Genomic DNA, 144,179 nt, shown 5'->3' on the forward strand with positions numbered 1-144,179 from the left:
GCAAGCTGAATGTAGAAGGAGAGTGGGATCTTCACCCTGGACCTCACTGCAGAGCACACAGCTGAGTTTGGGAACGAAGGCGTGAAGGGAGGAGGTTGCAGTGTTATTATGGGTGGGGGTATAATTTGTGCTATGTAAGAAGGTGCAGAGTCCTGCCCATGGTGTACCGCAAAGTGTGATTAGAGTGTGATTGTACTGAAACAAGGTGCAGGACATCTTTCAGGAACCATGGCAACATGCGAAACTGCACATTTCTACTGATACTGAAGGTTTGCAGTACAGAAGGTCTGCAGCATAATTACTTCCAATCTCCATGGCGTTAAACTTCTATTAATGTGAGAGAATTTGCCGGTGAAATAAACCTAGTATTTTTCTTAAAGCTGTTTTTGGAGTGTGAAGGAGGTCAACTGCAACTCAGTACAACAACACATTGCAAACCATGGTGGTGGTGTTCTTGAGATGAAGACCAGGGTGTTAATAGTTCGTGTACACACACACACACACACACACACACACACACACACACACACACACACACACAGCGTCTGAACCGCTTGTCCCATATGGGGTCGCAGGGAGCCAGAGTCTAACCTGGCAACACAGGGTGTAAGGCTGAAGGGGACACATCTAGGAGGGGACGCCAGTCTGCCGCAAGGCACCCCAAAGAGGACTCGAACCCCAGACCCACCGGAGAGCAGGACCCGGTTCAACCCACTGAGCCACGCGCCCCCCTGTGTTAATAGTAATTGCTAAATAAAATTATTAATGCTTGATGGGCATTAGGGAGTTAGGTTTACCGTGGCTGTAGTGAACATTAACCAGCTTAAAATGGAATAGTCTTTCCCTCCACTAAAAAACACACAGCTAATATTTAAAATGTTATTTACTTACAGTGAAGCACTGGGTGTTACATTGAACAAGGACTTCAGCTTCCTGCAGGATTTTATCACCCTTTTCTACTTTTTGCCGTGTCTTCGCTGTTAGTCACAGATGTATTCGGCGACATTTTCTCCATTTTCACGTGTGCTGCTCTTACACCTTTCCGCCACACTTGATTAAGCTGAGTTAGTTCACTTACCTGATTTTGTTAACTTGTCAGTGGTAGAGGCAGGCTATAATCTGATTCATGTATCAAAGGAACAGTCCAATTCAGCCCCAGCTGTGCCACAAAAGACCGTTTCTTTTTTACAGTGTAAGGAAAACCAAGAACATGCAATCTTTGGTCTGTGTTGAAATTACTGCCTGCCAGTTATTGTTGATCTTTCTATTTAATATCAGCATTCCATTAGTGTTTTGCAATTTCACTGTCATTTTAAAGAGTGACAAAGACTGCTCACGACAAACAGCTTTAAGGGCAAAATAGCACACTTGACCCTTTCGAGCTGCCAAGGTTAGGGCGGCAGAGGGAATAATTTATGTCTATGAATAATGCATGCCTCCATATGGTTTTTAATATATTCATAAATTAAGTTCAGCATGTACAAATATCAATATTAGAGCAAATACAGTCACTAAAATCACTACAGTCACTACACATGACAGTGTTGGTTGATGGAAGGCGATGAAAAGGAGGACATGGTCACCTGATTTGAAATTTCACCAGATGTTCAGCAGGTGCAACACTGCTCATCCATGAACATATAAAATTCCTGCAGTGGATGACAAAAACATGAAGAGAAGAAACCCTGTGTAGATGGTAGATGTGGTCATTGAATTATGCTTTCCAGTGAAGCAGCAATAACTGTCAGTTACCTTCATATATGTTACTTTATCCTTCAAACATTCTTCTGCTGTGCAGCTAAAAAATAATCACAAATGAGGTCAGATGCAGCTTGAAGCATATTTGAGATCATTCCTAAATGATAAAAATAGATTTGAAAATGTGGAAGTGTCTCTTAAAAGAATGCCCAACACGAGGTATGTATGTACAGATTAATATTTCTTTGAACCAGAGCAAGTCAGACCTTTTTTCCCTCATGAACTCAGACCCCTCCATGGAAGTACCAGATGAAGATGGGTAAATACCATTTGCTCTTCCATGTCTTCATCGCAGTGGAGGCGGCTCCGCTCTCTGGTGACGGATGATGCGCTGGGTTGGGGGCTCGTCAGCAGCTTGCCTTGGAGCGCCCTCCTCCTTCCACGTCCTCCTCCGGGGAGTGGGTGAACGGCAGGAAACGGCACACCAGGAGCGCCTGCCGGAGGCCCAGCACATCCATCATGGTGGGGAGCTCTGAGAGAGCAGCAGCTGTTCCAGTCTCAGCAAATAATCTGTCACTCGGTGAGCACGGTAGCGCCGCCATTCTGCATGGTTCATTCACGCCAGCTGCCCCACGTTCCAACATACATAGAACAAAAAGAAAGGGGTTTTCTCATTATAATTACACACAAAAACATAATTGTTTAACTTGTGTGTGTCCAGAATTCCTGAACCTAGTTCAGATACAGTATTTTTCTTCAACCTGAAGACTGCCAGCGCTGATATATTCATTTCAATTTGCTTCTAAAATTGCCTCTCTGCATCTCACCGACGCAAAGATTTTGTGAGATATATGCTCACGGCCTGATTTAACATTTAACGTGACTGCCCTATAAACAGCTTGTTATAGAAGGACAGAATCTGTACAAGACTTTCACATTTTTTCCTCTCTTCTAGTCCTGTGACAATGTACTTTGGGGGGTAAGGCAGTATGATATGAATCAGTAGTTTATTAAATCACAGCATTCACGACAATATGTACAATATTAAGCTCACAAAATGTCATGCCCTTTTACACTTGTACAGTTCAGTGACTCACCTTTGACACTGGTGAATAAAGACCTTTAAATTCTCTTGCTGTTTTTCAAAATCCAAAAGTCCAAAAAGGCCTTGCAAATAATCTGTTTTCTCTGCTTTCTTGACTGTTTGTGCCTGACTCGACTGCTGACAAATGTTTGCAGAGTTTAAAATCTTATTGTATAATAATACAATAACAATGAGGTTTGTTACTAATACCACTCGGATATGGAATTACTTTAAATTGAAAATTCTGTGAGAAATAGTCAAGAATCATTGGCTTACCTGTAGAATACCAAATACTAAACAATCTGTATTTTTATTTCTAAGTACAGATTAACTTTACATTCGTTACCTATGTGTCACACACTAGGCCCTCACTGTTTGACCCCCCTCTTGAGCTCATCATTATATCTTGTTCCTTTGGAAATCTCAACAGACAGACTCAAGTTAAAAGGGAAAAGCTGTAATCAGGTATTAATACTACAATAAGTGAAACCAAATGTTTGAAATCCCAGAAAATATTTATCTTTTTTATAGCTAACATTGTAGATTAATAATGAAAGGCTTTTTTACAGTAAACTAAGCACCCTGTCCTTAACATAAGCTTTATGATGTTATGTGTATTGCAGATTTTCATAATAGGAATGATATTTATTCATCCACAGTATAGAGGAACAGGATCTAGAGAAGATGAAAGAGAATGTTTTTGTGGGGCCGCACAGGGATGCTGCAGCGTATGACTAAAATGGTTCTCAGATGTCAGTGGTAATGCATAAAAATCATTGAGGAGTCTTGCTCATTAAAATATGCCTGTGAACACTGGTAATGAGACTAATGAGTGGTGCGAAATGTCAACAGCAAAACTTGAAATACATTCAGTGATCTGGATTGCAGAATCAGCAGATAAAAGCCAAAGACGGCTAGAATGAGAATTTGCACTTGACAAGTCAACATTTAGACCTGGAGGACTCACTGTCTATGAATTTATATCAGCTGGACATGTAATCTGCCCTTTCCTTTAATATAATTTTTTCATAGCTTTTTTATTACATTATGAACAATATAAAGACACTGTCTAATATGTATATTCCATACATTTCAATAACATTTCAGTTGGTATTACTAAGCCATGGTGCTTTGCGTGAATAAAAACACTGGACAATTTTTGTGGGCAATTGTAAATGTCTAGACAATGGCAAAAAAGATGATGTTAAAATATAACGGATGGTTTGAGCTGGATTGAGGGTGTTTCTTAATTAAAATGTATGGTAAAGTAGATTTGTTTTAATTTTTAATGTCAGATTGCTGCCTTTCTTCAAAGTTTGAAGGACTGCCATCTAATAGTTTTTGAAAGTTATTCTGAAATTGCTTGGGTTAAATTGGCCCTGAAGCAACAAAGACAATCTTGTACCAATTACTTCCATTGGACTTCAAAAGCTGTTATCAAACAATCGCTGTAAACTCTAAAAGCAGAGAAGATTCTGTTACATGAATTATATACACCAGTATTGACTCATTTTTGGGCAGTTTTTCATACCTGTAGAGCTGAATATATATATATGCAGTTCTCTGTCTGTTCTGTCTGCAGTATGTTTTGGAGAATGGAAACAATATTTAACCTTTCACAAATTCATAACATCTCTGTCACTGACTTTATTATTACGTGGCCAAGGCTCCATCTGTGTACCAAAGCATTTATAAATTCTAACACTGGCAAACATAAAAGAACCGATGGAACTTTTTTCAACAGTTTTGTGAGAAAAACAGAAAATAGACACCTTGACATTTTCTGGTCAACCCAAACAGAGAGATAATTTGAATTTATAAACATATGCTAGGAAATTAAGTTAAATTTTTAGTCTGAGAAAGCTTCATTATGCAGACTGACATTAGCTGAAGGAGCTATCATTATTGAGACTGTGACATTCATTTTCCAAAGTTCATAAACAAGAGCATTGCAGGTATGAGCTTATTTAGCAAATGAATACAAAATGTCTTAATTACCTAATTATAGCACATGACTTGGAATAAGGGCGTATTATTTTCTGTGGCACAGATTTTGTTCAGAGTGTTCTGGGAAATAATTTTAGGCAATTTGCTTCACATCCTGGAGGATGACAGAGAAATTGTCTCATTGAGATCATCTTTCTTGCTGTGCTGCTATAAGATTTCCATATCATCAGTTTGCATTAAGGTGCACCTTTCACATATTTGGAACCCAAGGTTTTAAAATTGATTAAAATTGATCTGATTAAGCTAAAGGACATAGGTGTTGCCACATCAGATATAATGAAAAAGACAAGCCCTAAACTAAATCCAACTAGTGCTCAAACTCTAATAATTCATAAACTTACAATTTCCTAATCATATATCCAGACATTGCAACAGTGGGATAATGACAAAATACAACTGACTTATAATAAAATGCTTCAAAGAAAGACTTTATGAAGCCATTATAACCATGCACAAACACGCTGTCTGAAACCGCTTGCCCCAAGCAGGGTCACAGCGAGCTGGAGCCTAGTGCGGCAACACAGGGTGCAAGGCAGGAGGGGTCATGCCCAGGGCAGGACACCAGTCCCTCAAAAGGCACCCCAAGCAGGACTCGAACCCCAGACCCACTGTAGAGTGGGACCCGGCCAAACCCGCTGCACCGCTGTGCCACGGCACCCCCTTTCCATTATAACCAGCAACCAGTAATCTCGCTGATATTTTATTCATGCAGTTACTTACATTACTTAGTACACATGTCAATATGAGATCCACATGGGCTACAAGTGATAAAGCACTGGGGTTCAACCGACTTTTGTCTCCATTTTTTTATGTGAGCCCCATCGATGAACTGATTGTTTAACAATGGGGTCAGCATTAGATAATGGTAGAGAAGCGCATGTGTGTTATATATGGATTACATTTAAGGTGTGAGGGTTTTTTTTATTTGTATTAACAAGACAGATCAGCATGATTTTTGTGCGGAAAGCAGATGGCACTGAGTAGCAGGCAAATCAAATAACTATTGCCTTCCGATCCACACTGCTCACCTGATTGACTACAAAATTAAATAAAATAAAAAACATAATTTCATCACTCAATCATGAGTCAATTACACCCAGACACTGGTGCCATCACTGTTACAGTAACAGTAGATGGTGCTTGTGGGAATACCATATTTAAAAAAATATTTTGGAAAATTCTTAAAATACCTTAAAGTATGTACATAAGAATGTTCAAAAAAAGTTTATAATAAAAGAAATTGTTATAAAAATATTCCATAAAAATTGTCATAACCACCATTTGAAGATAAAATAATATCTATTGATTGTGTAGATTTTTCAACAGCGGACAACAGGAGGATAAGTAATTTCAACGAATAAAATGCACCTCATAATCACCCCATCAGGTCTCAAAGAAGAAATACAAACACTTTTGTGTCAAATTGCTGTCCTTGCATCTACGAATGGTGCTTGCAGCAGGTGCCAATTACAGTGATGCTCACATCGAAAAGTCACTTTCACAAGACTGTCATGAACTCAGTGTGGGAAAAGCAGTGACTTGAGATTGAAAAATCCATATGTTGAGCATTTCCTTCAGAAAAACTGTGTCACGGATATCTAAAAATCTCACAACTCACATCTGTCAGTGCACATATTCTGATGAGTGGCAAACTAATACACACACACACACACACACACACACACACACATTTTCAGAACCGCTTGTCCCATACGGGGTCACGGGGAACCGGAGCCTACCCGGGAACACAGGGGCGTAAGGCCAGAGGGGGAGGGAACACACCCAGGACGGGACGCCAGTCCGTCGCAAGGCACCCCAAGCGGGACTTGAACCCCAGACCCACCGGACAGCAGGACTGTGGTCCAACCCACTGCGCCACCGCACCCCCCCGCAAACTAATACTTACTGTCAATATATGTTTTCCATTCAGAGTGTGTAATAATGATGCAGTAATACAGCCGTCACCCTTTCATGAGAATAAATATTAGCATTTGTCTGTGATTCATTAAAACATAACATTGCTTTTCAGTGTCATTAAATCATCCTGCAAGCTAAGGTGAAATTTTCAAAAAATCTCAAACAGGCTCGAATGTGTTTTTAGATGTAGATCATAAACTGGTGCTTGCATCAATATTCTTTGATACAATTAAAAACATGCTGGTTTACTTGAAGAGTCTGGGATCTGGAGAAGACTCACTGTTTCAGGACTCAGGTATGGTAAGAGGATTCTTTGTCCTACACTAAATAGCAGACTGTAAACATTGCTGAAGGAGGGATTATAAAGCTTTTCTCTATTATAAGTTGTGTTTGTACAATTCAGGCAGACCTTGCAACAAATCTCAAGAGTCTTTTAAGCAGAGAGAATTCTCAGTAAAAAAAACTGGGATGTATTAGTTTCCACCTGGGAATCAATTAATCCGGGGTGTAGACAGATATTGTACCAGCAATTTTCCCTGCTTTGTAATTGAATTCAAATGGTTCAGCAGGTACTCTGCAAGTATACAAGGGCAGGGGTTTGTAACCTGTTGCGAAGAAAAGCGATGTCTGAGTAAAAATGTAAGTACCTTACATACAAGCTCTGGGTAAATAATGAACAAATAACTCAGTTTCTATCTACTGTATATACCGCACTTCCCATTAGGTTGCCCCAAAGCGCCTAACACAGAATAATTTGAGATAACAAAAGTCACTCATTTTAACAGAAACAATTAAAATTAGTGGTAAAAATCAGAGAGACGCAAAAGTAATTAACACTGTACAGTTTCAGAAGTCAGAACGAAAAAAAGCCGGAGGGGAACAGAGGAGCAGAAACAATGAGCTACAATAAACGGGATTTTCCTTCATGCTAATGAGGAGACAGGAACTGCTGCTGAAACGTGGGAGAAGACCGTGTCTGTTCTCCTTCACACAGAGCTCCCAGGCCCGTGAGCTCTCGCCGCCCGTGTTTTTACCCACGTTTTGCCACGTTGTGCTCTCCTGGCATTGTTTGACTCATCAGACAAGGGAATGCCACCCTTTGACAGGGCTGTTCCACACAGACCCAGGACCACATTTGCCTCAAACTGCTTAAAAGGTTCAAAAGTGCTCACATTCAGAGCAGGAGCAGGGCCATTTCTACCGGGGAAGGCTGTTGTTGCATGTAACCAAGTATGCCGGGACATATCGTTATTATTTCTAATTGTTGATTCACAGGGCAGGATTTGAGTAATCTTCTGTGGTTACTGAAAACTGCATTTTTTATGTTAGTGCATTTTGTTCAGAGTCGAGATGAACCTTCTGGAGAGAACCCTGGCCGAAAATGAGAAAACATTGTGAAATATGAGCCATGGAGCGCATTTGTTTTATGGGTTTCCCCTGTTGGCTGACTGCATTAAACTCAAGAGCTGTCAGTGGCTGGAACAGATGGTTCACGGAAGGCAGAGACGCAATGAGACCAATGGGGGGTGGGGTGCGGTGGGGTGGGGTGGGGTGGGGTTGGGGGGGGCTGAAGGAGACAAAAGACCCAAACGCAGGGAACACGGTGATTACTGACCGAGTGCGTCAGTGTTTGCTACTCTTCTGAAAACACGTAACTAAACATTTTGTTTCAAATGCTACTATGAGAGACCTGGACTGCAAAAACAAGAGTTTCAGAGCTGAAACTAGTCTAAGATAGACTAGTCTTTAATCTCGGCTAAAGATTTAACTTAACACCAGCTTACTTCCTTCTACCAAATTTTTGAGCTTGCAATTTTTTTTTGCTTAATCATCTGTCCAAAACACTTACCGTCCAGGAAATGTGTTCACTGATTCATTATTAATAACGTTTGTCCTAATGCAGGGTTGTGATGGTCTGGAGCCTATCCCAGGCGTACAGGGTGTGAGGCAGGATACACACGAAGGTGGATATATCGCATCGTTACGCAGTCTCTCACTCTCTCTCTCTATCTCTCTCTCTCACACACACACACACACACACACACACAATAGGCAATTTATAACCACCAATTCACCTGAAATGGATTTATTTAGAGTGTAGGAGGAAACCAGAGTAGCCAGAGGAATCTCATGCCAACACGAGGACAGGAAGCATCAAAAGGAAAGGGCAAGCAAGCAGCCCTGGGACTGACACTCTTACTTCCCCAGTACTGATTTTACACACTGAAGGCACCACATAACAGCAGTATCCAGTTGGAGGATCAACCCATCTTTCACTAGGGGCAACCTACCCAGGGTTGTCACCAGGGAACTCCCAGTGGATAAGGAAGAGGTACCTTCTCCATCCTAATCCATACTGTGCTCTAGAGAATTGACTAAAGCGATTAACTGCACACAGGCAGTTCAATCTGATATAATTAGCACACTGTACCAACAGCAAACAATACATGAGATGCAAGGTGGGGAATCAGTAGTGGAATGCCTCAACTTAAATCTGTTATTTTTTCCTTGCTCAGCCTTATCATTTATTACCTCAGCCCGTGTCCATAGTTACTGAAAGTTCTTACTTGTTACAAATTACATTTACAGGAGCAATTCAGGTGAAATACTTCTGTTCAGTCTCACTCGGAGTTTGACTTCTGGACACAAATCTCCTTTTCCCATCCGCAGTATAAGTTAGCTGCTCCATTCTGGAACTTCAAAGTAAGTACCCTGCCAGTGTGTTATATTCCAGGGGCCCGAAACCGCAGTGCATAAAGCATTCGTTTATGTCCACTGTTCAGGACAGCCTCCACATCTATAAAAACGCTAACTGAAATATATTCTTCCTCCACCCTACACAAAACAAGGTATTTCACACCGGCTAACGTTTACCAACATGTTAAAACTCACTCACAGCTTCCAAAAGATTGTGACAACAGTACAGCAGAGGAAAAATAAGACCAAACTAACGATTAACCCTGGAGGCTTCATAGGGGAAAAAAAAAAAAATGTACTTCAGAAATTTTCAAAGGAAGCTGTAGAGCTTCTCTGTGTACATTCCGGATGAAAAGGGCAGAGAAAAACCTCGAACTGGATCTGAAACTGCGGAAGTGCACATTTTAAGTGCACTGTCACAGTGTCGCATGACGGTTATGAGACAGAATAAAAAAAAAAGCATCCTGAGAAAATTAGGTCAGTGACTGACAAGCAGCATTCACACAACTTAGTTGGCATATACAGTGCATTTTTATTTTCTTAGCTGGTGGCTGTCATGATAATCAATAAATCCTTATTATCAAGTTAGACTACAGAAAATGGTTTGATAATACAATTTTTCAGACTGATACATTTTAGGTTTTAACATTTTTATTTTTAGCATCCTAGTTTTTATTTGAATGAATCCGCTGCGTGGAATTGTTCCTTAATTAGCAATTAACTTTATCACTTTGTCATTCTGGTTGTCCAGCACAACTTAAAACAGCCACAGGTAGAAGACATTCAGCCAATGCAATCAACTTTTTGCTAATAAGAATTTCATATCAATTACACACCTGAGTTTTGTGCTGAGTGCTGACAGTAAAAGTGGAGTCAATTTTACACATAGCCAACTGTAGTGCCATGTAAAGGAGGTAACACATCAAATTTGTTCACCTGTGTGGACAATCATTGCAGTACACAGAGTGAATGTGAGCAATTTCAACAAAGACAGCAGCTTCTTCAGCAACAGAAACTTACAAAAGAAACTAGGCTCCATTTCCAGCGACACACAGCTGTACCAGAAGGCTGTTGGTTATGAGCTTGCAAAAAAGGATGAGTCTTCACTGAGCAGAACAATAGGATTGTGCAAAATACTTGACACAGAAAGATAAAATACACACATTGGATGTAGCAACTTTTTGCACAGATAATGAGTATCGCCTGCACGTCAACTCAGTTGTCTTATAAAATAACTTACTGTACTGTGAACAGGCATATTGTGTTGGTATAATCAGTTTTTTCCTATTAACTTCTTAAATGCCTTGTCCAAAACAAAAAGGCATTTGCATAGCGAGTTAAAGTACTGTAACAATTTTTTTTAATAAAACGCAGTATTGATAATTTCTAATTGAATTGTAATACAAAAGTCCATTATTGTGACAAATCTCCAATGCAGTACATGATTTCAGTATTAATAACAATCTTGCAACAGTAGATAAACAGATTAGTACAGTAAGAAAACAAAAGATCCATTATTATTATATGAAATAACTAAATTCAAATATAGCTGAAATGGAGTATGTCGTTCTACCCACAGCTAATAGTTTTTCTAACGGTTGCAATATTTTTAAACAACATATATTAGTGCTACCCTAGGAATGAATTGCTGATGAAAATGTTTTCAAATTATTGTTACAGAGCAGATGCATGGAAATATTTCTCCCTCTGTACTGATCTGAAATGTAAGGTTGACAACGTAATGAGACATGCTCATATGCAAATTTATAAAGACATCAGTGATCTGGAACTGAGAAAGCACTCATAAAATGAACAACATTCATTGTTCTGATGAAGTATTAGTGTCTTTTGTTGAACAAGGTGCAATTTTTCCACATTTCACAGCCTGTCTTACAGATGCGGAGAGAGCTAGCATCAGAGTAGGGTACGATCTTCAACTGTGGACAAATTATCATTTGTTCAGGTATGGTTGGGTTAATTGATGACAACCTCTATAAAGCATGCTGATGCCTTCCTCAAGTCAGTACAAACCCTCAGCTGGCTGCAAACAAGAGAAATTACTTGGCACATATGCTAAAGGAAATAAATAGCACCAAGTGACATTATTTGGCAGTAACTACAGTATCTGGCAAACTATCAGGGAGGACCTGGTTGGAACTGGATAATTCTGGAAAGAAGAACAGACACACGAAGACCTTCACAATCTTTTTTTCTTGTGATTGTATCCGTTAACTGCAAAAGAAGAGTCAAAAGCAACCATTCTCAAGTATAATTTTATGTAAAAAATGACATACTGTACATTACAATAATCCCATTAAGGGTTGTTGTTTTTAATCTATGCTTTCACAGTAAAATATCACAACAGCTTATAGTAGTACAGAATAAAAAAGGATATGCTGAGTTTGGCTCCTGTGTACTGCAGCCATTTTATAACTTGTTTCAAGTTATAGAAAATATAATCCTTTGCAATAATTTCAGAAGCAGTGCTTAAGTACTGATTAATACATTAAAATACACATGGATAGTACATTCGCAGGGGAATGTAAATTGTTACAATATTTTACCTATGTAGTGTAAAACGTATGCCCATTGAGATACATACGAATGTTCGAGAAGTTATGAAGCTCTGTACATACATACATCATTGTAATACAAACATGACCAAGTCCCAAACAAAACCATGTATCACCATCATTTACTTAATGTAGGAAAATAATTTTGATAAGAAAGCATTACATTTAAAATGCAAAATATATTAACGTCAGGTGATTTACAAGCCCTCTGCACAGAAAATCTGTTATTTTCACAAATGTGAAAAAGAGCCACATGAATTAAGCACTTGCTACCAGTTTTGCGCTACCTGCTACACATTTTTCTTAATATTAAGCAATGACTATCATTATCATACCTACTTTAAAGGTTTGGTACAGTGGCAACAGGTAACATCTTTGTGAATGTTAATTATGAGCCTTCTTGACCCCAGTTAACAACTGACCTTTACTTCAGTACCTCAGCATTCAAACGAGTTCAACAGATGTGCTTAACTACTGTGGCCTACAGTTGCTGGTAACAGATTTCTTCCATCTCAGAATGTACAATGTTATGCTTAGTGATGTTTCTGAACGGGTGGGTGAGACCTTAGTCCGTGGAACTGAATCTTTGTGATGTATGAACAGAAACTTAATGCATGTTGGGATACTGGCTGCTGGTAAGTTAGACCTCAAACAAAACCATTTAGAAAATCTACATGTTGTACTTGTGAAAATTGTTCTGATTACACTACGAAAGTGTGCTGTACCTTAAATGTACTGTTTTTAACTGCTGATTATATTAAAGTTGCAAATAAGCCTAAAAAACTAATTCACTGTCACAGCTGACCGAGTGAGAACAAGTGGACCTAAAGCCACATACCCTTGTTATCCACTGGGTTACTTGTTTAATTTCCGAGTTACTGGTTAACCACTGAGGACAAACTTCAATAGGCAACTGCAAGCATCCTCAGGTGAAGGCGTCATGAAACAAAGCATACTTGGATTGTATGATTCTGGGGTTTGACAAAGTTAAACAAAATGGGGGTAGAAGTTTGGCGCAGTCCTTTGACACCACTAACATCTGAGGTGCTTTTTGCTGGACATGTCATTCCAGACCCTGTGCATTTCGTCTGGAGAGATCTGATGCACAGTGATGACCCGGCGGTAGCGGCAGAGGCTGTAGGCCATCTTCCAGTGGTTAAAGCCACTGTTCTGGAAGGGGTGAATGCCCAGCTTGCGAAGGCATAACCCAACATACACGTCCTCCAGGTGCAGCAGCCGCGTGTGAAGAGATGTCTTGTAGATGAGCTCCGCCACGTCGGCTGAGAACACGTAGCCTGTTCCTGAGCAGAACGGGGGGTACTTACTCTCAGGATACAGGTCCCGGGGCATGTACCACTTGCTACGCATGTCCCTGATAGGGCCCCCATTTATCACATAGCCTGTGAAGTACCTCCTCCTGGGCTTTGTGGTGGGCTTCAGGAGCTTGTAGACAAGGTTGTCCATGTTCACAAAAATGTCGCTATCTGCCTTCATGACATACTTGGCCTTGGGGCAGTAGGTGGCCACCCAGCGCATGCCCATGAGGGTCTTGAGGGTGAGGTTGTGGTAGGAGTCAATGAAGTCCTCCACCACAATGTCGTGGAAGATCTGGCTCTCCTGCTCCACCATCCGGTTGAGGACAGCATCGGTGTTCCTGCCCAACAGGAAGAGCGTAATGATGCGGACGTCACTCAGGACACTCTCGTCACCCCAGGTCTCTCGGATGGCCTGCCGTGCGTCAAACTCCTTGTGGGTGGTACTGATGAGGATGACAAGGAATGGCACATCTGCCTCACACTTCTTCGGCTCGTTGATAACAAATTCAAAAGCGTGCGGGTTCAAGGGGCGGGTCCGGATGTTGCTGTAAGTTAAGTTCTTGGGTTTCACTGTTTTTCGTATAGGCACTGAAAGCTGCCCGACATAGGATGATGATGGCCGTGATATACTCAAGTACCAGAGAGCACTTGCCCAGCAGACAACTGTCAAAACATATAAGCAAGAAACCTTTGAAGGCATTATGTTGCATTTACTTGTGTCTGGGGCATTGAATTTTAAGCAGCTTTCTTTCCATTAGCAAGATTATTTCCAGCACGGCAGCAATATGCTGCTTCTCTTTGACACTTGACATTAATTGTCATTAATTGAGAGCTTTATGGACCATTGAGGGATCTTGTTTAATGAAGACAGGCATTTTTTGTTTTGCGCTGTTTAATGCATGGTTGCCTTCGAGTTGTGGTTGTTCTCAAGGTTCTTTTTTGACATGTCTCTCCACTTAAATCTGGAACACATAAAAGAAGTAGAAACAACACATTAACACCAAGACCACTTAAGAAAATCATTGTGACCCACAAACTTTTTGAACCCTTGAGTGGAATACAACCTTCTTTGGAATCCAAATAAACCAAATCAAACTGTGCTTTCACATCAGTCCTTATGGAATGTGGAGCTCTAAAATGTGGACAGTTGCGTGTGGCTGATTTGTGTGACATTGCGTTAACCCTATAAAAATTCATTCCAGATGTAGTTTTTACAGTAATGTTAAATAAACTTAAAACAGTGGCTATTAAACTCAATTCGATTACAGGAAGTTTTATAACCAATTTGACCTTTAACTAAATGGCAGACACATAACCTTTCCATTTATAAACCAAAATTTTACATTTGATCTTTCTGAAGTTCAAGAAAAACATCAATGTCAAGGGGCTCTGTCTGAGGTGAGATAAGTTCTGTAGAGTTGCTGTTTGGAGGAGCAACAATACAGTTGCAATAAATATTTTATTAAACCATGAAGATTGAGACCATTTTTGTTAGATGTTTTTAAATTTTTCCATTTGCAAAGTGTCACATCTTTATAATCAAACATAAATCAGCAATAGCACAAGGCAGAAAGAGATGTCTTCAAATGACTGAATCAGAAATGAAACAATAAAATGAAGTTATCATATCTTGTTTCAGGATTTTTCTTCAGGCTATTTGTTATGTCTGGACTGGCAAGTTTTATAACAGTATCATAAAAAAAGCCCAACTACCTTATTAACACTCGAGGACCACTGCAACGTCAGCTTCTTGTCAATCAGGTGGCCTAAGCACAAACAAAACCTACACACTTCATACTGAAATGCTCTCAATTCCAATAGCGATATTCAAAACAGTCTTTACTATAAATATAAGAAAATAAAACTTTACTAAGAAAAAATGTGGACGAACCCCAAAGCACACACCTAAACTATTATAACACAAAAAACCATAATACAGAAAATCCATTCCTCAGAGGAAACCCTCCACTCTACACACTCCACAGAAGTACCAGATCAATGTCACATCACTATTTAGTGGTGAGATGTAATAGCAGGACTACAATGAGATTATATTTCATGCGTATTTTACATTCTTGGTTACAGAAAAGTATATCACACAATACATTTCAACTCAACCCTCTTGACTGCAAATGAACAAGCCTCTTTTTTATCCGTTTAACTTCCACTACATTGTCAAAATGTGCTCATCTAGAGATTCCCTGGTAAATCATCAAACAATTTAACATGGTGATACTCCAAACTCCAATTCAGTCTGGGTAGATATTCAGTTCTATCACTTTAAGTACAGCACACTTAGTAAGCCGCCAGTTGATTTTTTACTAATTTGGACTTCCCCTAAAGGCAATGCGACGAGTATAATATCTGGAATACATCTCTAATATCTCCAGGGATGACAATTAAACCTCAGTGCACTGTCAAGTGGGTGCACAAAATGACTGCACCTTTATTCACTACACTGAATCTGTAAAATGTGCTATAAAGTATGCCTACTTGACTCAGTTTTAATGAAATACTTTACACTTTTCCAGTCAGGGTAGATCATATTTATTCTCAAGCGATATTGACATGTCAATCGTTCCTGGAGACAAAATATAAAGTGAAACACGTAACTGTGTAAAAAGACTGCAAGGTATAAGATTTGATAAAATTCACCCAACTGTTGCCAACACAGCTATGGCCTGGTAACTAAATGTGATGCTTTTGATTATTGTCCCTGTTCCTGTTAAACTCAGTCACGGAACTTGTCAGTTCAGTCAGTTTTGTCTACAGCTACATGTATTAAGTGACCTTGAAACTCACTGCTTTCTTTAATGGGAATGATCTGTGGATACACCTCGGCACATGAGATACATTCCCCTGTCTGCACACAAAATATGTCTTAAAGGGTCCCCCTTGATTGCTCTGTGGGGGGGTGAGCTGTCCAGAAGCATTAAACATGGTATAACACTTGTGCCCTTGGTGCAGCATGCAATGGGCCTGTGTTTGAATTGTAGGCAGCTGGAGTCATGCGAGAGTCTCCCAAAGCACTCAGGTGTGATCTGTGGCCTCGATGGGGCCATGTGTTTAAACACTGCCCCCCACCCCCACCTCGCACCAATGCATCTTTTGCTACACTGAGCATGGCAATGCACAGCACCGCACTTCCTGTGCATTGTATGCACCGACATGCACCCCCCTCAGGGTGAAACATGACCTATGCCATCTCCCTTCAAGGGATGAGCAGAACTCCCAAAGACAAAGCACACTAGCAGCGGAGGAGATCGTGACTCAAACCTTTTCTCCTGTGGAAGACTGTGCAGTGTCCAGGGGGCAGTAATATGCTGATGCAGTGCTGCTATAAAACAAGCCACTTCTTTGCTGTGTCTCTGCCCTGTGCACAAGAGGAGGGTGAAGCTTTCACGCCGTATATTCAAGGAAATACATGTGCGACAAAGTGGCTTCTCCTTTCGCAGCAGATCTTTCTCAACTTTGTTCTAGTTAAATGATGCCCTGGATAAATTCTGAAACTGAAAAATACATTTGGAACAATCTATACAGTCAGATGTCTAACAATATGACATTCAAAAGACCTTTTTAAAATATTCACCTGTAGTTTCACAACACATTCAATACAAGTAACGAAATGTTATTGTTAAAACCAATTAACGTAATTCAGGTAACGGGGCTTTAATTAAAAAGCACAGGGAAAACAGTACTATTCTCCAAAGCACCCTACTATGTGACACCTTTATAGTAAGCTACTTATGGACATTTACCCATTCAAACTGCTGGATACATTATATGAAGGCAAAATAGAGTTAGAACCTTGACCAATGGTAGTACAGCAGGAGATGGGATCTGAACCTGGGTTCTTTACGTGAAAGGCAGCAACTACCTGCTACCTCTAAAATCATAGAAAAAATAACAAAATCAATCATTTTATAACCATTATCTCACTGAATGAGTACCATTATAAACTGATTTATAAGTTTGATGTCATAAAATAGTTGAGTATATAGAATATAAAACACAGACATGTGATTTGTCTTTTTTTTCTTGGTGTCAGAGTAGAACAATATTGCAAGTTTTTATTAGCTGACTAAGGGGTCTACATCTTTGCTCTTTTAGATTCAAATATGTTTTATAATAAATGTCTGATTTATTATGTACATTTAAATCCAGTTTTATTTAAAAAAAAAAAAAAAAAAAAAAACACCTCCAGGAGATGGTGTAGATTCAAATAAGTTTGACGCCAAGATATAGAATCCAGTACAAAAGTGTCAGAAAAAAAAGCAATCAAGAATCTAGAACAACTGCAGCAACAGCATTATAATCATTTAAATCATGTGGAATACAAAACTAAAAAAAGTGGTAAGGTTATATATTATTAATTCCTATTACATTTATTCACTTTTTTTATTTTCGATTCTATTCCATTTTTTTTTATTATTGTTGTTCACTGTGGTTTTAGATGTGTGTTATAATCTGGCTCAGTCTGTGTACTATGTTTTTCCTGTGTTTGGTGTTGATTTCAGCCAGGTGCTCTGGTTTCCCCCCCACAGTCCAAAGACACATTTCTGGTGGATTGGACATTCCAAATTGCACGTAGAGCATGAACAACTGTGTGTCCCTTGCAGTGGATTTGTGTCCTGGTCGGGCTGTACCCTACCTGATCCAATTTTTTTTTTTTTTGCAAGCCTTTTTTTAGGCTCCTAACCACCACAACCAAGCATAGGACAAGCAGTTGACAAAAACAGGTTGGGAAAAATAATAATAATAATAATAATAATAACAACAATAGTAATAATAAAGAAAAAACTACCGGTAATATGCATGTTTAGAGCAGCAACCTGAGCACCGATGCAAAAGGTGGCTGCAGTCTGACATCTCTGTCTACACCAACACGAACAGACATGTCTAGACAACCTTCTTTAATTACTCCATCAAGCAGATAAGGAAAACCCATAAAGGTGCCACTATCACAATCTGATGCAGTTTTCCAGACTGAAACATCCTTTATTCTAAAAAGAACTTTTCAAAATTAAAAAGACAAAAGAAGGTAATTCTATGGAAAATGTTTTCCTGATGCAGTAATTTTCTACCGCATTCTAGTATTTTCACAGTGACAGGGGGCCTCAAGAGCGCAATAACTGAATGAGCCACCTAGAAGGAGAAATCCAGTATTAGTAAGATGAGTTACAGACTTAGGGATGCGTTCTTCATCATATCACTTGCTCCCAGTGACCACCTCTGTAATATCCAGGAATTACATACTGGACAACATCTCACATTTATTCATTTGATTGACACTTTTCTCTAAAGTAACTTGGAGTGTTAAGCTACTGACAATTATTTACCTATTTTTCCAGCCAAGCAATCTTACTGGAGCAATTTAGCATGCTGCTCAAAGGTACTATATTAGCAGGTGAGACTGTAACCTTCAGGTCCAAAAGCAACAGCTCTAACCTGTATATGCTACCTCATTATTAAGGACAGGTTGCATTTAATGGATACATGACATTACTTTTTTTAATATACAGTACGGGAAAATCCTAAAAAAATTTCCTTCGTATCGCCACAAAAGACTACAGAGTTCAGTTCAGGCATTGAAGGCATTGTTTTACAGTTTCAGATCATTCCTTCAATGATCAGCTTTGCTGCGCAGTTGAGTTTTTTTAGCAGAAGTCCCAGCTGTCATTCGGGCTCCTTCTCAAACATGTGCTGCAATGAGGCCTGGAGGTACTTCTACAGCCTTTGGAGAACCGGCACTCCATGAAGCGGTGTTTGGATGCCTTCGTACAGTTTTAGGTTCCAAAGATTGCCCGAATACATTGTGATTGCAGATGCGTCACGGAGTAAAGAGGGGCCGGACCCGCCATCGCTTGTTTTTCGGGAAATTAACATGGCATCTTGTGGCCTGCAGGGGGTGTCATTATTTATTAATGAGGCAACGTTACGCTCCTTATGATATGCAGCCACTGGAAATTGATGTCAAGTGTGCAGATTAGCAGTTCTGCTGTACAGAGGTACTGCAACGACGCTTGTGCGCTCTGGGGCAAAGGAGAAGTGCGCCACCCGGTTGTCCTGTACACTTGCTTAGCTGATTGTTGAAATCCCTCTGCGTGTCTGCTGTCGCTTTACAGTTCATTTGCTTTGAGCTTTCTCTCATTTCTTGGGCTCAGATTTCATTACTGCGGGACTTCAAGTGCCTGGATCTAATATCAGAGCTAACTTACCGGACCATAAATTCAGCTGGAAATTGGTAACACACAAAATCAAAATTCCTGCCGCCGGCTATTTATACTAAAGCATTTCCAGTACCCAAGGTCACGTTGCACTGATTTCAGCTGCATTTATGGTCCTGCGTGGCAGGTTCTCATACGGCATTCTAGCCACTGGCTGCTGCCATCTAAAAAAATTGGCAGAACATTATACGAAAAAGTCATGTTTTCTAAATGAAGTTCAAATTAAATCTAATCTGTTGCTCGCTGGCAAGGTGCCTGATTGAAGCTGATTGTGCAACGCAGTCACTGTCACTATTTCACTTTATCCGACTCGGGGGAGCTCACAGACGTCTAAATCCGACATCAACAGCATTATAGTGCTAATTCAGCCAACAAGTGGTTCAGTGTTAATGCATGCACAGTGATAATAGCCTTAAAACGGAGGGTTAAGTAACAGATCAAGTTGTTACTAACTTCACTTTTGTGGAACATAATGAAAAAAAGCACAGCTTTACTTCCACGTGTGGCTCAGACGTCATTCCTGTAAAAATTCGGAACCTAATTAAATTTCCAGTCAATGACACAAGTGCCAGCATTCACATCCTCAATTATATAATCAATGGCAATCTGTCTGACTGACACGGAATCTCGGTTGCTATGGAAGCAGGCAGCGCCGGAGTGGTACATGGGTGCAGGAGAGCGAGGGGGTGGTTCGTCGGAGCTGGGCGGACAAAAATGAGTCCAGCTGCATTCTATACCCCAATGGAAGCACACTGAATGGCCCTTTATGACTCTCTGCAGCATCTCCAGAAGGTAATTATAAGTTATATCACTTCTGCCCTTCACTGTGCACCTCTGTCTCATACTTATTTGCTCTAGGGTGCCAGAAATGCCCTGGCAGGACAATACCACTGTGCCTGGATTAAAACTCCCTGGCAGCAGGTCATTTAACACTCTTTGCACATTGACACTGATATCCAGATCAAGAAACTGGTGTGCGACTGGGAATTACAGATAATGTCTGTATTTATTATTATGCTTGTAGAATTCAACAAGGAGAAGAACTGCCAGCAGGCTGTCCCAGATGAATTCCGTGTCCATTCACTGACCTCACCAACTGGTGTGATCTGGACTTAAATATCTAAACTGTATCAACGGACCTTGACTACCCCAGTGGTATACAAATGTTATCACTGAACCCAACGCCAAACAACCTATATGTAAGTCATAAGTACATATACATTGATAAAAGATTGCAGTGTTTAATTGTATTGTAATCACAATGGAATTTCCCCGTTTTGTATTCATTTGTTGTATTGTACAGTGGGTGCTGGGTGCCTGATGCGGAGCCGGGCTTCAAAGACAGCGTGCCAGGACCAGGGCTTTAATCTGTCTTGGAAATGCTAAGCACCAATGCGAGTGGCACTGTGTGTCTGTCTGACATCCACTTCGTGGCTTGGCTATAAAACACTGTGCACTTGACAGGGTCTCTAGCAATCCCACTTTCCTGTTTTACAGCAGGTTCCCCTAGTTTGCAAGTTCATCTATGAGTTCTTGTATTCTATTGCCAAAAAAAAAAAAAAATTAATGATGGATCAATACAAAGCCAGTGAATTTCACTTGTATGCTTCCACTGTAAAAGTGCTTTTGATGCAAAGCAGGATGCTTGCAAAGTTAACTCCACGGTAACATATGCTTTAAACACCATGAGGCGCCGAAAATCACGCGTGAGAATCGAACTAATCTGAACGAAAACCAGAACTAACGCAATATTTACCGCGCTTTCATTTGCACAGCAGCAGGCAGGTGCATTGCTATTCAAAGGGCAAATGCACGAAAACAATCATTTGTCAGAAGGAGCTGTCCTTTTTCTCCAGATTTCAGATGGGGTGCGGTACATAGTAGGCTGGAAAACGGAGAACTTTCATCTGCTTCCATACACAAGGGCTGAATGCCTTGATTTATTACCAAAAAGAGATCAAGAGGGAATGGGATCAATTTGCTGATCTGCAGATTTAAAATAAATAAATAAGTAAATAACAGAATAACACAAGAAGATATTATCACCTGAATGGACTGAATTTTGTTCTGTATTTTCATTGCTGACCCGAATTTTGATTTCTTTTGGATTTTTTTTTTTTTGGTATTCTGCAGAAATTACATTAAATAAATTCTCAAGAAAAAAAGCTTTTTTATTTAAGTAGTGTGAGCAATACATTAACCTAAAGCAGGCTTGATTAACTGGTGGACATACAGCTGTCACAGGCACCAAAGTCAGTGCTTACTGAAATCGCAGCGCAACAGCTCCTCAAAGAGTTGCTGAGGAGTAAGGCCACCTGTTAAGTGAAGCCGGACAGTGGCATATGATGGACAGATGGAGACCTGAGTCATTCCCAGGCACACGAACGGCATTCCGTGCGGACCAGGGAGAGCGTGCTCCGATTCATCTCGGCCTCCTCGCATGAAAGGGGAAAAGGTGTCGCGTTTCAGACCTGTCTCTGGATGCAAGGGGGGAGCAATCTGAGAGCACGGCGGTTTGCTTTGATTAGCTTTAATATTTTAAAAAAAAAAAAGATGCCAGTGAACGCACATGTGTTCCCGCCTGGGCTTTATGCCAACTTAGTCCACTACAAGATGGCAAGAAGAATGGTTGTTAACAGAATGTGACAAAAGACATCGGCAACAATGCAGCAGAGAGGGAGGCAGATAAGTCATTCTTCAAACCAGAGTTTTGAACAGGTGTCTCTTCTATCAGCCCTCAGAAAGATGCCTTTATTTTAGAAGCACCATACAGCTTTACTCCCAGCGGAAGGTGTGTAGAGGTCCCAGGGGAGGGTAAAAACTCAAGGTGCCTTTCTGGAATTTGAAATCTTAATTAAAATGCCACAGATTCCTGTCATGGCTGTGGCTTTGTGAGCTATGGCAAAAACAGAATGATCATTGTGGTGAATATAGATAGACACTCGTTCGAATCATAGCCAAGAAAAGCTGAGCTCAAGGGTGCACTTGCACAACATGCAGTAACAACGAGTCTGATAAATAGAGACAAACCGGTCCATAAAGCAGACCAAGAAAGCAGTCATAAAAGTAAGTAACAGCACATATAGAGGTGTTAAAAAAACAGGCCAGATATACCTTTACTCAGTATTGAAACACTCCTTCTCCCAAGTTTAATCTGATTGAGGCCAAACTGGAAATGGACTTTCTGTCCTGAAGCCATACATGGCTTTGCGCACACAGGTCACGGCATCGGCATCCGTAAAGACCCAGCATGTCCTTGGCTATCCGATCCCTGCCTTTTAGAACGCCTCAGCACAAATGGACCTTCTACAGACACCGCCTCTCATGGCCCAACGGGATCATCTTCAGGACAGAATGGATATCTGCGGAGTCAAGAAGCAGGTTCACAGTGGGTGGACAGTACAGAGGTGACTGTCAGCATCGCTAAAGCTATTTATGTGCCACGGGCAGTCAGTCTGGATCTTAAGACATACCTTAAAATGGAAAAATGGTTCCTTCATTTACAAGGGGCAATAAATTTCAAAATCTGCCAGGCCGACATTTCTGCCACTCTGGCTTCAAAGCGTGGCTCCAGTTCCATACTTTCTCATCGTATTGCAGAGCACCGCTTGTTAAATGCGGATACAAATGTGAGCTGTCTGCGCTGCTCCCTGCAAACTGCATTAGAAGGGTTTAGTTCCAGATTAAGCACTATTCTGCTCTTACATATTCAATACCCTCCAAGTGGTAATGCATAAATAATAGTAACAGAAATGGCGAGAGTCTTTTGGGAGCACAGACCTTCAGAGGTATGGAAGACAGGCAAACACGGTCCATGCCTGAAAAATCATAGCACCTGAAATGAAAATTTCACGGCCCGTCATTTTCTGGAAATGTTAGGTGAGTAGTCATTTTCATGAGATGTTCTTAAACTAATTTACCCAGGTCCCAACAACCAAGACAAAACAGAAAATTAATCAATAATTAAATAAATCACATTAAGCTGAAAACTTTTGAAACCAAAGACAAGGCCATAAAATCTCCGTCATGTTACTTTATTCTATCAAGAGGAAAATGAAACATCTCCAGCCAATATTTGTTTGTAGGGAAGCGGTGGTAATAATGTTTCTGAAAAGCTAGGCAGTTTGCTGCCTGTCCTTGTTCACCTTAACCCTCATAGAGATCGCACAACAACATGTGCACTTAACCTAAGGTGAATAATAATAAACTTGTTTAGCTTAGCAATTTTAATTTAACCCTGTTTTTTTTTAACCTATTAAAAAGAACCAGCTGAGCTCTTAATTCAGCAGCCACTTGAAACTAAGTGCTGGCACTGGCATGTCAACCTTGAGTTGAGTTTCCACATTGGCAACACACAAAGCACTCAAGTCAGAACATTTCTCTGCCCGGTGGTCTCCTTCTACGGTCACTTCTTTTGTAGGCTTTGTCCTTTACCCCAAAAAGGCTGCAGCAGGGGACATGTTCACTGCAGCCATAAATCAGGATACAGAGTCTGATGGATGGACTTGTGAGCTTTACTGCGGCAGTCATGGCTCCATGCACCCACTTGTGGGCAACCTCAGGATCTCGGGTCACACACCCTCGCCTCCCAGTATGGCATTATAGAGGGCCATTATCCAGTCATTTTGTGACTAGACAGAATAATAAAATGTTGATTATGCACATTTTTGTAAATTAAACAGATTTTTTGGTAATGGAGAATAATTCAGATGAAAGGAAGAAAAAATGGGATGAGATACCAGTCCTTCACAGGGTAATCTTTCTCTCTCATACACAAACACACACTACTGGCACCTGAACATCATCTATCTCCTCCGCAACTGCATGTCTTTGAGAGGAAACCAGAGCACTCAGAGGAAAACCAGAAAGACATGGGGAGAAAATTCAAACTCCACAGACTGAGCTGCATTCAAGCCTATGCCCGAACAACTTATGCTCTGCGAAACAGCAGTCCTACCTGCTGCACTACCATGCCACCCCTGACTTTCATGAAATCTCGGGTGACACACCCTCGCCCCCCAGTATGGTATTATAATGAGCCTGGACCCAGCTGAATGCATCTGGAAGGATTTTGGCCCGACCACAACTGAACCCACGGTACAGAGACACACAAAGATTTTACAAGTCACCGTCGCACTGCCTACAGACAGACATAATATTGAGCAGAAAGAGGTGGCCATTCAAAACCCTTGCCATACACATTCACCATCAAGTAACCCCTGTATTTGAAGTTCTTAAGCGATCATAACTGAGCACACCTCATTTCTATTCGGAGAAAGCTGTTAATGCAAATGTAAAGCCCGACCCAGCTGAAAGTGTAAATAAATCATTACAGCAGTTTGAAGCAATAAGGCCCATGTGGTTGGCAGCAGACTAAGACCAGTTATGGTGGCTAGGGGTTTTAGATTTGAGCAATGTAGTACTTTGGGGGAAGCAGCACAGAATGGCCTCGTAGCAGGAGCACAGGAATGACCCCATGGTCCCACAGCCATCCATCACACCAAGGTTCCCAGCTGTAGGTTAACATCTCAGTTGAGCTGGTCAGGCCTCCAAGAGTAGTGTCTGTGACATACTGATGCCCTCTATCTTGGACAGAGAGGAGGGCCATCTGACATTATGTACGCCCTTTCCAGACTGAAACCCCTTCTTTTTGCTGAGTGGGGTCCTTCGGCGGAAAGAGCCATCTTTGATTTATGATGCAGTATAACAACAGCAGCACATCCTCAGAGTGCAAGTTTGTTTTGTGGAAGGGCCGGTTACCGTGGGAATGTGACACTTATAGGGAGCTATCACGTCAAGCCAGGCATCAACACACCAGATGGAATGGCTAGAAATATGCAAAACTAACATTGCCTTCATTAGAGAAGGACCCCTTTTTCAGCTGCTCTGGAAGCTAACGAAAAGGCAAGTTCTGGACCCCATAACTTGAGTCCACTAATTACAATATGCCGTAACAGATGGCTGCACCAATAATGTGAAGAGGTTATGTAAAATACAGTGCCTCACTGTCTGTATTTAGCCATGACCAGAACAGTAGAAAACAAAGGGCAAGAAAACAAGTACATGAATAAATACAGATTACTTGATGGATGGGAATCAGCCTGCCTGTCTATGTCTGTAAGTCTATATGTATGTATGTATCTAGTGCTGTACCCTGCTAAGCCTGCCAATGCAATATATAAATATTTTTCTGCCTGCCACTGTTATCCATGGGATGGCTTGCGGAGAAAGGAGACCCGTCACTCTTTCTTTCCTCCTGTGGCTTCCTGTCTGTGGCCATGGCAGCTGTCATTCTCTCTCAGCAATGGAGCCACTACCAAAGAACCACATCCAATACCACAAGCACACTGAGGCTTGCTGTGGCTGGAGGAGGGGTAATGTCTATTTTAACTACTCTGATGCCCACCGATCCTGGCCAGAAAATAATATTGAAAAATAAGAAGCAAAATGTTACCAGGGTGTAGAATGGGCAGCAAGGGAAAAAATGGATTTTAGAGAAACCTGGTATTGTGACTTTGTTAACGCTGGCAAAAAATGCACACTTTGGCTAGTGATTCGCTTAGTCTTAATCTGCCAAGTGCTAATATCTGTGTTTCAGGGTTTCTCTCTTCCATACTTTGCTTCAGTGTTTTTCATATTTTAATAGATGCTGGGTAGAAAGCAGTAAAGCCCATCTATCCTGTTCACAGATTAGCTGGTGAATCAGACAGTTTATCTTGCTTTCTGTTCCCATTCATATTTCAGAACAGCCTGATATAGCAGTTTGATTGCGTTCCACTGTTTGTGAATTTCTATCTTAGTACTTGTTTCAACAGTTCCTCCAGAATATAGTTATTGATGTTCTTTATCTATGCGCTACGACCCTCATCCAAATGAATACGTCCCAAAGGCAGGGCATGTGTTCTCCTTGTACAGTCCTCATCAAGATAACTATTAGGTCGTGTGATGCTCCTGAGGTATGACGTGGTGACATGTTTGTTAACACTGGCACCATCAACCTGAAAAAGAAGTTGACTGACACCCCCATGCCTGATACCTCGCACAAAACAAAAATTACACAGAGCTCAAAATCACAAAGGCGCATTTCTCACTTCATAATTGATCTGCTGAACAATCCACTGGACTTCTACTGTGAAGAGCACTTCTATCTGCTGACCTGCAGGAGCCCTAAGCTGATATTTCGATAACAAACCTTTATCAAAACAGGACCGGGGCACTGGTCATATTTTACTCAGTGACGTATCCTACAATACACCCGACAGCTCAGTTTCACTGATCTGAAATGTATAGTATTTACCTTGGGCTAGGAAATGCTACATCACCTTTCATTAAGCCACATCAGTAATGTAGAAAATAAAATGACAAACCCTGTTCACAAGCTGCCTTTATAGCAAGTCCATGAGAATGAGAGAGAGCTCTCTCACTATTTGATCTAGCACCAGGTAGCTGCTGAGGGATGCATGTATATATATTCATGCTCCAAATTTCACAATGCATAACGATGCATATGGAAGTCACTTTGCATAAAAGCAGCTGCTACGTAACCAAATCAATAAAAAAATGAACAAACCTCAAAGAAGATACAGCTTTTTTCTGTTCATTGAAAAGAAAAAAAAAAAAAACTGAGAAAATAATTTAGTAAAATTTCTAAAATCCACAATCAGTATTAATTCTTTACTGATGCATAACTGGCGTAACAGCTAATCCCATGATGGCAGCAATTACAAAACTGAGAAATTGTGTCTTTCTAGGATCCATATGAAAGCAGATCATCTCCTGTAAGTCTAACATGAGGTGAATAAAAGTAGTGTTCTCATACAATTTGGTCAGCTCTATTAGCAAAATTGCCTTAAGGTTGAAAGATGGAAAAGACTGAACCTAGTAAAGCAAAAAAGTGGTACAGGAAGGTTTGGGTAAACTGACTCACAAAGTACATTTCACATATGATTTTTAAGGTCGCTAGATTATGACCAAGAAAGAAAACGTGCAGTGTAATCAGCAGGTTTTACAGTTACTTGTCAAATACACACACACACACCTTCAGAACTGCTTGTCCCTTACGGGGTCACAGGGAACCGGAGCCAACCCGGCAACACAGGGCGTAAGGCCGGAGGGGGAAGGGGACACACCCAGGACGGGATGCCAGTCTGCCGCAAGGCACCCCAAGCGGGACTTGAACCCCAGACCCACCGGAGAGCAGGACTGCGGTCCAACCCACTGCGCCACTGCGCCACCGCACCCCCCTACTTGTCAAATATTCATTTTATATACAAATCATGATCATTTTTTTTTTCCATGACAATGACAATAATTCAACATTTAAGAGGTAAACCTTAAAAAAACAAACATTAAAAGCTGTGGCTCACCATGCCAATAAGACAACTATTTTTCAAACTGAGAACACATAACTGGAATTCTGTAGATATATGGTTTATTGTTATAGTGTGTGCATCACTTTGCAATGAATAAAAAAAGCTATGTAGTCATGTTTCATTTACCAAAATGTGCTATTTACCTTTCCCAGTCTGTTTAAGGGGTTAATGTGGAGCCAATGGGAGAATAAGAAAAATTATGCCCCCCCAAAAATGAAGCTGTGCATGGCAATCAAACTGGGAAAAATAATGCACTGGTGCACTGGTCTTGTTGAAAAAATTTAAACAACAGTATTAAGATGGAAAAAAAGATTTGTTTAGAGCTGAAGACAGCTGACAGGTACGGAAGGTGTCTCCAGGGACATGAGAGAGTGAGCAATGCCAGACAGCAAGGTCACTTCTGGAAATTTCCACGTATGCATTGTACTGTTGAGCATCTACTTGTCTTCCAGGAAAAGTTCACAATCCAGAAAGGGGGCATGGAAATGTCAAGCAAATATAAAGTTTCTGCCTCAAACATTATGTTACAAGACTGCCTCTGTGAAGACGTGGGCAGTCTCCTGAAGAGAACACTTGCCCTGAACACAGAGTGACTTAGCAGAGTCAAGGCAGCAATTAAGGCCATTAAAACACACACCCCAGTAAAGATCCCTGCCGGCCAGATGAATAAGCACTTTTAACTGATTCTGTAAACTGAAGAAGGCAGAACACAAATTTCATCCTTGGGCTTTAGCTGCAAAACGTAGAAAAGGACACACAGGACTTAACTTGCATGTATTTCGCATAATCCGTTTATTTTATGGGAGTGTGGAAAGTAGGTTGCTAATAGGAAATCCTAAAGAATTCCACCCACTTCTTGTGATCTCAAAAGAAAATATGCTCAAATCTGGGAATCTGTACTTATGCTGCTCTGACTGATTTTATTTTTTCCTAAGATCCCACATACTTTACACCCTCACAGTTTCTATGGTGAGTCTCACTGCAGGGTAATAAGGAGATAAACCCACCAACATCTGAGCCTCCTTGGCCTCTCTGGCAGTTCTTTTTTATCCTGAAGGATGGTGAAGCCATAATCCAAGGGATGCAGCTAAAAATTATGACATAATTCACAAAAAAACGAAAATGAGCTAAATTTTTTCCTTTCTTTTTTACTTTGAGACTCCATTAATAAATTTATGGGTAAAAAGACGTGTTTACAGACACTATCAAAATAAGGTTGAAAAAAGTTTTTTGGAAACACAAGGTAAAAAAGCTTTCAATAGTGAAAAATGTGTTAATTACGGTTTGTTTTGTAATGAGGATGACATGGTGGTGCAGCAGAAAATACTGGTGTCTCACAGCTCCTGGGCATGTTGGCTCAAATATGGGACTGAATCCATCACGGTCTGTGTGGAGTTGGCATGTTCTCTGAGTGGTACTTTGGGTTTCCAGTGAATGTTCCTCTCATAGTCCAAAGAGACATTTCAGGTTAAGTGATGACTCTAAATTGCATGTGTGTGTGTGTGTGTGTGTGTGTGTGTGTGTGTGTGTGTGTGTTTGTGTGTGTGTGTGTGTGTGTGTGTGTGTGTGCGCGTGTGTAATTTTGCAATGGAAAAGGGTGTACCCTGTCTCACACCCTGTACCTCCAGGATACACTGTGGACCACTATGTCCCTGGTCTGGACAGGTGGTTTTACTGAAAATGGACGAATGGGGATTCTTCGTCCTTTCTCTGGTTTATGCAGTATATTGAAAATCCATAATCAGAAATTAATTTAGTTTATTTTACAAATATTTAATGCGGCATTTCCAAACACCAGCTGGTGCTGTTGCAGTGTAGCTTCTGCCCAGTAGAAGGTTGGTCCCCTCAAAAGACCCCAGACGGGGTGAATACAAAGCAGTGGAATGCTCTGGCACTGCTGTCTTACATAAGAACAACAGAAGGAGGTAGCAGAGAGAGCGGTATAAAAAAAAAAACTAATAACCACAACAGAGGGCTCAAGGGTATGTCTCCTTAACAACAAACACAAGAGTGAAGGGTCCCAATTTAGTGGGAGCTGAGGTGCGTTTACCCTAGACACTCCTGATCTTCAGTGCTGCGTTTCTTTAACAGCAGGTCAGAATCCAGAGAGAAGTCTGGCCATGCGCTCTGAGAAAATGTTATTTGAGGAAATCCTCCCTGCCAAACCAGACTTGTTGGGGAGCTGTTAAAAAGCAGATGGTGAGGCTGTTGATTTATGCCCTGACCCACCTCATAGTGCCCTCCCAACCTCCACTGTGACCCTGTGGGCAGAGTGAGTTGCCAGCAGGAACATTCTCCAAGAGAAAACCAATCTCACGGAGGCAGAGGGACCATAAGCTATATCCACATTCAGTCTCACGTCCCACATTCAACAAGGAAGCACCTGCAACTCTTAGCACATCAAGCAACATGTTAAAACGGTAAGATCATCATATAATGGTCCGGTTAATTAGCGTTACTGCAGTCACCGTTTCTAGCATTTTTAATGTTTATTGGAAGTTCCTAAACATGGTCAAACGATTAAGGTGCTATGGCCCACTCCATGAAGTTTCTATACAGCATCACTCAGTGAGTAAAGGCACTGATGTAAGAATGGAGCCAAAATGAAACTTCCTGAATCCAATAAAGGATAAAGTCTGCAGTGGCTGTCAATCATACTAAGATATTAACCAATCATAATTCTCTACTGTGGGAGCCAAACTGGCACAGTACGTAAATCTCTTTTGTTCCACCCACTAATAGGTTCATGAAGCCAGATTCATTCAATCACTATGTGGAGAAAAGCCATATTTCAGACTTATGGGACTTAATAAAAGATAGAGGATGGAGATGGAGAAGGGAGAACCTAAAGCATTCAGAGGAGGGAGTTCTGTTAGAGTTGAAGGACCTCATTGGCCCCTTGCCTTCACCCTGAACAGCAGGAAGGGCTTGTGTGGATGTTTCAAACCGCAGACACTCTGCTGAAGATCAGAGGTGAAACCGGCCTCTACATTTCAAGGGCCACCTGAAGGAAGGTCCAGCACAACCCCCTGTTGCTGTGCTGTCTCCTTTGATTTTCTCTCTGAATAATCAGTCAAGATTCTTTTTGCTGTGCACAAACTGGGCTTTACACTTCACATGTAATGTCCATACAGCAGCATTTGGACATCATTATGGGAGCTAAGTGCTGTTCTGCATCAGTTCCATTTCTTTTTCAGAGCAGCCAAGCTTTTTAATTGCCAGAACTTAAAGCCCAAGTTCTTCATTCAGACACATTTCACACTGTTCCTTTGCTGAATAGATGCATTTATCCAAATGGTTTTACACAGCTTACGGTTTCACTTCACCCCTTATAGTTGGCTATTTACTGGAAAAAGTTAAATACTTCTAACTTTTGGATGCAGTGTAAAAACTTCCCAGTGAAACTTGCCAACTTTTCTTGAAGTAGTGCACTTATTTGTTCCTGCAGATATTAATATTTTATTTTTTCCATTCAGCACATTTCTTGCAACACAAACAAAGATACTGTCCACAGCAGTGGTATCCTGTCTGTTATTTCGGGTACAACAGTTAATTGGATAAGAGCAAACACAGAAGCCTGAGTTGTCTTATGGAAGACTCTCATGTGCCACATTCTGGGAAACCTCTTGACTGGTTAGTAAGGAATAATTAAAGCCATTGTCATTTATTCCATTTTTAATGGCTGTGGATACACTAGCAGGGTTACTCCAGGCCAACGGATACACCGTACCTACTAATCATTCAAACTGGGCTTTCTTTAGTCGAGTGCTCTCTGCCCAATGGGTGTTCTTTCTGATTTAATTTACTTCCCTGTGAGGCTCAGCCTGCCAGTCTGACACTCATGGGTTCAATAACCAGGCATGCAATCGGGTCCACTTTAAGCACAGCTGGGCAATAACTCTGAATGAAAAGTCAATCTAACATTTAGGGTCTGCATATAAATTACTTTTCCAGCAACAAGAATTTCTATAAATCATCAAGAATGTACTTATCTCATATTTGCATATTGTTCTATTGACAGAGTGAGTTCATAAAAGGAATTTATTCTAACTAAGAATGATGAAATAACCTCTGGGTACAGTGTAAAATTGGGGGTTAGACAATTATCTTATGCAATTCAGGCTATTATCTTTTAATCAAAGTTCTCTTCATATACCACATCATCAGACTAACACTTGGCAATAACTGTGCTTAATGGTATGTAGAATGAGGCTGTAAACAAACATAAACAATTAACATTCTCAGGACAGGGAAATATTGCAGAGGATACAACAATTTTAAACAGATTTTCAGACATGTTCATTCAAGCGAAGAGCTGAAGTGAACCTCCACCTTTCAGCCGTGACTCAGAAAAATGCATCATAATAAGGGCAGCCTGGAATGGTGCCCATTTCAAATTTTCACGCAGCACAAAAGGCAAGATATTCTACCTGCAGGACGGTAATTGCTCTAATTCATTTTCCATGCGATGTGATTTATGATACTCCAAATCTGATGCTCTGAGATAATCACCTGGATTTCTCTGTCACAAAAATGGGCTCGTGAAATTGGTTAGGAACGAAGAGTTCTTTACGCGCCCAGCAACACCCACAAGGAAATTAGTTTCTACTTTGTGTCATTGCGAACAATGGTGTAAGAACTAAGTGACAAACCGATTAAACGAGTTATGGGGAGGCTCTCGCAAATGCAAAACGCGCACAATTTGATGAGAGCCAAACTGCCAACGGTGCATTTTTCTGAAAGGCTTCTTGAAAGAAAAAAAAAAAAATTAGCTTGCTTTACCTTCATCGGAGGAGTCACTCTCTATTTTCAGGCCTTCTTGTGCTCATAATTGTTTGTCACACGTATTGCAGTTTCTCACTAATTCCATGAACGTTCTTACCTTAAGTCAAGTTCCAGCTAAAATGAGGAAATGGACTTTGAGAATGTTGAATGGAAAGTCTTCTGAGCCAGTCCCTTCCCAAAAGAAAATTTAAACCCCTGCAGAGTATCCACAGGGTAATGCAACTTGGTGTATACGAACAAACACAACAGAAGACCGATCTCCCTAGCGGAAATAAAGCCCAATAATGAGGGTCATTTCCCGAGTGAGGAACATGGAAGGAACAAATTCATTTGCCACTAGTTGCAGGAGGATAATAACCACAGAGGGCAAGTCATTGAACCCTGAAGCAGAGAGATCCACTCTACACTGGATAAATTACTAATAAGACCAACTGCTAAGGCCTGTTGGACCTCACACAATTCCAATGCTTATTTTGGTATCTGAGGGAATACTTTGGTATCACAAACGTTTGGTCAATGGCATTGCTCTTGGAAGAGAGAGGGTCAACGACATAGTCACAGATCATTTGATACAGCCCCAAAGTTTCACATTATGCATCAGCTATTTGGAACATGTTTTAAATTATCAACACCATGTCTTTCAAAGAGACAATAGTCAATCGGGTCACAGAGAAGCTGCGACAGGAAGAACAAGCCCTTTTGGATTCAACAGTAGGCCGAGAGACAGGCTATTAATCTCCTCAGCGACTTCACACATTAGTTTAAATGAAATCAGTGGAAGATCAAGGTTCCATTATGAACACACAAGTGTCAAGTCAAGAAATGTGTCAACACCTGCTGGTGCCACATTGCTAGTATTCCTTTAGGATTAGGAGGGAAGAAATATGGGGGGGTGTACTGTTAAATGTAAGACTTACCAGTGTTATTAACACACACACGTTGTCTGAAACCGTTTGTCCTGAGCAGGGTCGCAGCGAGCTGGAGCCTAACCCGGCAGCACAGGGCACAAGGCTAGAGGTGGAGGGAACACACCCAGGACGGACACCCCAAGCGGGACTCGAACCCCAGACCCACCGGAAAGCAGGACCTGGCCAAGCCCGCTGCGCCACCACACCCCCTGTGTTATTAACAGTGCTACTGTTAAATGTAAGACTTGTCACTGTAAATATTTTGAAAATTATTTTCTCCCTGGACTAAATTAAACATTCTCAGTTAAGAGCCTCACTCCCTCAGACATCAGTTAAAATTACATTAAAACTTTACATGCTGGTGTATATGAATACGGTTCCCAAAATGAATAATTCTTCCATCTTAGAGAGTGAAAGCTAGACCTGCAGTATTTCAAGAGACCCTAACTTAAACCCTCACTGCAGCTCAATCCTTTAAAACAAATGCCTTCTCGGTTGTAAAACACTGTTATTCAATCAGCATCCCAGCTTTCCTAATTCAATTCACATTAACATAAAAAATAACAAAGATTTACTCATCCCAGCGGGAAGTGATTAAGTCATTCTATTTCTGATATGTTATACTCTAGGCAGAAGGCTTAGTGTGCCGACCTTCGCCATCTCATTAGCAGGCGGGTGGTGCACCGAACGTGTGAAGGAACTCGGAAGGACGGATTCTTGATGTCGTAAGACCCCCATTACTGTCATCAAAGGGAACACTGCAGTCACAACAAAGGAATATGGGTACGACAGAGCTGACAAACAGAAGCCATATCAAAGCAAACACGATCATGCCTTGACTTTGTCAAAGAAAGCAGTGTGATTAAGAAACCCACTTCATCTTATGCATTTGCCATTTGACCTCCGTACAGTCAGATTGTTATAATAAAGTAATAGAAGTATAAGGAAAAAGTAGTGATAACAAATGTGTAATTGAAAATTATATTATTCAGACAACCACTCGTTTTAAAATGCAATGTTTTTTCTATGAAAAGCATTCTTGCAAGTTGCAGCACTTTCCAAAATGAACTGTCTGGGTATTTTTAACCCTGTAAACCTATCCAATATTTGTATTTATGATATGTTTTATAAACTTCAAGCATGGTGGTACAATAAATTCAAATAAAAGTCTCAACAGATTGCTTCTCTGCCTCCAGCTTGCCACTTCTACTTTTTTTTAATGAGGAGGTGGTTGTGAGGCTTGACGACATGAGCCATTTGTATTTCTGACAGGGTCCGTGTCAACCAACAGTTCTGGTCTTCACCGAGCACCCACCCTGCCCTGCGCTTGACAGACAAAGCAATCCGTCTCCTTACCTCACCGCTGTCCGTCACTTAGTCCCTATTACGAGAATTAATGTATGTAATTCCTTTATCCCATGTTGTCAGATCAAATCAATAAAGCATTTAATTGTGCTCTGCCATAGAGCAACTTTACATAACCCTTTGGGGAAAATTTAACAGCAAGAGGAAATTAATGCTTTCGGGTAGTTTAATTGTTAAAGCCACAATATGAGACAGCAGGCAAAGTCACTTTTTCAGTCTTCTTCTTTGTTCCTTCTTTTGAATGTTTTAAAGTATCATATCAAAGAATCTGACACATTTCAATTTTTTTTCTTTCCCACAAAATATAAAAAAAAAACATATAATACAGACACTTCCCAATGTCTATAAAAATTCCCTCTGTCTTTTTCGATATTGTGCGTGACAAAACACCAATGTGTTTAATGTACAAATCCCGCTTTTTCAGTGAATATATCTCTTTGTTAACATTCACACTTTCACCAACACGGTCCTCCGAGGCAACAATGTCAGCATTCTGGTGGAAGGAAGCTTGGGGTTTTTTTCCCCGAGTACTGTAGAGGCCAGGAAACATTACTATTAATGAACTGCAATGTTTTCTATGTGAAGTAGAAAAACAACAAATTCTGGCAGAACACTGAAATTAATTATGAATCACTCCATAAATTACTGAAATATGCACTAGTGAGCTTGACACAAGAGAACAAGCAAGACTCAAAACCTTGCACTGTTGAAATAGTAGCCCTGATATGACTTTTTTTTCTTACTCAGAGCTATAGCTGTCAAATGTTCTCCTTAGAAGACCAGAACTTTTTCAACCTTTACAGCAAAGTATCTTGTCTCATTAACTCCAGCAAGCTTTACAGAATACCTTGGGTCTAGGTGCAAAATATAAAAAAAAGACTGCAAAAACCAAATGTAATGTGCTTAAGATATATTCCGCCTAATATTACAACGCTCCTCACATTGCTCAGTTTGAGATGACAGAAAGTTAATGAGGCCTTCTCAGTAGCACAGTTGTAAATGTGTTATGCATTTGCTTGTTCATTCGCATACCACCTGCAGCCACGAAGTAAAAAGATTTCCATAAGAAAATATTATTGTTCTGTACATCTATTAATACACTTTCTCCATAAATCTCAGCAACAATGAGTATAGAGTTCAAGTCACTATGGGAGGTGGCCCTGGAAGTTAATTAAGGCTCTACTGCCCAGAGTCCCAGGCTGCACAAGTGAGTGAAGAGTTAGGAGGCTTTGCAATGTATGCTTTAAATTCATGGCCTCGGTGGTGGTGGGCAGTGGTGCGAGGACTGACACCACAAGGTTGCTTCACCACACTGGTCTCTGCTGCTGCAACATCGGAATTAATGATGGGTCATTATCCTATTTTAATCTCATTATACCTTGGTCTGCAGATACCCAGGGGTCAGCCCTGGAGGACCCCTGCCAAAGGGATACTGACCCCTTTGCTTGGCCTATTGACGGGTGTCCTGCCTCCAAAGATCGCTCGCTTTAACTCCCTCCACATTCCCCTGACTTAGGTGTGCTTGCATTTACTGGTTGTTTGACTGACAGAGAGATTCGCTGACAGTTTTATTGATTCTATGTGATTAACAGCCAGAGGGCTGCAGATTCATTTCCTCTTTGGGATACTATTGTAATAACTTTCAGTACGATGTTACTCACTAGTAACCTAGCACTATAAAGGCTTTATGGACAGAGTTAGAGAAATTTAGGTGTAGTAAGTACATTTTTTAAAAAAATAATGGAAAGTAAATACAGCTGCATTAACTTGTGTCTCTTGGGTCTCAGTGGTATGGATGTGGGATATAATTATAGTTGTGCCCATCTGTAGCCAGACACATGCGGGATATCATGTCCGGCAGCTTAGAACATAATGAAATTATGGTTGCATTATGGTTTGCAACTGTAGATTCATATTTTCATAGACCTGGTGTCCAGGTGCAGTATGCCAGTAAAGCAAATAGCGTAGACATGCAGTGCACCGCATCTTTATGAATCCTCACCGGATTCCCTTAAAAATGGCAAAAATACCATGTTACACAACTGCATTTTAAGTAAATGAATTCAGATGAGACCCACATGCTAAAGTTCAGCTGTGATTTACTTAGGTGTTTTTTCCATCTGAGCCACTTCACAGCACCAAGATGCATACCACCGCCGCCGCCGCCTGCTGCCTTTGGATCTGAAGGTCATCGGTTCTAATCTCACCTACTGTTCTACTACCCTTGAGCAAGGTAATTACCCTAAATTGTTCCAATAAAAATTACCCAGCTGTGTAAACGGGAAAATAATTGAAGTTACCTTAAGATTGCAAGTTGCTTTGGAGAAAAGCATTGGCTAAATGTAAATAGCTGCTGTAGCGACTAATAACAATCGAATAAAAGACTATTGTTCATTTACATTTAATAAATAGCTGACAGTAATTTGAACGGTTTAAATTCATTCACTTGAAACTTGTTAGTTTGCCACAACGCCTGAGAGATTCATCAAGAAGTAAAAAAGTAGCTGCTTCAAAGCTGCAAAGTAAGCGGATTAACAAGTTAGTAATGTGCTGCCATTGGAAGCCATGTATTCAGTGGCACAAGAGCACGTACCAAGACAGAGCTCTCTGTAAAGACCGGACAAACGAGGCCCGCGGGATGTCTTAAGTAAATGGGAAGCCTCAAACCCCCTGCAGAGCAAGCTGAAGAAAGGCGAGAAAAAGCTGCTTTCAGCACAAAACAGGTATAAAAGTAAGGAAGACGAACTAAACTGTTGGAGGGGTGGAGTATCCTCACTTGGCCCGTCAAGCATCATAACGATACAAAGAGCGGTGAAGGGCACCAAGTCGGAGAACTGCGATCAATCCATTGGCAGGGAGACGTACAAGGTCATTACTCACTGTCTGTAAACAATCAAAAGCACGTCAGAGTACACGGTCATTGCTTCTTCAGACGTGTCACTTCTGATGAATCAGTGTAAGAAAATAGAAACTGCAAGCACATCAAAGTCAATAACAGCACAAACTTCCAGTTCAGTATCCTACTGAATGTATTAAAAAAATGTCTTTTTAGTCAGATGTATTTCAGTGTGTGTAAATATAATACACCTGCACCCAATGTGTCTTCTTGCAGACCCATTGATTTTAATGTAAAACCTTAAAACTTGTATTGTAACTATTCAAAGCAGAAAACCCTGTACTCAACTTCTGTCAGTTTCTTGAGCCAGTCTGAACAGCTATATTTATTAAATATGTATTACAGCCATATACAGCTATAGCTATTAAGGAAACCTTTCACTTCATTCACCTGCACCCCCACAGTTCAGGAACCTCAAGCTTACATAAATTATATAGCATGCAACAAATTAAAAAAAGTGATTAAGTACTGTAACTGTAATAGCAACACTGATTTAAAAAGCCTGAAAGGTGTTATTCTTAGTGTTATTCCCTTCTTTACACTATATTCTTCCGATTAGGCTCTATCACAGCTGTGTGTACCACGGAGAACCAGGGATGTGTCACTCACAGATGAGAAAGGTGTATTACTGTCTTACACACCTTCAGGGCAGTATGGCAGTAATGTGCCTGTTTACAGGTACTGCCACCGTGACCACACCCTGACACGACACACTACACCACGCGCACTTGGCAACCTGTATTGATTACAGCAAACATAAACAACAACACTGACAGGGGTGACTACCATTGGCTATGATTGCCTCACAGTGTGTTACCATGACTCCCCTATTTAAGACTCCTCTGTCCACAATGAGGAGACCTTTCAGATCCTGCACCTGGAGCGAGCGGCTCAGAAGAACCCGAGAATCCAGTTCAAGAGTTTGATTCTCCACCGGAAGTTCTGAGCCCCCTTTTCCCGAAACCTCTTCCACTCTGAAATAAAGTCAACGAAAGTATCCGAGTCCACATCCTCTCGTTCCAACGAACAACTGTCACAAAGTCTTGGTCAGTTAACGGAGTGTTATGTTTCACACATGAGCTAATTCTTGTGGTCCACAGAGATACTACTGCACGCAGTATAGGAATACATTTCACATCAGTGACTTTGGTATATAAACAAGATAGTTAACATTGCTCTTGAGAGTCAAAAAGCACAGCTCAAGACCAGCCCGCCTTGGTCAGGTCATTTTAAAGAAAGTGCCAGAAGCAGTTCAGAGGTCAACAAGCACTGGAAGAGAGTTTTCCAGGAAGAGCTCCCTCCCAGCTAACCCTGTGTCACATTCTGATCTGATAATGAGCTTTCAACATCAGCGGGTTAAAACGATCCCACACCCCCCGAATGCCAGAGCCGTGCTCGGAATCGGCGTCGCAGCTCCGTCTGTTATTTGTCTGACTCTTACAGGAGGCCCAGACATTCCTCTTATCTCACCAATTCCTTTAATCCACTTAGCAGCCATGTGTATAAAATGCAGAGAGGCTAAAGTTTTTAAAACCTAAAAACCTAGCCTGTTACCTTGCAAAGTAATATTCCATCTGATAGGTTCAGTATTATTACCTCCTGAATTCTCAGTGCTTACCGTAGTCAATTTGTATTACTTTAATTCGAAGCGCAGCCTGCTATGAATCTAATAAAGTTATGCCTGGCCAACATGAGTCACTATCGCCCAAATGAGCTTTTTCAGCGACAATTTATCATTTGCCCTTGAGGATGCAAAACTTTAAAGATGGTACCTCCTAATGTTGCCCTTTTTTGCATGGGTGGTGGCTGAAAGTCCAGGTCCTGTAATGTCTCCCTCTCCTTGCCATGGCTCAGGCACCTGCAGTGCGTATTTCTGAGGTGCTCCTGAAGGACGAGGTCAGGCCAAGTGCCATAGAATCAGCACCGCAGAACTGAATACCCAGAACACCCTGCTCATTAATCCAAGCACGCTACTGTCAGTCAGAACACTGAACATCGTGATGAAGAGAACAGCTGTAATTATTATTTTCACAGCTGGTTAGTGGTAAGAATTCATTTATTAAGTTAACTGCTTGTCCTAAATATACAGTTGCAGTGGTCTGGAGGCCATCCCAGAAACACCCAGAAGTAGAGTGCATCCTATATGCCCAGTGCAGGGCAATCACTCTCTCACTCACACACACACACACACACACACACACACACACACAAAATGACAGTAAGTCAATGCAGAGTCACTCATACAGCTGAAACTTGTCTTTGGGAAGAATCCAGAGCACCTAGAGGAAACCCATGTGAACTCCACATAGGCCGAGCCATATTTGAACCCAAGTCAAAATGCACTCAGCTTAGGCACTATTTGCTACCCACTGCTCCACCATGCGTGTATGAAGCTGGATTTTACTAAAACACTTAAGATTCTGAACCACACTAAAGTGTGCCAGGGTTGCTCCAGGAACTTGAACAGCTGACCTGTAGCCCTAGGCTCTGTAACCTGGACCCACTACAGTTGTACAGAGGGTCAGTCAAGAAGATGTATTGTTTGACTGCATTGTGGCATCAGGGGACCCTGCGCTAGTGCAAGGCCACAGCTCTGAGGTAGCAGCCTGACTGAGTTCTCACTGGCAAGACAGAAACATTGATAGAGGAGTTCTGTGTAGTGTGTCTCTGTGGAGTTCCACCGGGACCCGGTGCTACGTCCCTCCACCTCTGTCGCTGACTGCACATGAATCAGCGGTTCCTTTGCTCCAGGATCTTGACTCCTCTGTGAATGCGATAGGTGAGAATCCTTGTGCTGCTCTGAATCCAATTACCGCTGATGTGGCACGGGTGAACCAAATCCATACTAATCCTTGGTGTTGTTAAGGCCTGGGCTGGCGTGGCGTGAGTTGGGGTGAGCCCCCCTACTTTCACACCCCACATGCCTTGTGTCAATTGTGTCTAGGTCAGGAACAGCGCTGAGGGTGCAGTAAGCACACCTCTGCCCTCAATTATATCCATATTTTGCAGAGTCACCAGAAGGTGCAGAAACCCGAGACTCTGAGAGCCGCCGCGTTTTCTGCCCTTGACGGCAGTGTCTGTATTTACTCTGTGCTGCCAGCGCTGTAAGCTTAAATCGAAAAAAAACATATCGATCAACTGAGACTCTTTTTTTACACTTGGTTTTAAGAAGTAACAAGTGGTAACTGCATCTGAGACATGCAGAGCTCTGGTAAATGAACATCCATTGGCATCTCACTGGTACATGGGGCAGAGTGGCATGGAGATGGTAGAACGGGAAGGTTAATTACTTTCACACTGGTAGCACATCAATATGGGAAGAGGCAGAGGAAGCTGGGTAGACACTAGGCTGTACTACAGTTTATTACATTACATCACATTATTTATTTAGCAGATGCCCTTTTTCCCAAGCCTCCTTTAAAGCTAGGTCCTTTAACATTTTACCCATTTATATAGCTGGATGTTTACTCAATAAATCAATTTCAGCTGAGCACATTTTTACCAGCAAATTGCCGCTATACCAGCAATTTTCGACTTCAAATTAAAAGAGAGAGAGAGAAAAACTATTTGCCAATAAGAAGACTTAAAATGACTCCCTGACCCTTAGTATGGAATGTGACTTGGTATTCTGCCTGAAGAATATACTATAAGCTATGTACATACAGAAAGTGTTGGTGATATTAGTGAATGTGTGAAAGTTTATTCAAGACTAATGTCAGAGGTTCGAGGCTTGTCTACCACGACTTTGCTGAACTGGATTCTAAGGTTTCTGGGATTAAATTCATTGTGTTTACTGAAGCAAATTGCTTGACAAGTTTGAAACCTTAACTGGTATGCCACTAGCTTGCCCTGCTGTCAAGCTTAGTGCTACAAATTTTTCAGCCAAGAATATTACACGATATTTAAAAGAGCATGTTACCAAAAAAATGCAGGCTAATTAACAGCTATCGCAAGTCATTCTTTCTTCCTGAGGAAAACAGAGTAGGCTTCTGTAATAGTCTTAGCTCTACAGTCAATACTTGAATCTTCTGGTTCAATTTAACAGACAATGATATAATTTCATACCATTATGTTCGCTCTCGACAAACTGTATAGACATATATGTTCCACAGTAGTTTTATTTTCGCTTATATGAACCGGGGTTCCAGAGCGATAAATTAAGATGATGCAGAAAGAGGGCATGTGATCAGAGTTGCACCAGAACCCACGCTTGTGGGTCCATTTTCAATGTGAAGGTGCAAGAAAACATTTTCAATCTGCAGAAGTCCCCTCGGCATTGGGGGCCTAGCATAAAAGGGTCCTGTACGAAATGTGTGTCCCACGCATCCAGTGCAACTCCAAAGAGCGGAGCCAGCAGAGGCAGCTCTCGGGTTCATTTTAAGACTTCACTTTTCACAGGCCCCTTCCTGTGGGGCTTTGTCCGCTCCCAGATTACTACTGGTCCGCGTAATTGCTTGTCCCATGGAAACCCCATCTGCTGCAGGACGCCAGTGGGAGAACAGCTTGGAAAACCGAGTCTTAAAAACCCACTAAGAATGACTCATATCAAGGTGACATTACCTCTTGCTGAGATAACAATTTCTGGTTAATTTTAAAAGGACACGCCGAAGTATGCTATGTATAAGCACATATGGCCCTATTCTAGATTATACAATGCTGGTCAGGCCAAGCGGATGCTGGGTCCGACCACAAGAGATAATCCACAGCAGTTCTCCCGCACACTCGCCGACAGTACCGCTGTACACAAATTTGCCAGTTCTAGCCTTCCCGAAGCCACTCCTTCGAGTTCAAATCCCTGTCAAGCCTGTGTACCGTGTCTCGGCTGTGTCTCAGACTTTTAGTCCGGTTACGCTGTAAAAGCAGAGCCGGTTTGATTTTGCCCACATTTAGACATCAAATTTTCACCGGTTTGAAGTAAATGCCGCTTTCCTGTCTCTTGGTGTTCTGCCAACCATAAAGCCAAGTTGCACCACATTTTAAGGAGAGAAAGTGTTCTTTCCTTGTCTGCCACAGTCTTTTTTTTTTTTATTTTAATATTCATTTATTTGAAAGGGCACTGCACAGCACAGCTAACCATTCTGTTACTTTACATGTGGTTTGCTCATGAAATGCACTAGAATGTGAGTAATGACATACATTACAGTGAATATTTCTGACTTGGACAAAACTGTACACATAAAAGGACAAAACTAAACAAATTCACACCCAAGTTATTGCACGTTTATTTTAAATTTAAATACCAGAACTTCAGAAACGTCTCACCTGTACTTACGTTTACAGTACTTTTGCATTCAAGTAATACATAAAATAACAGATTTATTTTTTTAATTCAAGGCACAGGAACCCAGAGAGTTTGCTTGTTTACTCTGTGATGTCCATGGCAGATTTACGGTCACGGTTAGTGCAGGGACGCAAACGCTGAGCGTGCTCAGGATTACCCACACAATAGACACACAGTGCTCAAAAGATTACGCACATGGGGCTTTATTTACGATCACTCTCTGATGACGATCCTGAAAGACAGATATCTGAATCTTGGGATTTGCATAACAAAATTCCTCCTCAAGGGCAGTGGATCTGTCAGGACTCATTTCAAGCACAAAACAATGTTGGGCCCATTCAGTCTGTACCCTGTCTCATCTGGCGCATTCACCACCCACAGACTGGTGCAACTCCTGAAGCATACTACAGTATGCTAAAATAAACCTCTGCATATATTTACTCACAAAAATGTACACTGCACACCATTCATTTTATGACACAGATATTATTCTCAAAGGCCAGGGCACTTTTTAGTATTTGCCTCCAAGTGAGCAGCTAATTGATAAGTTCAAATACGACAGGCCCCGTGTTAAAGAAATAATTCATTTGTCCATTACTGTAACTGCATCCTCAGACACATATGTTATGACAGCTTCAAAAAGCACCTTTACTCCTGTCCTTTGTTTCCCCAGAAATTAAAACACAGTACCAGGGTAAATGGATGTTTGAGTACATTCCTTTTCCCCAGCATCCTGTCTCAGAGGAGATTTAACTGTCACTTTACCAGGTATTGGTGATATAACAGAAAAAAAGATCAGTTTTAGAAATTTTCACATGGCACAGAGATAAACTTTCATAAGCTTCCTTACAAAAAAACAAATTAGAAAATCAGTGTTACAGTAATGAAGCCTGGAAATTACTGTTTGAAACACCATTCAATAATTTGTTTCTGTTTTGTTTCTTCAGTCACATCTTACGTTAAATTTGTTTTTTTGCCAAAGGATGCTGTGAAAGGATAAATCATAGTATCATTTCAATCTCTACAATGAGATTTTCACATTACATTTCACATACCAAAAAATATCTGACACATTAAAAAAGGCTGAGAAATAACAATCACATTCTGCATGAACATGGTTTAAATAATGGTCATAATAGTGCCTTAACAAAATTACATTTTAAATTTCTGTCAGAATAATTGCCAATCAAGAGGGTAAGAGTGCAATTGTAATGACCTTTTTAATCCCCTTAAGGCTGAATTGATTATATTTACATATTTATCCCTGGAGGACACAGTCATTTATCAGAATTAAATTGCCTGACTCTACAAGTGACATTGCTTGTGTGGCAAAGGCCTACATTTGTAAATAAATAAGTGCAAAATGAGCCTTTGGGAAACCAAAATAACCTGACCACCAACTGAAGAAGCACATATACCAGACTGCCCAAAACTTACTCTGTACACCAACTTTTGTCCTTCAGAAACAAGGAAATGTATCCGGATAAATGGGCACAGCTGTCTGTCCACCTGCTTTGAGATTTTTGAAACAAAGTTCAATACTAAGATTTCTTTAAGAAAATATTTTATTCTCCCATTGGATGCTGAAGAGTAAAAGTGGTAACCTTAATCTGCCCTTTTAAGCAAAACATTTACATGCAGTAAACAGATAAAGATCCTGTGAACTGTAGATTACAAGAGACAGCATAACAATAATAATAATCCTGCACACTGAGATAAACTACTTTTACACAATATACTGCAGCCATGAACAATTAAAATTACTTCTACAGAAAATAAATGGGTTGTGACCAATGGTTGAATAAGTGCATGGCTTACTCACATATAACATTCATCATTTTAATTTATTTCCAAATACTAATTATGGCATGAACTGGAAGTAATAAATTGTGAAAACAAAATATAGTATTATTTAAAACATGATTTACCAACAGATTCACTGTAATACTTCTTCATTAGAAAGTACCTTGAGATAGGCTGGTTCCTTAACCTCTAGGTGAGTGTTCATAATTAATGTTTTAATATTCACAATTTCAGAAAATAAATCAATTATGTTGGCAGTATTAATTAGCATGCGTTTGTTCTGAAAAATTCAAATCCCTCCATTCATCAAAATCAGTAAAATATGTTAGCAGAGAGTGTTCATCCGAAGAGGGCAACAAAAATGTTGAACTGTTTCTTGGAAAAATGGCATTGAAAGGAGGGCACGTTCTGGAACGGATGACAGCGAATTATCCAGATAAAAAAGCAATAAGGTATACTCGACTGTTTGGTCTTGACAGTTTAATGAATACTAGAGCATTCTTCATCTGAAGAGAAGATCAAACACCTGCAAACACAAAACTGAACTGGAACATAGCAAATAAGAACAGAAAGTTTATTAGCATAGCTTTATTAATGGAAACAAATTTACATAAAATTCTAGTCCTTAGCTGTTAAATATTGGTTTTTCTTGCATATAGAAACACATGTTTGCTAGGATTTACGTTGAGTGTTTATGACCCATGCAGTAACGAAATACGTTCCTGTCATACTCAACTATACCGGATGTATGAAAGTTCAGCACTTGGGACAGCGGCTACTGATGACCACAGTGATGCGCAGTACTGCATCTCCATGGTGCCTTTTTGCATATATTGGAGAATGCAGAACAAAATTAGTCTGCCCAGGATGCAGATGTTATCCTAGAGGGGTGGAGGACACCCTGCACAAGGTCTTGAAAAGCCAGCAGCAAATAAATTTGCCTCTGCTGGAGGAGTTGGGACGTGTCACACGGTTCCTGGTGACAGACTGGCCGGAAGGAGCAAAACCGCCTATACAAAGTAGCCTGGAACAAAGGCAGCCCTTCAAGCTTGCATTACCCTGTTTAGTATTTTGGACTTTGGAAAGTAACAGGAGCTATTTTTTTGTCCTTTAATTTCTCAGGGGGTTTTTGCAAATGCATAAAAGACAAATAGTACTATATGCCCTCTTGTTCTGTGGGATCTGAAAACACAGGGTCAGATCCCACTAGACTACAGTTTAGGGCTAGCCACATTTTCAACATAATTTTTTACGTTCATGAGCTGTAATAGTGTACGTGTGATGGAAATACACAATATCTTCTGGTTATTCAACTAAACCACACAGAGGAGTCAAGCATTACCTCTTGAATGTACTCATATGCAAGTGACACAAACAACCTTTTTTTACCTTGAGGCAAAAAAGAAACAATAACAATGTTTGACGGCTAAAATAGAATAAACATCCAGTCTCAGCCAACTGAGTTCTGCATTTATCGGAATATACTGAATTGCACCACATTGCAGGATACCACAGTGGTGGATATCAGTAGACTGTGGTAAAGTTGTGTTGACAACATTTGTTAAACACCATGACACACAAGCAAAGGCAAAGGTTTTGGTTTAACATTGCTGGGGAAGCTACATTACAACCCCATAAAAATGACAGAGGAGAATTTTTTTTTTTTTTTTTTTTTTTTTTTTTGTGGAAGGTAATTAAACACTGTCTTAAGGGCAAGACAAGGCCCAAACCCAAACCAGATCTAAGCATATGCATAGAACCCACACTGTATTCAGAGAAACTGAAATCACTGCTGGTACTGGAAAACTTGGTCCTACCCATAAAACAGGAGTTAAACTTATCTTGCAACCTTATAAGCACTTTTTACCCTGCACTAACCTTTCCCTTGAAACAAGCACACAAGTAAATCCACTCCCTCACTTTTTTTTTTTAACTGCTTGTCTTTATCAGGGTCACGGCCTGGGGCCTATCTCAGGATCACTGGGCACCAGGCTCAGAGAGGTACACGCAGGATAGGATGCCAGTCCATGGCAGTGTGCAAACAAATAAAACGACTCAATTTTTTCATTTCTAGATAACATTTTCAAGAGCGGAATCAGGTATACTGTTTGACACTCAGTAGTGAAGGAAGGAAGGAAGAAGCACTTTCAACACTGCATTCTTTTTCGTAATCACAAAAAGGTAAAAGCTTTCAAATTCCAGAGCCATGTTAAGTCAAGCTTCAACCAAGCAGATATTACACAGCAAAGCACAATTAAGCCATTTAGAATCCTGCAGTTTATAGATGAACTGTACAGCAGATTTAACAATTGTACCACAACACACATTTGCCATGGCAACCTCCCTTTTTGTGCTTTTTTTCCCCTCATCACAAAATTAAATGTCACAAGTACAGATGCATGTTCATTTATGAAAAAAATTTGTATTCTTGTGCTTATTTTGGAAAGGTCATATGAAATGTTTTCTAAATAAATAGTGTTTTTGACATGATTAGGGCAACGCCATGCTTGACAGTTGGGAGTAAATTATAAATATGCTTGTGTTTATGTTTTGAAGGAACATGATATGGAAGTCCAGAAAATGCAATTTATGCAAATACTCTGCAACTGTGATAGGAGTGTCATAAAATATGCCGTAGCAAACACAGTTCTTGTATAATGATAGTTTACATAAACACTGCAGTGGTCTTGTATTATTTATGCAAGCTGTTATTGCTTTATGAATGAGTAACACTAGCCCAAAAACAAATACATAAACTGCAAATCCAAATGAATTTATGCCATAATAATAGAATATTACAGCATTACAAATTATTGGGACTTCATGAAATCTCTATTGTAAGATGAGCAGTAATCAACCACAGCAAGCAGTAATTAAGAGGTAATAATCTTAAGTTATTTTTTTCTGAAAACAAAAATGAAAATGCTTTTATTAAACCAAACAATTACATATTCACTCATTTCATTATAGTAATTTGTGGCAAATCAGCCCAAGAAATGAGATTGAACTGAAAGATCCAGTTCTCTACATAAAACAAAGACAGAAAGCTGTATTTTGTTTTTTAAATCTAATGCAAATGTGTTTTTCATTTGAAAAACCAGCCCTCCACCTATATACTCCCATAGGAATATATCACTTTATTAAAAATTTCAAGGAGAAGGAATCCTTTTCAGGTGTTAATTGCTACTGACAGTCAGTAACTAGTCAGATGGAACTCCTGTGCAATTAAACTGAATCATATTTGCTGTCGACATAGAAGTCACCATGACAGATTGTAAATTTGAAATAAACCCTAGGAGAGGAATTTTAAAATGTCCCCTAGCTGGTGATCTGCAGAAATGATTAGAACTGTGAAACTGAAAGAACAGAAAGGCTGAAAAATAATACACAGCATTAATTTAAAAATCCCTTACTCAGCTGAAAGAACCCTTACTGTACTATCATAGCAAGAAAGTCATATTAAGAGTGTGAAAGCAAAAATGGAAGGTCTTTAAAACAACTCATAATGATTTGGTAGAGCATTTGCTAAAATTGGGGGGTAGAATTAGAAAAGTCCATGTTATTTAAAAAAAAACGATGCAGACAGCATTAAAAATATTTTTCTCTTTTTTTAATCTGTGGATGCGTTAACCATTTAGAAGCACTTGTAAAAAGGATTTAAACTGCTCATCACCTCAGATGATGTGAAACAGCATATACTGTATTCCCTTAATGGAAATTTATTTAATTACTTCTGCAGAAAATTATTATACCATGCTTACCAGTGTAGGAAAGTGGGACTTTAACAGGCCACTGGTAACTACTGTTAACTTGCTTAAAATCAATAAACCAGTGATTCTCATGTCATCAGTAGTAAAAATTAAACATGCAGTTACTAGTGCTACATGCATCTATGCCAGGACTCATCGTAATCGGCAACGGTAGGCAGGTTCAAGTTTTATGGTCTGAACGGACAAAGAGTCCGAGAGCGAAAGTGAAAATGTGACTGCTGTTCAAGGTGGATCACGAGCCACCTCCCTGTGGGAAGATCTAGCAGGACACGGGTTCGCAGGACTCTTCCTGAAGGACGAGCTAGGGCCCTTGTTAATAGGCTGACAGCATCAGGACTCCGGGCGGTGGCTGGGGGCACTGATGGGGTTACCGCTGCATGTCAAAGCAGCACTGCTACTGCAGGTGACTGGTATCAGCAAGTCCTCCCCCTCACTTCTGAGCTGCAAAATGCAGTGAGAAGGCAGCAAGCCGAGAGCTCACGCAGACTGGAGATATCACAGCCTCTTCCTGCAGCCCTTTCAAACCTTAAACAACAGATGATTCACCAATCCCCAGCAATCAGCGAGACTGTGTTCGCCTCAAAGACGCCCCGGGCACGCATACACACCGTACAGGGTCAAATCGGCTCTGACAAGAAGATAATTTGCTTCTTTTCAACCAATGAATAATCCACTGTTCCGTTCAAATTAACCAATCAAGTATAATTAGCTGTCCTCAATATGAGAAATTTAGACTATGCGAGAGACGTAACATATGCTTGTAATATTCCCATCTGAGTGGTTAAAACAATTACTGCTGTATGGATAAGCACTATGTCAGTGAACAGCACAGTCCCTTGTCTTCAGTGTTCATTTAGACCTGCAGATCCACGAAACTTGAACACGTTCATAGGCATGCCATGAAACAGGATATAATTAGAAGTGGAAGCAGTGGTATAACATCATTTTATCAGTTCACAAAACCAATTGTTCAGGAGCAATCAGCTATTTTGTCAGCAATTACTAGTTTATTAATTAAACAGGCAAAAATAATTAAATCCCTAAGAACATTACTAATCAAGGTAGGCTTTACATCTGATTGCCTCATTCATGATAATTAGACTTGCTGCCGAAACAACGAAGTAAAATCAAATCAGAACAGCGTGGTGCCATGGCGAGCTGAAATATTTATATTCAGCAGCTTCATGCACCTGGTAAGAATGTCCAAAACTCAAATAGAGGCCAAACGATGCATATAGCACATGTTAACTAGTGAAGAAAATGATGTCATTTAAAGAACGATGCTCAAGAGACACCTGTTAGTGTAGTCAATAACGGCGAGAAGGTTAATGAAATCTTATCTTCTCGAGCAGTGCTTAATCATGCATATTGCTCATAAGATTGTATTTTTCACATCATTACTTGGACAGTCAGTTCACATGGCACCACTCCTCCATATTTCAGGTTTTGATCTTTTTCATGTTACAGAGGGATTTACTGTTAGCTAAGTTTTAGCATAACACCTACTGCCAGGACTTCTACTTTAGGTGACAGTATAGTAGACATCTTTACATCTGTTACAGAAAGAGAATCCAGGTTCAAAGCAACAGAGCCAAGGTGAGGAGGCACAGTGAGGATTGCTAGGATGAAGGTCAATGTGGTCTGTACAGGACAGTGCAGAAGGGCTTTGGTGTTGTTCCCAGTAAAGAGAAACTGAAAGCACAAACTAACTAGAGAATCAGGAGAAGGATCTGATGACAGTGCTCAAACATGAAGCAGCAAGAAATTCGCCAAAAACTGGAGTCCACACATTGATCTTGAAAAATGAGCAAAAGTGAGTTTTTCAGCCACTTAAATAGCCACCAGACTGCCTCAAAATCTAAAGTACCATCCGACTATTTATTAGCACTAGCTGAATGTCTTTCAGAGAGAAATACCTGAGCTTCTGTGGGCTCCATCACGGGCCCAGCTATAGTTACTCAGAGAGCACAGAACCGGAAGCTTTGCAATAAACACCCAGCAGTACAATGAACAAGTTGGTTTCAACATGAAGCATTTGCTAAACAACACAATAAAAATACCCATAATTTTCCAAGCTTGCACACCTGCTCCAATAACAGTGCGTATTCAGATCTCTTCGCTTGCTTAGGCACACAAAAAGTGCGGCATTAAAAGTTCTGTTTTCCATCAGGAGGGTTTCTGCACCACATTGTTTTCAATTAATTTGCTTTTTCAAGATGTGAATGAGGATAAAGTCTCGGTGGAAGCCTCCCATGGAGTAAGCACATAAGTTGCGACAAAAATAAAATTGGCTCTTCATTTACTCAAAGTGAAACTGAGGGAATTAAAAAAAAAAAAAAAAAAAAAACACCATGTAAGCTTAAGTTGCTTGTGCTTTAGCCACATTGTTTGCCAAGCAAATAGCAGCTTTTATAAAGCTGTTACGAAATAAAATGGCAGGCAGGATGGCTTCTCTAAGCATGTTTTTTCCCCCAATTGTAAGGAGCATTGAACATATTCAGAACAATGTAAAAAAAATACTGGCTGTACTGTCAATATCTGTAATTTTGTCACATGCTTTTCTAATACTCTAAAAATTTAAATATCTTGAACTAGTGTTTCTCATGCAAATTGATGTTCTGAGAGCAGCAATGAATACCTAAGAGGAAGATCACACAGTAGGTGCTTCCGACATTAATAATGTCAGTTTGTAAAGCTCAATGCTAATCTGTCGCCGTTTATCGGAGAGTTTACCAACAGCAAGAGTTGATTATGGACATAAATGCGAGCAGTGCTATGGGGAAATTGCACTGGCAAGTAACGGAACAGTTCATGTGTACAGCCTTCTCCTTCTAACTTATTATTTCCAGCCTCTGTAATGGAATGTCAGTCAAAAATGCACTAGTGACTGAAACCATTAAGTTCCAGTCAGAGTTTGTCCTTTCAGCTGCCTATTGACACCTCCGTCTCCCAAACCCTAATTACAAAGAAAAATGGCTGCCTGTCAGGTCCATTTCAAAATTTAAACTGCTGCACAAGTGAAAAGGATACCAGTGGGATACAGAGTGATTAACCAGCTTTCATACATCCTTATGAAGCCATATTAAGGAGACAATTAGTGTGGAAGGGCCCTTGAATATTGATGACAATCTTTGCCAAACGTCATACATATTTGTCTCTAGGAATTTATAACGTATGAACACACTGTCCTTTACACTCTAAAGCATTAAGTAAGTTGTCAAAATCCAGACATATGCTAAGTTTTTTAGTATTCAAGGGCTGGTAGGATTACTAAGACTATAAAGGATCTAGAATAGAACAATCAGTTAGTGTACAACGCTCCCCTTCATCAAGAGAGGCTTGGATGGAAAGGAAATCCCAGCAGGCTCTGCAAGTGTCAATGTCTGCAAAGTTGAACAATGCCTAAGCTTGTATTTTCAAATCAGAAGTCTACAAAGGCAGCAACCCTCTTCCCAAACACCTTACCATCTGACAGACAGAGGCAACTTCCCTCCACTGCTCACCCCTCATTCCCCTTGCATCCCTCCTTTTCAGTCGGGTGTATGAGCAAACCTAGAGTCCACAGGCATGAATCGGAAGCAGTTACCCGCACCATCATGGCCAAGGGCTGCAGCAACGTAGCACGTCTTTTTCAGTGGAACCTCCATCAGTGAACATCTACGTCTCCACAAGCACTGGAAGCACTCCATGAAGCAGATCTCACCCAGCGGGTCTTATGTACACGTAAGGACTAACAACTTCTATACCCACAAACATACCTGCTTTTTGAGATGTTATTTTAGGACAAAAGATGTAAGAGTATTAAAAGGAAAGCGCAATTGGGAGTAATGGGTTTATCCCCTTGAAAGCAGTCATTTTCGCCATTTCTCATGAGCAGTCTTGCAGACACACACACATACAAACACACACAGAGCCTTGTGTCAGGTCTGCTGAATATTTTGTTACCAGTGCCCTGGGCTTGAGACCTATCACTGGTGGTCTGGTGAGCAGAGAGGATTATAGTCAGCCCTCTTTCCCAGTCTCTACCTTGATGCACTCAAGTGTGGCTTGACAATAATACTTACCAATGACAAATAATGGCTTATTTCATGTTGCTCTGATTTTATTTCTGAACCAAACTGTCCTATATAGATAATGTATGGCAGAAACCATTTCATACACTGCCCATTATTTTAGGCAAAAATGCTCAGCTGCTGCGCTTCAAAGCACCAAACATGTCAGACAAAACAAGACAAACCAAAACAGTAAAAAAAAAAAAAAAAAAAAAAAGACATAAGCTGTATGACTTTCTTTTTTGGATTTTTATTCTTAAGTCACAAAATACAAATACCAACAGGCAGCATTACATCAAATCCCACTTTAAGAGTAAATATTTTCAAAAGAACATCAGAGATGGTTCAACCAGGTTAATGCATTAGTGTAATATTGAAATTCTCCATTGCTCATGTGTGATTATCATCAAGTCGAATCCCTATGAAAACTGTAGAGAAACACACCAGTCAATCATTCAGACAAGGCCACTAATCTCTTTCAAAAGATGTTTTGCCTTTCGTGACAAAGGCATATTGAGTCAGCTTTAGCTGAAGGAAATTTCATGTGTAACAAACTTGCATTTGTTCAGCATTTCACAAATATAATACTTTCCATTATTACAAATGCAAGTATTAAAAGTTTATTCTTTGGCTTGTTACTACACGGTACAATATTTGAGGAGTGAATTCAGATTTCCACAGACTGTTTCAGCAAAGCAACATTTAGTTCTGTGTTTACCAGATACAGAAGTACAGGGTTCCTCAGATGAAAACCCTCAGCCAACTGCAGATCACAAAAATGGGTTAATTTCAGGGTGAAGATCTGGAATCAAACCTCTGCAAGACACATCAGTGAAGGTTCTTTCAGCATTACTTAACACCACACCCAATGTCATTACACCATGGATAGGGACCTGGCAAGCAAAACTTCTCTCGTGCCAAATCCACCTTCAATCTTTCCAAGAAGTTGCCCCCTTTCTTGCCAATTTATCAGGCCTCTGGAGCATCCTCTTCTGCCAGCCTTGGCTCCTTTCTAGTGCATCCTATTGTTCACTCTCCACTACTGCAGAGTGGCCTGGCTGTTGTTGTGTGTTCCTTTCATCCTCAGAAGACTGGTGCTGGTGCTGGTTCAGACTCTCAAGCCCCTTTCCCAGACAGAGGACTCTTTAATCTCAGCCTCGATGAGCGGCAGAAATCAGTGCAAATGGGATCTGACTAATCCGTGCATTTTTCCCTTACTCTTCAAAGAGGCACTATTATTTGGCTTTGTTTGTTTTGATATCTAATTGTTGCAATTATTAGCCTATTCTTGGAATGACTGTTTGGATACGTGACAGTTTTGAGCGATGAGAACTCCATGACGACAACGGATGAAGAAAAAGGAGTCGATATGTTCATGCTGAGCTTGGAGCTCCCAAATCTGTAAGAGTTAGAGTTTTCATTTTTAAGCGGAAAATGGCACCTGTACCTTTCTGACATTTTCATTACCATACATTGGATACAAAACATTTACAAATTCTATCTGAATCCCCATTTCATCTGGGCCATGATCTAAAGAACAGTTTCTCTGGTGCTCCAACAGACAATATTTCAGTCTGAATCAATACCAATTCCAAGCCCAAGGTAATTCTAATCAAGTACACTCCATTGAACAAGTCCAGCAGGGGCTACAGTCATGACTGATAGATGTCACTGCCTTCTGATTCTTCTAGCTTCTGACTAGAGCAAAAGTACACCACAGCTTCAGTTTTAAAGGTGAACTTGCCAACACTCTTGAGGCCTTGTGTCTTCTCTCTGGCCAGTTGTACATGTCAGGAAAATATTGCAGCAGCCATATTCTTCCTCTTAAATACATTCAGGGGTCATTCAAGCAAGACCATAGCAAAACTGGCCAAACAATACCTTAAGTTATGCACCGCCACACCATGAGACCAGGACCCATATGCTTTACTTAGAGTAGTGAAGCCTCCACAAGCTCCTCCAAATGGCAAAGAAGTTTTATTGTATGTTATAAACGGACAACCATGAGGTTTCAAGCTCCTCTCCTTAACTAAGCATTAAACTATTTGAGGCACCTAGTTCTTGAGTAGGATTCTGTAATTTCCACAATGACAACTGTGGAAGGATATGGTACCATTAAATTAAAAATAAAAGGAATACCTTATATCACAGACTTCAACATGTGTTTTGCTTGTTATCTAAAGAGTTTTCATCATCACTGATTTGACAAAGGCCCTTGTCACCTGAAAGCTGAAATGCGAGCCTGATGCATTTAGTTATATCAATTAATATCAAGAATGTAAAACAGATTAAATACATCAGCATATATTATATAGCAGCAACTCTTTCCTTGTTATAAAAGCAACTGTAATTTTCTTACATAACCAGCACTGATCTGGAACTTTCATTTTTAAACTTTCTAAGTGCCGTCACTGACGCTGATGAATAATTCTCAAGCACCGACATAAAAAATAGATTAATGTGGAAAGTGTTGCTTTACCAGTGTGAGATTAGACTGATTTCATTTATATTCCTACACCAAAGTGCTGAAAGAACAAAGATGAAAAAGATGCGAGAGATTTAAAGTAAATAAGCCCTTGGTGAGCTCAAAACCTGAAGGTGAAATAAACACAGATATTGTACTTCCACACATGATGAGAAGGAATGCATCTATTAAGGCCTCTGTATTGTGGTCATTCCAGGCTCATGCTGCAAATAAATAAAATATAGGCCAGGAACTTTAAACACTGCTATTTCAGTTCACAGTCTTTACTGTCAAAACAACAAGTGATAATTGTTTTTAAAAAACTCAAACTGATTTATGTTTGTGTTACTGAACCATAACTCTGGTTTTTCAGTCATTTTAAATGATTTGTTATGGCAGTTCAGACATTAATTTCCCCAGCAGACTAAAAGTTATTAATTTTCTACAAAATAATGCCTTTATGGGCAACTTTTGTCTTCAGTGCAACAGTAGGTAAGATAAATCAGTGCTCTGCAGAGACAACAGCTACACTTAGATTAATCCAGAAAAGTTTTGTTTACAATGAGTGCATAAGCAACAGAAATTTGATGTTCTTAAAACCAAATGTTCTCTGTATGGTCACTGAAGGGGGGGGGTTGAATAGTGTCCAGGAGAAAGACAATCAAAACTAAAATCATCCATAGCAAAAAATACACAATTACGAGCACAGTGTTTACATCACTACTGTATCTTTTGAAAATGTTAGAAGGTAATTTGTTGGTCAAGACAGACAGTCCAAGTAATAACTGCTAACAAATAATTTAGGTACAGTATCACAGAAAAAAATAGCTTTGAGTAAACATCCCAAATCTGGTTTGCAAATGCTTCTCACGTAGAAGCTGCCCATGGTATTTCATTATGCTCATGACATTAGAGCCACCTGACGTTCCAGATCTGAGAGAGTCGTCAGACTGTTGCAGTAAACGCCAACGAGCGGAACTGTTTCCGAGGGGAGCCCAAGTCAGTCTTCACCAACGCGATTGCAAGGGAGCCGCTCTCCGTGAAGTCTTGATACAGTCACACTCCAGCGAACAAATGAACACACGAAAGGATCAGATACACCAAGTCCTCCTGCAACGTCCAGAGGAACTGGAACGACTGCAATCTTCCTGCTCTACCGAAGCCTTCTGACCAAGGTTTTCATAATTCATTTTCAACATCTTTTAAACAATTTTATATTTTAGTCATTGTACACACATATATTAAGACCAAATTTAGACTAAATTACCGTACTTAAAACATTCAATTTTAATGTGTTAAATCAATTTCCCTCAATAACACACCTATTCCTTGAACTATATATTTTTTCAAAAATACAGAAATTTGTTGATAAAACAAAATCACCGAACTGAATCAAACTCTTTGAAGAAAAATATTATTCCTCTGTATTGTTGCAAATTATGAAATGTAACCTCATAAATTTAGCCTGGATGATTTCATGAGGTTTCACTATTTGCACAAAAGGGGTGTAAGAGTGACAAAGGCCTCCATTCCAAATGCTGTAGGAAAGCCAACTGCATACTTCAACACAAATTCAGAAATTCAAGGATGGACTAAACTGAAAACCCCATGAAGGAGGCAAGGACAGGACACCTAAGGGAAGAGGGACTGAACCTGCAGACCTCATAGCTGTTACAGGAATGTATCAGATGGTCCTGCAGGAGTGCAGCCACTTGCACTTGGGGATTTCACTGTGGCCCATGAGAAAAGCTCTGGGAGAAATCTCCACACTACCATCTCAACCCAGCATCATCCCCTGGCTACCCTACAGTTTCAGAGACGTGCAAAAGCAGCAATTCAGTGGTGGATTGCCATGTTCTCTGCACACTTCCAACCTGCTAGTGGAGCAAGTATTGTCTCCAAAAAAGGTTGCACCCCACCCCAATCTCAACATATTTCATCTGTGACTTGGTACCTGAGCAGCAGCACAGGCAGAGGCTTTCAAGTGTCTTTCCCGTGGACCTTGTTCCTTGTTCTATTACTGCCAACTTCAAGGGCAAACAGTAAACCATGTTTTAACCCATTTTGATAGGAACAAAATAAGCAGTTTGCTCCAGCACAATTAGACTCTATCCCATTACTGCCTTGGAAAGCTACCAAACCTACACAATTACCCCACTGTCACAAAACAACAAACAAATCATTCATTGCAGAGCTATAATGAAGTCATATTTAAATGTTCCTTCTTATTATTATAAAATATGAGCACCAAGAAATTATTCTGTGAAGCTAAATTGCAGTGTTAGAAAAACAGAAAACAGGATGATGCTAAAAAATACATAAAGACAAAAAGACATAAATAATCTAATTATTATACTTCAGAAGTGCAAGTCATTGCAAGTGCTGCTTAAATAGATTAGAGTAACATTACGGGACCTTTAGTCACCGCACTGCCAGCCAAAGACACAGCAATCATTCCGCACACAGATCAGCTCTGTAATGTTTACCTCATGTCCTTCACTCATTGCTTTTCCCCTTTGTTTCTTCCACATGGTTTGATAAAGATTTGATGTTTAAAATACTAGCTCCTGTTCTTATTGCATAATTATCCAATTCATCATCTACATACACATTAGTACTTAGTGCTGGCAGAAAACGGCAAACCAATCAATTTAGCTACCAGTTGAAGTTGCTTTCAACAATTCAGATTAAAGATCAAGAAGGGAAACAACTATAAAAGACTTTCTTGAAAAAACACACGTATTAAAGTCTAAGAGCCCATATTCCACATGCAGTTATGGTATGTTTACATCAGTTGAGTCTTTTATGGAATATTCATCAGTACAGCACACCCTAATTACGATCTTTTCAGGACACACTATTAGAAAAGTGCAAGACAAGAACTGTTTGCTATTTTCAGCCCACTGCTTAGACACAGTACAAAGGGACTGATGTTCACTGGCTTTTCAGGGCTCTTATGGCATTATTGGCTGACCCGAGATCAAAAAAGAAAAGTATCCTACCAAAAAGGAAAAGGTGAGTCACAAGTAAAAACACAGGGGGAAAAAAAGAAAGAAAAAAAACCACCCTACATCTGCTTTGCAATCACATAGGACTTAAATCCCCGATGCACTTTTATGCACTTTTTAAAATGACCATTCATTGCTCTAGATACCAAAACATGTAGAAATGTCAGAATGTCATACATGAAAAGAGGAGCCAAATATCCCCTAATCCCTTGGATGAGACCTCTTATTTGATGGATTTAGGTATGTGCAGGGTGGTTCAGAAAGTCCTACACACCAATCTGTCCTTGGAAAACAGTTATTTTATATAATATACTAATTCCATTCAAAGTCTGTTCTTGGTAATGCTGTTAAAGGGATTCCAAGAGCTGCAAATCCTGCTTAATAACGAAGACATTAGATGTCAACAGGTTCCATGTTCTTAACAGTCTGATTCAGTCTAATATCAGAAGAATATAGATGATGTAAACATGACACCACTCACAAGGGAGGAAGCTCTTCAAATAACTGTTTTGTGACGGTCTATTTCAGTGTGGAAATTCACTTTCAGCTGATGCCTTAGAAAGTCATGGTGGACTCTTGGTACTCTAACAGAGGGACAAGGGAAGCTCCTACAAGCAGCATGAGATGGAAATGAGAAGTCGTACAACGCAAGATGCCGACAGCTCTACTCCCCAGCAGCAGAAGGTCTTTGATGAAGGCCGTCACTGGAGACGATATCCAGCATATCCAGCTGCCCCGGAGTGCAGAGCGGGTGAAAGACCGGGCGGCGCCAGTGTGTTAACCCCATCCCGCTCACCACGGGTAAGACACAGAGATGTGCAGGCAGACAGAGAGCAACGGGGTTGGACGGCTCACTCACTTCATCCTCTTTCTGGCTTGAGGAGCTGCAATCAAAATTAATCTGCAGCTTTGACGCCAACTATAGTAATAAATCTGTAGCTACTCACCGGACATCAAGAAAGTTAAACAAAAAGTATAATATAATAAAGACTGGAATTTTATCTGTGCTGAGAAAAGCTGTTCATCAGTCCTGTCTACAGCCATTGCCCACGTGCGTGCGCACGCACACACACACACACACAGTCTGAAACCGCTAGTCCCAAGTGGGGCTGCAGTGAGCTGGGGCCTAACCCAGCATCACAGGGCGCAGAGCTGGAGGGGGAGGGGCACACCCAGGACAGGATGCTAGTCTGTCTCAAGGCTCCCCAAGCAGGGCTTGAACCCCAGACTCACCAGAGACCAGGCCCCCCTACCTCCCCATCAACTAGAGCACATCTTTTCAAATATTAATCTTGGCTCTTAAACTAGCTGGCGTAAGTCCTTCCACAGCTGGAAAGGACAGAGAATGATCCAGGGGGCAGGTAACTGAACTCTACTAAGACCAACCCCTGCTTTCTGTCAGAGAGTAAATAAACTTCAAAGATTCATCACAGATTGCTCTGTTAGAGGACACTACTCAGCTAAATACAAGAAGTATTACAGGTCTTCTCCTTTCTTGCATCATATGATGACAAATTTCATTTAAGGCAAAACAAGCGATGGAGAGAACAGCCTTAACAGAAATGTAATTAGTACAGAATTATAGTAACTAACACCTCTAGTACCACTGAAAGCTGGAAAATGGTTAAGGGTCTGGACATCAGTTGTTTCAATTCAGGTTTAATTGACAGTGTAGACAAAAACTAGTACGTTTATAAAACAATTAATGTTCTTATTACACCAGGATCACTTTGCCCAAACTGAACTGTTACACCTGTCTCAATCGTATCAACCGTTTTAGGAATTTTGCTGCATTTAGGTGCAAAAAAACTTTAAATGTCATAAAGAAAAATTACTGTGAGGATGAAGTAATTCATTATCTTTACACAAGAGACTGCATCCAACAAAATGAAGCACTGTACCAATATTCCAAAAGAGATCATAAGTGGTCTCACCTAGAAGACAGTTATTTTTCACATCACTTAAGAATAAGCAGGCCAGCAAACCGATTTGGTCTTTTCAACTCCCCATCACATGGTGTTATGTGCAGAAAAGGATGCTGGATATTGCCAGGAACTGTCATGGCAATGATGAGATATGAGTATTTCAATCACCAAAACATTCAGTTTACTTATGAAATAAATATAGGTTCCATTATTACAAGTAATGTTTCATCATGGATCTGCTGTACAATGCAAAAATCAAAGAAAAAGGTTTTTGTGCAGATGCATTTGGCATGCTCAGACCTTTTCCGACCACACTAGAAAATGTCCTTGAATCTCATCGCTGCCAATCAGAAGTACTTGTCAGTCATTTCTTTCTAATTCTTAATCATTCACAGTACAGTAATCGTGTTTCCTAAATGTAAACGCAGGCCTGTGAGCCAAGGGCCGCGCAGCTAAAACAATGTCGCTGTCACAACGAATACAGGACAGAAGCCTAGAATGCTCAGTCCTTGTCAAGGAAAAATGCTGAGAGTTTACTTAGTGAATTTTAAATACATAACTAAAATAGAGCGCAGTATTGACATTCACTTCAAAGAGCAATGTAATCCCAATTTACTCGAGATCAGCCTTTCATATTTGTTTTGTGCACGTGATCTGAATTTTAGCTCTGCGTCGTCTGTAAACCATGGCACTCGCAGGGCCTGTAGCAGTCTAGCGAAGCACTGGAGAGAACACATCTCATAAGGTATGCGTATTTGGAGAGTCAAGGAGGAAACGGCAGGGTTTCAGGCTGGAAGAGGAATGTGGAGTGGGTGGCCTTGCTGTCCTGGAACGTAGAACATGGAACTAAAGTGCTAACTTTGTTGTGTGTGTTTTTTTTTTTTTTAATAAAAAACCTGAAATTTCTTGATCTGCAGGTGGATGACGACTGCTTGCCTTGGCTTTTGGTACACTCCCTGGTTTTTCCTAGTTCCACAGCACAGTGCGATCAGAGATCAATTAATGAAAGCCAACAGAAGAGCCAGGGGAGAACTTCAACTGAACACTTTTGATCCTAGTGTGGTGTTGCTGCTGCCCGGAGGGCAGGCCTCACTGATAAAAGAAGCATACTGGAGAACTTCTGCATCCACCTGACATCAGCTGGGGAAGGGAAAGGGGCACGAACTGCTGCATATTACAAAAGGATAATTCGAGAGAGAGCTTTTCTGAAGTAGCAAGTAATGTGCCACCCTTTCAGAGGGTACCAGGTCTCCTGTAAGGCAATGTATGACCTGGACTGCAACTTCCAAGAACCAAATGGACTTTATAGTGAACCCAGCTTACTGAAAGAGTCTATTCCCAGGAGGGCTTGGTAGTGCAACACACAGGCGGCACTAACAATGAACTGGTGTGGTGTGAAAAATCCATCGCTGAAGTCATGTGCTCCACTTTTAATATAAATCCATACATTTTGAAGTGTCTCGGTGTTGAATGCCACTCCCATAACTTGAAAATGAAATAAACTCAATAATGACCTCCAAACAGCTGGATCTAACTGGGACATAAAGTATCAGACTATCAGAAGTGAAATAAAATCTGCAGGGCCTAACACAGATTTCCTGTCATAACTGTGAAAAGACAAATCAAACAATCATACATTATAGACAATGTTACCCCAGGTAGTCCTGCCTTAGGCTATCACTTGCTTCACTAGCATACTGACTTTCAAGGGAGGGAAAAAAAAAAAAAAAAAAAACACACACACACACACACACAACTGAATATGGCTGAAAACAGAACCAGAGCAATGCAAGGGAAGTGATTACTTTCTACAGGCCAAAGTTTTCTACCCCCCACTAAGAAAAAGTGACAGCTTCAGATTTGGATATTTGCTTTCAAGGTTTGAGTGCAAAATACAACAAAATTGCTTTGAGCACATAGATACCAAAGCAGGTTCCAGTCTTCGATTATTAAATCAAAGTCAGGAACACCAAAGCTACCGTTAATTCAGGTTTGCAGGTGCATGAATTCAAGGCTTTTTGGAGCTGAGAAGAATAAAATGATTGCTGTCTGTTTCTAGCAGCAGAAACAAAGTGGGAGGTGGTGACATGAGTCACACACGTTTCCCTTCCCCTCCCCTGCATCTCAAAGGTGGTTGATCTGGGGTGTACAGATGCAGCTGTTGATGACAATACTGTCAATAAACCCAAGCCTTTAAACACACTGGATAGCAAAAACACATGCAAAACAACACATGAAAGTATTAAACCCAACAAACATTTTACCTCATTATCAAAAAGGCTTCATTAGCAAATAAACATTGACATACAGACCTTGAATAATGTAATGTAAAAAAAGTTTTAACCTATGCAAAAATGGTTCATCTTTAATGTTAATGCTGAGCCATTTTCATTAAATTCTCCATTTATTTAAATACCAAAGAACACTTATTTAATTAGAATTAAAAAAACAGACATAAATGTGCTGAAATTAAAAAGACAAGTGCATAAAAATATATTTACATTCCATTAATGACTTGCAGCACTCCTCTTAACAGAACACTCACTTTGTTAATACCTTGTTATTCAAATCATAAGGACCCACTTTATATTTGTACATTCATTTGTTTAGTTGTAAAAGATGACGTACTCTTGACCTCTGAATTCCATTTGAGATTTTAAGTGCCCCATTTACAGGCGAAGAGAGGACAAATATCCCATTTTGTATGTTGTACACATTGCACTTCCCACGTCAGCAAACCTAAAGTAATCGGAAGATTCGTTTCAAAAAGAAAAGGTGCGATATTGCCATATTATTGGTTAACTTCTAGTAACCTGGAGTTTTAAAGGGTGACCGATCCAATATTGCTGTTGATAATACTGCAGTACACCTGCCTTTGTCATCCTAAAGCACAATCTGTGCTCTTGAGCAGAAATTGAATGAGGCATCCAGTGCTGTGAACATCCCACACCTAAAGGGTCCTCTCTGGTCTTCCATTTGCCAAAGACAAAAGAAACCTTATTGATCCACCTGTTCAATGTCTTCAATAAAAGTAATGACTCCCATAAGGCCCGCTCACTTTGGAGACGTGGCACAGGAACCTTCTCTCACGGACAAACTTCAAGGCAGGCTGTTCTATTGCTGAAGGCAATTGAGCGAACTGTAAAGAAGCACGTGAGAAAGCAAACAATTAGGTCTCACACTTCCATCTCATACCTCCTGCCGGCGGTTAATCTGTGGCTTCATTTAATTTAAACTTGAAGAACGTACAGTATGACTTTTCCCCAGAGAAGCTTCCTAAATTTCAGTAATTGCAGAAAAAGGAAATACATGATATCATGTAGCAAGGATGAAAAATACCAGAACATGGGAAGCAAAACAATTTTTGATGCACCGATATTGTCTAAGGGGGGCGCGCGGTGGCGCAGCGGGTTTGGCCGAGTCCCGCTCTTGGCGGGTCTGGGGTTCGAGTTTTGCTTGGGGTGCCTTGCGACAGACTGGCATCCCATCCTGGGTGCATACCCTCCCCTTCCAGCCTTACCGTGCCGAGTTAGGCTCCGGTTCACCGCGACCCCACTTGGGACAAGCACTTTCAGACTCTGTGTGTGTGTGTGTGTGTGTGTGTGTGTGTGTGTGTGTGTGTGTGTGTGTGTGTGTGTGTGTGTGTGTGTGAGAGAGAGAGAGAGAGAGAGAGAGAGATATTGTCTAATAGTCTCAAAAATCTTGAAGTAAGCTCCTGGAGTTTTGCATCTTTTCAACTGAAATAAGAAGCTCCATTTATTTTTTTGTTAATAATGTATGGTGTTCCTTGTAACATCTGCAGCAAAATGTGTTTTAAAAAATTACTTTCACTGGTGCATGGATCATCTAAGGCCAAAACCTCCATACCTGGTACACCCTGCTGTCAAGACACATGAAAATTTACTATAGAACAGAAAAATCTACAAAGTGAGAGGGATAAAATTTAGGTAGAAATGGCACTGGTGGCTAACAGCCAAGATCTTACCAAGGTTTGGACTGCTTCTGGAAGTTGCTTTAGGGAATTTCAGTACGGGGGCAGAACAGCAGGGTGGATAATGAGGCTCTTGCTTCTGAAACAGTCTTTCTGTACCTTAAAACAGAACGGAGAGCTCTGTACTGTGGTCTCTTGCTGTATTTCAATTCCACACACAGCCATTTATGAAGAATGAGAGCTGACATGCTGATCTCTTCCTTCCCTTTGTCATCATTACAGGTGATGTTTGCTGAATGCAACAAGAATGTAAATTGGCATGAAGTAGGCCTGGAATATCGCTGCCTTGGTATGAGCTGTATCCTTATCCACTGGCGCCCTATTTCACGCAAGGCAGCTCTAAATTTCCAGAACAGGGTATGGAGTGGAAGCCTGCACGGTGATGGGGGCATAAGGGTGGGCAAGGGGGACAGACGAGGTCAGAGTGTGCAGGAGAGGGTCCTCGGGGATCAGCAGGAACAGAGAACGGAGAGAACTTCTCTCAGCAATATTATACGAGCTGGAGCCCTAACAGCAATGCAGAGTGCACATTGGTGTCTGTGGAGCGCTATGTGCCCAGGCTAAGTACAGGGAACACAACAGCCCATCCTCCAGCAGCTGCCCTCGTTGGCATTCTGGGGTGGGGGGTTACACATCTGGATGCCAATGGGCTTTAAGTCCCAAGTGCTCACAGGTAAGATCTGCCAGCTGCCAGTTTGCACACAGTGGTGGCTGTGGGAGAAGCTGACACTGTGCTTCATACAGGTTCTTGATATAACAAATGTGGATCCACTGTATGTAGTTAATCTTTGTCGTGCTGTAGTTACCTTTGCAGCTTCTCCCTTTGGATCACCAGCCCCTTTAATTTCATTACAATTAACTGTCTGCTAAAACACTCATTATGACATCTTTAAAATAATTAATTATTTCTTAATATGGCGTTTCATATTTCAACGTATTATTACGGTAGCAGATGGTAAATTTCTTAAAGCTTGATGACACTGTAATTGCATTATATACCGTCTTTCGATATAATGAGGATGCAGCATGATCAGGCCCCTAAACAGTGAATTGTTAAAACATGCTTTAAATAATGTTAGGAATCAGCAGAGGTGAATCTGATTTCTGCAGTTTGCATTACTAATGAATCAAGCTTTTGCTAAATGAAATTGAAAAAAATAAAAATCACAGCAACAAAAAAAAAAAAAAAAAAAAAAAAATTAAGCAAACTGGCTTAGTCATAAATAAGACTACTACAATCCGCTTTATTTCAAAAGGATTAACAGATTCAAGCAAGTAAGCACAGTTGCTTAGCATAATTCATCTTAATATGTTTAACTGATCAAATGTAATTAAACAAAAATGCCTTAGTATTTTATAATTGATTTTTTTTTTTTTAGTTTATATTAGTTTTTTTGCAACTTCATTTGATGTGAGAAATATCAGGGTTTAGGTGTTTAATCCACATGGTTTTGGAAGCGCTGTTTTCACTGGTTTTGCTGGACACTGGACATTGCTAAAAGGTTCAGACATGATCCTTCTTAATGAATTACAGTGAAATAAAGGCAGCAGAGACTCTGTAGCTGCCCATCTGACTGGAACAGATGGCTCGCAGGAAGAAGGGGTGTACAGGGAGGATTACGGTAACGCTCGGCTCCGGCTGCTGTGGCACAATAAACAGCTATATCAATAAAAGGCATACGCAACACCCTGCGATGAAAGAACCAACATATTTTGAGAGTATTTTAAACAGTAATACAGGTGTTTGTCACATAGTGCCAAATCACAGTTGTATTAAGTGTAGTGTGGAAAAACGGTTAAGAAACTTGCTTTTCTGCATCTTATCCTGTTTAACATGCACCCATCAGCCTGTAAGCAAACATTGTGGTGTAATTGATGTTACGGGGGGGGGGACGACGACGACTAATGCTGTTATACACATATTGAGCTAGCAATCGTGTACACTTAAATCTTTAATACATATGAACTCAGTACCGTATATATTTTTCCAAAGTGTTTTAAATTGGGGTCTCATTAAAAATACATTGGTATTTTTACTTGTCTAGAGTACACTGAAAACATTTAAGCATGTCATAAGCAAACATGCTGAAAAAGTTAGATGGATAAATATTTACTCAATACATTTTATCTAATGTAAATATTTCATATGTTCATGATTTATACACTATGACAATGAGCTTTTTTTATTATTAGTTTTATAAACCGCACAGGGTCACAGCAGTATAGAGGTAGAGACAGCACACTGAGAAAATGCAGATGTGTCCACATACATAATGCAAGGGTTCAAAGTCAAAAGGTTACAATACAGCACAGAGAGGATCATGTACCGTTTTCTAATAACTTCCAGAAATGTGTCCATATATTCCAGAATTCATTGGAATTGTCATCAAGTGGGAAAAATTTTAACACTTCAGTCATCCACATATTTACAGAAGGCACTTCTGGTGTAGGCCACAACATTAAAATACATTTCTTTACCAAAGATGTAGGAGCAGGATAATGACAATAAGCTTATTGATTTTTTTTTTTTTTATTGTTTAACCGAGAAAGCAGTAAACTCTCAATCAAGATTAGTGCACATTTCATACTGAAATCCATTTCTGGTTTTTACAGTATGGTCATGTAATTTACTGAGAAACTATATTGTTTCTACAGTGAGGAAAAAAAAATGTTGGACTAATTCTAATGGAAGGTTCCGTTAGATCTGTACTAAATCCTATGCTGACATTTAGAGGTGTTCAGTGTAAATATTTTAATGTACTGCACATGCCTGTACTAAAGTATTAAACATTCCCTTTCACAAATATAAAGCCTCAGGCATCCCAGCGATGATAATCCACATGGATGCTGAAGTGAATCAGTAGAGGTCATTTCAAATGTAAAAGAGGGATATGTGCAAATCCCCCGAAATGAAACCACACTCAGGAAAATGAAGCTAATCTTTCATCTACAGAACCATGTTTATGCAACAGCTGTCTGTCGGGCACCAGAACTTTCAACGCATACCTCACACTGGTTTTCCCTTTACTGTGCAAACATTGCTAAAAATTAATTTTGTGTGAAAACATTACTATTATTGTTAATATTAATACAGCCAGGTTCTATGTTCTCTCTCTCTCTTCAACCTGTCTTGGATCTGTTACGAAAAACAGTCTGTCCAGACTCTGCCTTAAATTACAAGTTCAAATGAAAAAGTTACACTTAGCAAACACAACACAACACGAAAATAAGGCATTAAAACCCGAGCTGAAATTTAATGCAGTTATGTAGACGTTTGCATACTAATTTTACCTTACAATTGGAGAAATCTCCTTCTTGTATTTCATAAGTTTTTTGGTCATTCTGCTGACAAGGAAGATTTAAAGCTCCTCCAAAGTCTGTTTTAATCAAATCAAATAGTTGATCTAATGGAGAGGTAAAATTCTCTTAATTCCAATTTTGTAATACACGTGAGATGTCTACATTGCTTTACCGCTGTGATTATTAGTTTCAGTACTCCGCTATAATTCATTTTTCATTTAATCAGGGATAAACAAAGCAGACCGGATGGAGTCAAAGTTGATTGGCTGAATTGAGAAAGTAAAGCATTTCCGCAGAAAAGCGGAAAATTTCGCAGTACGTTGAGTACGCAGCTCTCCGAGTATTGCCAGCTGCCTGTGCAATCCAAGCTGCATTAAACCCTGTTGGAGGGTCATTAATTAAAATAAGTAAGGAAGTCAGACATCAGAACAGCCTTTCAAAACGGCAGGAGGCTATTCCCCCATGGTGCCTCACTCCCTGGTGGTGTGCTCGACTACCCTGCCGCTTGGCACTTTGTCAACCCAGCAGCGTGCAAAAAACAATTTGTGCCCAACAGTTTTAGGATTAATAAAATTTCCACCCCCAAATGGTTTCGAATGGAACACCTTAAAAAACTGATCACAATAATCTATTGCAGAGCAATATGTGTAATTTTCGTAGTTAAGGTAATATCGTAAAATGACCTTGTTAATGCCCATGCTCCTTGTTAATGAGGTAATATAAAATGCTTACCCCTCTCTCACACACATCCCAACACTCCATGGTGTAAGGACATTAAAAGCTCAACTGGTGAATGAAGCAGGAGAAATGCAGCTTTATCATTTTAATTTGTTCATTTTTTTTCCCCTGTTAATATAAAATGTTACCTGTCATTATAAATGTTTTAAGGGAAAAAAATCTTTCAAAAATAATAAAGGGTAATTAATTGTGCTTGCAAATACATAATTCAGTGGATATTTAATGCACTTGCAATAGTTATTGTTCTGTGACACATTAATTCACAGAGTGAGGAAGGACTGATAATCCTTGTGTCTCAATGGATGATAAACTGAGGAATTCATCATCTAAATGCCAACAACATTCTCCTGGCAGTCCAAAAAAGCAGTATATAATTCCCCAAGTTACTAATGTGTCCACGATAGCGTGATAACGGGATGTTACCGTAGATAGCAAGCAAGATAATTCAGAGCTGCCATTGCTGCCAACGCAGAGGGGCCAGAGGCGTCCACTGAGTCTGCAATATGCCCAGCACTTCAACACCTGACAGTCAGCTGCGCAAATACGAGTGATTGTGATATTTTTTTTTTTTTTTTAAAAACTCTTTACGAGAAAGATCTGTCACAAAGTGTCCTCAGACCAAAACAGCTATGCTGGTGGCAGGCAAGAGGCCAAAGTTTTCAAGGATGCTTCCATGGTGCTCAGGAAGTGAAAAAACCAATACTCGCGCGCTATTATTCTTCGCGTAGGAATTTAATGCGGCTTCCCCACCATCGGAAAAAGAAGGGTCAAAATAAAAATGCCTGTGTTGCACTCCTTATCTGGGCCCATTGGAACTATAACACCTCGGCAGCCGCTGTGTTCTTTATCTCAGCAAAGAGCCCCTTTGTCACAGTGTGATTTTACATGCCGAGCAATGCCTAAAACCTTTCTGGTGTGCCCCCCCCTTCATGTTTCCAAAGTCACACAGAAAGCTATTGGCTCTTAAGCAGACATTGCCAGCCAGCTGTTTCGAGCCATCTGCAAATCTTTCAGCTCAGTCTCCATGGAAATTTTGCGAAATCGACTGTCTGACGATCCTGAGAGCCCCCTCCTCCGCCTATATTTGAAACCTGGTGACAGCAGCGTTACAACTGCTTGTGTCGTGTGGCTTCTCACAAAGCCTCTGAAATATTCCCAAGACTTATGTTTGTTTTTCTTTAGTTTACTCGTGATCTTTAAACTCTCCGAAAGAAACACGCACTAAACCAGCAGACTTTCTGCCGCAGAGCTTTGCACAAAGTACATGACATGGCAGCGCAAAAAATAAGTCAGACCTTCTTAAATGCAACCTCATCCTATTTCCCCAATGAAAAGAATCGTCGCACATATGGCCGTGGGACATTTCTTAAGTATATCATGTGACGTACATTCAACGAACTAGAAGTAGGTTGTACCACGTGATTATATCAGTCAGATTAGTCCGAGCACTTCAGCGTAACGCTGGGTAAAACTGTGCTGCGATTCCCCGGCCCTTGTGGTCAAGGAAATCTCCTGGAACATAATAGAACAGAATGTACAAGAGTGAAAAGCTGACAAATGGAAGTTACGCAATAAACAGCCTCCTACTAATCCATTTGAACAGCTCACTGGTGGCACGAGAGATGGTGATCAGCAGGCCACGCAGGCCTTGGGGGGCAGTTCACGCAGTGTATCGACATGCTGGTGAAGTGCTGCATGAAGGATTTACACAGACCATCTCAGGGCTGCCGCGGCACACCTCTGCTCGCACTCATCTTGCAATGTATGGAGAAGAAGCGTATGAGTGAAAGCAGCTCAGAGATTCAGTACGGCACAGAGTCATAGCTCATTTTCATGTGTGGATATCTTTTCAAATAGTCCAAGCTGTTCTGTTGAAAGTTGCACGAAAACTGCAGTTTTTCGGTACTTTTACCGATTTCAAAATTAACCCGAAAGCTGCAAACGTAACAGTTTGCTGGTGTCACGAGAACGTTGACTGACCCAGTTGCCTCTTCCTTGACTTCAGATAAAGGAAGTAAATCCAAATAAATAATTAAACCAATGTGTCCTGGAGGACATCCACCTACAAGAAACATACCACGACGAACTTTAAACACGTTCCATTTCAATTTCACCATTATTTGTGACATGTAACAGCTTGGTGGTACTTTGTTAAATTGTCTCTGTTGGCTATGGGCGTTCCGCGGTCATGCTAGCTAGAAGTTGCGCGGAGCTGTGGGGGAGTGGCGGAATCATGCAGGGGAGCACAGCAGGAAGGTTATCTCCAAACAGAAACCCTCTCAGAGGCACCCTGGGATGAGAAAGAATGCCAGGCCCAGAGAGTTACAGCTTTTATTTAAAGAGCACTACAGCTATCGGAGTAGTAATAAATTGAGATGCTCAATATGGCTGCAAAGAGGTGTCATTGGCGAGAAGCAACCCTGGCACTGGATGTGTTTTCAATTTCTCATGCACTATGCTGCTCCCTTGGCAGAATCAAGCATTAAAAAAAAAAAAAAAAAAAAAAAAAAAAAAGGTACCTCTGAAAAATCATTATAAAAACAACATCAGGGACCTAAGGACCCAAAGGGACCTTTTTTCAAATTCCATGGGGTCTACCAATTATTTACAGTATGTTATCTGTTCTTCTGTTGATTTGTTCATATTTTCACCTTAATTTGTACACACTGCACACCAGCGTAGCCAATTTCATGTAGATAAAGGCATAAGTCACTGCAAAAAGAAGCCATATAGTTTGTAAAACTACAGGTCATTTGTGGACTATTGTAATTAAAAGACTTCTGTTACATAAAAAAAAAGCAATGATCATTGTTGAGATAAAAGGAAAGTGGAATTATTCCTGTCCTCTTTTTGCATTGAAGGATATTTACTTGCCAGCATGTGGCCCAGGTATAATTGTGCTACTTGCTTAAGTGCATGGACCACGCTGGGTTTCAGCCCACCCCCATCACCCACTGCTGGAAAGTCAGTTAAGCAGTTGTTCTGCGTTGTGGAGCCAAGTGATGAATCGTCAACGTTTCGTATGTGGACATATTACTACTGCATTTAGGGTCTACACTCAGCATGTTGTCGCTTATTTAAATGTACTCATTAGCTAAGACAAATTCGATTCCTCCACCCAGGAGCTGTGAGAAGACAGTGCTACTGAATGTTTCCCACTGAGCCACCATACATTAAACTGGAATCTACTGAACACTTTTCAGCAACACAAAAGCCTAAGAGGCATTTTAAATAATGCAAACTGCGAAATAAACCAAATTAAAATAGCTTTTTTCCAGTTTCCATGTCTGCTCGATGTGCTGGATACTGTAGGAATGATGAAAAATTGAAACACAACAAAGTGAGTTTTGTCTGGTTTTACTTTACATAAGTTTTATTTTGGGCTCTCATAATAACAAACTGCTGCAATGGCTTGTGATGGCATATACCCTTTTCTTCTTACAGCATGCTTATAATTCAGTACAGTGGCATTTATACCAGTCACATGGCCATTTACTTCAGTGCATGATTCTGACAAAGTAAGAGGGAGGTTAACAACATGTGTGCAGTAAACCTCACAGAAGTGATTTTTCACAATGGACCCTGGTTAGCCATTCAGAAAAGGTCAGTCAACAGCAGCGAAAAAAAGTCAACATGGAATAAAAACTTGCATGAACATTGAAGAAAAAGAAAAACAATTATGCTAAGCATAATTATTTATAAGTCAACATGGGAGAACAACATCCTGTCACTGACAATATCAACTAGTCTCAATCCAGTCTCCACCACTGATTACCAATGTGTCTAATATGACAACTGAAATATCATTATTTCATTTTGCTGATGTTTTTTCGAAAGTGACTTACAGCGTTAAGCTACGTACTATTATTTACCCGTTTAGGCAGCGGCAAAAATTCATCAGAGCACTTTAGGACGCTGTAAGTACCTTTCTCAAGGGTACTACAGCAGCAGGAGAGATGCAAACCTTGGGTCCATTAAGTCCTTCTAGAAATAAACTGTAAACACGTAGCTATTCCTTTCCACGGTGTAACCCTCCAAGCTTAGTGCCCAGTTACTCTGGGATGGGCTCCAGAATGCAACGGCCCTTACAAGGGCAAGCATTAAACGAAAGTGAGCGAGCAAGTGCTTTGCATGCATCTTAGCAGTGAAAAAGCTGTGATTGTAGTCATGTTGTTGGGGAACACCTATATGGAGTTAAGGGCACATGTGTGGATACCTACTGTGTCTTCGTAAGGATGGTGTGAAACACCTACAGAAATAAAATCACTGTGTGATGGGCAAAAATGCTGCCGTTACTGAAGTTATTAGTGTTGCTGTATGGGAAATGGGTATACATTTCCACCAGCTGTATAGTGATTTTTCATTATACAGTACCCTGTTTCATGAAGGATGTGTACGTCAATATTTTCTGCCAAAAGTTTAACCACCCCTTGCCGTTGTTATTCCAGCAAACAAAAGAACTAGATTTGAAGCAACTCACATTGCATCTGACATAGACTTGTAAGTAATCTCCTCAAGAGAATCATCACACCTCAGTTTCCTAGCGACATCAAAAAAGCAAATAGAGAGGGGAGAAGAGTCGACGTCAGATTCCGTCCATCTAAAAACCACCTTCAGCTAAATGGCTAGACTCCAGTTTAAATACCATCAAGGTATATGAAGACTTCCTGATGGTGTCCAGTGAACATAACATCAGTCAAATCAAACAACTGCACTTAACTCTCAATGTCAGTTTAAATCACAAAAAACAGCAAGGCTGTATAAAAGGGCAATTTAACACTGTTTGCCAAAGCTTAGTCATAAAATTGCCTGCATGCAACACAGGGCCTCCAAAGCAAACGTCACTCAAAACCAGTTTTTAAAAAAAAAAAAAAAAAAAAAAAAAAAAAAAAAAATTTTGTCTCAGTAGGTCTTTGGCTCACAATATTATGATATGTCCATTTGTTGAAAACAGGATGAACCGATTCCATGTTTTATGCACAGAAAGTTAAAACTGTGCTAGATTATAGCAAAGTACTCTTTGGCATTATGTGACACTAATTTACAGTCCACACAGGCACTGCAAAACTGATATTACAGGTCAACTTATTAATAGCTAACAGATTAGTTTCTTAATGGAGGACTATAAAGTTATATGGGTTTTCTTGTTACATATTTTTGGGGGTCATGTAACATCCTGGTTTATGGGACAACCATATGCTTTTATTCAATACTTTGAGCGACCAATGAACTGCACACCATTCCCGTTAATGTCATGAGTTTTGGGCGCTGAGCCACAGCCAGTACCACACCTGGGAAGTGCGGTGCCGGGTGAATTCGGACATATGCTCGAGTGGATTTCACGTTTTAGAACAGGCCATTAAAAGTTCAAGGACAGACTGAAGAGAAGCAGAGTTTAAAGGCTGGTACGGACATTTTCAAGAAGAAACCCCCAGACTGTACTACAATGAAAAATGACATTTAGAACTTTTAACTGTTGGTTGGCAAGAACTGGCTTCAGCTAGCAGGGAATTACACACACACACATCCATGTAAGTACGAGTACTATGTAAAGACAGTTCATAAAACTAATTAACTTCCATGGACTGTGCAGCTCACAGCATCACAAATTTCTTTCACAATGGTACTGCGCAGTTTTTGAAAGATTATTGTTTATGCTCTTCCAAAGGTGAGTTTGCTGAATGCGTTAAGAGTCGTCGTGTCTTTTGAATAAATATTGCACAGCTGTATTCAAGAAGTAGGAGGGTGCGGTGGCGCAGCGGGTTTGGCCAGGGACCTACTCTTTCATGGGTCTGAGGTTTGAGTCCTGCTTGGGGTGCCTTGTGACGGACTGGCATCCCGTCCTGGGTGTGTCCCCTCCTCCTCCAGCTAAGTGTCCTGTGTTGCCGGGTTGGGTTCTGGCTCACCGCGACCCTGCTTGAGACAAGCAGTTTCAGCTTTTGTGTGTGTGTGTGTGTGTGTGTGTGTGTGTGTATATATATACACACACTCGAGAACCAATTGATGGGGGGGAAAAAAAAAAAAAATTGTGTTTGTGTGTGTGTGTGTAATGTATGCATTGGGGATTCTGAACGTAAGTATTTAGTTTACATAAGGACAAAGGACACTGGAGACTACATGCCTAAAAGTGAAACTAAAACCCTTAAAGTGATTTTAAAAAAGCAACAAATAGTGTTATTTATTATATAAGCTGAAAACCATATCTATTCTGATCCATTATTAACTTTGAAATAAGATGCCAACTTCATAGGACCTGCTTCTCATTGGATGCCATTATCAGACCACAAATCATAATCATACCTTCTCATCACAATTTTCTGGGTCATAAGCGGAGTGCTTTTTAACACAATCCGATTAAATCAACATTATATTAAGATAAAAGGGTGTGCTGTTGAGATGCAATCAAAATGTTGGCCTACGGCTAATCACAGATATGGGTCTGCAACAGACAGTATTTGTCCTCTGAAAGTAAAAGAAATGGTCCTCTCAAGTTATGAGGGCATTATTATGCAGTGGGTCTCTTTACAGCACTAAAGGGCTGCAGAGAGGTAAATGTACATTTGCATTCAAAGGTGAACCCTTGACAGTATTTGGCAGCTGTAAAACCTATTACTGCCAATAAGGGACCGAAAACAAGTCCATTAAGATGTTTTTAAGTGTTCCGTATGGTCTGAAGACATACTATGCAACAGGAAAATTGATCCGAATTTGTGAAAAATGGTCATTAAAAGACGCATGTCGGTGTGCTAAATTGTTTAAAATTAACCTTAAATTCCAGTTGCTGAGTAACTCTTTATAGTCCTCACCAGCGCTATACCCACAGCTATAATACGACATACTACCTCCCTCCTAGGAAGAGGAATAATTCCAGCACGGAAACTGGATGGTAAAATAAGGACCAAGCGTTGCCTGCAGACAATCAGTAAAGTATGCTTCAAATGTAGAGACAGACTTCTCTAACTCCCATGTAAATCCTTTGAATTAAGGAGCAATTCCATTCTTTCCTTTTTATTTACAGCATATACTTGATAGACCAGAACCATTACTGAGCTGGATATAAGTTCCTATCTTTCCTTGAATTACTTCAAATCTCTACACAGGAAAGAGACATAGCAGGCCATGTTTTATATGGTACTTCTGTTTGTTGTTCTCGTTTCCTGAGAAACCCTTTGCAGTGGTACTTTCCATAAGCAAGGCCATGTCTGAAAATGTTCTGAATGTGTGAATATGTATATTAACTGAATTTAAAAAAAAACATTTAAAGAAGAATGCTTTACAACTGCGTGAAAGTCTAGCATGTTATCAAGTATGTTGTAAGTATGTCTCCAGATTCCATTTCCACTGCATTCGTACAGTAAACAATACAAAATAGACAGTACCTTGTCTATAATTCATCTGCAAAATCCCCTTTAAAACTTAACATTGGACAATAAGAGTTCAACATACCAGTAGAGATGCTGTCCAAATACGCAAGTTGAATTTTTAATTTCTGGAATTCAGTTTGATCGTTAGTCTACATTGCCTTCACTTGTACCTGCTGCCTAATAAATAATGTTTTATTTAGGTGGAATCTTTTTCCACAGTAATTCAATATGTTATGTTTGTATACTATGGCACACGGAATTACTTAATTTTTTTACTGGAGCACTTTAGAGTCAGTAGGAAGCAGGAATTCGAACCCAGGTGCTTTCATTACAAGGTGACGGTTTTAACTAGTTAAAAGCCATTCGTCCCTGGATATGTCAAAGATGAACATTGCAGGTGAATGACAGTTCAGACTGAAATGAATAGCCTTTTTGTAATTCTACTTCTTTACAATACTTCTTTGTCCATTTCACTTCTGCTCTACTGTACATTATAATCACTACTTGTACTCAGAGCAAGCGATCAGTGCCCATTGTGATCAGCAAATGATTCACTGGGATCTCTACATCTCATTCTCTTGCAGCCAGTGTATGTATTATTAGACCAAATTAAATAAAAACTGTACATTCTGCTGGAACATTTTTGTGTTTTCAGATCATCTGATGGGCTTATTAAATACAGTGGTCATCATGAAATGGCAATCAACCACGGCATGAAAAACAGCATGTATTCACAGAAGCATTTTTTTGGATGAACAGCCAACAATTTGCCTGGTTTAAAATTTGCACTGCACGCTGCATTAACAACAAGATTGTCCATGGGTGGAAATCTAGCGCTAACCGAATGCACGACATCTCTTCTAGCTGATATGGCAATAGACACACACACGCAATTTATTAATGATGCCCACTTCAGATGGACGTATCCTAGGCCTTCTCAGAGTGCATGTGACAAATTAGCAAAACATGTTTATGAATAGGATGGAGTGTTATTTTGAGGGGCTAAAGCCTGGCCACAGCATCCAGCTTTTGTGGGATCTTTTAACAAAAACAAGAGAAGTGAACTCTGGCAGCTGCCAGCAAAACAAGGACAAGTCAAGGACCCACCTCATTCAACTGGGCATGACTCACCTTTTAATAGAATCACACAAATTATACCCAATATTACCTGGACTGACGTGTGGAGGCTTGTCTGTACGTCTTGACGTGTCCACAACACAATGGCAACCACTTGCCTTTACACAGTAGGTTGTTAATAGAAAAAAAAAAAAAAGGGTCCAAACCTTGACACTTGTTCATTCATACATCATTAATAACGTTTGTCCAACGCATGGTCTCAGTGGTCCAAAGTCCGTCCTGAAAGGAGAAATTGCAAGGCAGGGCACATCCTGGATGGTACAGCAGTTCATCTCAGGGTAGTTACATACTTTCAATCACACACATGCACCGAAGGCAATTTAGACACCTGAAACAAGTCTTTGGACTGTGGGTGGAAACCAGAGCATTCGGAGGAAACGAGAAGAACACACAACCTTCACACAGACGAAGGCTGACTCAAAGCCTCCCACAGCAAGCTGAGCCCTCATTTCACCCTAGCTTAAAAACCTGGTATGAAATATTTGGAAAACTTAAAATGTTTTCCTGTAACACATTTTATTCCATCAAATATTTTGCCACACACCTGCCACTGTCTTCTGCAGTGTGAGGGGCTGCTTGAAAACACAGAGCTAGAAGATTCTAAACTGAATCCTAACCAAACAGGTGTGTGAGGTTTCGGAAACAAAAGGGTCAAAGAGGGTATTCCGGAGATGTGAAACCGCTCCACCCTGAATCTCTCCGCCTCATCTCTGTAGGAGTGGCACAATGATCGTTTCCATACTTGTCACACATACATCCAGCGCATTGACACGAATCTTCCAAGGCCAGGAGCAGCACATGTACAGAGCGCTGAGCAAACTTCGCTCCAAGGTTTGTTTCTCTCAAACCGCACTTATCAATATCTATAGTAAATTGACGGGACGCCAAAAAGAGAGGAATACATTTGGTATTCAAATTAATTTAGCCCTCTAGATGGGACCAAATTCTTTTTGTGCACTGCAACTTATCTAAATTGGACAGGCTAAGGTTAGCCAATCTAATTAAAAACAGCTCTGATGTAGCAGAGCCCTCAGACAAAACGCAGCCAGTCGGAGCCCTGCTTTGCTGGATTCTAATAACGTTCTCCAACGGGCCTCTGAGCGCACCACTCCAACACATCGGCTCCAAGTGATATGCCTGGAAACCAGCGAGATCCTGGCAGAAATAAGCACTCTCTTCCATCTCTCTCTGCCTTTCAATCTCAACAGGGCAGGACAAGAATGAAATTCAGTTTTATTATTATTTTTTTTTAAACTACATAAGGTTTTATGGACTACAAAGCAGGCTATAATATAAAGTCACATCCACCCATCATATATTTACAGTTTTGCAACAATATTACTGATATTACTGTTATTAGCAATACTATTATGGCATGAATTATAAAAAAAAATTGTACTACTGCATGAACCTGTTGCGTTTTTGAAGAAAACACAAGCCTTGATTAATTCAGTATTCCAGCTTAACAATTCCCTATACAGGGATATACATACAAACTATGAAAACAATGTTTTAATAGGGTTCACTGGACAAGCTTATTGCTTTAACCGCTTTGGATTTACGTTTGCTGACACTCAGCAGATTCTAGCTAATTACTCCTAGCTCATCAGACAAACGTTTAGCTTTCAGATGCACGCTTGGTGGTTACTGTTCTGGCACACCAGTATGGCCTTTGCTTCCCTACAATGAAACAACTCTTTTCAAAACCTTGGCTATATCATTAATACAATTTAAGCATTCTGATAAAAAGGAAAACATCTTAAGTATGAAGGCTGTGTAGCCGTTGTGCAGGAACTCTACTAGCTTAACTAATACTGAACTGCTGAACACATGCAGGAAATCGTCTGCTAAATGAATACATGTAAATACATCATTAAAAATTTACTAATGATGAGACTATTTTTAAAAACGCCGACATGAAAAACAACTGTATACAACTCTCAGAGTGGGACATTACACTGGCAATAAACAGATGTAACAGGTTCTTCAGATCCGTAAGCAATAGCTCACGCTGCGTCTCTGAATTAATGTAACGTGACGACACTTCTCTGACATCAAGTCCTGGGCAGCGACAGACGTGGGCAATGTGTGAAGTGGAGGTAATGCGCAGAAGGGCAGCAAAGCTGCACTTTATCCGCCATTTAAAAACCATCTATTTCCAGGCTGCAATACTTTCTGCTTGGCTACAATTCAGAGTCAGACTTATCTATTAACCTCTAAGCTTACACTACTCAGTATTGTTATACCAAATTTTACAGTAACAAAATGTATGCATTACTTAAATGTTGTTTTTCATTATGTCTGTGTTTGCCAAGATTAACAGCTTCTGTTTTCTGTCACCCTCTCTCTTAGTTGTATTGTGATATGTGGACAGACAACATGAGTGGAAATTACGTATGGCATATCTGATGTCTTGGTCAACTTACTTGGTAAACTTACCAGCACAGCACTAAAATCATGTCACTGGAGAACATAGAAAACAATACTGAGAAAGTTACATTGCTCAACGAACGCTTTTATCCAAAGCAACAAGTTTTTTCTTCCCCCACTTTTCCAGCTTTACTTTTACTGGAGCAATTCAGACTGAATATCCTTACTCAACGGTTCCATAACAGGACCCATTTCGTAGCAGTAACCTGGCACATCACAAGACTGATATTACTCTGATTAATAACGGGGAGAGTGCTTGAGAGGCTTAGCAGAAAGCTGCCAGTCTTCACAACAAACTGGAACAGCACAGTAATATGTTCATTTCCTTATTTCTCGCCCTTTCTTTACTTTGCCAAAGATCTTCCGACTCACAATTCTGCCAGCCAATAGCTCTTTGAGACAGTGATGGAGGACTGGATGAAGAGCGAAAACCTGGAGCGTGTCGGCATTCGACGGACAGCGAAGGTTCTGAAGTCGGCAAGGGTTTTTCATCATTCGACCTGCTCACACCATTTTACAGAGGCCCAAAGGTGACTGAAGAACTTTGGCGCCAAACAGTAATAAGACAGTGCAAGTCTTACAGAGGTTCTTAATATGTCTGAGAAATGGACCATTCAAAGTCTACAGACGGGGGAAGTGGCAGGGAAAAGAGGACGTGTTTCCATCTCCAGAAACATTTCCACTCAGCCTTTCTAGACATATTCAAATTCAGACACTTCAGCTGAAGACTAAAAAGGTGTTTTGTTTCAAAAGCAGCTGGAGCCCCTTCACAAGATCAATTCTCTCTTGCCATCTCTGATAATGAGATATCAACGCACAGCATAGTAACAACCCAAGGGTAACCTCTGTGTGGCAGAAAGAAAGAGAGGAAAAAAAAAAAACCTGCAACACTTTGGCACTCAAGTAACTGATTTCAGCAAAAAGCCTATAAAAATGTCTGTCTGAAAAGCTACAAACCGCCACGGTAATAAAATAAGCTACACATGCCAAGCTGTCTCTTTTGGGGTCAATGAACAAAGAGGTAAGGATAAGGCAGAGGAAAAAAAAAACCACAGGGAAAGGTAGAGTTTTCACTGTGTGATTACAATAGACCTCGGCCTGTGATCCAATTGACCAGAGGAGCTGGGTTACACAGGGCCGCCCACCGATATGGCACTGGGGTTGGAGCCCAAAAAGACCTTTCCGGTAACCTCAGTCATAACAAATACAGCTGAAATCAAGCATTAATACACTGAACACCTAAAATGCAACTGAAATACAAAATGAATGTGTGCCTTGTTTGGAATATGTCAGTGCTTTGTAAACAGAAAAAAAATCCACACGTCCTCACACAACAGTTGAAACAACTACACAGATGCTGTAAATTGCAGTTTGAGCCTTTTTCCTCCTTTTTTTGCCATATATAAAGATACTTTACAAAAATACTATAGTACCATCAAGAAATTAAACTTGTGAAAAGCATAATTCACCATTATATTCTTTTAATCTTGTGAAACCTTCCCATTTTTCCAAATTAAAAAGGGCACGACTACAGGACTTTCTGATACGTTCCTTATTAATGAGCTGCAATTAATTGATTAGACATTGTGTATTATTCCCATCCTTCATACCCCATCATTTCACAAAAGCTTTTAATGCATTAAAATAATGCCTTGACATATGTCTTCAGCACAATTTTTTACACATCTGCCTTTTAATTCCTAGGAAGTTTTAAAAAAATACTTCATACCTTTCATTGGTAATGCCTACAATGCATCTCATTTGTTTCAGTCATCCAGTATAACACATAATTGGATTTAATACAGTAATTAACACCTTCTGCTTGTGTTTTTAAAGTAATAAGCCAAGAGATAAAAAAGCAAACAATGCTTTAATGCTTATTAACAAGAGCTTTTTTCAAAGATTGCTGACTACATATAAACCCTTGGAACACAACCTTTCAAACAGGGTTAGTGTCATGATTAGCAACACTATGCAACAACTCGGCAGGGCTCAGACGACAACGATTGGGACGATAAGAGTCAGACCAGTGAAGACAGATGAAGTGCGTCATACCATTTGTTGCATTGTAAGCCAATCCATTCTCCACAGAGGGGACAACAGAGGCACCCACACGTCACAGACAAATCGTACATCATCCGTGACTGAGACAGGGATGAAACGCCAGGGACCAAAAGGATGTTCTGACACATACTGCTTTTCTTCCTGAAATAGACTTAAAGCAGACCTATAGAGAATGGAGGAGAGGATTTCACTGAACTAAAACACAGGAACCCACAAACATTTGGGGGGGGGGGGGGGGGGAAATCTGAATAAATCAAGATACAGTTTATAGATATACAACTACTTGGAGGGGGACAAAATGAACAAAAAGAAGGTAAACTGGTACCTGTGCTTTTGTACACTGGGTCTTCAATTTACAAACACAATTGGATATATCTTCATAACCTGAGTTGTTCACAAGTCCACCCACGACACCAGAGTCAGTAAATTCTTAATAAGACTCTTTTCTTCATTTATTCACAGGTAAAGTGATGCAAAAATCTTAAAGCTATAATGACAATTTATTGTAAGACTTGTTTATTCCATTTTTATCAACTGCTCTTCATTTAAGGTGTCACTGTGTTGCAGAGCCTTTTTCTGGATACACAACACATTATGGAGGGTACATCCTGAATGCATTATTGGTACTTTTATTTTAAGTTGAAACGACATGAAAATCAAGTCTCCATTAAAATGAAAATACTGAAAATACATATAGTCTCCATAGCCTATTCAGTGCCAGTTGTCGACTGATTATCACATAAGCATACACAGTGTTTGTCCGCACCTGGCCACCAGCTTGCCTATCTTTGGAATCATTAAAAGCAAAACAGAGAAGTACATAGTTTTTTTTTTGCTGGGTATGTTCTATAAAAGTCACAGATACAGCTATAAAAATGTTCTGTAAAATAACTTTAATTTCAACCTACATTGAAACTAACTTACAATAGGTGAAAATAAAAACGTCTCCATACATTTATTCAGTGTTGCCTGACTTCACATAAATACATGCGACATTCATTATCTACTGACAACTGACACTGAGGAACACCAGACACAAGCTGTAAACACTGTAGAAGCAAGCTGAATTAGTCCAGTCCCACATTCCTACTCTGCCTTGGAGTGTTTTACTGCCAACTGGGTGGACAGGCTGGGTGCATTCACCCAGCAACATTTTTTTTTTTTTTTTTTAAAACAGACTAGTGAATAAATTAAAATAAAAAAAAAAAAGAAAAAATACATCTGAAAAGAGTTTCTCTTCAATTCTTTTCATCATATTATGAAGTTGCAGTAATGGGCTGTTGACTGGCTGAAACTATTAAGTCCAAAGCAATTCTTGCAGAAGACTCCTTCCCAGCAGCTACAACCTTCTGACAAAAGTCTGTGTCCTTTTACTTATTCATTGTGTTTTCCCAGATTTGTCAAAGCCAATTTACCCGGTTCTTCCATGTCCCCTATGAAACCCAACATCTACGCCCAGCATAGGAGGGGTGGACAGATACATCCACCTCCTCTGATGTGTACACTGAGAGCCACCAACTTATTTTCACTCCACAGGCTTCACTGGGTGACGTAACACTTGGAGAAGGGTCACCCGATACTGCCATCAGTCTTTTACGTGGCCAGCTGATTACAGATAAGCCACAAGGGGAAGGGAGCTTTATCTGCCACCCAAGAGAAAATAGGCCATTCTGTGTTGCTTGGGCCTCCATGCCAGCTATGGCTAGTGTGGACCCATAACTTGACATCTTTCAGGACCAAGTAAAAGAAACCTGGTCACTAAAGGGGTAAGCTGGAAAGAAAGTAGCCAAAGCCAGTGGTGAGAAAGGGATCCATTGAGCTTCTCCAACTTTAAATCATAGGGAAAATACAGAGCAGAACGTACCTGCTGTAAATAATCTGTTATGTAGCAAGATGAAGAGGATGAAGGGGGTCGGGTTTTTGTCCTCGATTAGATAACACTTTCAAACATACAGACTACAGAAGGCGAACAACCCTCACTGTGTCTTCACCTAAACATGATGGACAATGGAAGAAATGGTCAAAACGGTTGTGCCAGTGTTATTAACGACAGAAAATGTAATCACTGCCTTCTCTGGTAGCTAAAAGCCATTGCACAACATACATACCAACACATCCCAAACTACATAACCCTGCCCAGTCTATATTCAACTCACGCCTGTTGGCTGCAACCTGCCAGCAAGACGACAGAAACGTCAAAGTTGCAATCACATGAAGTGCAGTATGCAAAGACGGGGGTGGTCAACAAAGAAGTGTACGTCTGCCTTTCAGACATTTCACCGAGCAAATCACAGTGTAGGATATATGAAAATTTGGCTAAAAATACCTGAAAAGACCACAGTGCTGCAATATTACTATGATAACAGATTTTACATTACTGATTAGAAATACTAATTAAATTTATTTTCACAAAGAATAATAAAATGAAAATAAAGTAACGCTAAAAAAAAATAACGGGGGAACGTAAACTTGCCCAAGTCTATATGACTGCATTACATACAATATATGACACGAACAATAGTTCTTTCTTGACATAAAAAGTTGCATGAGCCTAGATATAATTGCAGATAATGGATTTACACACATCTAAAGTCAGACGGGTCTATCTAATGCCAATACATAACCTAAAATGCTGTAAGGAGTACTGAAATAGATTAATGCACATAACCGGGCTGAATACATTTTAAACATCCATAGTGAATGCCAAAGAAATGGAGTACTATACTATTTTAAATTAATATTTTAAATTTCATTCACTACAACACTTTCATGTTTTCCAGCTGTGCCTGCCAAGTTACATTGCTGTGAAGGTAATGGGTTCTGTTCACCCAACATTAGGTACTAGAACTGAATTTTATTTGCACTTCTGAAACGAAAAGAGGAAAAAAAGTATCAAAGGACCAGTTCCCTACCTCTGGATCAGTAAATAACTGCTACAATACTGTACTTAAAAGAATGCCATTTTTATCCCATCATGAAACATTTGTACTATTAATTTCTACTAATTTTATGTAACCTTAGGCTACTACTGATCCTTTTATTATCCTTTATACTATGGTGAAACTAAAATAAATTTGAGGTTGGAGCAAAAGAAAACAGTTAAGACATGAAATGGTGAAATCTTGATACTCCCAAGTAAAATAATATGCAGAGCTACATGTAACAGGTAACACATGCTGTCAACCCACTGCTTCAACAGAATAGGAAACGATTACAGGAAAGGATTTTCGCATTTTGTCCTGCTACAAAGAGACAACCAACCAAGGACCAACCAAGACCAGACACACCGTAATCTGGATTGGCACGTATGTAGCGTTCACCGCTTCTGGTGACGACTATTGCTGTATAAAATGCCATGTCCCATGGTGCAGGACAAGGTGGGGCAGGGCAGACCATCTCAGAAAAAACGTGCTTGTGGCATAATACGTGCATTGTGTGTAAAGCTTTCATAATGTCCCTCTGCAAGCTGCAGTCTACCTTCCCACTCACATGCAAATGTAATGCTTTAATGACTGTAGCAGTAATCCTTATCTATGTTATTATACGCATTCTAATTAACTGCCTGATAATTCTCTAATAATTGATATGACTGAAGTACTGACAAATCATGTCAAATAAATATTAATCTTGTATTTATTGTGCTCCGAATTCCTACCGTATATTTTTTGCATGTTCTGCAGCGTGATAATGCATATGTCCGTAGGTGATGCGGCGGAAATACAGATGAAATGGGAGTGTCAAAAAAAATACAGTGCCCGCTGCTCATATTTATTATTCTTCCTGGGAGAAGGAGGAGGCGGCATTGTATTACACTACCAATGCCACAAACGTATCTCCCTATTCCAGGAACAACTTTTCCAACACACTCCTTACACATTTAAGGCTGACCCCTGGCTTATAATGACGATGGGAACTTATTGCATCCCTTACTTTCTGGCGACATCTTCAGCTGGTCCAGCCTGTCTCCTAAACCTTTGCACTACAAACAGCAAAAAAGTAAAATAACATTAAAAAAACACAAGTTTCAGTTACTTTGAAACTTTGAACCATACTGTACAACGTTGCAAAAAACCTTACCGATATTTGGCAGGTTTTTTCTTAGTCATTACTTTTCATTTAAAAGTGCCTCCGGCAAGAAGCGGGGAGGTATCAGTAAAATCTTGAAGCTCCAGAAGTTGTGCTGGTGTATCATCAGTGAGGCATACTGTGCTGTGAGGCAAAACATGGATGTTTAAACAATGCTTGCCATTGATGTTGACACTCCTCTTTCTCACTGTGGCAGGAATGCGCTGTTTGGACCCTGAAGAGACACCCTATCACTTACACAGCTCTTATATTATCTGATGATACTGCATAACCAGCACAGATATTACTTGTCTACATTCCCCGCAACATCATTCTCCATCATTAAAATCTCTGGTCCATGGCACACCCGCTTCAAGGTGGTATCAAACATCAAGGTCTTACTGTAATTACTCAAGAATATTTTTGTAATTCTACAGATTTACGGAACCTTAGGGGAATCTGAACTAAGAAAACTACCTTTTTTGTTTATTTCATGTAGGCTATCAGTCTACAGAATCAGCCAGCTGATTGAATCTAGAATCATTCATTCACATAAGGAACAAAATTAATAACTGAAGTGTAAATAAGGTGCATTGCAGCAAGAAAAAAAAAAAACAATCTTAGTTTAATAAAAACAAATTAGAATATGTCAGCTGAAATATGGATTATTCATAAAATACCTTGAAAAGTTCAGAACCCCTGTGTGACAAAGGTGTTGTCAAAAGACAACTGGGAAATTAGGATTTAAGAGCTGAGATTAATAGTGCACAGCAAGCAGAAACATCCTCCCCCCACAAAGAAACTTGAGCACCTGCTAAATTGCTTAGTCAATTTTAGCTTGTCGTCTGATCTTTTTCTGTTCTCTTTTCCAACTTCCCTTTCCTTCTCAGATTTTACCTAAACAGCATATGAAAAAAGTCTTTACCCTATGTACTGTACATTCATTGACTGTATGAATTTGCTATACTGTATAAATAAAATCAGTTTATTAACTGCATGTCAGGAAATAAATATTCTGTATGTCTGACGCAAACATTTTCAATGAATGCAAAAAATTTTGCCCTGTGTAAAAACACTGGTGTCTTGTGTGCCAACACCTATGCGTCTTCTAGCAAAAAGCTTGGTCAGTGTTCTTCTAAAAAGGAAAAAAAAAAAAGTTACTGCCCAAAGCATCTATAGAAACACAGAAAAACTCAATTAATGAAAGACCATCAAAGGTCCAAACTTCACACTTAGTAAAATAAAGGGAATATGGCACCACCGTTCTATATGATTCCTCCATTCATGTCTCTTTACTGGAAGCAATAAGGCCTTTTGAAGGTGACTGTCTAAGATTTCTTTCAAATTCTCTGTGGAACTGCTATGTTGTGACTTAGGGACATTGAGCAGAATGGCAGCTTTGTCCTCATACTGCTCAGTCTGTTCACAACACTTGTCTCTAGAAGTAGAGTCTGAGCATCATGAAAGACCCCTCTACACAAGGAAGGAACGCTGCACCATGAAATGGAAATCAACTGTAATGGTATTTTGTTGTGATGCATTACCTACAATGATTTCTAATGTATTGAGTGTTCTTGGCTCTACTAGAAAAAAGTGTCCCACTCCCTTATGGGACCAGAAGGACTTTCCTACTGCTGAAACGTTGTACATCCAGTAAGTATGTACATGTTCACATGTCCTGAGTGTGGAGAAGGGCCACTCCACCATATCGTCAAAACTCCATGGCAAAACTTGAAGAATCATAAAGAAAGGTCACAGTTAAAGGTAGTTTGTGCATTGCCATCCACTTAATTCTATGATGTGCTACAGTATGTCAGTTCTAGCGGGAGCGCAGTGGCACAGTGGGTTTGACTGGGTCCTGCTCTCTGGTGGGTGTGGGGTTCAAGTCCTGCTTGGGGTGCCTTGCGACAGACTGGCGTCCCGTCCTGGGTGTGTCACCCCCAGCAGCCCTTCGCCCTGTGTTGCTGGGTTAGGCTCCCCGCGACCCCACATGGGACAAGTGGTTTCAGACTGTGTGTGCGCGTGTTCTTCTGCGGGACAACATTCCTCAACCACACAAAACTCTGCACATGTTCTGACCAATGAGCAAGGGTGGAAGGGACTACAGTGCTCCCACAGACTGCTCATTTTCGATGATGATGCATTTCCTACCGTCTCCCCTGGGACTGACTTTACTTTTGGTTATTTGCAGCACGCTTGCAAGGTCAACAGCAATTGTCACCCAGCTGCCAGTAGAAGGTGCTCCAATAATTATACTCCATTCAAAGTCACTGAGCTCTCCCCCTACATAGTGTGCACGAAGGGACAAGTGAGAAAACGTGAATATTTCAAACTCACATGCAATACATGTCATGTCTACCATGTTACAATAAGACTGCTGTTGACCCTTTTCGTTGCATATACTACACACCACATAAACCCTATAACGTAATATGACACACTCGTGCTAAACTAAAATACATGAATTTTCATTGTTCTATACAAGAGCTCTGATGTGAAAAAAAGAAAATAAATACTCTCTCAGTAAATTTTGGACGGTGGTCTTCTGACATTTCACACAGTGAAAGAAACTGGTGAATGCAATCAATTCCTATTACTGCTGGTACAATGTCATTCAATGGATTCTGAGCCAAATGTTCCTGTCAGTATTTCTATGGCCCCATGGATATGTGAAAAACAAAATCCATGCAGCAGCCAGAAGTTCTTGAAAGCAAAGATTATCAAGCCATATTTTAATCTTAAATGTAATAATCATCATACAAATACATTTACATTTATTCACTTAGCAGACACTTTTCTCCAAAGCATCTAACAGTGGATGCTATGTAGTGTTACCAGCCCACACACCTTATTCCCCAAGGTGACACTGCTAGATACACTACTTTCACTGGGTCACTCATCCATACATCAGTGGAACACACTCTGGGTGAACCTGAACGGCATGTCTTTGGAGTGTGGGAGGAAACCAGAGCAGCCAGAGGAAACCGACGCAGACACGGAGAGAACATGGAAACTCCACACAGCCTGAGTGGGGATCGAACCCACATCCTATCGCACCACCCAGGCGCTGAGACAGCAGCGCTACTCCTCGCTGTGTCACCGTGTCACCATCTAATCTATACATGCATAACAACAAGAGCCCGAAAGTCGAAATACTCATTTTTCCATCGAGCATTAAAACAAAATTAAAACGTAAGTACATATTAGTTCCATACCATAATAAATACTTCACAAAACGAGTTTTTTTCCCCTTTCACAGACTGTAGAAAAATAATCATGCTCTGAGTGAGGACAGAGATAAGCAATGAATCGGTCGGACACACACACGTTTGCATTCTAAATATTTATACTGTAGTGTATATCTGTAGGAAAACCGCGACTTATACTCCTCAAAGTATTCAAAATAAGATAATTCAGAAACACTTGGTGTTTGTTTCGGCAGCGCAACGGTGTAGCAACGATTCGAGATCAGATACGCGGCACATTTTGAAATACATGACTTTCGCAAGTAAATGTCAGCAGCAAAAGCTAAGGATATAAAACAAAAATTAAATCACTGTAAAATGCAGAATTAGTAAAAAAAAAAATTACATGCGAGTTAGCGGTGTTTAAACTGGGTCGAACGCAAACGCGCTTACAAAAAAAACGAGGGAAAGGATCCAGCGGCAACAAGAGACGCTAATAATGCAAAAGTGGAATGGATACCTGAAACATAAATTAAACATTCATCATTTCCACTGGAAAAAAAAAAAATAAGAAAAGAGCAGTCCCCGATACAATCAATACTTCGTGCATCATCATGTCACAGAAGATGAATAACAGGTTAAATTATGCAACGCGAACACAGACAGAGTCAGCCGTGCTGGCTTTTCAATTAAGTGAGAAGAGAGGCAACAAAACACACTTTAAAAAAAGTCGGAGGTGCAGACTGACAAATAACGACTAACTGAGACCACACTGGAAGTATGAGCACTCGAAGTGCAGCCGAGCTGGGTATCCAGGACTAGTACAATAATAACAATAATAAGACTAGAGAGCACGCGATGCGCTCGCTGTGTGTCAACGTCTTCGTTTGTGCCAAGTACTAAATGAGTAAACTGAACCATGAAAAGAAACGGACGCCACTACTACCATCATCATCATCATATGTGTCGCCCGGTGCAGCAGCCCTGCAAAGAAGTCTTTCTTCACACACGGACGGATCGGAAGCACGCTCGTCGTCCTGCCGAGGACACACAGGGATGCCGAACGTAAGGTGAACAGCAGAAGGAAACTTCATCCTTCACCCTTCCTTCATCCAACTTCGGACTCGTGAAGGACACGAGACGGAACACAGCGCGTCTCACGTGCTGAGAAAACACCTCTGATCTGATCTCTGCAACAATCTTTCAGCGCAAAACAGAGATGGACATGAAGGTTACACTAGTCTAAGCATCTGCACATTTTATCCACGCTCACTTTTTTTGCGCAGTGTCAGCATGCAAGAAAGGTGGAAAAGAAGGCGGGGGAGATATATTGAGAGTAAATGCTGAACCTACCGGGGGTTTCGCCTCCATCCCGCCGAGATCAGTGTAGTGGTACTGATGCTAGCGCTGTTCCCCTGATCAGCATCTCTGAACAAGGAGCTACGGTTATCGAGGAAACATGATAGCAGGAGCAGAGGGTTGGACAGCCTCTCTGATTGACACAAGAATAGACCAATGGGAGCTCCGGCTGGTGGAACCGTAGCCAATCCCACTAAAATGTAGAAAGCTATTTGTATAGCATGCTAGATTGACGTTGATCAAAAAATACAAATTCCTTCCCATAGTTTGCAGTTACTTGGTGAATCGAAATCGTGTCGGGAAGAAAGGAGGGCTTTGCAAGCGTTTAGTTCATAAGTAGTTTTAGAGAAACTAGAAATAAACTTGCCGTGACCGTGAGCAGTGATTTAAACACTATAGAAGAGAGGCACAGCCTATCTGAAAAGTGAAACATGATGAGGTGCGAAATAGATTTCTGTGATTTTACTAATAATATGAAGATATGTAAGCACGGCCGGCACTGTCAGTTACCTTTACGGGGGGATGTTAAAAGTTCCCATTCTTGAGCACAAAAAAGTGTTCTTCAGTTCTGACTGAACTGCTACACCTGAGTGCAGTTTCCAACGTATTTTGAAGAACATTTAAAATTTAAATACTTAATTTAAATTATTTGTAGGAACAGCTGCAGGTATTTAAAGTAATTTTTAAAGAAAGTGTACTGTTTCCCGTTTAAAACGCTTCAGATCCATAACATTAATTTAGAAACAGTAATGGTGTAACTTGTATCATATTTTCACCTGTGTTTCTTTGTATGTGTGTGTTCTCGTAATAATAAAGTGCACACATTACACTTGCTTGGCCATGGGGAGCTGACACATCTCCCTGTTATACCTCTGATCACAAGTGTTCCATAATAAATGTACTGAATCCAGGGTTCTTGTAAAAGTGTGTTTATTAAGGATCAATAAAATTGAAGGCATAAACCTAAAAAGGCAATTTGGTTGTCGTGCCAAAAAATGTAATTAGCGAAAAGCAGGAAACAGAACAGCTTTATTGGAGCAGCGTTTATTCACAGCATTCTTTGATGTTACATCTAGTGGCCAATTCAGATAATAGAGATGCGCATGCTGTACCTGAAGATAAAATATTAAAAAAGTGTCATAATGACCCCAGTAAAGGTCAGTGTAGGGAGGTAGTATTAAGGAACTTGTACAAAAGAAAGTGGCACGTTAGGTGAGTAGGGAGGAGCCAGCAGGCACGGTATGAGTGTGAGTGTAGAAGGCTTTAGATGAAATAATGTTAGAAATTTAGTTGCACAAAGTTTAACATACAGTCTGTATGGGATTTGTATGATCTTCCTCTTTTCATATGTCTCTCCTTTAGGTTAACTAGGTTCTTACTACATTCTTGCATTTACATTTACATTTATTCATTTAGCAGACGCTTTTGTCCAAAGCGACATACATCTGAGCAAAAGTACAATTAATGCATTACATTAAGAGAAGGAGACATAGCTGCAGACATTTAAGTCTCAAACAAACCTAGTTTGTTACCTACCACTTCCTGCACCGAGGTTCATCGTTCGAGCAGGTCCATAAAACACATAATAGACAAATCCCGATACCCTTCTTAAGACACACTGTTTGGGTTCTGGACCTTAGAGCATGAGCATAAGTTGCAATGCTGTGCATTTATAAATACTATCAGAGCATACCATTCCTTTGACTTCTACTTGTCAAAAATCAATATACAAAATACAGATGCAAAACTGTTAAAGTGCACACGCACAGTCTGAACTGCTTGTCCCATATGGGGTCGCGGGGAGCCGGAGCCTAACCCGGCAGCACAGGGCGTAAGGCTGGAAGGGGAGGGAGCACACCCAGGATGGGACGCCAGTCCGTCACAAGGCACCCCAAACGTGACTTGAACCCCAGACTCACTGGAGAGCAGGACCCGGTCCAACCCACTGTGCCACTGCGCCCCCCCACTGTTAAAGCAAATTACTATATAATAATACATGTTTATTTTGCCTCTGATGTGTCTATCAGCTTCAGATAATTTATTTACTTCTCTGTGATGGTGACCAGAAATCCAAGTTGCCTTCCTGAGTCAACAGAACCTTTGAGGCTGCAGGTTTAAATCCCACCTCCTCTTGTAGTGCCCTTGAACAAGGTATTTACCCTAAGTTGCTGTCATAACAATTACCCAGCTGTATAAAACAGTAAGTTGTTGTAAGCTGCTTGGAGAAAAGTGTCAGCTATTACATGAATAAATGTAAATGAACTCTATCACCTTGCCTGACAAATGCTGTGGCCTGCCTTGAGGACCATCATCCCCTACTGAGTGTTTTAGTCATAGAATCTGCCACAGCCTCAAGCACCTGGTCATGGAGACAATAGCAGCCCTCACTTAATCATTTTTTTACATCCATCTGCATTCACCGTCTTTCCTCTGCAATTGTCAGTGCATAATACTGCAATTATTGGCATCAGAATTGGTATCAAATTTTGCAACAATTCAGGCTTTGTATTAGCAAATTCAGCAGGTGAAGTTGGTAGTCTGAAGGGCTTAAACACCTTGCTTTCATAAGGAAGCTCCTCTCGCAGATACTCATGGGATTTCAGTGGTATTGCAGGTGTGACGTTTTGCAAAAGGAGCTTGTCAGAGAATCTCAGATGAATGAACGAATGAACAAACGAACAAACGAACGAACGAACGAACGAATGAAAAATTTATAATTCCCAGATGGAAATTCACTTCAATTGCAGCACTATGTTATGTACAAGATACATAAATACACACATACTCACATATGACGTACATATACAGTATACATATACACGCATAACCAAAAAGATCAATAGAAAAAATGTTAGCAAGCAACATAAGTAGAAGAATGAATAAATTAACAAGTGAATGAATAGGACAAATATTTAAATGCAAGAGGGAAAGGAATAAAACCTAAACTTCAATTCTTACATCTTATTGTGTTATTGCTGTATTGCCTGTCCTGGATGTGGTGGGTTGCGAATGTGCAACGCTATGCTGGGTGTGTACTTACAGTGTTTATAGGATAATGGTTCTAGAATCTACTCGTCATGCATCTACAGTTGGTTCTGCTTTATCTGCTTTGAAGACTCAAACTTTGGAACCATGTAAATTGGCCAGAATTTAGTGAGTTTACTGTCAATTTATTATCCGTTGTGAATTACACGTGGAGGGACTTTGGAGGCACAGAATCCAACTCTGTGAATGCGGAGGCGAAAGATAATTTTACCCTGCCAGAGGGCGTGGTGGTGGGAGAGGAAAATCTGTGGTGCACATCATCGGGTATTACGTCATTCTGTTCATTCAGTCTGCAACCGATCTTAGTGAAGGATTTGTTTTTTCCCTTTTATTTCACTACCAACATCCCCATGATCATACTTGCTTCTGTGAGTATACCCTATGAGTTCATTTTCTCCTCTCTTCCAGGATCTCCTTGATTATTTCAACTATTATCTCAGCCCTCTCCACGCTGCTTCCATTGAAGTGGTGGAAAGAGGTCAGTTCAACCTGGTTGTGGCATCTATTTGTAAAGGACAACAGCACCCAACTTAATCTCTAATGTTGCCAAGGCGCTGTTTTTCAAAAACTCACACAACACACTTAATACCTTTGTTGAGCACCTGTTCTTTTTCACTTTTTCCATTTCATCATGTTTCAAACCCTTTCCTTGTATCTTCTCAACAGTATAGGTTTCATTCACCCATATCACACTTCTTATATTACCTGTTCAAATTTCACTTACACTGACATACTGTATGTACTAATATAATTTTGTCACAGATTCGTTGAGATGAAATGCTGTCAGTTTGCATCTCCTCTATGAATATCCAGTTTTCATTAATATCTTTACCTTTTTTGAAATTTTATCAATAGGTTGTGTGTCGAATCACCTTCCAGCTGTACTTTCCTTACTTTTCTCAGTGTCTTATTCTAAGAACACACTTAATATAAACGTCATCTGTGGCCATCAACCGAATCAGTATTATTGGTTTCAAACAGCCATCTGCAGCCATCATCTGTGGTCTTATCCCTGAGTAAATCAGAATGTTCTCAGACATCCAGCGTATGCACGGCAGTTTTGCTTTCAGAACATTGACCCACTCTAAGTATTTTCTCGCAGGAGTTACCAACATCATGAGAGTGTAACAGTTCTTGAACACATACCTGGGCTGCTAAGCATCCTATGACATTTTTCAGACCATTTGACTGAGATCTTTGTTGCACCACTCAAAAAAGAAAACGAAATCCCTCTTCATATTCTGAACTTCTTGGTTTATAGAGAGTCATTTCAGCTCATACACATCCTTCTGCTCAGAATACTCTTTCTGTTTAGTAGTTAATTCAGGTGGCTCTGGTGCAGTGTTGCTCTTAAGTTTTTTAGTATCACCTGTAACAAATCTGGAGGTGGTAGAGGGAAGTGTTCCTGCCCTTCTGCCTTTGTAGTCATGGATAATGACTTGTTTGTTGAGATACAAAAAAAACATTGGGAGCTGGAGCCCACTTAAGCTGGTAGAAATCAAGATCAGTTGTTCTGTGGAAGAAAACTTGAGCATTTCATTGGGCCTGAATTCACATGTTCATTCAGAATGCACAATTTCATTTTTGATACTTGAAGACACAATAACAACAGCTTAAAATTTGTTCTCATTGCACTACAGGTGCTATTTTAAGGTTTTCTTGTTATTTACATTTCATTTCTTTATTTAACAGACAGTTTTCTCCAAAGCAACTTCCAATGAACTCTAGCGATATCAGCCCACACACCTTGTTCACCAAGGTGACTTACACTGCTAGATACACTACTTACACTGGGTCACTCATCCATACATCAGTGGAACACACTCTCTCTGTGTCACTCACACACTATGGGGGAGTCTGAACAGCATGTCTTTGGACTGTGGGAGGAAACCAGAGCACCCAGAGGAAACCCACACAGACACAGGGAGAACATGCAAACTCCACACAGACTGAGGGGGAAGCAAACCCACGCCCTCTCGCACCATCCAGGAGAAAGAAAGGAAGATAGAAAAAGGAAAAAAACACATCTTATTTAACTTTACTTCTTTTTTTTCTCCTGTATGCACAACATGCCTCATGATGTCACACACGGATGCATGCAAAGACGTGCCCACAGTGGGGAATTACTTTTAGTCTCTTAGTATAGCCCACCATTAGTGGCTGAAGAATATTTATTTAATGTTCTTAATGTAATCTTAAATAGCTGAAAAAAGCTTCTCAGAGATCTAAGTGACAACTTGACAAACAAACAAACAACTTTAATCTGGTACTGAACACATGAATTTGTTATATTTGACCTGGATGAAATGAAGGAGAGTGGGGTAAATGTTCCTGCCTCGTACCATCAAAGCCCTGGATGCTTGAACAGGCACCATGAACAGTATCTTTGTTGCTGAAGGTAGCATGTTGGTTCTTATAAATTAAACCTTTAGTGCATTTCTACATTGCTTTGCATGTGTGCTTGCATTCTGCTATGAATACAAGCCTTCACAGCACCTGTGTATGTTGGTTTGTGTGTATGTATTTGTTTGTGATTCCTTCTGCTGAAAAAGTGAAACCAACATTGTTCTTCTTGTTTTCAGTGCAGCTCTGTAGTAAATGTCTATACACGAAAATGTAAAATAATTTTTTTATTGCTAATTTCATGGCCAGTGCCCGCTGTGTGGTGGGTCTGGGGTTCAAGCCCTGCTTGGGGTGCCTTGGGGCGGACTGGCGTCCCATTCAGGGTGTGTCCCCTCCCCCTTTGGCCTTGCGCCCTGTTTTGCCGGGTGAGGCTCTGGCTTGTCACGACCCCACTTTGGACAAGCGGTTGTTGACACTGGTTAATTTCAACACTAGCAGCCTTCACTTAAAATTTAAATCTGTTACCATAAAGAAGGAAAATAAGATCAATAGATTCATTATTAAAGGAGTTGCTGTTGTTCCACATCCATATTGTGCATCATTTCAAGGGAGACATACTGGAAAATGTGACAAAGAGGTTAACACAGTACTTTATTCTTGTAAGATTTATCAATAAATTGTTATTCTGTTAAAAGTGAGAAAACTATGGGCTGGTAGTGATGAAATTAATGATTCTATTGACGATTTTTATTAATGTCTAACTTTTTCAGCAAAAACTGAAAACAATAAACATCTATGCAAATCCATCTAATCAGAATGCTCATTGATTAAGCTAAACATTCATGAAGAAAGAAAGAAATAATGAAGTTAGCCTGTTCTGCTTTACACTCAGCACTGAGTGAAAGTAAAAATAGCAAAACAAACAAATATGGAACAGGACAAGCCAGATTTCAGGATTTTATTATGTCCATAAGCAAGAAAATAGAAACATTGGTAAGTACGCCAGCCTGAAAAGGAAACGCAGGAATCAGGAATTCTACAAACCCATACAAGCCAGAAAAAAATCTGTGCCAAACAATTACCATTTTGAGAGAGACAAAAACATCTAAAACACACGATTAATATGAACTGTGTATGTGTGTGTGTGTGTGTGTATGAAGTATATTTTAACAGAAATTTGCCTTCATCATTTTTTCCCTTTCTGCACACCAGGTGCTCTCAAAGGCAAATTTAGAAACAGACATTTTGCAATCAAGAAACAACAAGGTTTTTCAAAATTGGAAAAAAGTAATAATACCATAACAATACATCTACATAAACTGATAATTCATCTCTCCATGGACATGGAAATGGGGAACAGGGTGGTACATGTACAAAAAATTTTATAAAGAGAAATTTGCAAACAGAGCTTTCACTGAAGTAAAATCATGACTTTTTATTTTTCATCTTCATAATATCTGTTCCTTTTGATTTGTTCTTCCAAAGGAAGGGTTTCACGTTCATCCTTCCACAGATCGCTGGTTTGTCCAAATTTACTGCAAACATTTGTGGCAAAGAAGCTATGGTGTTCTTCTTTTTTCACCTTATCTGTGCCAATTGATTCAATTCCAAAATCCAGAAGGTCATCTAGCAAAGAGGCAAAGGGCTTTCCTTTGGTAGTATCACAAAACATATTATCAGAGAGCAAACTAGAACTGTTGTCAAGTCCTGCAAATATGTCATCTAGGAAGTTTGAAGCACTCAGCTGTGCGTCTTTCTCAAACGAAAATGTGCTTGTTGAAGTGATGTTGTTGGAAGAAGTACAGCCCATGGCTTCTGTACACTTGGCATCAGATGGTACAAAAGCATCCTTTTCTTCAGCCAGCTGTAAAACACTGTAAGGTTGAGTCCATTTCAAGCCTCCTTTGCATCCATAAATTTCTTCTTTAACAGAACACTGTGGCTCACTATTACTCAAAAAGGAGCAGCCCAGAACCTCTTGGCACATTTTTCTGTAATGAATGTCTGGGTACGGTGCTTTATTTTTGAGTAACAGCCCGTTGTTATTGTTATTGGTGTTTGCATTTTCTTCCATTTCCTGTGACACCTCACCATCAATCATGGTGACCTGCACGATTCCTGTCTCCACATCGGGTACAACTTCCGCCTTTACACTCAAGTCTTGGTCACAGTCTATTTCATCAGCATCCTCACTCTTCACATTCACTTGCACATCCTCCACTTCCGGAAATTCTTTCCCCTCTACTGGTCCATTCTTATCACCAGCCACCTCTTCTCCACTATCGTCACTCACTTTTTCCTTTTCAGTTCTGGGTCCTCCCTGCTCTCCTACAGGTGTTTCAATTTCTGGCTCTTCAGATTTGGGGGTTGAACCTGTATCTACAGCATCAAAACCAGCTGCTACCATTTCTACAGGTGCTATGAAATGGATTACAGGTTTCTCGGTTGTTGCTCCTTCTTCTTCCTCTGCAGTCTTTTGATGAAGCCCATCTTGCCAGTCCAGAGCAATATTGTCACTCTCCTCTAGAGTCAGCTCCTTAGTCACTGCTTGACATAATGTTTCAGCAACTGCTTCACAAGTGCTATTTTCAGGAGGCCAGCTTGGCTTGGCCAGCTTGATTTCATCTTCAATGTTAAAAGCTTTTTTTGGGGAATCAGTTTGAGGGGGCCAAACAATGGTGATTTTACTTTGGGGTCTGTTAGTCTCTTTGACTGAACTGCTAATTGCATATTCATTTGTTTCTGACACGTCACTCTCTGTTATTTTTGTATTACTGCATGGAAGGGGGCTTCTCAAGTAAAGTTTTTCGGGGGAGATTTTAGTTGTGGACTTTTCGGGTGAGTTCTTCTGGTTTTTAGAGGTCCACAACTCCTTGTGAGGTTTCTGTCCAAATCCTTCATCGTAATTTCCTTTGGACTTGAATAGTTGTTTGTAATGTGGCTTGCAGTACATACGTCCATGGAGAGAGGCATAGTTGCCAAGGCTGTAAAAAAGATAATTATAGAAAAAACCAAAAACGCTAAAACACTGATAAAATTTTACAGACCAGGAAGTCACATAGTTTATTGATGCATGAATATATTCAAAAAATTACCTTAATTTACTGTTGCAATGCATACAGCGGAAACAGGATTTATGGAAGTTTTGTTTGTCTGCGAGCAAAGACTCCATTGGATACACCCTCTTCCGGCACACTGCACACAGCTCCGACTCTGGAACTCGAATTTTCTGAAAAAAAAAAAGAAATAAATAAATCAAAAAAAGGGGAACAAGAGACCTTTGTTTTATATATGTGAACACAGGAAAGCTATAATAAATATTCGTACAATATTTAATTAAGTCCTGATTTCAGTCAATGCATAGGATGGACAGAAATGGTTAATGAGAATAAACACATTCACATTTATATTGTAAAAATCCAAATGTGCTAGATCTAAGATGCAGGCTTACCAGATGGCATAGATTGATTGTATGCTACAAAAAGTCTCTTTGTGTAATGATGCACCCCTCTCCCTTCAAGTAGATGACACAACAATTTGAAAGGTACTCTACTGGTGTTTTTGCCAAGCGTGAACACTGCAGCTAAGCTTTCTGACTGGATGTTAGTATTTGTGTAATTAGTACCAGTGATTTAATATATTTGTACTCCTATAACACTGAGAAAATTAGAGCTCAAATCTAAATACTACATAAAAACATTGGAGGTTTGGATAATTGTAACCTATTAGTGCAATGCTTCAGTCATTTTAGGAGCGCTAACAAACACAAAATGACTGAAATAATCTAAAAAAAACAGCGCATTACTTCCCAATCAGATACAAACCAAGCTAAATTACTTGAATACTGGATTGGTGTGGCCATTCTGAACATAATTAAATTTACATAATCTAAATTCATTTTAGTCACTGTAGTCTTATACCTATTCGTTTAGGTGACACTTTTCTCCAAAGAGACTTACAAGCTACCTACAGTTACTTTTATATTTATACAGCTGAGTAATTTTACTGGAGTAATATAAGATAAGTACCTTGCTCAAGGGTATTACAGCACTAGGTGAGAAATTTGAAACGTTTGTATTTGAAGACAATAGCTGTGGCCACTATGCTATCAGTTTTACATAACTTATAAAGGTTTTAGTTACATTTTTTTGGGCTTGCTATGTTTTAGTCCATTTTACTTCAGAATTAAGGTCATACTGATTCATAATCATCATAGAGCACCTTAAAAATTTAACATTCTGAATATTTGTAAAAAAAAGATAAGAAATGAGGCATATCTACTTTACACTGAAAACTGTTATTAAACCAATTACAAAATCTTAAAAATATAATGCAACTGCAGAAGGCAATGCAAAGCATGTATAAGAAAGTTTGTATTTCCATTTCTTTGATTAAATATGATGCAGAATACAAAATATTAACAGAGCCTTTTGAACTTTAGCATGCTGACGTTTATAATGTACTGACACACCTGCTAAATCAACACATCAAAGAAAAAAGGAATACTAAGAAATATATTCTGTCCATTAGAACAACAAGAAGTATGATATTAGGAGAAATGGTGACCTGTGAAAGGACTAGAGACCCAATTTATGCAAATGCATCATTGCTGAGGTATGAAGACATTTCATGATTCATTTAGGCTAGTGAAATTAAAAAAGTGAGTAAAATGCAAAAGGAAACTGACAGTTCAAAATGCAAATAAAAACCCACAACCTGTTAGTCAAGGTTACAATTACATACATTTCATGAAATCCATTAGCACACTATTATTTGTATTAATTTCTTCATGCTCCACAGCTCTGTTTACCAGTCACAAGTGTCTCCTCCTTATGTGATACAATCTGGGAGGTCTTCTGCTCTGAAACGCTATAGCCAAGGCTCTTGAAGACACTTTCAGATTCAGTCCATGTTTTATGGAAGTTCTTAAGCAGTTCCTCAGGGGATTCCTCAGAAGTGACATCCAGCACAGGGACGTTGCCTTTCACAACATCTGCATACGTGGGAGGGGCACGCCTGGTGCTGATTTTCCCTGAATGTGGTGACATAGCTGTTGCACTCCTAGACACATTTGCCTTAGTGCCAAATTTGTTGGCATCTGAACATTTATCACCTACTGACTCACTTCCTGAGAACCCCATTGGTTCTGTCAACTCTGACTGGAGTATTTCTCTCTTGATGAGTGGAGGAGAACTCTGCCACAAGACCTTCTCTTGCCTCCAAGGGTCTTCTTGCTTTGAACCATCTGCCATGATTTCATGCAACTCTGATGCCAGCTTCTCGTGTTTATGTTTGCGTTCTTTGACTTGGGAGCTTTGCTCACCAGTTTCAAATACAGTTTTAATGGCCTTAATGTTGAAAGCTGGCACTGGCTCAACTTGGGTTATTTTTTTATCTTTTTCAGTATCAAGCTCTTCAGTGTCACTTCCTAATCTCTCTGAAATTACAATTGGCTCCTTTCTCGTGTAAACTTTTTGCTCTGGTGATTCAAATTTGTGAACAAGTCCCGAGAGGTTTACTCTTGGGAGTTCCTCTTTCTCTTTTTCTGGGACCTCTATCTCCTCTGTATCTGGGCCTAATCGCTCTGGGATATCTATCGGATCCTTGCGCACATAGGTTCTGTTTACATCTGCTTTTTGAGCTTCTTCAAAGAGCTCTTTCTTATCTTTCACTGACAAAGCCTCCAGTAGTGTTTCTGAGGTCTCCACAAAGTGCGTTTCAATTTTGATCTGGCGATGGAAAGAGGATGGCGACTCCACTATTTCTGATTTCTTCTCTGTTATCTGCACAGGTTGTGGTGGAGGAGGAGGAGGTCCCCCCTGAGAAAGCTTTGCTGTGGTGTCCTTCAGTTTGGCCAATTTCTCCGAGCGGTTGAAAGTTGGAGAAGGTGTGGCCCTGCTTATCCGAGATATAGGTGGGTCTGCCATTCGGGGAGGAGGATTCGGGGGAGTTGCTGATCTATGTATTGGTGAGGATGAAGAAGGCACTCTCTGTGGGGAGTCAGTTCTCCGAGTTGATTCTATGGTAATATAGGTTGGTGAAGGAGAACGCATTCTAATCAATGGTGAGGCCACTCTGGCATCAGCTCTTCTTGTTTCATTTGGCTCCTGCTGTTTTCTTTCATGAGAGACTTTTTTCTCCTCCAGCACCTTTTTCTGAATCTCAACTTTTGTTGAGTCAATGCTAATTTTAGATATTTTAGGAGTTGCTCCACCACTAATGTTTTTCTCAGATACAAGTTCACTTTCATGCTTTTCTATAGTGACATGTCCTGCTAAATGTGGAAGTTTTGCTTGTGCAACACTTTGAATATAGAGTACAATCTCTTTAAGCTTCTCGATATTATTATCTGCCCTGTTCTCTAAACCTCTCTTTGCCTCTGGGTTTATTAGCCACACAGGGGTTTTGCTGAGCAGTGTCTTTACTGTCTTTGGGTTTATTTTTCCTGATGGACTTTGTAATTCTTTAATGTCAAAAAGCAACTGCTGAACTTCCTCCCACTGTTTTGAGGTGTTCTCAGTTACCGCTGAAGACATAGCTGTCCCTTTTTGTGATGGTTTATCTGTCAATTTGACAGGAACATACTTATCATTTGAGGTCTTCTGCATCTGCTGATTATTGACTTCTACTTCTTGTTTTGTGGAAGACTTTGACTGCTTCTGAAGCTGAACTGTGCTCTGTTGCTGGAAATTCTGCTGAATTTTGCTTTCAGTGACAATCACTTCTTCACAAACCGGAACATGTGTCCCCTGCAGGGATCTGTATGTCTTGATTTTCTCCTGTTCTTGAATTCCCTTCACAGGAAGTGATGGTGTAATTTCCTTAGGGATAGGATCCGTTTTCTCCATTTTTGATTTCTGCTTGGACTGCATCATATGTATTTCCAAGACCGTTTCCTTTGCAGGTGCAACCTTCTTCACCTGATTTTGTTCCTCTACTTTTTCAGAAGTTTCTTTGAATTTCTGCACACTGCTGGCTGTAACTTTGGTTCTTTCTTGAACATCCTTCATGTGTTGCACCTGAACATCATTCTCTTCTTTTTGACTTAGGTGTTGTGCGCTTGCTATTTCTGCTGACCTTTCTTTTTTCTCATTGTCTTTCCTGTCAAAGTTTTCTATTTTTTCCACTTTTGGAATCTTAATTGTTTTCACTTTAAAACTTGGAGTAACTTTTGGAATTTTGGTTGCAGAAGGTGGAACCTTTTTAATTTCCTGCTTTTCAGCAGTATCTGTCAGTTTAGCTTCATTGGTTTTCATAGTAGCTGTAGTTTGGGTATGAAGACTGCTGATTCCTTGCATAGAAGTCAGTTTAGATGCACTGCTTTCTTTCAAGACATACTCATGCCCCTCAGCAGCTGCTGATACAATTTTACTGGCAGAGGGCCGAGCCTTTATATCCGAGGCGTGTGACTGACCAGAAGAAACTGGAATTACTTGTTTTTTGGCAGATGAAACAGTCTGATGCTGTGGAGAAAAGCTGGATGTCATATGTTGTTTTGTAGAGGCTACTAGAGAAGTCTCATTAGAGATAAGCTCCTGCTTATATGCTGAATTAATATCTGAACTACAGCCAAGATCCTCGTTCACTGAAGGAGTCAGTGATTTGAGTAACAAATCCTTTGCTTGTGCTTCTTTCTCAAATACAGCAGATGCAATGTTCTTCATGGATTGATCCTTGGTTTGGGTGATGGACACATCAAGCATAGTATTCACAGAGGTCTCAACATTGCCTCCACTGTGTGGAAAAGTTGGAGCAATGCCTGATTTGCTTTTTTCATTTTCTTCTCTCTGCTTGCGATATTTTTCCTCTGCAATCATTAATGGAGTTTTGAATTTTGTCACATATGGTTTAGGCTTCGTAGGAACAGGTTCATCAGGTGAAGGTGGTACTTTGAAAGGTTTGAACACCTTCTCACTAGGAGGCAGCTCCTCTTGCAAAGGCTTATTGGATTGCAGTGGGATTGAAGATGTGACTTTTGCTGAAGGAGCTGTCAGAAAATCTTTTTGAGCCTGAAGTTTTGTTGTTTCCCCTTGGTGTATTTCTGTCCTAACTGTCCTTGGTAGACTGGTAGACTCAGAGAGTGTCACACTTTGCTGTGTGTCTGCCTGCAGTTTTTTTGATATGACTGGCTGTGTGACTGTCTGCTTGTGTTGCATCTTATCTTGACTCTCCTCTAGTTGCTTTGGAGGCTCAAACTTTGGGACTTTGTATAGTGCAGGAGCCTTTACTGGCTTGACCGTCATTTTCTTGGGCTTTGTGTGTGGCGAGTGGAGCGACAGTGCAGGCATGGATTCCAGCTCTTTCTGTGATGGTGGAGGTGGTAGATAATCCTGACCTGTTGGAGGTGGCGGTGGTGGAAGGGGAAAATTATCCAAATCTGACTTTAAACATTCAGCCGGTGGCAATGGAGGTGATGGTGGAGGAAGGTCACTGTCCTGTTTCAAGACAGATGGAGGTGGTGTTGGAAATAGCTGACCCTCAGGTTCTGACACGGGTGGAGGTGGTGGAGGAAGAGGGAATTCAGACTCTGACAACGGAGGTGGGGATGGAGGTGGTGGGGGCAGATGCATTTCTGGTATAAGATTCTTGTCCTTTTGACTCATGTCAAGATTGCGGAACTGCGTCTTCAGGGTTTTAATATCATGCTTCTGCACAATTGTCTTGTGATCTGTCAGAGATGTCTGCACCTGTCCCATAGTCTTCAGATCCTGGCTGTTTCTTGCGTCAACATTAGTGTGAGACGTCTTTTTTCTCAAATGAGTCATTCCAGATGCTAGCACTTCCTCATTCATCTGATTAACCTTTTGGTTATACCGTGCGTGTTTTGCAGCAATATTTATTTGTGTTGCATCTTTATCGGCATTCATTCTCGAGGCCTCTGTATTTCCAGTCACCTGATTGCCTGTTTTCACACTTTGTTTAGTCTTTGTGCTGGTCTTAATCTGTGTTTCTTTTTTGTTCACATTAGTCGTTACTAAACCAGCTGATACATCACTAGTCAAAGCATCCGTTTTTAAGCCTTGAATGTGCTTCACAGTTATGTTTGATGTCTGATGTGGAGGCACATTGTCAGTCATCTGATTAGTCATGTTTTTATTCTGTCTGGTCACTGGTTCAGAGCTTGGTATCGTCTGTTTCAGAGATTGTTCTTTAATGTTTGTCTGTGGGGAAGTATGGGAAGTATTGACCCCCGTGGTTTGTGCAGTAAGAGAATGATCCTCTTTGGTGAAAGACTTGCTTTGTACCGACTTCGTAACAGTTTGTTTCTGCATGCCGCTGTGCAATTCTGTACTTTTAGACAGATTTTTAACAGCAGGGACTGTCTCACACTCAGCCTTAGTTTCAGCAGAGCATTCATGAGACACTTGCTGAGAGGTTAATGAAGTTTTCATTGGCATGTTGCCTTTCTTAGAACCACCAGTGCTGCTTTTCATGGTTGTGTGTTGTTTTCCTTTCAATAAGCACTTTATTGTGCCCTGAACATCTCCTTTTATCATCTCCTCTTTTTCTGTGTTAGGTTGCTCCTGCACATCATACAGTGACTTTATAGACATTTTCACACCTCCCTCTACGCTGGGTTTGCGTTGTGACTTGGGTGGTGCTGGCGGCTCCAGCAGCAACTGTATGACTCCCTTCACATCTCCTTGCACACTCATTTGCTGGTGGTAGATCTTTTTCTCAGAGGAGGCTTCGTTTAAACTCTGCATCACAGTCTGAATGTCACCTTTAACAATCTCCTCTTTTTCCACCTCTTTCACAGCCTGCTTAGCTTCTTCCAGTGATTTTATGGCTCCTTTGATGTCACCAGGTACCAAGTCGTCAATGGCAATGTCTACTTTTCTGGTGGCAGATTTTTCCAGGGACTGAAGGGCTCCTTTAATGTCACCTGGAACAATCTCTGTTTTTTCTATTTCTTTGGACTGACTCTGAGCCTCCTCCAGAGACCTCAGGGTAGTGTTAATGTCACCTTTCACCACTTCTTCTCTCTCAACCACCTTCTTCTGGTTTATGGCATGTGTCAGTGAGTCTAGAGTTGCCCTCAAATCCCCTTTCACTATGTCCTCTTTTTGAATGTTATCAAGTGAGACCACTGGCTCAGTCATAAAAACCTTAATTGTGCTGTGCACATCACCAGGAATAATGTCATCCTCGGTAACAGTGCGTTCAATTTGCAGCTGGTTTTGCTGGAGCATTTGTTTTGTCCCCTTTATATCACCGCCAACAATTGTTTCTTTCTCTACCTTTCCTGAAGCAGTCTCATCAGGTCCAACCTGGAGTCCTTTAAGGTAGTCCAGTGCCCCTGACTCTATACATGTGGAGTAAAAGCTAACATTTCCTTTCTCTGTATCACCCACTTTTACCCTCATATACTGTTCTGGGTTGTTGGGGTGGGACAGAAGTATGTTGATGGTCCCTTTAACATTGCCTTTTATAATGTCCTCTTTACTTACATTAATCTCTTCTTTTTTATTGAGAAGAGAGTATATAGTCATTCTTACATCACCTTTCTCATCTTCCTGAATAAGAATGCCCCTTTTGGCAGAGCCATCCTCCTTCATCAGGTTGTTTATAGCTTCTTGAATATCACCCCGGATTATTTCCTCCTTTTCCACATTGATGCCCACCTCTTGACTGAACAGTTGTTTCACTGCTGTGTTTATGTTTCCCCTCTCCTCCTCATCTATAAGAATCCTTCTCTCAGTGATCTCTCTTCTTTTCAGCAGGTTCATCATTATATTTTTAAGGTCCCCTCTGATGACTTCTTCTTTTTGTATTTCAGGAGCTTCTTGATTCATGAGTTTGTATTTTGCCATTCTCACATCTCCAATTTCATCTGCTTCTATGATGATCCCCTGCGACTTCACCATTTTCTGGGAGTACAGCTCTTTCAGGGTCTCCTTGATGCTTTTACCTATTATCTCAGCCTTCTCCACACTGCTCTCACTAAACTGGTGGAAAGGTGTTGTTTCAAATAGCCATGTTGTTGTTTTTACATCTGCTCGTGGTATCTCTTCACGAATGGCAACAGCATCCAACTCGTCTGTCTCCTTAATTTTGTCAAGGGGTTGTTTCTCAAAAAGCCACACTGAATGCTTTACATCTCCCTTGAGCACCTCTTCTTTCTTCACTTTTTCCATTTCATCATACTCTGAATCCTCTCCTTGAATTTTGTCAATGGTACGTGTTTCAAACATCCATGTAGCACTTCTTACATCACCTTTCTGAATTTCACTTACGCTAACCATTCTGATGTACTTTTGTGACAGATCCTCAGATTCAAAACGCTGTTTGTTTGTCTTTACATCTCCTCCTTGAATGTCTTCCACAGTTTTCATCAAGACCTTTGTTTCTTCTGAAATTTTATCCAGGGGTTGTGTTTCAAATCTCCACCTAGCTGTGCTTACATCACCTTTATGAATTTCTTCCTGTGTAACTGCTTTAATAACATAGACTTCATCTGTGTCCTGAATTGAATCAAGAGGTTTAGTTTCAAATAGCCACCTGGCACCTACTACATTTCCCTTCATGATTTCCTCCTTTGTCACTGTTTTGACCTCATGATAATGACCCTGTTTGTCTTGGATGGCATATAGAGGCTGATTTTCAAACATCATAGTGTAGTTTTTGACATCTCCCTTCTCAATGTCTTCAAGGATAGTTTTCTGAATGTGTGTGGTCTCTGTCTCAGAGAGCTCTCCTTGAATTTTATCCAAAGAGAAGGTCTCAAAAGTGAAACGTCCTTTGTCAACATTACCACCTTGTATGTCTGTGACAGCACGGATTTCCTTGTGTTCTTTGGAACCATCATGAATAGCATCTATAGGCTGATTTTCAAATAGCCATGTGCAGCTTACAACATTTCCTTTCTGTATGTCCTCTGTCTGATCAGCCTTCAGCTTTTTCATGGTTTCTTCAGAGGTTGAGGTCATTATGTCAGAGGACTGGTTTTCAAATATGTACTTCATTCTGGATACGTCTCCCGACTGAATATCAATCTCAGTAACTCTTTTGAAAGCACTAGCATCCTCCCCTGAGATGCTTTCCAGATTCTCAGTTTCAAAAAGAAAACAAGCCTTTCGCACGTCTTTGCCCTGGATGTCTTCATGTTTTACAGTGCATGTGTTTATAACACCTTCTGATTCATCTCTGATTGCATCAAGTGACTGTGTCTCAAAGAGCCAAGTGCATGTTTTCACAAGCCCTTCTTGAATTGTTTCAGTTTCAGTTTCACTCCTTACCTCAGCCTTCTCATTCAAAGAATGTATTGGCTGAGTTTCAAACAACCATCTACACGTTTTTACATCACCCTTCACAACTTCAGCTGCCTCCTTAGTCTCACTTTCTTGATCCTCCACATTGCTAAAATACTTGATTGAGTCAAGGGGTTGTGTCTCAAAAAGCCACTTAGCTGTTTTTACATCTCCTGTTTCTATCTCCTGTTTGGATATCCCTTTAATGATCTGGAATTTACTAATGCTTTCATCAAACTGATCAATAGGACGAGTCTCAAACATCCATTTGCAGGTTCTGACATTACCCTTCACAATTTCCTCTCTTCTAACTGTTTTCACCTCATGGTAATAGCCAGAACTATCTTTTATTGCATATAATGGCATTGATTCAAAAAGATGTTTATTTGATTTCACAAACCCACTGGTTACCCCCTCAACTTGGATTTTTTGAGTTTCATCAAATTTGCTTAAATCCATAGTTTCAAAGATTTCTTTGCAATTTGTGACATTCCCTTTATCAATTTCTTCTAGGTGTACAGTCCTCTTGAACTCCTTCTTCTCTTCTCTGATGTTTTCAAGTGGCTGGCTCTCAAAAAGCCACTTTTGATGTCTGACATCACCCTTTTCCTCCTCAGATTTAACAATTGTTTTAAGTTTACCTACTTCGGGACTATCCTTCAAAGCATCCATTGGAACAGTTTCAAATAAATGTCTAGCTGACTGCACATCACCCCCCACAACTTCTTCTGTTGACAATGGCCGGGCATTGGAATTATCTTTCAAAGAGTCCATAGGCTGAGTCTCAAACACCCAGCATTGTTTCCGGACATCAGCCCCAACAATCTGTTCTTTTTCCAGGTTTGAGCTTTCCCATTCTTCATCCTTTATGGAGTCCAAAGTTTTTGTCTCAAACAACCACCTCCCTTTGTTCACACCACCATGAAAACAATCCTCCATTGACACTCGACAGACCAGCTTTACTTGAGTAGGATCCTTGCTGATCATGTCCAGAGGTTGAGTTTCAAAGAGCCAGCGAGAGGTTTTGACATCACCTTTCTCCATTTCCTCGCGACAAATGGTTTTAATCTCTAGCATCTCACCTGAGTCTCCACGGATGACACATAAAGGTTGAGTCTCAAAAAGTTTTTTAGTTGTCTTTACATCACCCTTGATAGTCTCTAATTCTGACTTAAGTTGCAGAAAGTGGTACTCATCAATGGTCTCAGTGTGGCCAAGCGAGTCTAAGTGCTGGGTTTCAAATAAGTATCTGGCAGTTTTTACATCCCCTCCAGTGACATCTCTTATGCAGATGGACTCTGTGGTTTGATCTTCCTCTTGGTACATTTTACTGAGTGTGTCTAAAGGCTGTGTTTCAAAGAGCCAGGTTGCAGTGCGAACATCTCCTCTTGCTAGATCGGACATTTTGCCAGTATGTTCAGTTGAATCTGGACTGCTAGTGCCCAGAGCATCAATGGGCTGCGTTTCAAACATCCATGTTGTATATTTTACATCACTTCCTGCAATGATTTCCTGCTGAGCAATGCTTTTCCTGCTGTCCTCATCTGGAGTTTCATCCTTGATTGTGTCAAGAGGTTTGTTCTCAAACATCCAGCGCATGGATTGCACTTCCCCTTTGAGAATCTCATCCCACTCTAAGTACTCTCTCTCAGGGCTTACTGACTTGATAGGACTTGTACCAGAGTTCTCAAACACATATCTAGCTTGCTGAACATCTCCCGTGACCTCCTTCTGCCCATTCATCTGAGAGCCTTCAATCTCTGTTACATCACTCAAAAAATCCTTCTCCAGGTTCTTCCGAACTTCTGGGTGTATGTGCTTGTAGAGTCGTTTCAATTCATATAGATTCCTCTGCTTGGAATACTGCTCTTTGAGAACTGTCTGTTTAGAATGATAGGATGGGTCAAGTGGCTCTGGTACACAATATTGATCTGGAGTTTCTACTGGAACCTGCAGTAAATCTGGAGGTGGTGGAGGGAAGATCTCTATGCTCTCACAGAGAGAGGCATTTGCTGAGACAGAGGACTCATCCTCTACCTTTGAAGTCACAAATGATGATTTGTTTGTAGAAACTCCAGATGAAACATTGGGAGCTGGACCCCACTCACACTGGTTGAAACCAAGATCAATCTTTTTGGAAAGAAAACATTGATTATACCAGTGAGCCTGAATTCACAATTTCATTCATAATGTACTGTGCCAATTTTTTATTATAAAGCACACAAAGACTACTTCAAAACATATTGTAATTGTACTACAGCTGCTAATTTTTATGTTAACCTAGTCATTTCTCAATATTTCACAAGGCTAAAGTAAGTCATTTACTTGAAAATGAACACAGTGAGATTATAATAAAACAATCTTGAAAGAATTGATGCTATCTCAGTAGATTAGGGTAAAGAGAGGAATAAAAAATAAATAAGGGGCAGAGTTCTGTACAAGTATGCAGAGGTATGTACTTTATGTAGGCTTGAGGATTTTTTCAATATGTTTGTTCTTCTGCTTTATACTACTGTGTTTAATTTACTACAAAATATTTGTTTATGATCCTATTAAATCTTTCTGTAATATGACATTTCATATAATTTATCAATGGACACTTAAGACTGCATATTACTCATCATACATGTGAGTTACCTTAATTTGCTTGCTTGGAGTTGCCTCTTCGATGGTTTTTTCAAACTGCTGCTTCAAAGCTTGTGTGGATATCTGTGGCAACTCCTCTCTTCCAACAACTTTCACTAAAGAATACAAACATGAGAAGTGTGATCATTAAATATGTTATGTCCAAGTCATTCAAGTATAACTGAAGCCAAATTTAAAAAGCTCATTTGAGCTCCATTGCAATGTTTTACTTTCATCTTTCATGTAAAAATTAATTGAACTTCATATCAAGCCACTGACTGAAAGTTCAGCGTATATGAAAATATTTACACGCACTACACTTCAATTCAGATGGAGAAAGTCAACCACAACTCGGAAACTTAAATAGGTACTCAAGAAAGGTTGTTGTACAGGGTATTGTAATAAACAAAAACATTTTCAGTAAGAATACAGCAATAAATTACCAGTTCCATCAAGATGATCTTCATAACTGGAGACCACGTTGCTTTCATGAGTACTTTGCTCGTGTGAGATCTGCAATGAAATTTAATCAAAGCACATTTACCACAGTTCCTGCTCTGCATTTGTCTTCATAGATGTTTCTATGTAACATGCAAACAGTAACTACAATGACTGTGATAACTTTGTGACTGGCTAATGGTTTGGTGGTCATCTAATTGCTGGTCACATGACGGTCCCTCTAAGGTTAGTAACCTTGTTAGTGACTTTATCAGTTAAGTAAATGTGGGCAGCATGGTGGCACAACGAATAGCGCTGCTATCTCACAGCACCTGGGTGGTACGAGAGAATGTGGATTCGATCCCTCTCAGTCTGCGTGGAGTTTGCATGTTCTGTGTGGGTTTCCTCCCACAGTCCAAAAATATGCTGTTCGGGTTCCTCCATAGTGTGTGACTGTCACAGAGTGAGTATGTTTCACTGATGCATGGATGAGTAACCCCTTGTGAGTAGTGTATCTAGCAGTGTAAGTCACCTTGGTGAATAAGGTGTGGGCTAGTAACACTACATACTATCCATTGTAAGTTGCTTTGGAGAAAAGTGTCTGCTAAGTGAATGAATGTAAGTCAGTTCTGTTCCTTTTCATTAATTAATATATACTTTGTTTCAGGCATATTTTGTGTTTAGGGTGACTTTACTCTCTTTTTGTGTCATATTTCTTATAATGTCCCTCATACAAGGACATGCCAACAGTAGGGAATCACCTCTAGTCTCTTAGTATAGGCCACTATTAGAGGCTGGAGTGGATTTAATTAATGTTTAATCAGAAACAGCTTAAAAAAACTACTGTGAAGAGAATAAAAAGTGACAGCTTGATAATTACATGTCTTCCAGGGGGAGGATGACATTAATCTGATAGTGAAGACATGATTTTGTGATATTTCATCTGAATGGCATGAAGGGGAATGGGGTATGTCCCTACTTCCTACCATCAGAATCCTGGATTAATTTACAGAATCCCATACAGCATTTTTGCACGTGTAGGTAAAATGGGAGACATTTTACCTCTACAATCACATTTGCTTATTTAGTAGATGCTTTTCTCCAAAGCGACTTCCAATGGATACTACGTAGCGTTACCAGCCCACACACTTTATTCACCAAGGTGACTCACAGTGCTAGATACACTACTTACACTGGATCAGTCATCCATACATTAGTGAAACACACTCTCTCTGTCACTCACACATGATGGGGGAACCTGAACAGCATGTCGTTGGACAGGGGGAGGAAACCAGAGCTCCCAGAGGAAACTCACATAGACACAGGAAGAACATACAAACTCCACACAGAGTGAGCAGGGATCGATCGCACGTCCCCCGGACCACCAAGGCGCTGTGAAACAGCAGCGCTACTCGCTGTGTCACCGTGCCGTCCCACACATGTGCATTTGTATGCCTACGCCTTTGCAACAGTTTTCTCTATTTGATTATTTAAGTTCAATTTTCATTCTATACCAGACAATTGATGTGAGGTAACTTAATGCAGCCAGTTCACTCTGATGCTAAAAACATATGAAGTCTTGCAGAATGCAAAACAATGTGCACTCATCATAGACACTGAGATATGAACCCCCCCCCAAACACCCCAAACACTACAGTTAATCACTGGGTAACATCATTTCCATTCTACTTAGTCTCTTCAGCCACTCACTCTCATCTTTGCTTCCTTCATGAATCCATGCTTATAAATTCAGAGGGAAAATTACAAGTTCTGACATGCAGTGAGGTGAGAGTCAGAGATGTAAGCGTGCAAATCAAAAGACTGAAGTCAGACTGCATCTTTGTTTCCTCTTGTTATGTTGAACCCCAGGGGGATTCCTAGTGTTATTCTCAATTTTTGCATTTTTTCTTTTTCTTGCTTTTTTTTTTAATATCCAAATGTTGTTTGTCATTTTCAGAAGGCCCAGGGCTACAGCTGTAGTCTTAAACCTTTCAAAGTATATAAAAGCTCTTAAAATGTAAAACATCATATTCTGTTTATGAAAAAAATTACATTTTTTTTTGTCCTGAAACTGGCTTGTTTTAGATGGCACTGAAAAACTGTGGCCTCAGCCTCCCTGAACATTTTATAAACCTTTTTTTTTTTCAAATTCGAGCCAACACAAAGGTGTCCTCTGGCTGAATACTGATGATATGCCAGATGCTTTTACATATTTTATACAGCACTACACAAATGCCCATCTGAGCTGACATGGCTCCTTTAAGTGCAAATACCTAAAAACCATGGGTGTATTCACTCCCTGCATTGCCTTACTAGCCTTATATTCATTTTTACCTGCACAGATCGTTGTTGATAGTGATACTGGGTGACAGTACTCTGGGAAGATGATGCAAGTTCTTGGCTCTCAAACTGTTTCTTCACACTGGCGAGCCCTCCAGGCAGCGAGCAGGCCCCTGACTCCTCCGTGACCTAATAAAGGCAATAAAACAGTCATCAGCTCCTGTCACTTTCAGAGCCCTACCATTCTGAGCAATGGTTCCAGCAGTCTTCTATGACCATCTCTTCCATGATTGTCCCTGCACTGGGCTTCTATAATCACATCTGCCACAAGTTTGGCAGAAAGGTACAACAATCATTAACATGTCTGTAAAGTGAATCACACAGAGGTGTGAAGCTACATGTAGAATACATTTAAAATACTCTGGGAACAAAAAGATTTTTATTTTTTTAGTTTGTTTTTCTAGACTGAGGCCTAAAATGAGTGTCAAAGTGGATTTGTGCCCAGTTTTTGCCAGGGAACCCTGATGACAGGTTAGAAGGTTGCTGGATGAGCAATGATGCACAAGGTCATCCTGCAGGGGGCACAAACAGCCCTGCATGCTGCACTGAATACTTCTCGCTTCCTGGTCTGTGTGCAGTACCACGGAACTCTAAAACTTGTGCGACATGATTTGACTCTCTCCCTCGTAAGAGAACAACGGAGTCACTCTACAGCACAACTCCCAGTTCCACGGCACCAAGATGGCGGTAAGTCACAACAACCTCCCAAGGCAATAATGCTTAAAACCAAGACCTAGAAATACATTTTTGCACTGGTTAAGTTTCTTCTTCTTCCACTGGGTTTTAAGAGGAAAAAAATGTAATTAAACTTAGATCCAGTCTACTGTGACGATCCATGTTAGCGCACAAGCAAAGAGAACTGTGGTGTCTTTCAAGGCAAGATGACAGGAGAAATGTAAAACCATAATCTTGCAAATTCAAAATCATTTCAAAAACAGGAATCCTTTTGTTGACACACTTGCCATGCTTTCCACACAGATAACACTCATAACCCTGCTCTACTACAGTATTTGTGTAGTATAGTTTGTAAGGGAACAATAAAGGAGCTACGAACTAGTGTGAAGTTAATGGCTGAGAAACGTTTGAATAGTTGCCTTGAAAAGGTTCTGTCCACTATAATGTTAAGAAGAGGAAACAATGTCTTCATGCACTAAGATCACATTGAACAGAACGACAACAGTGTACTGATACAACCGTGATGCTGCGTTTGTTGTCTTGACGAATGTGATTACCAAAGTTTTCATTTCACCTGGATAGTGCTCAATGAAATAGTGTGTCCTTGTATTGCTGCACTACGGAACAGCTGGTAGCCTAGTGGTTAGCACTGTTGCCTTTAGCCCCAAAAGTTACAGGTTCAAATCTCTCCCCTAAGCAAAGTACTTACCCTGAATTCCCCAGCTGTATAAAGTGGTAAATAATGATAAGCCCCTCTGGGGGAAAAAGTATCTGATAAATGTATGTGTGTGAACCAGTGCTGCCTGTGTAACATTGTAGAAGAAAAGGATGAATGAAGTAGTTGTGAAAAGGTCAAGACAGATGTTTATGTGCTTTGCAGTTTTTTTAAAGCATGTCTATATACTTCTGCCAGTTTACACGAGTGTGTAAATGTGAGTTCAGCAGGCTTAACTGTCTTCCTACCATTCCAGGGGCGTTGGCCGCCTCCTTCTTAGAAACAGCAGCTTGATACATAGCCAGACGTTCCTTCAGTGAGACAGACTCGGTTGGGTCTGGGTGGGCACCCTTCCCCTGGCTTGTGGCTTCCTCAGGAGCTCCAGTGCCAGGTCCTCCCGCACTGCCTGCAGCTACGGGAAGCAGGAGTCATTAATTACTGATTATCATCACCCTAAACACATAGATGGAGAAGGACTAAGAGTCATAGTATGTAAAAACTCTGCTCTTGTTTCAGAGTAATGCTTCAGTTCATCTAACGTTTCTGCTGGACAAACTCATTGGGAAATGTGAAAACGCTAAATTGTCACCTTTGGTAAGTTAGGCCAATATCCCTGTTGATAGGAATGTGATTACTGAATTAGAAACAAGCTATTTTTTTGGATGATCAACTTCTGAAATATCAGAGGCATTGGCTACTTATAATGATGTACATAGTGGAAAAAAAAATATTATTCAAAGAAGGTGTTTCAAGCAAAAAAGAGATCTTTTATTGAACTAATGGATGGAAAAGCATTCACATACACCCGACAACAACTTTGTATTTACTAAAGACAAATGTTGGTTGTATTTTGTAGTACATTAAATCAGCAATAATCTTTCAGAGGCTGGACATTAACATTTATACTGGCAGCTGAACAGTTTGCTTGTTTTTAAATGTGCTTTTTACACTTCGGATGTGACTATGACAGCATGATCCATTAATGTTGCCTGTTATGCAAGGCACTCTGTGACATCTCGACGTTGCTAAGAGGTGAGGTCATTCTCATTCACATTGACTTTCTATACATAGTCTGTCAAAAGAATCTATATCGGAGGCACTCATGAGCTCTGAGAGGCAGTCGCCAGAGTCAAACAAGGCTATTGCACTCACATGCAAAAAGGGCCTTTCTCTATGTGCCCAATTAAATATGTGAGAATACTGATTGATGGCCCTGTCTCCACACCTGCAGGTAAATTGTACATATCAGCCTATGTCTTGACAGAACACTACATCCTTTTAAAAGCCATCACGCTGAAGACTCAGTAAGTGCAATAAGTAAAACATGAATGTTATCCTTAAATCCACATAAACATGGTACACGAGGTGCAACATTTCATAGATAATGGATTAAATAAATACAGGAAATAAATATATATGTGAGTGTGAATAACGATAGAAAGGTGTTATTCTCTTTTCTGTGATTTGTTTTCTGCACTGTATGTAACAGAGTAAACAGTGTAATGTATAGTGCTAGACAACAACAAATCTCTGCACTTTCTAGGAGTTGGAGGACTTAATCGAGGAAACTAAAATAATGGTAATGCTCGTCTATAATTTTTCCTCAGTATTTATCATTATATTTTACAGTACAACATAATGGTTAAATTATATTATTTGACATTTATTCCAACTGACAAATGTGCTGTGCAATACTGTTAAAGGTTATTTTCAACACCTGGGAAACTTTTAAGGCATATTATTAAGTACATTGCAATAAATATGAATGGCAATTGTTAATCCTATTCTTATTATTTTAAAAGCCTTCCTTGGTTTAAAAAAAGTAACTTAAACTGTCTTGCCGTTATTGCAAGATAAGACCTTGTACTTTATTGTTTCATTATAATATGTAAATTACAAAATGCTGATTACTCTATCAAATGTGGGCCAGTCTTGCAATATCCAGGAACGAAATCTTTACATTCCTTCATTCTGAATTACATTTTAATAACATAACATTGTCTCTTAATTTGACAGAAGTCTTTGGGGTTAAATGCTTTTCCTATCAAACTTTATGAAAATAAATGTCATTAACACAAACATCAGTTAATGTTTAGCCTTTGGTATTAATATTCTATGCTGTGAAACTATTCATTAGGTTTCTCTTTATAAGCATGATGTGACAATGCTGAAATATATATATATATATATATATATATATATATATATATATATATATATATATAGAGCACTCAAAGTGAATATTGCCAGTTTAGCTGAAAGACAAAAAGGACTAATTAAACCCAAGGCCACATGAAATATAATTTTACATATTTACTTTATCAGCATGCTACACTAACTGTCATCAGTAGTTATCTAATTAAAAACAAGCCCCTCTTGCATTAGCCAAATGAATGGTGTCGTATAGCAGCCCTCCATAACTTTAACAATTCGCATGAAAAAGTGATTTACACAGTCGCTGGAAAGCAAGACAGCTGCAGGTTGAATGTGTTTGATGATACTGCACTTCAGAAGCCAGACATGCGATACAAAACAGTAACGTTCAGCTTTAATGACATTTAATTTGCACTTCGATGCATGAATGTACTTCAAGCATTTCAGATCAAGGTGGAGAAAATGAGATCAAGCTCGCTGGATTTTTTTATATAATGGGGAAATGCAATGTGATTCTATTTATCATAGCTCCAACACAATCTCCATCAGAAATACAACAATCATTTGAGTTAATGAAGCAGGCAGAGACAGATCTATTGGGACTAGTGCATGATAGTATGAGCAGTATGGTAACGGAATAGAGTATTCGGCATAAACTTCGTCTCGCCAGTGTTCGCCATTGCAGCCACACTTGTTTGCTATTTCCATCCTGTCATTTCCATCCCATCATTACATGCAGCTTAAAGACAGCGTAGAAGACTAAAAATGTTCTTGCTGGTGCTAAATATCATTGTGTTACAGTCACATGAATTGTGACAGTAGTCCAAGCTATGTGATGGAACAATGTTCCCTTTAACTGCCCAATTTTAGATTCTTAGCTATGGAGGGAATGTCAGTGTAAGCCTATCGCCCTGTCAAGAAGGAATGAATGACCAGCACAGCAACATCTCAAAATAAACAGGCTTTTACCCAGCTATTTAAATATCAGTTGGATTTTTAACACCAGCGGTAATGCGAAACTTTACACTCCATTAGCTGCAAAATGAGTAATAACACGCTTGTGTATTTTATGAGATCAGTGTCTCCAGGTGGGCCGGAAAGATAAAGAATGCGAGAGACTGATGTTGAGATGCCAAAAAAACGTGACAGCGATCCACAAGATATCTTGGAGTGCATTCTCATGAGACAGAAGCTCACGTAACAGGGAAGTGAGGTAAACCTAGGCGCCAAGTCGCCTGAAAAAATAGATCAGTCGTATTTTGTAGGGCAACTACCAGAGTCATGTTTCTCAGAGGGACACAGAGGTGGGGAGAAGGGTGACAGGAACAACAAGTACTTCCCATAACTTAAAGACTTGAAAGGCCATTACGAGAAAGCTCTCTGGCCCATCCTACTAGCTTTGCCTATGGCAAAAGAGAAAAGAAAAGAAAAGAAAAGAAAAGAAAAGAAAAGAAAAGAAAAGAAAAGAAAAAAAATTACCTCCCTTCCTGATGCTCAGTGTATAGTATAGCAAATCTCTGTATGGTTTTGATGCCTTGTTCATCATGAGTTAACTTACAGATTTTGTTTGTACTTTTAAGATTACAAATATTTAGGTACACTTTGAAAAAAATATTGAAAGTTGCTCAGTGAAGCATTTATGACTGTTTGTATAGAGGAATTTGATGCAGTTAAACTTTAGAGGCCGATATTAAACAAAAGAAGGATGGCCGTGCTCTTGGAGTGCAGAACCTTAAGCCATATCAAGCAAAACTGTGGTCACTGACCTGCTGTTCTGTGGCCACAAGCCTAGAAACAGAACTTGAAAGCAGCAGCTTGTTATGCGCAAGGTGTGAGAAAATTTCTCATCACTGTATGTTAAACAGACCATTGCACTGGCCCATTAAGGCCCAAACTCTCCTGAGGATTTGTTTAATGAACCTGTAGATTTTGGCTAGCATGGATTTAAATAAAGCCAACAAAGTACAGTGTTTTTGAAAATCGTGCTGTTCAATGACTCAGCTCAAAAATACGAAGAAGACATTTAAAAAAAAAAAAAAAACATTACAAAGGAAGAACACATAATAGAAAAAAATACAGATTTCTTGAACTCACTGCAGATACAAAGCTGATAGAAATGGAGTTACAAAATGACTTGGTAAAAAAGAACACAACATTTGAGTAATGGAAAGGAGACTTTAGAGCTGTATTCCGTCAAAACCAGGAAGACTCATCAGAAGCAAGCACTGCAAGCTCCTAGAGTTTAGGGTACTTACTGGTCTTTATGGTGCTACCAAAGGGTTGTTGGAGCAATAAAATTCCACCAAAGGCCTCAAAGTCCCTGACCTGCAGGGTCTCTTTCTTGCCCACCAGAGAGACAAATTCCCTTTTTGTTGGAGACCAGCTCCAGCAATGAGTGTCTACCTCAGTCTGTCAAGAAGATAGAGACAGCTGGTTTTTATTTTAGACAAACCTACCCCCCCCCCCCACCCCCCACCCCAACAACGACCCAAAGTAAAATGGACCCAGGGGCTTTTTTTAGAAGATGAAGCTTACGTGCCACTTAAAAACAAGTCACAGATATTCAGATATTGGAGAGACTTCTAGCAAGATGGGTTCTGAACCTCTTCACAGTTCACATGCATACGTCTTATTTCAGAGTATTTACGCAGCAAGATTCTCGCTGTTGTCGCCACTGAAATCGTTATGCCATTATGAGAAAGTGAGCTGACAAAGTACTGGAAGAACAGATATATTTAATGGTCTAACAGGATGATTTGCAGCAATATTTCAGAAGACTTTAAATAATGGAACGTGAATTACGTACCACTGAAACATTCAAAGGACAGCAAACTGGTACAAAGTACCAAATTATAGATTAATATTATCATTATTGAGCAAAATGTCATCAAAAACTCAGCGTACATCAATTACATGATGTATGCACTGAAGAAAACACATGAACCCCGGCAATCTGTAACCCAACTGGTGGAAAGAGGTGCGGGGCTGACACAGTTATTCTCTGAGACTGTGGTGATAAGCATTGGACACGACACGGCAGCCATGCATCACAGCCATGCTATCTGTTACTTGTACAAACCACACACACCACATAAGCGGGCTTCTGAAAGAACTCACCACAAAGCTGTCCCCAGTGCTCTTTAAAGAAGCCATGTATACAGGTTGCTCCCCTGGGGTTTCAAGATTGTTCATGCATTCAAAAAGTATTGCAGTAAAGCGGACTGAGTAATATGAAATTCATAGTGATCATGAAAAGAACGCTTTCATTGAAGCTTGAACAAACACAATTTTTATAATATAACATGTAATAATTTGATATACATCATAAAATGATCCTAATGACCTAAATGTGACACTGACAGTTACGATTAATTTTTTTTAAAGAAATAGCATATCCTTATAAAACGAACAGGCTACTGCATGTGCACAAATTCTTCAGCAATGTTTTTTCTATATCCTAACATTCTTTCTACCATTTTTCTGAACTGATCCTCTCTGATTCACTGCACAAAGCTAATGAAAGCAGAGCCAAGCTGTCTGGAGAGCAAGGCCTGCATTATCCACATGCCGGGACTGTCAGACATGTCTTTCTTTGCACGGTAGATGAGGAGTGATGTCCATCAGACACAGTGAGCCCCTTCATATCACTGGCCGTGAGGTGGGACTGTGGGATTGCATGCCTAAGAAAGAGGCAGAGCGCTCACATGCTGTGGAATGAATAACAACTTAACAGTTCTACATCTTGGTCCTCTCCTGAATCAGGAGAAGCACGTCGAGATGAATTAGAGCTCATCTGCAGAAGGATGGAAATGTCAGATCAAGGTCCCTGCAGCACCAGGCAGTAAAATTTGCTGTTGGGGCTAATCTTGAGTTAGTTCAATCTGCTTTCTTGTCCCTGGGATGCTTGGTTTAATAAGAGCATTGTGATATCCTACACTTTTTCAATGGCTGCTATGCTGTTCTATTCTCAGTAACAGTGCAGACCTTACTTAATCAAGAGGATTACTTTCACATATCATTATCTTGCATTAAAATATCAGCTAAGCACAGTGGCACAGCAGACAGTGTTGGTGTTTCAGAGCACCTGGAGCGTGTGATTGAACATGGCTTTGAATCTCATTGAGTCTATGCTCACATGTTCTTTCCATGCTTGCATGGGTATTTTCTGGTGCTCTGGTTTTCTTGCATAGTCCAAAGACATGTGTTGCAGATAAATCATGGGTGGCACAGTGAGCAGGATTGCTATCTCATAATCCCTAGGTGGTGCAACAGAATGCGGGTTCAATCCCCCTCAGTTGCAATGTAGTTTCCGTGCTCTCCCCATGTCTGTGTGGGCCTTCTCTGGTTTCTTCCAAAAACATGCTTTTTCAGGTGGATTAGTGACTCTAAAATTACCAACAGCATGTGTGTGAGTGACAGAGAGAGTGTGTTTCACTGGTGTATGGATGAATGACCCAGTGTAAGTAGTGTATCTACAGTGTAAGTCACCATGGTGAATAAGGTGTGTGGGCTGATAACACTACATAGGAAGTTGTTTTGGAGAAAAGGTTCTGCTAAATAAATAAATGAAAACTGATGATTCTCAATTATCTGTAGTATGTATCTGAGTGCCCTGTAATGGACTGGTGTCCCATTCTCTGCTGTTCCCTGCCTCAGTTTTTTTCCCCCCTCAATTTTAGTCATGTCATAATGAGCTTGATTTTGTTACTCTTTTCAGCTTTAAACTATTGCTACCCAAATTAATCTTTGTCTGTGGTTAACAGCAAAACGACAATTAAATTCACCTGGTACAGCTGAACAGCTGGTAGCATAGTGGTTAGCAGAGGTTTGAATCCCACCTTTAACTGTAGTACCCTCAAGCAAGGTACTTACTCTAAATCGCTCCCATTCTGTAAATGGGTAACTTAACATTATAAGCTGCTTCGGAGAAACGAATCAGCTGAATGAATAAATGTAAATCCCTCTTGAAGTCAAACGATAATACCACCATATTGCCTCATAATTAAGAAACTGCGAGCGAAAAGAGATTAAAACCATATGAAGAAAAGACTGCAGCAGTCGTCTTCTCAGACTGAACAGAAACCTCTGAGTAAAGCCATACTTGCCCTAACAATGAGAACTATAAGGCTGGGGAATAAAGGTTGGAGGAAGAGAAAAAAATATACCTTTGTAACTAACGAGAAATGTTTTTAACAGGCATCTTGTGTGTTAACCCCAACCTTATTTATGATATCCTGTCTGTTCCTGTTTCAAGCTTCACTTAATAGATCATTTGCACAAGCCTTTTAACTCTTTTCTGTAAATGTGTCCTGTCATTGAAATCCTAATCTAAATACACATAACAATTTATGTGATACTGTTGTGAAGCAGAGTTTTAAAAACAAATTAAAAACCACAGCGGAAAAACATTTAGATGCTTTAATTCCTTGAAGTTTTTTTACTGGTTGTAAAACATTATTCATTTTTTTTACCAATGGAAAACTTATTTATAGTATGTATGTACATGAGTATTAGTTGTTTCAGTAATTCAGGAAAATGATTTCCTGATGTCTTCATTTTTGTTTATACTTCTCTTTTTTAGTTACTTTGAATAATCTGTTTTAGGCTCTCAGAAATTGCACATTTAAGTCATTCATTCATATCACCAGCATATCTGCTCAATGGGTGTTCGACATCTACTATATCATTTACATTTATTTATTTAGCAGACACTCTTCTCCAAAGTGACTTCCAGTGAACTCTATGTAGTGTTACCAGCCCACACACCTTATTCACCAAGGTGACTTACACTGCTAGATACAGTACTTGCACTGGGTCACTCATCCATACATCAGTGGAACACACACACTCTGTCACTCACACACTATGGGTGAACCTGAATAACATGTCTTTGGACTGGGGGAGGAAACCAGAGCACCCAGAGGAAATCCATACAGACATGGGAAGAACATACAAACTCCACACAGACTGAGCAGGGATCGAACCCACATTCTCTCGCACCATGCAGGCACTGTGAAACAGCAGCGCTCTTCACTGTGCCACCATGCTGCCCGTATCTAAGCTAAAGTGTTAACGTTGTTCATAAACCTGTGCGGCTTGTCTGCCCTTTTGTGTAAGGTCATAAGGGTGTTGAAAAGAAGAGGAAAACATTAAGAGATATACATGCTGTGTAATCATTATTTTAGGCTTGATTCAAATAACCTAACAAGTGGCTTAAACCAATTAATCATGTCACACCTGGTTAGAATATAACATGTTGTATGTCAGAATCTTGAGACCTGCTCTCCCAAGCATCATTATTAAGGAAACAATATGATCAATGGCTGGTGACCTCAATAAATTCTTCATTCTCTGCAACTAAAGTTCCAGCGCTACATTTCACTTCTTCCTCACCACTGCTACCAGGCCATCCCCAACAATTTATAGTAAATAATGATTATCTAGCAGCTGGAGAACTGCAAACTGATGATAATCCATTAGGTTTTCAACACTGCAACCCTAGCTGTGGCGCTCATATCATTCTGAACAGTATCAAGGATAAACCCATATTGTGGCCTAAAGTGTTTTATCAATACCCAGACTTTTTACAAATTTATACAATGCTTCTTTTTCAAAGGATATACTAAGTGAGATTACTTGGAGATTTATCCAGACCTTGCCTTTCACTTGAGCAGAATGGTGTAGCCACTGGTATTAAAAATAATACACAAAAGGCACATTGCAATACTGTCAGTTGTAGAAGAATACAGAGAATCTGCCACAATTACAGGGACATTCTGATTTTGGCCCAGGTACAGCCAAACACATTCAGACACTACCACAGTTATTGGTAGTGTTCACACATTATTGAGTGGTAGCTCACACTGCATCCTACACATACATACATGATGCTCAAGCAAAAGCAAAGAAGAAAAAAAAAGAAAAAAACAACTGGTTGTGAAGTATCAGGTGCAGATTGAACATGGAAGTATCAGGGCACAAAAAAAGACAAATTGGAGTGTGTTTAGGATTGTAATGCTGCAACCCTGCTAAGCTTAGGTCTCAAGGTCCAGGTCATCTCTAAAGAGATCATAGCCTGAATGTGAAATTAGAACATCACTAAATCATCCTCAGGCTTGGGGGGAGGATGTAATGAAAAACACGTTAACCTTGAATATCAATCACAAAAATAAGCCTGTGTTTTGCTAAGCAGGAAGCCACCGCACACCCACAGGTGTGTGCTATAATAACCCATCCGGGACTCGTCTACGGGGCTGCGCTGTCCTGGGGGCTCGGGGAATTGTGGGAGAGAGCCATTATACAGGCAGGACTATTTAAGAACACAAAATGCAGCTGATCACAGGGGATCACCTGGAATGGGGCATGAGCTCAGTGAAGGTCTGAGTGTCATCTCAGTTGGGGGTGGGGATGCTATTTAGCAAACAGACCCTCTGCAAATATCCACAAATATCTCCATGGGCCTTCTGTCTTTCTGCACACTGTCATAAATCATACCAAGATGTCACTCACAGATGCATCACCTTCAAAGGATGTCAATTAAAATACTTTAACTGACACAAGCAACATTCTTCATTGTTAACTTTTTGCATCTTACTCTTAGCTTACACTATAATGAGAAGTGATTTTTTTATGGAGTCATAGGATATTTTTGTCACTCCTTGCAGGTTTCATCATTTAAAAAAAAAACTACGGACTGGCTCACTATGATCACAATGGATTTCCAAGACTAAACAATTCAGCTCTCACACAAATAGAACTGCATAATGACAACCGCAGTGCAATGAAACACAGCCACTAGTAGGGGAACACCCAGATACTATCCTGGTTAAAGAGAGTGGCTCAAATGCAAAAACATGACAGACTTGGATTTTTACTACAGGCAGTTTATCCTTCTTTATTTAATCTTCAGTATTTAATCTATCATTTTTCTTAGTTTGTCTTTAAAGCTTCAAATTTCTTGTGTACTGTTCCCAAACGCCAACTGGTGCAAGTTTAGCATACAGCAGGTAGAGAAATAATCTAAATATTATGACAGTCCACATTCGGCGGAGGTGACAGGGGCTGAAGTGATTGAGCCTGAACTACATGCCACTGGGTCAGCTGCTTTGCGCAGGTGTGGAATGTGCAGGAATTTGCCAGCATCCACCATTCCTTGCTTGGGCACTGCTGAAAACGGTTCAGCCTTCACCTGCCTTGCCCACTGGCCAAGCTGTGGGAAGCCCCTACTGACATGAAGATATGTATACACATGTAGACAACAGCTCCAGCTCAGCAAACATCAGTCACCAAAAAGTTGGCATGTCTTATTCCGTGTCTCAATAGTGAACCATTAGCATAGCATTTCTTAAAAAATAGAAATGGAAAGACATAAAATTCTTTGAGAGGTTTAAAACTAAAATAAAAGACAACAGCAATTTGCTTATTAGTCAACAACATGATGCTTGTTTGTCTTTTGGGTATATTTTTATTTTCTGTTCCAATACAAAATTATGTAAGGCAGTGTGACTTTCATACAAGTCGTGGAGTGATTAGTGCTCCTGCCTTGTATTTGAAGGGTCTAGGTCAAGTCCCACCTCCTGCTGTAGTACCCTTGACTTGACATTCTCTGTGAAAAATGACCGGCTGTCTAAATGTATGAATAATTGTAAGATGATTTCGAGGGGAAAAAATATGCAATTAAATAAATGTGCTATTTTGAAAACCATAAATTACAGTGAACAACCATATATTTTTATCCACATCTCTTTGGTGTTCTTAATACTTATAAGGAAATAATTACATGGAACTCAAGTACTACAGAATACATTAAAAGCAAGATCTGCATGACAGTCTTACATTGTTGGAGATCATGGCTTTTTTCAGAGAGCATCTTCTCTGCTGGTGGTGTTTGGTCCTTCGAGCCCACGGAATGCTGTCTGGACTGCCCAGCGATGGCTCTTCTTGGGGTGGACACGTGTACAACACTCTGAGACTTCACGTCCTTTTGAGAAAGAGCAAAAGAGCTTCTATGAGAGGAAACACCTGTGGTTTTCCTGTGCGGGGGTTTAGATCAGTCATGCTATAACCCTCCCACCCCCACCCCTGCCTCTCCATTCTCATTCTCCATCACTCTCCGTTAACCTCTTGTCTGTGGAAAGAAAGTGAGACACATGTAAATGTCACAGCACAGATGTCTGTTGCTCAACAAGCAAAAGTGTCCTAAGGTCAGCAAAGAAAACTCTTTAAACTAGAGCATGCAGTACAGGATTCAGCTAAAAACAGGCTATGATATGTGCCTTTTATTTGCATTATTTATTTCCACTCCTCCTTCCCGCAGTCACTTTAACGCCATGGAGGAGAGCCAAATTTTGGAGGAGCGATGTATCCTCCTCATTGGCAGCTTACAACTTGCAGATGCCTGGCGGTGAGTCAGGGTGTCCCTTCTCAGTCTGAAGTCATTCATGGAGGTATCCTGATAATTTTTTGATTTTTAAAACATGTTTGTATTGTCCAAACATTCATATCTTTCTTAAACTCATTTAAAAGAGAACTTTTGTTACTGTATTTTTGATATGACCTCCAATGTGACCAAGTGCTGAAGGCGAAGATGTTTAGATATGAGGAGTCAGCTGATACCTCATGACTAAGTGTCCCAGGGAATTGATGTCTAAGCAGTTCATTCTCAGTAAATACTGCAAAAAAGCAACAAAGCAAGACATTTCTCAAACAAGCTCTCTCAGGATCAAATTATTGTTTTTTTCTTGAGTCTTCCCCAAAAGCCTGTTTGCTTTCTTTAAATATGCCTCAGAGCAACACTGACACTGATCTTCTTAGGACACTTCACACATTATTCTGACTCATCCCATTTAAGCACTTGTACATCCTGCTGCGCACTGTCTTCTGTTATTCACTTTTTTCACATGTGAATTCATTAAAGTTCCTTTGTTCTTTTAAGACATCAGACTATCAACGTTTGTTCTCTTTGAGCAAATGTATTGTCTCACTTTTTAGCCGCGTGTAACAATACCTACGCGGCAACAGTAAAGAGGATTTCCAAAGCAGGCCATCAAGCCCGTTTACATCTCACCTGGAACACAGCTAGCACTAAAAATTATCATTATTGGGTCATTGCTGACCAGGATACAACTGCTAAGCCAGAAGCGGGACTTGAACTGGCACCTTAAAAGTGCAAGTCAGTGACTTTGAGCACCTGTACCCAAAGGTTGTAGGTAGTCCTTTAACCCCTTGCGAGGACTGGGCCTTTTTCACATACAGTTAATGTCATCGGTGTCTCTACAAGGGATGACGAAGACCTGCTGAATCAGAGGCTTTTCCAAGTTTGGCACAGCTGGATCGTGTGTGGCTGGAAAGGAAGTAGGGATTTTGAAAACCAGAGAAGGAAACACAGGAAAAGACAAGACTGACCACTGCAGGAAGTTAACAACTGCATGAATTTATTTTTATTGTCATTATATGATCATGCAGAGCTGCTTCTATGTGTGTGTGCTGAAAAAAAGCTTTGATTTGTTGACCTCAAAATCTACCTTCCAGGGTATTTGTCCCTGAAATCTATCTTTCTGGTTGCAACATTTTTGTGGTCCTCTGCTGCTTATACCACATTCTAATGGAAATAGCCCAAACGCTGTAATGTCAGTGTTTCAGAAGGTTCACCTAAATAATTTAAAATGCACAGCAGACTTTTTACAATGTTCCAGTCCTAGCTTTGATATCTTAGCGATGTCCTTTCCACAGCATCGGAACATTTTTAAGCAGCTTTAATCAATGAGCCCCAGATGAACATAAAGAGATTTCAGATTTTAATTATTCAGAAAATGTAGAAAATCAACATTTGCTCAATATTTATGCAGTATTCTATGAGTTGTTATATCTTTTGATGACACTCTCAAACGAAAAGGGACAGATCAATGTGCACTATCCCACAAGTCGAGTGTGGATGCTGAATTCATCAATGATTTGGGTTGTAAAAAATGCAGTAGCCTTTGTTATGAAAACAAAGAATAAAGATGTCAAAAATTCTATGATAGCAAGTACCCGAAAGGCCACAATAGCAAACACTGTGTGTCTTCTAATAAATCAAAGAAGGTGTGTACTCTACCTCTACTGTAGGTCTCTGACCTAGATGTCTATACTGAGATATCAATCGAGCAGGCTCGAAATCGACTCAGGGAGTAAAATGCAAAATGGATTTGTGTGGGCAGCACTGCCTTCTCTCCACAAAGTTTGGAGAGCAATCTTGGGAGAAGTGTTATCTGAACATGTTAAAGGGGGCGGCAGCTTGCGGAGAGAGCTCTCTTTGGAGCAAGAGGGATTGCGCAGTTAAATTGCTTGGTTTCTTAGGGCTCTATTGGTCTGAGCCACTGACTGATTGTTTCAGGATTGAAGTGCTCCTTTGCGATTACAATCCAGATAGAACTTTTTAAAAACGATATTTTAATTCAGGTATAATAGCGACAAAAAAATTACATCTGTTAGGACACCTAAATAATATAATCACAGCTTTTGATTTTTAGAACCATCTGTTTTGTATGATAATAAAGTTAGCCACCCACAGTTACAATGGTATTAATGTACTGTGGTCGATTAATTTAAAATGAAGGCCTATGTGCTGATTTTTGTTTCTACTCTCAGAATATGGTCAAAACCACTTCACAGAGCAAAGTAAAATAACACGTTTACTTCAAGTTAGTTGCTTTATGTGAACAAATAAATAAATAAGCAAGCAAACTGGCAATTAATATTTAATATAACATTCCAGCTTTGCATCCTTATGCTTTTGAATAGTTCTTAAAAGTTAGTGTCTATGATGACGTTGTCCTCTCTGGACTCCACTATGACATTAACTCTCTAATTATTCTTCTCAGAAACAAAGAGTGGAAAATCTGATCTGAACTTGTGACTTCACCCTCTCCAAAGCCTTTCAGAAAAACAGATGCAGCTCCTGTAGAAGGTTCTGCAGGTCAGGGCGAGGAGCTCCAAGTCCAGTAGGTTTTGCAGCTCTCTCAACACCACTCAAAGTTCAGAAGACAAGTTAAACTGGTTCAGTCAGCGCAGCAAGCAGAATCAGGTGGTACACAGGATGGCTGGAACAAACACCTCATGGTCTCAACCCTGCAGCACTGTACCGCAACTGAATAGTCGTGGCGCAGGCATTGCTCTCTGTCACGCTCTCTCCTCGCGTCCATTTAGACGTGTCACTTTTGGCTGGCATGTAAACTAGAGTGACTCATACCCTATGTGCTGCAAATAGTCCCTGCACAGTGGCCAGAAATGTTACCTGTTATTCACCTGTTTCAAACCTTGCATTTTTCAAGCTGCAGTAGTGCAACAAACCAGTTAGGATTCTGACATCAGAGTGTATCGGTTTAAATAAAAAAATTCTTAATAAATGAAGTGAGGAAATTAGAGGATGACAGCTTTGTTTTGCGGACGGAAAAGGGTGTTGGGCTTCTCAAGCCGTTTCGCATGATATACTGCAACCCTCAGTTGCACCAAGAGCAGGTCTCACACCTGATGCTCGACGAGGGCTGCGGACAGCGCTGTTGTGGGGAAACACGGTGAGTGCGGCTCTAGACGAGAACCTCTGTGGCTTTTGCACTTCTCAAGCAAACAAGAGAGCGCGTTCACTGGATACGGTATGTGTTAAACTGAAAAATGCTGCTTGTGTGTTTCCATGTACGTAAATATATGTATATTCCATACATTCTTTCATACATATACATATATACACACACACACATATATTCTGTGCATAGATACAGTATGTGTATGTGTATATATATATATATATATATATATGCAACAAAAACTTTAACGCTTTCTTCTTTATAGATTCTGCAGCATATGTGCTCATAAACCCCCTCCATTCTACAAAGCCACAAGAAAAACTGCCGTTAGGCCTTAAGTTCAAACCATGCGCAGACAAGGCTCTACGCTGTATTGTTATGGTGTCAGACACACTGAGAAGAATGATTTTGATCAAGTGCACACACAGTATGAGCAAAGTGACCAGGCTACTGAGAGGGGTCGGTATAAAAATTCATGTGACTGTAACACCAAGGTGGACAGATCTGAAGTCTTTCTCACACATTGTGGCAAATTCTTTGCAAAAGAATAAATTTAGAGAAAGATTACTGCAGAATAGGGGGTGCGGTGGCGCAGTGGGTTGGACCACAGTCCTGCTGTCCGGTGGGTCTGGGGTTCAAGTCCCGCTTGGGGTGCCTTGCGACGGACTGGCGTCCCGTCCTGGGTGTGTCCCCTCCCTCTCTGGCCTTACGCCCCTGTGTTCCCGGGTAGGCTCCGGTTCCCCGTGACCCCGTATGGGACAAGCGGTTCTGAAAATGTGTGTGTGTGTGTACTGCAGAATAATCCCGTCTCTTTTTTTGAAAAAGGAAAAATTACAAGTTTTCACCAGAGCGGAAGGGCAAAGAAGCCCAGTGGATTTAGGGATGCATGCTGTTGATGTGAATAAAAGGCACGGTAATTTTAACAGTTCAGTAATATATAAAATCTTATCTCTCCAGTATGTATTCGCATTATAAGATGATGAGTACACCTATACGCCCATGCAGTATCAGTAACGCTGGAAGGGACACCGCCGCCTCGCAGGGCACACACACTGATTCACTCGAACATTCACACGCTACGGGCACTCAGAGTCACAGCTTCACCAAGCGCATCTTTGGACTGTTGGAAATCAGAGCAGCGGAAGGAGAGGAAACATGGTGAGAACATGCAAAGTCCACAGAAGCTGAGCTGTACTGGAACCACGCGACTGAATCCACGCTCCAGGAAGTACCGACGCTACCTGCTGTACCACGGTGCACCGTGACAACTATATACTTTGCATATTTTAACCACAGCACGGATCTGCAGTTTTGCTGCCTTCCCATCACAACCCACAGCTTTCACAAAAACCTGGTGACCTTGTGACTTTGTCTTAACCCCCACAACCCACACTAAATATACACACACTCACACACAAGCAAAGACCTGCCTCTGCTGCGATAAACTTAACTCTCGTCTCTGACTCGTGGCCGTAAAGACGTGACGGCTAATTCTGTAGCAAGCGTACATCTCTTTACAAATCTGTTTTCGTCTGCACCTCACTTCACCAACATTAATTTCATTCAAAGTGCAGTAACTGGGCAGAATCCCACCGCAATCTTTTAAATCTGATTATTTAAATTATTATTGGAAATTGGCATAACTGCATTTCATTGTGATTTCACTGTGATTTTCCACTACGTTGTTCATTCTACGGATGACACAAAACTTATATGGATGGCATGTAACGTATATACTTAACTTGTTTGCTCTGTAGACTCAGTTTGTGAATTACTTCATGCCTAGTTCATCACACAGACAGCAGGAGCTGTACATAGTCAACTATAAATAAGCTTATGTTTAAAAAAATCCCCTTACCCCTTAGGACTAAGTCTTGCTAAACCACATAATGGTTGTGTGGACCTGGCCTGGGGAGAAGTGAGACAGCCTTCTGCCTCTATCTATCATTCTATCAGGCAGCCTCCACTATCTGAGCCCCTCTTCCCTCCGCCCCAACGGCTCAGCTCATGCATAATGCATGCAAATCTCTTTTCGGTTGCTTTCATCACACACGACATTCTCCGAACGCTCGCAGAATGCAGCCGAGCCTATTTATACACAAGAAGCCAAAACGGCTGGATTTGTTCTTGCAAATCACATTTCTGAACTTTCTTTTTTTTTCTTTTTTTTTAAATGCTGTAAAAGGAGTTACTTGCTCTTTGAGTCTTATCCAAATGAGCCTCCTGTTTCAGGGATTTCTTTTGTGCATGAGAGCTGCGATGTGCACAGTTTGTCATTCCGCACTCGGGCACCAGAAGAAGTGACCTCAGCACCAATTCGGGTCGTTTCCACTGATTCACTTGTTGCGGTGTCCTTTGGAACATTTAATGGTATGGAAAAAAAGAAAGCTTGGTACAGCGCAGTGTTTCACGGGTTCAGCCTAGATGCTGAATTTATCCAGACTGTTAAGATATTTCTGGCAAAATTAAGAATATTGATTTTTATTCATCTACACCGGCAAAGAAAGAATTCACTTTACAGCAGAGTCCTTTCAGTATTTTCTCAGTGCACCTTACATGTGGCCTCTTTACAATACCTTCATGTACATTAATGCAATGATTATGACATTTTTTCTCAAAGATCACGTTTTAAGAACATGTGCATTCATATCTGCGAGTGTTTACACAGCACAGTGCAAAGAATCTCCAGACCACTTTCACTCTGTTCTTTGCATTCTAATTAAATTCCACTTCTTGATTGCTGGCAGAAGACAGTCTGAGTGCAGTGCTTGGCTGCAACATCGAATTATAATTGTTAATGTTTGTGTGCACAGTTACACTCCTCATTTCCACAGTCACTGCAGCAACCGTAGTCAAGGGTCACCACTTGCTTCAGCTTAAAGATGCGGCGCTCGTTAATGTAAACGATGTGGCTGAGAGTAAATTGATTTCTATCACACAAATTGCCGTGCGCCGTGAGACGGCGGGTACTGTAAATAGCTGCAATTTCTTTCCACTTAAAATTTCCCAAGAGACTGAAAAGAACTCGCGTAGTACCGGTATCTGCGTAAGCCACCTGTAGAGAAGTAAGCGAAAGCGGACAGATACAGAAAGAGCTGAGTGTGGACAAACGGGGGGATATGGAGGAAGACGTACACATGGACACAAAGGTATACAGTATATGGAGAAAAGGTAAATATGAAGATACAGGGGCAAATTCACCTCCCTTGTAATAGTTCCAAACTGATGGAAGGCAAATACAGACAAAGAGTTAAGTGTGGTGAAATAGGTTCATATGGTATGAAATTCTGTAAGGCTTGATGTTTTATTCAGCGTGGTCTGGTCCACTGAGACATGTCTGTGAAAGCAGGGGGTCAGCTCAAACTGTGGCGGTCGCTTACCCCAGCAGCACGGTTCCTCTCTCCTTCGCGGAGATGAAGAGATGCGATAGAGAGGAACGCGCACGCGGGGCAGAGGAGAGCCAAGGACTAGCAGCGGCGCAGTCTCCGACTTAATTAGATCTCCTGGCAATCCTCAAATGGACTTAATACTATTAAAAATTGAAATCAACTGTTTCTTTCTTTTATTACCACTCAAAATGATTGAAACGACAAAAGCAATATGACACTACTTTTGGTTTCGGGCTGTATCAACCACTCATTGTAACTAGTGGATGTCCTGTAATATACTGCAAGATAATCCTAATGTCATAATAGTGTTATAGTGCTGCACCGCTGTTTTAATCGATTCATGAATAAAATACGATTTGCGAGACAGCCTTTAAAAATGAAAATATGATAAAGTGAAAGGAAAAGTTTTACTCTATCCATGGCGAATCATTAAAAGGTTATATCAAACGTTTTCAGTGTTGTAATGCTACATAAAAAGCTGGCCTAGTCACCTCTCATTTAGTGCACATATAAAACTATGGTGGTTTTACCGATCCCTTTTGGACCATTACTAATATGATGTCTTCACCTCATGGCACGCATGAAATTACAAACGGGGAAAGCAGTATTTGCTTCTTCACTTTCTCAGTTGGGTCTACTTATGTGAAAGAAATCTACTTTGCGCTCTATGGCTGCACGATTCTTCCTATAATTATTATTTTCTATTCTACTTAAGTAAGGATCACCGCCCCAAACCACACACACACCCTTTACTGAGGAGTTTTCACGACAGCTGGGAGAGGAAACTTGGGAAAGTGGATGCTGGGAGGCCGAAGCGATTTCGGGACAGCAGACACGATTAAGCTGGGGGAGAAAACAAAACCATGAGCAACTGTATGGATTTCAGCCACCACGCTGGGGGCTCCGGTCAGCAGCACACAATAGATCTGGGCACCAGGACAAGTGCAGCATAAAGTGAAAAAGTAAAATATACCCCACATAATGGTCACCGAGAAGACAAAATCCACAAATGATGTGAAGTAAAGAGCAGGCCGCAAAAAAAAAAAGCATACTCTTCTGACGACGCTCACTACTTTGCCCTTATCTACATTGATGACAAGCATGATGCAAACCGATATTTTTGCTTACATATTTGGTTATCCATTAAAATTAGCCTTAAAATGAACCCCCCCCTACTAAAATATGATCTCGGTACAGTCCTGCTTAGGTCGCACTGAGCGTGAACGAGACCGAGACGTTGCATTCAAACAGTGCAACACCTGGCAAAGCGCAGCACAGTTACGTCAAGCATAGCGATCACGTTCGAAGCAACAGAACATACGTACATATATAGCCTTGTCTTTCCTTGTGACATGGCCATGTCTGAAACCTTATCCTGGCACCAAAACAACTAAAAATAACTTGATGGAGTGACAAAACAGGCCAAAAAGGTCGTGGCATGGCACGTACTCTGTGTGAGCACTGAGCCTGACGCTGATCAACAACAAGCGGGGCAGAGGGCCTTCTTGGAACGACCCCGCAATCGCTTTGCACGTTAGGGAAAAGACGTCTAACCTTCGGCACTTTGCCACTAGGAGTAAGAAAATGCAGAGGGAGAGGGAGAAAAAACTGCATTTATACATCCGTTTCCTAATTACATGATAAATTTGTCCCAGGAAACACGTGCACACGGCCACCACGACGGCTGATCAACGTGCGGCGGCGGACTCGGTAAACAGCTCCGAACGCAGCTCGTTCCTTTGCGCAAGGCTAAACTTTTCACCCAGAAGCGTTCCGCCTCTCTGAGTGCTCCCGGAGAGAGCGACACGAACAACGGCGCTCCCGTTTGCCGAGATGTGGCAATTAATTCATGAAACCGGATCCACTTTCGGCACATTCAAGTAACGGTGGGACTGCTCTAACTACAGCCATTAGAGGAGAAATCACAGCGCTGCTCATTCTCATGTGGGAGTTGTCGCAAAGTGGGACACGAATGGCTAAGCGCAAAAAGTAGCTTAGCAACGCAAGTCACTTTGGAGCGAAGTGTGAGCTAAATGGATAAATGCGAGTTCGCATTTATCCATTTAGCTCACACTTCGCTCCAAAGTGACTTACATTGTTAAGCTACTTACAATTACTTAGCCATTTATACAGCTGGGTAATTTTACTGGAACAATTCATGGTTAGTACCTTGCTCAAGGGTTCTAAAGGCAGGTGCAGGATTCAAACCTACAGCCTTTGGGTCTAAGAGCAGCAGCTCTAACCGCTACGTTACCAGCTCACACGGACCAGTCCGGCCTTCAGCCAATCTGAAGCATGACATCTGGCGGTTTTCACATTTGTGTCACAGAATAAATGTCTGAAATGAATTTGCCACTTCAATGTCTTTCACTGAGGAACTCAAAGAGCGTCACTGAGAGGGATGAGTGATGTCATCTGATGGCAGAGCTCTTTCTTTTCATGTTTACGCTCAGCTGGTGGGAGTGAAAGCAGCATTACCATGCAACCATAATTCAAATGTGTCCATGTGTCCATCTTAAAAATGACCCATCGCGGTGACAAGTTTGGGGTCCCTAGCAATGCCACTGCCCCCTTGTGGCCAAGACACATGGCTACAGGCCCCAGGCCTCGAAAGCGCACAAGGTGACAAGAGGAGAGAAGGCAAAATCAGCACAAGACAAACCGTTAAGCGTGAAATGATATTGACTTACTGCCCATCGTCACATGCACTGCTGATGCAGACAAAGACATTATGACACCACTCTGGTGTTATAATGTTACTATATTACTGGTATACACACACACACACACACACACACACACACACACACACACTTGCTGAAACTGCTTGCCCCAAACAGGGTCGCGGCGAGCCGGAGCCTAACCTGGCAACACAGGGCGCAAGGCCGGAGAGGGAGGGGACACACCCAGGACGGGACGTCAGTCCATCACAAGGCATCCCAAGTGGGACTCGAACCCCTGACCGACCAGAGAGCAGGACCGGCCAAACCCGCTGCGCCACCGCACCCCCCCGTGTCATTAATATACAAACTCAGTTTTATTGACTGTTCAATTCCAATGGATATCAGAGTGCAACAAATCAAAATTGGTTAACATGAGATACTGACAAAAGACAAGGCTTTTATATTTGCATATAATCATTCTGTTGCTACACGAATCCAGATGTAATTATTGCCTCATAGTAGTTGTGGAATTAGAGACAACCATATTGCCTTGGAGTTTAGAATTTCCTTCAAGGTGACAGTTTCATTCTGTATATTCCGCATGCGCTCTGTATGCTCTGTATGCGTATAAAATCCTCCAAATAGCTTCCTGTATTAAAAATGCCTTTTTCTATGCGTTTCAGCCATACGTCTTTGCACAGGAGTAAATAAAAGGGACCACCTCTCATTTACATACCAAAAACTGAACTGATGTTTTTCCAACACTGCTGAAGCACGTCAACGGAATGACGATGAAAAAGTATGTATATTTATCTCCATTAGGACAAGCCCAGTGCTGGCAGTACTTCAAGTGTGTCCACAAAGTCCTTCAAAGTCATCTTACCGCGCAACTCCATTTTGCGGCCAGACCCAGCTACGTCATGCCTTTAGCTAAATCATTATGCTGGTGTTCAGCCACATATAATTCAATGTTCAGTGGGGGTATCGATGAAGGATGGGCTCCTTATTCATTGCAGGTCACCTTGCTTTGAAAGAGAGATTATTAAATCCCAGGACAAATGCATGACACCACAGGCTAAAAGATAATGGACTGAACCTCCCAAATCTACGGCGATAATTACAGAAAAAGGGCCAGATTTGATTCTCATTTGTTAAGGCTCTGATGGCATTAGAAAAGCGGCAAAAATTAAACGACGGAGATGTAATCAGGAAAAAACAAACTTTTCATGTATAGTCACCATCACGCTGAGAACTGGAACACATAAAAAGTGTGACAACTACAGTTCAGCTTTATAGAGTCTGAGAGGCTGAGGGCTGCAAATACGTCGAAGTTGTAATGTAGGAAGAAGGCGAGTGTTCACAGGTCATGAAAAATCTGTCCCTAGTCATTAGTACAGCTGTCGGAAGCTTCCTTAATCCCACTTTAACCGGAGTCGCACAAATCAGGGCATTGTTAATCCGTCTTGCTGCATGTTCACGATTCATCGCTAATTACGACCTGCTAGAGAAGAGCGTAACCCCAACTACCCCCTCGACTCACACAAACTCCTTCTATTAGGAGGAGTGCGCTGCTGGAATACGGCACTAATGCTGTCGGCAAAAGCATTGCTTGCGAGCGTTTGGGGTGGGGAGCAATAGAAAGACGGCACTGACTGGACCTTTGGAAATTGTTCAGCGACATTAAAATACATAGATTCTGTGAATTTCACAGTTCGGAGGTATGTGACTGTCAGCGGCCCTTTCAGTGGTACCAAAACGTCATCTGAGCACATTGAAGTTCTTTACTTCTGCGATTGTACACAAAAGTTTTAGTTTAGTGGTGGTTGAAAGTACTGGTTCAGGTGAGACATCATTTCTGTGGAATTAAATACTTAAAGCAGTGCAGGTTCTTTCTACTTTCAGCCCCTTCCACACAAACACATCTATACATAGACAGAGACACACAGCTCAACAGGCCAACACCAGTCCACACACCCACCTTAAGCACTTCTCAAGTCGGCATCTATTGCCAGTTAAATCACGAATGAAAACAAATGCTGTTAATTTGATAAAAACCTACAGTATAGAAAAGTTGTGCCACTATGAGGTGTCACCTCAAATAATGTATTAAAACAACAAAATTGCACTTTTGCTGACTACATGTAATGATGCTTTGTCATAAAAGATAGGTTTGCAACTTAAAGTGTGAAATACTAGAAACACATTAAGTCCGAAACACATTTTTATGGTAAAAAATTATGCCACGTAGAAATGCACATGGTCACCCACACTGAAAAGCATCACTTGGCTCTTTTAAAATAACATTTTAAATTCTTAAAAATACCAGAATGCTATATTTTAATGTGGGATATTGTTAAAAAAAAGCAAACACCACTTGTTCTACATTACAATTTCATAAACTTTGGGATTTTGAAATCTGAAAGTAGGAAGTAAAGAGCTGCGTTTGGTATAGACCAACCCTCAGCAACTCATTTTAAAAGTTTCCACAGGAGATTGGTCTTTGTTCCCTGTTTTTCCATATCCACCCTTCCGCTCTCGGGCAGAACACCAGTATCCAAACAAACCGGTGATATTTCGAGTGCATCTGGTCCACAGGCCACATCTCTCCTCTGTGTTGAAGCCCAGGGTAACTGCTTGCAGCCCTAGGCCTTGCACCCCAACCACACTGGACACGATTACCGGGTTCATTTTTACATCTGCAGTTAACTATAAACCCCGAAAATAGATATTAAATCACAGGGTGTCATGTTGCAGCGCAGAGTTTAGCCAACTACCGTACGAGCAACACAAAACTTATAAGAGAAGTAAGTAGAGAATTACTTGTAAAATCAATCACTGAGCAGCTGGAGCCAAGAGTTTTGAATGCGAGCAGTTTCAACGGATTGTTGGATGTTCACAGTGTTCAGGATTCCGAGTAAAAAAAAAAAAAAAGAAAGTAGGGTGTTTCTTTCGTATTTAATTTACTGAAGCACAAATAGGCCCCCTCGCATGGCAGCAGTACATGAGATGGAACTTAAGTCTACAGACATCACTTATACTAAAAGTTATGCTCCAGCATGAACTCATATACATGTACATAAAAACTACATTAACTGTGCAGGCATCAGAATGATCGAGATGACACTGTGTACTAGTGAATTTGTATTACAGGGTAATACCTGTGATGAATGGTTGCCAATGTGGTAAGAGAAGATCGGCTGAGAATTAAGTAAGCAGTCATACTGCTGTAGAGTCACACACATTGCCCAATGGCACACTACCTCTCTGTGGAAGACAGGCCCCAGTTTCAGTGTTCTATGTATCACCGAGCATCAGCGGTGCATTTACAGATGATGACCACCTGCAATATGTCACGTGTCGCAGTGACTTCGGTCAGTGTAGCACTATAATTCACACACCCTGATTCCCACATCATTAAATCACACCCACAATCAGACTAACACTTAACAAGCGCAACCCCCTAACTTTTCCTCTACGAAGAGAAAAGAAAATTTGTTCAAGGTACAGAAAGATCTGAAAAGTGCTTTTCTTCTTTCTAAAAATGGAAAAAGAAACGTGGAAGATGAAGTATACAAGGAAAAAATTTCTTTGCACTGTGCTACTATGCTCCTGAAATGCAAAACGACTGTATAAGATGATTGTACTTCTTTCTACTTCTGTTTTCAATATTTTTGTGCTGCATCAATAAAAAGAGGAAAAACTTTTAATTGTTACATTTAAAACAGATGAAGTGTACCGCTCTTTTCCACCACAGGTATTTTGTCAAATCTGCTGCTTTCCCACAGTGCTCATTTTGCACCCAACGAGATCAGATTTTCCTTTGTAAACAGCCAGTTGAGACATGATGGAAACGCGAAACGTGACTCCCAGCAGTATCAGCAAAAGCAAAGGACGTTTTTCATAGTAATCAGTTAATTGCCGGGAGAATTCTGCCAGAGGGTGAATGACTCTCCTGGCTTGTCAACAACAGCACTAAATAAAGTGAAACATCTCCGGACTTCACGTTTCAAAAATTGCCTAATAATGCTCGCATTTCTGCCCGCATGATTAAACACATTAAACAGATACAGTGCAAACATGCAACCTCACTGCACAAAAACGCAGGGCTTTAAGAAATGTGTGCTTTTTTCAGTTCACGGCTTCCTGATACTTGGTAATGCAATTTATTGCAATATGGCGCTAGTGAACCACTCGATGGAAACGAAATTCATTTTTCACCCCGTAACATTATCTAAGCCAATTAGAAAGTCAGAAGGAAACTACCTTTGAAGGAAGCCAGCTGTGGTATAAAACTTTAATGTTTGGTCATGCGTTTTTAAAACTCTTGATGAATGCAAGGCATTCAGGCAGCAAGTAATGGGTGTCTGCAAGCATTAGCTCCCCCAAGTTTGGCTCCGAAGCGGAAATTAAACTCTCTCCCTTGTACTTTCATGCTCCGAGTAGCTCCGATAACGCGAGGTGGACCGAGCGTATTCAACCTCTGCCTGAGGTGAGAGATGAAAGGAGAGCATTGTGTGTTTGTAGATGCACACTGCCAGAAGACAACAGCGCTTCGACTACAAAGACACCCTCTCTTCTGCATGTAATAAGTCATTTTAAAGCATCATCTGTGTTTTCTCAGATGTGTTGGCTCTAATTTATCAGAGGTGTACGGCAAGGAACGCTCTTTTGGAGCCGGAAAGTTTCTGTGATATTTATAAGACTGACTTATATTATGCAACATCCAGGTGCATATTCTCCACACACACACGCGCACGTTTATATACATATATTAAACAAACGTAAATGATCCGCTCTGATTTATGAACAGAAAGGAAATACTACAACAACGCATCAGCACCGCTATGGCACACATTAAATGACAACCAAGGCCTGCGCGTTAAATTTCCGGGGGGGAACATAAAAAAAAGGAAGAAAAGCTGAAAAGGACAAGAAAGTTCCCGACGCGAAAACTAAACTTACTGTCCGTGGGTTTTCGAACATCATCTTCAGGCTCTCCAGCGAGATGTCAAACCTCTCTACCTTCTTATTTGTCTGCAGGTCCTCTTTGACCACATCATTACTGGCTCTGGCAGCCTGGGGGATGAAAAGGGATAGGGGTGCAGAGGTTATGGTCACGGCTCCATTCTCCACCGGTGGTCTGTTTCCTGATTGAATTTCCATTGTTGTGGACACTGTATCCCCCTCTTCCTGCGACACAAGGGGCACGTGAACTGCGAGAGGTAAGAGAGGAAAGAAACCTAGAGAGAGAAAGAGCGCAGAAAAGCGGTGTACGTAAAGCACGGAAGCGCAGGGCTCCGCACCCACTGGGACTGTCCGTTAGACTAATTTCCACACAGACAGATGTAGTTGCTGGCTTCCAGTACAAGTCTGAACTAAGCAGGGAAAGAAAAAAAAAAAAAAAAACTTTCTCTGCCGCTTCCTCAGGAAAGAAGAAAAACGAAAGGAGAGCAAAAACCCACGAACACACTCCCACACTGACTCATTGGTAGGGGCAGCTGGGGTTTGGGCTGTTGGACTCAGCCCACAGCGGCTAAGCAGCAGTGTCGCAGGCCCCCCGCTGAAGAGTCAGCGGGAGCTGGCAGAGCCGAACCTCTCCGGAGCGGGCCGGCCGCCAGGGCCTCTGATATGGTCTCGTCAACCACATCCTAACTGCTCTCGGCTGGCAGGCCACGCCGCTGAGGGACGCTCCAGGAAGCCCCGCGCTTGCAGGCTTCTCCAGAGGGAGCCAGGTTAGCGCAGGAAACCAGAGTGACTGTGTTTACATACATGAATAACAAGAACTGAAGGGCACTTTTTCATCCTCTCTTTTAAAATACACTTTAAAGCAGGAGTGTAGAAAAGCCAGCGGCAGTGCCTGTGCCTGTGCCTGCTCTGCTGCTGCAACCTAGAATCAAGAGTAAAGGCCCCCTATATCCCACAGGGAGGTGCCCTTTGGCTCTCCGGAAAAAAGCGCAGAACAAACCCATCAGCGCCATCAGTATGGCTGCAGAACCTACACGATAAGATTGTGAAAATTCTATTATTCTCACACAAATGCTGGAAGTCCCAAAACAATTAACCCCGAAACCTAACTTCCAGCTTAATTTTTCAACACTAACACCCTTTCTTACGGAATACCTTTCTGACAAAAGGTTAAATTCGCACTTAAATTTGGCAGCATAACATCTAACAGGCTTGCTTATGCACCCCCAGCTCTCCGCACCATTTTAATCATTAATTTCTGAAAGCAGCAATGCAGAACAGTAAGTAAAGGAAAGTTTATTTATTATGGTACGACAAGAATGGTAGCACTCACCGTTCAGCTACTGATGCCAGCGTTGGGATGACGCTTCGTATTCTACGCTCGAATATTACAAGGGCAACAAAGGATATAGAAGCTGTATAATAGAAAATCCAAATACGAAGCCCAAATATTCACTGGATTTGCATTTTTTAATACTTTCCAATGCTATGATCCAATGATTCATTTGATGGCAGCGTACAGCTTTAGTTGTACATATTTGTGCAAAAACGTGTAACCTAGTGTAATTTTCACCAAAATGTGGAGCAGCCAACGCTGATGATGCTGAATCTTCTTCCTTGTACTTTTGCCTAGGGTCCCTTTGAAACGGAAAGGTGACGTTGCTGTGTGACCGTGATCATGGTTGAGGATTAGGATTCTTATCGCACTACCATCTTGTGTGACACCTACGTCTAAAGAAGCCAAAAAGACACCAGCAAGCGGCCTTCGGATACTGTAGTCCAATGCAACACATAATGCTGAAGTTATTGTGAGCAGTTTAACTTGCCTTGGTGGCCTCTCTAATCAAGGCCAATGACGAAATACGTGAATAATTAAAGTGTCTAGTGTTTAGAAAGCGATAACATCGCCCTAATGAGCATCCACGACAAACCCACCCGACGGCAGAGCCAAGACGCACAGAATAGCTTGCACTGAGAAAGTTTGAGGGAAATGCATTATTTAGTGATGCCTAGAGGAGTGCAAACAACGTTCGGCCGTATCCCATATTTATCCAGGACACTCAGAGACTCGTTTTATAGGGTTAAAAGTAGACAGTGGATTTTAAAAAATTTTTTCACACAAGGAAACAATTATTGAGCAATAGATTTGAGAATATTTCCTTATAGCTATCACTTCTATTGTGAAAGCAAATAAATCTGAGCGATGTGGAAAGACACCGAGAAGTAATCTTTGAAAAATCCTAGTGACATTCGAGTGTCTAGATCGCTGTGTAGAAGTTCACTGAACTTCTTGAAACGTGCGATGTCATTTATTTGCTTTTTGTATCACATAAGCTTCTGTAAATTTCAACAGTAAAAAGTGACCACAGCCCACACCAGCCCACTCACAATATCCCTTGCAGAGGCCATCCACAAAGGCACACATAACAAATAAAACACTTAAAGATTACATTGCTGTACTCATATAATATCACATTGGAATTACTACAGGCTGTATCTCTGCCTCGTGTGACGTATACTGCAATGTCTGGTAAATAGATGAAAAATATATTTCTTTTGCTTACAAACATCGGGCACACAAACTTTAGCTACAGTACCTGCTCAAAGAAGGATGGAAAATGCAAAACTGTGACTGTGTGCATTGCTGTGAATAAACGGAGCGCTATACTATCTGTGTCTGTACAAACTAGAATAACGATTAGGAGGTGGTGTAAAGCTGTGGTCTGTAGCCTGTATCAGTCCCTCCTTTCAGTTGTCGGGAATAGAACACGTTGGACCTTAAAATGACCGTCTACCATCTCTTCATAACATGGCCCTTTCTAGTCCCCTTTCCATAAGGTCCTTCAGCCTTCTGCGGAACGAGGACACACTTTCCAGGCAGCAAAGTCCTCCAGTCACAGTGCTCTCTATCACTCTGCTATTGACTGTGAGTTCAGCAATGGTCACTGACGGTGCTTAAGCCCTCCAAAGTAAATTAGCATACTGACTTCTAAATCATATGTGCTTTTTAAGCCTCCAATATTTTTACATTCTTCAGACCAGTCTGCTATCAGCAAAATATAGTCAGTGATATTTTCCACAAATCAGAAGTGAGTGTCAGGAACCTCGGGCCTAGAGTTGAAAAAGTTACTGCTGCATTAGATGAACCAAAGTGCACTACTGAAAATCTGTGGATGGGGATCAGTGTCATAGCATTATATTTACTTTAACATTTACATTTATTTAATGGAAATGGGGCAACTGGCAGCATAATTGTTAAAGCTGCTGCCTTTGGACCCAAAGGTTGCAGGTTTGATTCCCCCCTCTGGCTCTAGTACCCTTGAGCAAGGTACTTAGCCTAAATTGCTCCAGTAAAATTACCCAGCTGTATAAATGTATAAATAATTGTAAGTAGCTTAACACCGCATGTCACTTTGGAGAAAACCGTCAACTAAATGAATGTGTAATGTATTTAGTGGATGCTTTCTCCAATGTGATGTACAACTCAACAAAAGTGTATTTCACGAGGCAGAAAAACAATAATTCTTTATCAAAAACCACTTGTCCAATGCAGGGTTCCGGTGATCCAGAGCCTATCTAGGAGGCATAGGAGATAAAGCAGCATACGCAGACATACACATATTAGCAAAAATTTAGGATTGCCAGGTCTATGAGAAGAAACACTGAGCAAACCCACAAGAACTATGGAAGAACTTGTGAACCACACACAATTTAAGCTAAATTTGAACCCACATCCAAACTCTCAGTCTGAGAGCTGTGAAGCACCAGTGCTACCGCCTGCACCCCTGCTCAGATAGAGTATTTACCGTTTTTTGCATAATCGTGATCGATAAAAGTGTAAAAATATTTGACTGCATCATGCTGCAATGCACTTTTTTTTACTGTTTTTAGTTTGGAAAAAGAAAGAAGTTTTTACTTAGTTTTTAAAATCTAATAATGCAACACACTAAATGATGGCTTTCCACATACTTTTAAAACAATTTGCATTAGATACTGTATTACAAGGAAAATAAGTTTGCTACTTCATATGGCTTGCTCACAGTTAGCCTGCTAAACATTAGATCAAGACTGGATTTTTTTTGGGTTGTAATCTGAAAATTTCCAAATTCTCAGTTTGGTTTGTATTCGTCGCATGTCTTTGTGCATCTTTATTATGATAATGAATGTTCACACATTGAAAACGGTAATAATCCAATGTACCATATGGAAGGTGGATGCTCACAAAAACTGCA

General features: G+C 40.5%; 2 protein-coding genes across 2 annotated transcripts in view; both read right to left on the reverse strand.

Moving 5' to 3' along the window:
* Positions 1 to 12,458: 12,458 nt before the first annotated feature.
* Positions 12,459 to 89,884, reverse strand: b3galt1b (UDP-Gal:betaGlcNAc beta 1,3-galactosyltransferase, polypeptide 1b). Its single transcript, XM_018741546.2, has 2 exons — positions 89,776 to 89,884; positions 12,459 to 14,254 (listed from the first exon to the last, which is right to left on the reverse strand). The coding sequence occupies exon 2, from the start codon at positions 13,990 to 13,992 to the stop codon at positions 13,009 to 13,011; it is 984 nt and encodes a 327-aa protein (XP_018597062.1). The 5' UTR covers positions 13,993 to 14,254; positions 89,776 to 89,884; the 3' UTR covers positions 12,459 to 13,008.
* Positions 89,885 to 98,074: 8,190 nt separating this feature from the next.
* xirp2b (xin actin binding repeat containing 2b) overlaps positions 98,075 to 144,179 on the reverse strand; it is a 50,935-nt gene continuing 4,830 nt past the window's right edge. Inside the window, exons 2-10 of the mRNA XM_018741626.2 lie at positions 139,945 to 140,058; positions 125,203 to 125,347; positions 114,462 to 114,625; positions 112,818 to 112,952; positions 110,489 to 110,558; positions 110,058 to 110,161; positions 99,980 to 109,550; positions 98,265 to 98,398; positions 98,075 to 98,153 (exon numbers count right to left, since the gene is read on the reverse strand). Coding sequence (XP_018597142.2) covers positions 98,304 to 98,398; positions 99,980 to 109,550; positions 110,058 to 110,161; positions 110,489 to 110,558; positions 112,818 to 112,952; positions 114,462 to 114,625; positions 125,203 to 125,347; positions 139,945 to 140,058 — 10,398 coding nt within the window. The 3' untranslated portion in view covers positions 98,075 to 98,153; positions 98,265 to 98,303. The remainder of the gene's footprint in view (positions 98,154 to 98,264; positions 98,399 to 99,979; positions 109,551 to 110,057; positions 110,162 to 110,488; positions 110,559 to 112,817; positions 112,953 to 114,461; positions 114,626 to 125,202; positions 125,348 to 139,944; positions 140,059 to 144,179) is intronic.

The sequence above is a fragment of the Scleropages formosus genome, chromosome 12 (assembly GCF_900964775.1).
Source record: "Scleropages formosus chromosome 12, fSclFor1.1, whole genome shotgun sequence".
NCBI lineage: Eukaryota > Metazoa > Chordata > Actinopteri > Osteoglossiformes > Osteoglossidae > Scleropages > Scleropages formosus.

Bases quoted from the DNA above. Each gene is read 5' to 3' on its own strand.
- b3galt1b (XM_018741546.2), bottom strand. From the start codon at position 13,992: ATGCCTTCAAAGGTTTCTTGCTTATATGTTTTGACAGTTGTCTGCTGG.